Source organism: Xenopus laevis, chromosome 9_10L, assembly GCF_017654675.1.
Source record: "Xenopus laevis strain J_2021 chromosome 9_10L, Xenopus_laevis_v10.1, whole genome shotgun sequence".
Taxonomy (NCBI): Eukaryota; Metazoa; Chordata; class Amphibia; order Anura; family Pipidae; genus Xenopus; species Xenopus laevis.
Genome location: NC_054387.1, coordinates 50,158,337 through 50,302,515, shown reverse-complemented (window position 1 = coordinate 50,302,515; position 144,179 = coordinate 50,158,337).

The following is a 144,179-nucleotide window of genomic DNA, read 5'->3' as shown; positions in this document are numbered from 1 at the left end:
ATTTTCATGGTTTACTTTTTATTTCTAAACTACACTGTTTACATTGCAAATAATTGTAAATGTTATCCTTGAACCAACAAATGTATTTCTTGTAGCTGTAATATTGGTGTGGAGGCAGCCATCTCAGTGCAATGGGAAGCAGCCATCTCAGTGCAATGGGAAGCAGCCAGCACTTCAAGATGGAACTGCTATTGTTTCTCCATTTCTCATTGGACTTCAATACGACCCAAGTCCGACCTAGTGGTAAACATAAGAATAGCAACCAAGTACTAAAAAGCAGGGTTTTAGTAATGCAGAAAATTCCTTCAGCAGAGCTGTCAGGTAGCTGCTATCTGGATAGCTGTCCATTTTTCTATTGACTGCTGCGGAGAAAGGGAAGGGGGTGATATCACTCCAACATGCAGTACAGCAATAAAGAGTGAAGTCTATCAAAGCACAAATCACATGACTGAGGGCTCCTGGGAAACTGACAAAATGTCTAACCACATGCCAAATTTCAAAATTAAGTATAAAAAAAATCTGTTGGATTTCAGTGCAGAATTCTGCTGCAGAATTTACTAGAAAAAAAAAATGTTTTCCCGCGAGACTACTCTTAAGGAGGCAGGTTCCACTCGGATTCTCTCTGTCTTAATAATGATATAGCAATAATACAGGATAGGTGGAGATATTACATAGATAATGGGATTTTTTTTCTGCCTCTAAAAGAACAAACATAGATGGATTTGTTACAGTGGGAATTTATAGACACCAATCTGTTGGTCGGCTTCCTGATAAGTCATGGTGAGGTTTTCCTTAGCTATATTTGATTCATCCTTTCCCAGGACGTTGGATTTATGAAATACTTTATGTTCTTGTTGGAAACGTAGAACTGTGTGTCCTGCCAGAATAGGAAATTGCCCAGATAAATAGAAAAACAACACATTTATTTACCCGTGCAATTGCACACACTGTAGGCAGGACCCGTCGCCCAAGCAAAGTCTATTTCATGTATATATCCTACATGCAATCATGGTATCCTTTTGTGGGTTTTTTTAATAATTACTACTGGTGACACAACAATCTAGTGATAGCACAATAGGTTCAATACCCGTCTAATGATGATACAATGTTATTATGCGTTGTACCAGGCTATAAAGCAGCTTGATGATCATGCTACTGTCTAAATAATGTAAATGTAATAACTATACGGTGGACTAGTGATAGGCGAATTTGTCCCATTTCGCCAAAAAATTCACAAATGTCCTGCAAAAGCGTGAAAAGGAAGAATTCACAAAATTTTGACGCCTGTGACAACTTTGACATCCAAGACAATGTGACGCGCGCCTATTTTCTCCAAATGCATTAAAGTCAATGGGTGTCCAAAATATTTTTATGTGCGCGACTATTTTGACGCACATCCAAATTTTTTTTGACACACAAATATTTGCAAATTTATTCGATGGCGGCAAAACGCGGAAATTCGCCATAAATTCGCGCCTGATGAATTTATTCGCCAATCACTACAGGGGACCCAATGTTAAACCCCTGGGGGCACAATGGACTAAACACTAGTAATTTCTGGAAACAATGGGCTCAGTGCCAAACAAATTGTGGAACACTGATGTAATGGTTATGTTTCTTAATTATGCAGTAATCCGATGATCATGCTACTGGTATGGGACCTATTATTCAGAATGCTCAGGACCTGGGTTTTTCCGGATAAGAGATCTTTCTGTAATTTGGATCTACAGTTTATTTAAATTAATTTAACATGAAATAAACCCAATAGATTTGTTTTGCCTCTAATAAGGATTAATTATATCTTAGTTTGGATCAAGTACCAGGTACTGTTTTATCAATACAAAGAAAAATATTTAAGATTTTAAAAATCTGAATTATTTGACTAAAATGGAGTCTATGGTAGATTACCTTCCTGTAATTTGGAGCTTTCCAAGGGATCCTTTACCTTTACTAGCTAAATGCCACCCTAGTGATAATATCCAAAGTGAAATAAAAATCTAAAGATTTTAAAGCGGTTGTTCATCTTTAAATTAACTTTTAGGGGCAAATTTACTTATGGTCGAATATCGAGGGTTAATTAACCCTCGATATTCGACTGTCGAAGTTAAATCCTTCGACTTCGAATATCGAAGTCATAGGATTTACCGCAATTCGTTCGATCGAGCGATCGAACGATCGAAAAAACGTTTGATCGAACGATTAAATCCTTTGAATCGTTCGATTAGAAGGATTTTAATCCATCGATCGAACGATTTTTCTTCGACCAAAAAAAAGATTGCAAAGCCTATGGGGACCTTCCCCATAGGCTAACATTGACTTCGGTAGGTTTTAGGTTGCGAACTAGGGGGTCTAAGTTTTTTTTAAAGAAACAGTACTTCGACTATCTAATGGTCGAATAGTCGACCAATTTTTAGTTCGAATCATTTGATTCGAAGTCGTAGTCGAAGGTCGAAGTAGCCCAGTCGATGGTCGAAGTAGCCAAAAAAACATTCAAAATTCTAAGTTTTTTTTTATTCTATTCCTTCACTCGAGCTAAGTAAATGGGCCCTTTAGTATGTTGCAGTGACATTCTGAGACAATTTGCAATTGGTTTTAATTTTTTCATTATTTTTGTTTTTTTAATTATTTGGCATTTATTGAACAGCTCTCCAGTTTGCAATTTCAGCAATCTGGTTGCTAGGGTCCAAATTAAAAAAACTGCTAGCTTAGTAAGTCAAGTAATCAAGAAAAATTCAAGGGGATATCAATAGTGATGGGCGAGTTTATTCGCCAGGCACGAATTCGCGGCACGAATTCGCGTCAAAACGGGTGTCGGCGTCAAAAACAGGCGCCGGCGTCGAAAAAACGGGCGCCGGTGTCAAAAACTACGAAACGGCGCAAATTCGCCCATCACTAGATATCAACCCAAATTTTGCCTATTGAAGGAAAATGTAATTCTAAGCAACTTTATAATAAGGATCTGCTGCTTTGGTAACTATCATATTTCCAAGTAACTTAAAAATCAATTTACAGAGAATGTATATTGGGCAGTGTGTTGGGAGTTTCCTTAAATGAGAAGGATCTCTGGGTTTTTGTAGATAACAATTTGTCTAATTCTGGGCAGTGTCATTCTGTGGCTACTAAAGCAAATAAAGTTCTGTCTTGCATAAAAAAGGGCATTAACTCAAGGGATGAAAACATAATTATGCCTCTTTATAGGTCCCTGGTAAGGCCTCATCTGGAGTATGCAGTGCAGTTTTGGACTCCAGTCCTTAAGAGGGATATAAATGAGCTGGAGAGAGTGCAGAGACTTAGTGCAACTAAACTGGTTAGAGGGATGGACGACTTAAATTATGAGGGTAGACTGTCAAGGTTGGGGTTGTTTCCTCTGGAAAAAAAGCGATTGCGAGGGGACATGATTACACTTTACAAGTACATTAGAGGACAACTAAGCTGGTAAAAGGTATGGAAAATCCTAGCTATGAGGAAAGACTGGCCAAATTGGGGATGTTCACGCTGGAAAAGAGACGCTTAAGGGGGATATGATAAATACAGTATGTATAAATATATAAGGGGATCATATAATAATCTCTTTAATGCTTTTATTTACCAGTAGGTCTTTCCAGCTGACACAAGGTCACCCATTCCGATTAGAAGAAAAGAGGTTCCGACTAAATATTCGGAAGGGTTTTTTTACAGTGAGAGCTGTGAAGATGTGGAATTCTCTCCCTGAATCAGTTGTACAGGCTGATACATTAGATAGCTTTAAGAAGGGGTTGGATGGTGTTTAGCAAGTGAGGGAATACAGGCTTATGGGAGATAGCTCATAGTACAAGTTGATCCAGGGACTAGTCCGATTGACATTTTGGAGTCAGAAAGAAATTTTTTCCCCCTCTGAGGCCATCTGAGAGGCTTCAGATGGTTTTTTTTTTTGCCTTCCTCTGGATCAACTGGCAGATAGGCAGGATAAAAAAAATGAAAAAGTTGAACTTGATGGACGTGTGTCTTTTTTCAACCTAACTTACTATGTTACTATGTATTATAGACAAATAGCAGGGGACCTTTTTACCCATAAAGTGGATCAACGTACCAGAGGCCACCCCTTTAGACTAGAAGAAAAGAACTTTCATTTCAAGCAACGTAGGTGCTTCAAATGTGCTTCCACAGTGAGGACAGTGAGGTTGTGGAATGCACTGCCGGGTGATGTTGTGATGGCTGATTCAGTTAATGCCTTTAAGAGGGGCTTGGATGATTTCTTCAACAAGCATAATATCCAAGGATATTGTGATACTAAAATCTATAGTTAGTTTATAGTATATAGTTTATGTGAGAGTATGGAGGGGTCAGTGTGAGTATTTTTGGTCTTTTTCAACCGGATCTAACTATGTAGCTATGTAAGTTGCTCATAATTACATTTTCTTTCAATAGGTAACATTTTATTGTTGTGCTTGTTAGTAGAAAGCTGATCTGAACTGCATGTGCAGCTTTTCTGTAAGTGAGGACAGGCACAACTTCTGTGTGAACAGTAACTTGGTTGCTTTATAGAACTCTGTATAAACACTTCAGCATAACATGTCTGCAACAGGAACTTTTCATAGAGAGCATACACAGGAAGAGGAAGAAGAAAATCACACAGGGTTACAGGTCAAACATGACATCACATTGCTAAGCAACGATAGACCCTCCTTGTAACAATCTCTGTCTGTTGTTTTCCAACAGTACTTTAAGTTCTGTTTTCCCCTTCCAAGACAAAGAACGAGGCATAGAAATAAACCTTATAACAAAAAACTGGTAGTTGTTACAATCCCTGAACTCCTGACCCTTTAAAGAGGAAATCAGATTATACCAATGCAAAAACACATCGCGGTGGTTGAGAAGTAGAAGGCTATTAATCAGCGGCTGATGAGGGCAGCGATACACTGATTGTGGGAAAATGAGGCAGCCATTGCTACACGGATGATATCATTTTGCTCACATCCAGATTAAACAGCATTTGGAAAACCCATCTGTGCTATTTAGGTTGTAATGTTTCCATGTTCCTGACCCAGTGCTTGGTATGGCCAAAATTTTTTTTAACTATTAGGGCACAGGATTGGTTTCATGTATGACAGAATTTAAAGGAACCACCAAGCACATACAAGAATCAGCATACGTTGGGTCTAGGATGGATCCCAGTCAGTAATCTTTCCACATTTCTATAGTTTATCTAAACTTTGGCCAAAGTCACTGTTAAATATTAATATTTATAGTAACCCAAAAATAAGTGTAAAGACTGAGTTCTCACTTCTTGCTTTCTACAACCACTGCTTTATTCAATAAGGATTAGTGATGGACTAATTTGCTCCATTTCGCTTTGCCGAAAATTCGCGAATTTCGCGTCTCGTTTTTGACGCCGGCGCCCGTTTTTGCCGAAATTTTTTTTGACGCCGTTTTTGGCGAAAAAATTTTTTGACGCCGGTGAATATTTTTGCTGGCGCCGAATCGCGCAAATTCGCCGCAAATTTGCACCTGGCGAATAAATTCGCCCATCACTAATAAGGATAACGCATCTGACACAACTTGTTAAAATAGCCTTAAGGCATACTAACTTTACCTGCCTGGTTACCAAATACTAGCATTGTTGCAGTGTTCTGTGTTGTAGGAGGTCAGGATCCATAGAGAAAGTTGTTTCCAATTCCCTCTCACTATAAAGTTCTTTCCATCTCCCCATTCACTTTACGTCATATCCTTTTTCTTGTCCAGGGACAAAAGACCCTCCTCAGCCTCATGGAAGACATATGTGCTAATGAAGTTGGTCTCATATTGCAGCTTGTGAGAGGGTTTATACATTCCTTGGACTGTGCCATATTTCTTTTGTCTTCATTTCTATAGACTCTGCTGCTGGCCAGACCTTATTATAATTAACTATATCTTTAGCAACCAGAATCCATTCCATCCACTTCTGTGGTACTACAACTGGTCTGTCTCACCCCTGTCCCAGGTTCAGAGCATTTTTGCCCGTCACACAGGCCCAAACAGACCCCAGCAGCCTACTAAATACTGACTTTCTATGGCACCTTATAGGAGCCCCTCTGGCATTTGCCAGAACCCACAGATTGCCAGTCGGGGCATGACGTCAGGCTCACCCTTAGTTGAAGGGTCTGCGCCCTCTATAGTTAGGTCACTGTTTATACCTATCCTTCTCCTTTTAAAGGGGTGGTTCACCTTTCAGTTAGATTTTAGTATGTTTTAGAATGCTCAATTTTAAAGCAGACCTGTCACCCAGACTTTAGCTGTATGATAAAAGTCATTTTTAAATTAAACATGAAATCCAAAATCTTTTTTTTATTAAAGCATTCATCGTTGTTGTAAACTAATTTAAAATCTCAGCTGTCAATCAAATATTGCCTGACCCTCCTCTATGTTTTAGGCATAGAGGCAGGGCAGACAATTACTTTCACTTTCCATTCAGCACTTACTAGATGTCACTGCATTCCCCACATTCCCCCTCTTGTGGTGTTTATACAAATGGCCTGTAGATGTCACTGTGCCCAGACTTATACTGTGCATACTTCATACAGCTTAAAAGTGAAAGTTACTGTTGTGTAATGCCTGCATGAGTCTCTGCTAATAAAGCACTGTTATACTCTCCTCATCCTCGGCTACCCAAAACATAACAAATTGACAATGAGATGGCTCTTCTACCTCTGCAGCAGCCTGCACCTTTTCTTCCAAACCTCGGTGAGCCTACCATACCTTTTACTGCTTGGATCTGTATTTTTGAAAATTACATTATTGCTGCTGACCAAGGGGAGATGTCTGCTGCTAGAAAGCATGCTTTACTTATTCACTGCCTGAGAGCAGAGGGACAGAGAATATTCTATACATTAACATTACCTGATGATACTTATGAAACTGCTCTTACTGCTATAAAGAACTTTATTGTGCCAAGAGTAAATGTAGTGGCTGAAAGATATAAATTCCGCCAACGTGGACAACGTAATGGTGAATCCACAGAACAATTTGTAGCAGAGAGCTACAGGGAACTGCTGGGAATGTACAGACTGTGAATTCAGCACTGTGGTGTAATAATGCACAGTCACATGCAAAATACAGTGCTAAGGAAAGGGATTCACCTACATTGCAAAACCATACAGCAAATACAAATAGAAAATACTGCTTTCGCTGTGGTTCAACACAACACATGTTACATGTCCTGCAAAAAGCGAAACGGTGCCGCAAATGCACAAAGTAGGACATTTTGGTAAGATCTGCCGTAGTTCTTCTTTCATGAAGTCACTACTACAAATGTCACAGTATTAAGTGTGGATAAAGCTGGTACATTTATTCCAGACAAGTTTATATACACTGTCAGTGCCAGTACTGCTTCTGCTGACAAGGGAAACTCCATTAACCTGATGCTTGATAAAGGTTCAGCTGTTTCTATACTAACAAAGGATGTTTTCTTGAAATACTTTGCAAAAGATCCGCTTGTTGCACCTGCCCTGAAACTGGTCAGTTACTTAAAAGGATAAGTAAACCTTAAAAATAAGTGAATGTAAAATTGATGAGGGGGCTATTCTGAGCACTCGTGCAATGTACATTCATTATTTATTTTTTTTAAATTCCAAGATATTAAAGGATACATGAACTGTTAACATAAATGAATTTTGTTACAACAGCGCCACCTGCTGGTCAATTTCCAACCAGTCTGACCACCAAGTAGTCAAGGAAGTTGTCAGAAGAAAGAAAGAGGCTGCTCTGATGTTCTTCTGCTTAGGAAAAAAATTAGAAACCTTTCTCACATCTTTCCTAAGCAGAAGAACATCAGAGCAGCCTCTTTCTTTCTCCTGACAACTTCCTTGACTACTTGGTGGTCAGACTGGTGGGAAACTGACCAGCAGGTGGCGCTGTTGTAACAAAATTCATTCATATTAACAGTACATGTATCCCTTAATATCCTGGAATAAAAACAAAATAAATAATGAATGTACATAGCAAAAGTGTTTAGAATAGCCCCCTCATCAATTTAACATTCAATTATTTTTAAGGTTTACTTATCCTTTTAAAGGATCCAATCCTTGTGCTTGGTTGCTTGCCAGTGACTGTACAATTTGAATCAAATACTGCAAAATGTGACTTTTACATTGTGAATAAGGGTGCTGCTATATTTGGAAGAGATCTCTTTGCTGCATTAAACCTACAATTAATTGATGGCCTCATTACTACAGCACCAGTGTCTGCCACACAGCCAATGTCTAAAATTTCACCACAAAGCAACACTTCACTGGGTTGTTGAGACCAGATGTAAAACCAGTACACAAGAAATTGAGGCGATTGCCCTTACTCTCATAAGAACTAAAGAAACTGGTAGAGCAAGATGTGATTGAAAAATCAGAATCCTCTGAATGGGTTTCACCAATTGTTGTAACATTGAAGAAAACTGGAGGTATTCGATTGTGTGTTGATCTCTGTGAACCTAATAAAGCAGTTGTTATGGATAATCATTCCTTGCCACACATGGAGGAAATATTTTCAGAACTCCGAGGAGCAAAATTCTTTTCTACTCTGGATCTTCAGAGTGCTTATCTTCAAGTATTACTGCATGAGGAAAGTAGAGACCTCACTGCATTTATCACCTATGATGGTTTGTTTCAGTTCAAGCGTGTACCTTATGGATTGGCTTCAGCACCGAGTTGTTTTCAAAGACTGATATCTTCTATACTCCATGGCATACCTGGTGTAGAATGCTACTTGAAAGATATAATTGTCTATGCTCCAACTATGGATCTTCATGACAAGTACCTAGAAAAGGTTCTGAAATGCATTGATTCTGCAGGACTGAAACGGAATCTTTCCAAATGTCACTTCAGACAAACTCAGCTGTCATTTCTGGATCATATAATCTCACAAGATGGATTACTACCTGACCCTGACCATGTCAACGCTGTTACACATGCACCTCCTTCATCTGATTTCCAGACCTTACAAGCTTTCTTAGGTCTTACTTCATGGTATTCTAAGTTTATTCCCAACTATGCTTCAGTTGTGGAGCCACTTAGAGCACTACTACGTGGAGCTTTAAGTCTGGTGTGATAAGATTCTGCTCAACATAGCTTTGAAATAGCGAAACAGCTAATTGTGAACAGTCCAGCGCTAGCTTTATTTGATCCTGCACTACCCACTATGGTTACTACAGATGTGTCAGAATATGGAGTTGGTGCAGTTCTCACACAGATCCATGCTGACCATACAGAGAAAACTGTTGCATTTGCATCCAGAACACTTACAGAAACAGAGCATAAGTATTCCACTGTTGAAAAAGAAGCTCTAGTGTGTGTTTGGGAAACAGAAAAATGGAGAACCTACCTATGGGGTAGAGAATTTACCTTATGCACTGATCATAGCCCTTTAACTACACTGCTTACAACAAAGGGACTAGAAAGAGCTGGAATGCGTGTAGCTAGATGGTCAGCAAGGCTACTGAATTTCAACTACAAAATGCAATACAAACCAGGTTTGAAAAATGTTACTGCTTATTGTTTGTCACGTTTACCTTTACCTGCAGCTTCTGATACACTGGATGAAGACATAGAAGTTGTAGCATTGACTGATTTACTATCATCTACAGTTACAGCTGCTGATTTTAAGCAAGCTTGCCTCACATGTCCAATTCAAGTAAAATTACAGGACATCTTACAAAGCAAATGGCCAAATGCTGAGAAGAAACTCAGTCCTGATCTTCTTCCTTACTACAGGATTAGACACAAACTGTCCTTAGTAGATGGCTATGTTGTCCGTGGAGCTCATTGTTTACTGGTACCAGAGACCTTGTGAGAAAAGCTCATACAACTTGCACATGAGAGTCATCAAGGAATTGTACGTACAAAACAAAGACTACGAGAACTATACTAGTGGCCAGCAAAGGATGCTGATGTGGTAACTGCCATTCATTCTTGTGTTACTTGTCAGAATAATGACAAAACAGCTATCACACATACACCACCACTTCAGCCAGTACCATTCCCTGATTCAGCATGGGAAAAACTTGCCATTGATATTGTCGGTCTTTTTACAGATGCTCCTATAGATTTGTAGATTTGCTATAACCTTGATAGACTATTACAGTAAATGGACTGAAACAAGGACAATCTAAATTTACTACACCACTTGAAGTGAGACGCCAGCGAGGACCATACACATATGAACTGTCTGATGGACGCATGTGGAATGCAAGTCGTCTTGCTCCTGTAAGATTTAGATGACTTTGGAGATTTGATGAAGAACATTTTCCTACTCCTGATGTCAACTGCAATAGGCCTGAAGAAAGTGAACCTATAAGGCATACTGAGAGAATCAGAAAACTACCTACATGGACCAAGGACTTTGTGATGTGAATAATATATATTATTGCTTTAAGATGCATTGTTGTTGTTTCTTACATTTGCCCAAATGCTTTCCTACTATAGGGGGAATATGTGGTGTTTATACAAATGGCCTGTAGATGTCACTGTGCCCAGACTTATACTATGCATACTTCCTGATAGCTTAAAAGTGAAAGTGAAAGTTACTGTTGTGTAATGGCTGTATGAGAGTCTGCTAATAAATAAATAATTTAAATGTGTAAGCAGTGCATGGAGACTGATGGAAACAAGATTCAAATAATATTTGTAGTTCTATTAAAATTTATTTTGCTTAACTAACGTGATAGACTAGGATTTGGAATAATTTTTTCGGGTGATATGTCCCCTTTAAACAATTTTTCAATTGTTCTTCATTATTTAGTTTTTATAGATTTTAAATTATTTGCCTTCTTCTTCTGACACTTTCCAGCTTTCAAATGGGAGTCACTGACCCCATCTAAATAGCAAATGCACTGTAAAGCTACAAATTTATTGTTATTGCTACTTTTTATTACTTTTTACTTTTAAGTTTTTCTATTCATATTCCAGTCTCTTATTTAAATCAATGCATAGTTCCTAGGGTAATCTGGACCCTAGCAGGCAGATTGCTGAAATTACAGACTGGAGAGCTGTAAATAACCAAAAATAAACAAATTAAAACCAATTGCAAATTGTCTCAGAATATCACTGTCTACTCTACATCATACTTAAAGTTAACTGAACAAACCCTTTAACGAGAATTTAATTGACCACTATAGCAGCACTATACCCTCAAACATTTCTACAAACATTTTTATATAAGCTATGAACTGACGTGCCATTTTGTAGAGAAAATCTTATGCAGAATGTTGGGAAATATATTGTAGAGCACTGTTTCATGTATTGGTTATTCTCAAAAGGTTCCAACACATCGCCATATAACTGATTCAAATGAATGTTAGCAAAGAGGCTGCTAGAGATCATTTAGGAACAGCCAAACTGATGGCAGATATTTTGCTCCTGTGGGGATGGGATACTCAAGGTAGCTCTGCAGGCACAAGATAAGAGCATTACAGTGAGCAGCTTTGATAGGAATAAAATGTGAAATATGCATTCTTGGTCCTTCATGGGAATCCTGAAACTGCTCAGCAGACCTGATGGTTGAATCCTGTTAGGAGAAGGAAGGACAAACTTAAAGTCAATATGACGTCTGTAGCTAAGCCAGACACATTCTATTCTGACCTTTGAAAAAAAAACCCCCACCGTCACAGCATTTTTAAGAGAAAATGAAGGAGGAAGACAGTGCCAAAAAGTTGGTATCTAGACATCATGTCTCGAAGGATAGTGGCAACTCAACTTACAATGGAAATATGGAACTGGTGCCAGGTCTGGCCCAACTAGTGTTTTCTTTCTCATTCATATTTCATGGCTGGACATAGAGATGTGGAAATTCACAAAGAATTTGATGAGGGGTTAAACTCTTCAGCTATGAATCGGTGTCCATTACAAGTGCATTAGCAGCCATGGTTGTGATGTTATCATCCTGACCCAGGAGCATGTTTGGCTTCCAGTAATAAAACATGAAAATCACAAGTGTTTCAGCTCATCTGCAAGTATTGGCTCCTGTTATGCTCACGGCAGATACACCGATTTGCTTAATTCATTCTCCACAAGATCATGAAACGTGGCAAGTGGAATCATTCGATCTGATTACGGGTGGCCACTTTGTTGGCCCATGGGACTAGGAACGTTCCACTGAAAATGCTAAAAAAAAACCTCAAGCGTGTATCTCACATGTCTAACTGACAGTTGGGTCTGCAGACCCTGCTATGATCTGAGAATATGCAGGACTGAACTTCACAATTTCTGGATTGTATCGAGAAACCAAGTAGACATTAGGGGGCCGATTCATGAAGCTCGAGTGAAGGATTCAAATTAAAAAAACTTCGAATTTCGAAGTGTTTTTTGGGCTACTTCAACCATCGAATGGGCTACTTCGACCTTCGACTACGACTACGAATCGAAGGATTCGAACTAAAATTCGTTCGACTATTCGACCATTCGATAGTCGAAGTACTGCCTCTTTAAAAAAAACTTCGACCCCCTACTTCGGCAGCTAAAAGCTACCGAAGTCAATGTTAGCCTATGGGGAAGGTCCCCATAGGCTTGCCTGAGTTTTTTTGATCGAAGGATATTCCTTCGATCGTTGGATTAAAATCCTTCGAATCGTTCGATTCGAAGGATTTAATCGTTCGATCGAAGGAATAATCCTTCGATCGTTCGATCGTAGGATTTGCGCTAAATCCTTCGACTTCGATATTCGAAGTCGAAGGATTTTAGTTCCTAGTAGAATATCGAGGGTTAATTAACCCTCGATATTCGACCCTTCATACATCTGCCCCCAAGAGTAAGTATTACATGACTGTGAGTATAACCTGAATGTCTCTGAACGAGAGACTCCCGGCCAAACCATTGGGATGGAGGATCACATAGCTGGAGTACAGGAACTTCTGCATCGAAATTCACTTTACTGGAAAACAAATCCTTTTAGTGAATTGCACCGTCATAGGAAAACAAAGAGTATCTATTTATGGAGAAGAATATCATTTTTTGTACAGGTATTGGATCCGTTATCCAGAAAGCTCCAAATTATAGACTCCATTATAACCCAATACTCCAAATCTTAAAAAATTATTTCCTTTTTCTCTGTTTTAATAAATCAGTACCTTGTACTTGATCCAAACTAAAGGTGGCCATACACGGATAGATCCGCTCGTTTGGCGATGTCGCCAAACGAGCGGATCTCCCTCCGATATGCCCACCTTGAGGTGGGCAATATCGGGCTGATCCGATCGTGGGCCCTAGGGCCCAACGATCGGATCCTAGCGTTCGCCAAATGGGCGGTCGGATCGCGGGACCGCATCAACGAACAGATGCGGCCGCGATCCGATGGGATTTTTAATCCCATCCGATCGAGATCTGGCCGACTTTCGGCCAGATCTCGATCGGGGAAGCCCGTCGGGGGCCCCCATACACGGGCCAATAAGCTGCCGACACGGTCTGTCGGCAGCTTTTATCGGCCCGTGTATGGCCACCTTAAGATATAATTAATCCTTATGGTAAGAAAAAACAGCCTATTGGGTTTATTAAATGTTTACTTGATTTTATAGGAGACTGAAAGTATGAAGATCCAGACTAAGATAAGATCCATTATCTGGAAAACCCCAGGTCCTGAGCATTCTGGATAACAGGTCCCATACCTGTACTTATAAGATAAGCAATGGTACTATGTATATGTAATATGATATATATATATATATATATATATATATATATATATATATATATATATATATATATATATATATATATATATATATATAATATATATAACATGCAGGCGGAGCACACAGCATTAGCCAAAAATAGAACCTGAGTGCCAGTCCGAATATAAATAGATACCAAGGTGAGTTGAAAGCACTCCAAGGAAGTTTTGAGGCAATGGTTTCAGCAAAATATAGGTTTATTGGTTCAAACGTTTCAGTTCCACACTGGAACTTTCATCAGGAAAGGGTTTGTTTTCTGAAACCTTTGACTCCAAACTTCCTTGGAGTGCTGTCAACTCATCTTGGTATATAATATATATATATATATATATATATATATAGTCAATCCCAAAGCCGGCACTCTCGACAGCAGGTTACAGTTGCCTGGGTGCAGTATCAAAAACGAAATTTCCAACGTACAAGCAAGATCCGCACTCACAGGTCTTAAAAATGAATAAAAGTTTTTATTGTAAAGGGCTAACGTTTCGGCCTCCTCCGAGGCCTTTTTCAAAGTACATAATACATAATACACACGCATTAAATACCCAGGTTGGCGGGAAAACAGGCCAACTTGAAAATGACGTATACACCTCATCATCAGAAATCGACTACTACTAAGTTGTCACGTTATACAATTTACACATACTAATCTGCCACTCGCAACTAATAACATAAATTACGACAAACTATTAGATACTAGTTAAAATCAAGATACTGTGCAACAAAGTTCTTAACTTCCTGTATCAATTACTATGACATTCATATTGCTATCTATGTTGCACAATGTATCGTCCTATTGAAAAGAGGTGGAAGGTCTGCACTGGGGCTCTCTCAGTCTTAAACATATTCGTATCCTTATATAGTGTAACATCCCTCTAAACTAAAATTAAAAAATATTTTTAACAATTGTTGCCTGCCTGCTACTGCTATGGTACCCACTGCATGAAGGTATCAACCTTTAAATATTATCAAATCCCTCATGTATTAAGTGACATCCCCAGGCCATAAATAATAGAAAGAATCCCCTAACCATTGTTAGAAAATTGTTAGAAAATACGCGGCAAAAATTCGCCGGCGTCAAAATTTTTTTTCCGAAAAACGAGACGTTTCGCAAATTTTTCGCTGTTTCGCGAATTTCGCGCGAAATTCGCGAAACAGCGAAAAATTTGTGAAAAGGCGCCGGCGTCTCGTTTTTCAGAAAAAAAATTTTGACGCCGGCGAATTTTTGCCGCGAATTTTCTCGGCCGTTTCGCGAATTTATTCGCTGGCGGCAAATCGCGCAAATTCGTCGCAAATTCGCGCCTGGCGAATAAATTTGCCCATCACTACTAGTAAACTATCATATATATATCAGTTATAATCAGTGTTAAGTGATCTCATCTGTTATGATGTATTAAAACCTGTGTATTATAACAAATTTGCCTTAGCATTTCACAGCCTTTTTATAAGCCCTAGGCCTGCAGAACTCCTCATTGACTTCTAATATCCTTGTAATTTACAGTAGGGGGTACATTATCCCTTATAATACATGAGAGATACTCAGAGTTCCCTGTATAACTCAGTCTGCAGCCTTGTGCCTTTATATGGTCACAGAACCTCTCAGTGACTTCTAATATGCTTATAATTTACAGTAGGGGGTACATTATCTCTTATAATACATGAGTGATACTCAGAGTTCCCTGTATAACTCAGTCTGCAGCCTTGTGCCTTTATATGGTCACAGAACCTCTCAGTGACTTCTAATATGCTTATAATTTACAGTAGGGGGTACATTATCTCTTATAATATATAATATATTATAATATATGAGTGATACTCAGAGTTCCCTGTATAACTCAGACTGCAGTTTTCTGCCTTTATATGGCCACAGATCCCTTAGTGACTTCTAATATCCTTAGTACAGTACAGTAGGGGGTGTCACTCATCCCATATGAAGGTTTTGTTTCTTGTGCTACTAGTATGAACCTCTAGGATTTTGTCCATCCAGATTTATGTTCCTCTAGCATTGTGCCCACTCAACTGCTATTTATCTATTTATTTGCTTGATTGGTTTGTTAGAGGTTGTGAACACAGCAAGTCATTGTGGGATGTAAATATTTATATCAGTGCTTGTGTATAACACACACCTTTTTATAAACTAGCGTCTTTTTCACTTTAATTATTTTCAGTTAATCAGAACTTTGTTCCCTTTTTATCGGCCATGCCTAATTTAAGAGCTTGCTTGAACAATGACATGCTCAATAGGAATCCATTCTAATCTTTGTTGACACCGCTCCGTGGCCTCGTTCCGAGCTGGCACATCAAACCTCAGATGTGATATTTAGATTTTTTTTTTTTTTTGGAAACTGCTCATTTCAAAGCAAATACTGACATGCTTTTGATGCAAGAGATTTAGTTTCAAGATCAATTGTACACAATGTCTGAATTGTTTTATTAGATCTGTAAAAATTGCATTAAAGGATTTTAAAGGGGACACAAAAAAAATAAATTATCATGCAGAAGTAGAGGATTTCACAATTGTGGTTATGATTATTTTTTAATTGAAAAAAATAAAACCCCTTAGACCATGGTTTTTGGACTTTTTCTGCTTAGGTCCCCCATGGACATTATTTTCAGCTTCCCCCTTAGCTCATGTAGAAGAACACTGCTGTAACCTTCACCCTGCTATAGTTCCAGGGGTACCCAGGCATAAATAAGCACTCACCCCAAATCTCCCCCTAACTGGCCTTCAGGCTGGGCCCCCTTAGCTCATAACAAGGTTACAGATATATAGAAACATTGGGGTAACAGTCACCCTGCTATAGTTCCAGGGGTACCCAGGGCACAAATAAGCACTCACCCCAAATCTCCCCCTAACTGGCCTTCAGGCTGGGCCCCCTTAGCTCATAACAAGGTTACAGATATATAGAAACATTGGGGTAACAGTCACCCTGCTATAGTTCCAGGGGTACCCAGGGCACATATAAACACTCACCCCAAATCTCACACTAACTGACCTTCAGGCTGGGCCCCCTTAGCTCATAACAAGGTTACAGATATATAGAAACATTGGGGTAACAGTCACCCTGCTATAGTTCCAGGGGTACCCAGGGCACAAATAAGCACTCATCCCAAATCTCATCCTAACTGGCCTTCAGACTGGGTCCCCTTAGCTCATAACAAGGTTACAGATATATAGAAACATTGGGGTAACAGTCACCCTGCTATAGTTCCAGGGGTACACAGGGCACAAATAAGCACTCACCCCAAATCTCACCCTAACTGACCTTCACGCTGGGCCCCCTTAGCTCATAACAAGGTTACAGATATATAGAAACATTGGGGTAACGGTCACCCTGCTATAGTTCCAGGGGTACCCAGAGAATGTGTAGGCTAGTAGAAAAATGTGTGTCTCACCCTAACTGACATTCAGGATAAGCCCGCCCTCAACACTTTGGGAACCATTGCCTTAATAGCATAGAATTAAGTGTATCTATTGTATAACTAATCTAAAGAATGATGTGCTTGCTGTTGTCAGTGTCATAGTCTTTTGCAGTTGCAGTTATTTTTTCTGACCACTAGGGCTACAACTCTTCTCCAAAAACTTCTGGCGTCCAAGGCAAACTCTCAGCTGTCACTACCAGTATAGAGGCACATCCCACAGAATTTACTGACCAATTATATATATATACTATATAGGGATGCACCGAGATTTGGCCAGGATTCGGCCTTATTAAGCCAGATTCGGATTCGGCCGAATCCTTGTGCATGGCCGAACCGAATCCAAATCATAGTTTTCATATGTAAATTAGGTGTAGGAAGGGAAATGACGTGACTTTTTGTCACAAATCAAGAAAGTAAAAAACATTTTCCCACCTTTTCCTTTCCCACCCCTAATTTACATATACAAATTAGGATTTGGTTAGGTATGCAGCCGAATTTTTCACAAAGGATTCGGGGATTCGGTGCATCCCTAATACTATATCTACCAAAGAGACTGTTATATGTTACAGTATATAAACATTTAACTATTGTTTAAGAACCAAAGGCGCCCAAGTTATTGAGAGATCTACCTGTGTGAGATCAGTGTGAATAATCCTTCATACAGTATACAAATAGCATTACAATAGGATGGTTTATCCAGAGAAATACGGTGACAGTGATAAAAAAAAAAGACCAATGCCTATTCTCTGACCTCCATCCTTTAGCTCTCAATCTATTAATCAGTTCCAATTGCTGTCATCCCTTGGGTGTTGAGAGTTATAGTGCAGGAACATCTGCAACCATTACAGATCCCGGGTTGTAAGGGGTTAACAAGAACACACTCCTACAATTCCTCACAGACCCATTATAATTTTCTGTGTTCTTGATCACAATCTAGTGTTTTGATTTCTTCTACTCCATTTTTATCTAATCTTGTACAAAAAAAGAAAAATATTATATTTAAAGCCTCTTGTGATATGGGCGATCTCTCCGTGAGGTCCAGATGTGAGATCCCATGTCTGTGCCACTGCAAATCTGGGGCTTCCAGGCTTTCCTTGTCTCACATGGAAGGGTATCGATTTTTTTTTGCACCAAAGGGACAAATGCACTCAGTCCAGGTATGGGACCCGTTATCCCAGAGGTGTCCAACCCTCGGCCCGAGGGCCACATTTCTAGAGCAGGAGAAGTGGTTAACAAGTGATCGTTCGGTTACTTACAAAAGCAGGAAAGCATTCTTCAGCGGCATCGCCCGCTATGCTAGGGATATATGCAGTTCACATTTGTAAGCAAGAATGAACACACTTGGGAGGTTATTTACTAAACTCCGAATTTTTGTATGAAATCGGACTTTTAAAAAAAAAATTTCAAATTTTTCGGAATTTGTTAAACCCAGAGGATGGAAAAGTCTGAATCAGAAAATCCGGCATCTCAGACCTGTCGAAGTTGCATATAAGTCAATGGGAACATTTTTTGATACGCTCTGGGTTTCATGCAATACCCCAACGTTTTTGGAGTTTTCAGACAAAAAGCTAAGTATTCGGATGAAAAATCCGAAAAAAAAACGTGAAAATCAGATGAAAAATCCGAAAAAAAAATTTAAAATGTGATTTTTTTTTTCCACAAAGCAAAATTTCGGGAAATTATAATAATGAAGAAGTGCAAAAAACCTGACCAGATTTGATTGAAGTTTGTAGCAGAAAATATTGAGATAAATTCGAACTTTTATAAATAACCCCCAAAGAGTAAAATTAGCACCTTGAGAATTCACTAAGAATTGCAACTACTTCCGTTGAACCAGATATTGATTTCTCAAACACAATGTCAAAAATCCCACTAGGTTTATGATACCCTCTTTTCTTTTACTTTTACAATAAAATACATCAAAAGCTAGTGTTAGTGTTTGTGTGTATTTCGAGGGTGGCCCCAGAAAGTTTTTCTTCTTCCAATGTGGCCCAGGGAAGTCAAAAGGTTGGACACCCCTGTTTTACATGATTTTCTAGTAGGCTTAAGATATGAAGATTCAAGTTAAGGAAAGATATCCAGATATCCAGAAAACCCCAGGTCCCCAGCATTCTGGATAACAGGTCGCACACCTGTATCATCTTTCAGGTGTCTATAAAGAGTTGTTAAGCATTTTTAAAATACTTTTTTAAGAAAAATAAAGAAATATTGCTGCAAAGCATTTTATTCCATATGTGCAATAACCCTGAGAATCTTCTGTGGCAGATCCCACATCAGATAGAGGTGGACACGTTAGCTGCTAGTTCTGCTGGTCACTGTCATTTTGGTTTTGGGGCGTGCCTATTCCCATTCAAGCTCCAATCCCAAATCTGCAAAAAGTAGCAAAGCATCCTGGGAAATCTCAGGATTAGCTGCCAGATTAACCAAATGTGCTATATTATAAAAATGTGCTGGCAGAGAAGAAGCCAGAGCCCAGAGAATCGCCTGTGGGGACCAAGGAACACGTCAACTCATTGGGACTGGAATTGGCATGGACCAAGATGCACCAGAATCAGAAGCTATCAGGATGAGCAAGAGGTGCAGGGTGGCCCCTAATGTCAAATCCCTCCCAATAGTCTAGCCCTACATAACTAGAACTTTCAAAAAAGACTATACCTAGCGTCTAGGCACTTGCCTAACAGCAATAAACTGCTTTTGAGTGGAGCACTTAATATTGCTGTATATTCTTTTGACATGATATTTCTCCCCCATTTGCTGACATAAACAGCCACACACAGAGGCCTAGATTTGCCTGCTTAGAATTCTTCCACAGAGGGAAGATCACATTTTGGAATTCAAATCAATGAACAATCCTTGGAATGTGTCTCTATCTACAGTGTGTTCCATGATAAGGGTGTGTCTATATAACGGTTACCTCCTGTTCTCAACCTTTCCACCCCAAAGGTAATTCACAAACATTCGTCTGGGTCTTTCGCTCCAAGAAACCAATGGAAGGAGCAATTAAAAAAGTAATGTATGGATTCAATACTTCCTTACTGAGGAGCAGACTGCAAAAATGGGACTATATTTAACTGCATCCTTGTTATTGCAAGATAATGCTACACACGGCATTAAGAGTGCTCAGTCAGAAGACTCCAGACCAAAGATAACGTGGTTTCCTGGATTGTATATGTACATGTCTGGTGCTAGAGGGCAGGCTTGGCTAATCCTGCTTATTTATACTCGCTCATAAAATACTGTTGCTTAACCTATGGTAGCATAGTTATTGTAAAACTCTGATATAAAGCGTTACTGTATTCTATGTTTTTAAGCCATTTTGAGATTGCCAGAATTTATTACCAGTGTATTTTTTGTAATCTTGTTATGAACTAAGGTGGGGCAGCCTTCGTTTGATTATAGTGAGATTTGGGGCAATTGCTTGCTTGTGCCCCTCATACCCCTAGAATTATAGCAGGGTGACTGTTACCCCAATGTTTTTATGTATTTGTAAAATTGTTATGAGCTAAGGGGGCCCAGCCTGAAGGCCAATTAGGGTGAGATATGGGTGAGTGCTAATTTGTGCCCTGGGTACCCCTGGAACTATAGCAGGGTGACTGATACCCCAATGTTTCTATATATCTGTAACCTTGTTATGAGCTAAGGGGGCCCAGCCTAAAGGCCATTTAGGACAACTTGGGGTGAGTGCTTGTTTGTGCCCTGGGTACCGCTGGAACTATAGCAGGGTGAATGTTACCCCAATGTTATATATCTGTAACCTTGTTATGAGCTAAGGGGGCCCAGCATGAAGGTCAGTTAGGAGGAGATTTGGGGTGAGTGTTGATTTGTGCCCTGGGTACCCCTGAAACTATAGCAGAGTGACTGTTACACCAATGTTTCTATTTATTATGAGCTAAGGGGCTGATTTTTTTGAGATTTATTATACCCTGATGCTGCAAAAAGCCTGATTTCGAAAATCCACTAACTCAGCCCTGTAGAGGTCCTTTATAAGTCAATGAGAGATGCACCTATCTCAATTTGACGATTTCGTGGTCTGCGCTGGGTTTAGCAGACTTTTTCGGGTTTTCCGGGAAAAAACTAAAAAATTGGAGCGATTCGAGAAGATAGCCCGAAACATTAGGGCGATTCAGGGTTTTGCTCCATTTTATCGAGTTTTTCTGCGATCCAATTAAATTGAGGCTTTTTTTAAACTAATAAATAAGCTAAAATTGGGCATAGGAGTTTGGTCATATTTTTTTTAATAGTTTTGATAAATAACCCTCTTAAACTCTGAGTAGTACATATGATATATAAGAATAGGGGTGGGGGACACCATACAACATCTTCAATTGAATGTGCCCTGTTGTTTATGGTTCCTGGCTGTAGCCATTTAAAGAGTGACATAAAGTCAACTGAATTCTGAAAGAACATAGCAGGAGACTACTATAAATGTATGCGCAGGGAATATGGTGTTGAAACGCCCCGAGTCTTGCTGTCAGCAAGAATTCTCCAGAGCTTAAGAATAATTCAGTAAAAAACATGTAGAAGCAATCTAAAGGAAAAGGCAGGTCATGACCTGTAATTCATCTTCTGAGAAGCAGAAGGTCAACAGCTGAGTCCTACTGGAGAAAGTTGAAATGAAGAGTTGATCAGACATGCTACAAATAGAAAGGGAGAGATATGTCACCCAAGGAATGTAAACAGTAAGGAACCCTAAGAGCTGAGTAGAAGTTGAGTTACCAGCTTGAAGTCAACTGATTTTCAAGGAAGGTCAAACTCATGAAGATTCCCAGGGTGCCTGTCTGGGGGCATTGTGCTTCTTGTTGTTGTAGACCAGATACAGTTTAACTACTTGTAATATGAATGATCCTTAGGCTGGAAGTGTAGTGTAGTGATTATAATGTTACTCATCCCCACTTTGAGTATAAGGAAAGTCAACACTGGGGAGAACCAAAAGCTTGACACCTCCAGTAATTGTATTTGGTTACCTGATAACCCAGGAAGGTACTCCTATAAGCAGAAATACTCCTCTCAGCAGAAAACTGCAGGCGCACATGCGCAGTAGAGTAAAAGGCCGAACGGTAACAAGAAAGCCAGCCTCTTCCCTTCAATGCATATGCATCATACCTGAGATTTCGATGAAAGAAGCAGAAAAAGAGTATTGCTCTATGGTGCTTGCTGATAAGAACCCTGGGCCGGGGCATCCGGTAAGTGAATACAATAACATGGAGGTGCCTAATGTTTGGTACACAGAATTAGACCAGTCTGTAGCTAATGAGAGCATCAGAACCCTTGCAGAACTAGACAAGAATAGTGATGGGCGAATTTATTCGCCAGGCGCGAATTCGCGGCGAATTTGCGCGATTCGCGGCGAGCGAATAAATTCGCGAAACGCCCGCGAAAATTCGCGGTAAAAATTCGCCGGCGTCAAAAAAAAAAATTTCCGAAAAAAGTCGCCGGCGTCGGAAAAACGGGCGCCGGCGTCAAAAACGGGCGCCGGCGTCAAAAACGAGACGCCGGCGCCGTTTCGCGAATTTTTCGCCGTTTCGCGAATTTCGCGCGAAATTCGCGAATTTTTCAGCGAAACGGCGCAAATTCGCCCATCACTGGACAAGAACACTGAAACTTAAAGTTTTAACTCTCCAAAGACTAGACCATCCAGGCATGTTGGTAGAGGACCAATCCAGTTGCCACAATGTACATTCCTACAGAGAAAATGCCTGCCAAACAATTTCCTAGAATCCGTCACACATTGGCCTCCGGAGCCCAAACCTACTATAAACTGTTGAAGTGAGGGCAAAGCGAGTCCCAGAAATGTCCTAGTGAGGTTAGGATCTAACTGGAACAGATAGAAAGTACATCTGGGAGTTCTGTGACCTTCCTGACACTCAGTGCGCACATTTTGACTTTCCCACACACAGCAGCAGTGATGTCCCCTGAATCAGTGCTATATATAAGACAGCCAGCACCCTGGGCAGTCTGGCTCATTATTACGCTGGTCGCTGCCATAGGAAAAAGGCATGTACTTTGCCCAAGAGGTTCTACGACTTGTCCAAACACTGAGTCACCATCTGCACTGGTGCAAAATTAGACGAGCAGTGACATTTCTCTCTAATAAACAAAAAAGGCTGGAATTTTGGGAGTCAAACGTATCACCCCTTCCTTTGCAATCAAGGCATCCGATATAAATATTACTTATGTTTTATTCTTTTATGTATAGCTGTTTTAGGTAAGCATGGGCGTTTAGAATACTCAGAACTGCACTGCCTGATGTTAAGGAACACCAGCACCTGCCTCAGGTACAAGCAGGTCTGATTATTATTGTTCAAAAATGCATTAGTCAACCTGTTTGGGTGCTAGTTGCCTAAACAATTGGCTTATAATATTCATCAGCTTTAGGTTCTTAACCCAGACGTTGGGAAGTTGAGATGTTTCCAACAAACCGGCCATTGTTTTCAAAGCAGCCCTATTTTCTATTGCCTAGCTTAATTTAAAGGGGTTGTTCACCTTTAAATGAACTTTTAGTATGATGTAGAGAGTGATATTCTGAGACAATTTGCAATTGGTTTTAATTTTAATATTTATTAGCTCTCCCGTTTGCAATTTCAGCAATCTGGCTGCTATGGTCCAAATTACCCTAGCAACCATGCATTGATTTGAATAAGAGACTGGAGTATGAATAGGAGAGGCCTGAATAGAAACAGTAATAAAAAGTAGCAATAATAATAAATGTGTAGCCTTACAAAGCTTTTGTTTTTAGATGGGGTCAGTGACTCCCATTTGAAAGCTTGAACGAGTCAGACGAAGAAGGCAAATAATTAAAAACTATAAAACAGAAAAAATGAAGACCAATTGAAAAGCTGCTTAGAATTAGCCATTCTATAACATACTAAAAGTTAACTTAAAGGTGAACCACCCCTTTAGCAATTAACAGCCAAATACTGTGGGTTGCCATGTTGGGTGAGACAATGTAAAAAAAGTATGCCATACTCTCTTATTGTATTACCAAGTTACACAACTGCTTATCCGCATGCTTGGCACTTACAGGCCTCACTTTTGAGTTGAGACTTATGGTTTATGGAATAAAAGGAAGTTGCCCTTTATTATAACAAATGCTTTGTTAATTTCCAACCAGGGAGCTGTGAGAATAATATATACATTATATTCAAAGTGTTGTCTACTCCCATGAATAAACGGTGTAGGAAAAAATAATTCCCTAAACCCTTCGCCCCTACGACAGCTGAAAAATAGCAAATTCAATTTATTGTCTCTTGTGCTCTGGAATCTTTTCCATTTATACCTGCAACGTGACCTTTAGATAAAAGAAAATCCCCACTGAGCTTTATTGTTTCTCCAACAACAAAGAGATAATACAGTGTATACATATATATATATATATATATATATATATATATATATATATATATATATATATATATATATATATATATATATATATATATATCAGCATCACAGATCCGATATTCATTAGTGGTCCATTAGTGGTCTCCTGCTTCAAGGATCAGATTCTAGCTTTCCGTTAAACAGAGCATTCTGTCACAGTGACACAGATCCTATCTGATACCCATTGTACGCAGCAGTCCTGTCCTGCTTTATGGCTGAGATTCTAGCTATCTTCATAGCAAAGGTAAAGGGGATGTTCTGGGCAACTATCCAGGCAATGGTGCATCATGCAGGAGCTTGTTTCCCAAAGATACCATTGTTCTAGCACTTCAGAGGGCTCTAAGACCATTAAGGATGAGATATTTTCTTTTAAAGGATAAGTGATCACAACAAACATATCTTATCATGGCTGTAAGCATTACATAATGAACTTTTATGTAAAAAAAACAACTGAATTGAGCCATTCTTTCCTGGTCTTCCCCTGGGCCCAGCAGAGGTTAAGGTCAATTAAAGATACACTGATTGGACAAGGATAAGCCAATTATCACTCTGAAATAACATTTCTGTACAAATGATTCTAGAACTGTTTACAAAAGCCATTTGAGGATGTAGAAGGGAATATGAATCTAATGTGGTGGATTAATAGCGCTGATAAGGGCTCCAATCATTGGCTCAAGTCATACTTGGATGTCAAACATGAGACTCATTGCCTAAATATAAATGGTGAGGGATCGTAGGAACCGGAGCTGGGATTCTGCTATTTAAAGATATATGTTGCCCTCATTTTATTAATCTATTCTCACTCCCAATCCAGTCAGACAGAGCTTTAAAGTTTAAGTTCGGTTTTTTTTCGTAACTTCGGGACTTCAAGTTCGGGTCTTTTTGTGGCTTCGGGTCTTTTCGCGGCTTCGGCAGTTCAGGATTTCAGAAAAGGCGGCACGGCTTTGGTGCAGTAAAGGGGGCCGAGCTATTTCGAAAACTGCAGCACAGCTGGGCCCCCCCTTAAGGCCCGGGCACGGTACAGGAGTACCCCCTGAAGGCAGCCCTGTATACATGTGTGTGTGTATATACTGTATGGGGCAAATTTACTTATGGTTGAATATCGAGGGTTAATTAAAGTTCGATATTCGACTGCCGAATGTAAATCCTTCAACTTCGAATATCGAAGTCGAAGTATTTAGCGCAAATAGTTCGATCGACAAATCGTTCGATCGACAATTAAATCCTTCGTATCGTTCGATTCGAAGAATTTTAATCCATCGATCAAACGATTTTTCTCCGACCTAAAAAACATTAGAAAGCCTTTGGGGACCTTCCCCATAGGCTAACATTGCACTTCGGTAGGTTTTAGGTGGCGAAGTAGAGGGTCGAAGTTTTTTTTAAAGAGACAGTACTACGACTATCGAATGGTCGAATAGTCTAACGATTTTTAGTTCGAAACGTTCGATTAGAAGTTGAAGTCATAGTCGAGGGAGCCAATTTGATGGTCGAAGTAGCCAAAAAAAACATTCAAAGTTTTTTTTATTCTATTCCTTCACTCGAACCAAGTAAATGGGTACCTACATGTTATTCCTTGAGAAAGGTCCAAAACGGGAGAAAACTCTGACAATAGTTTTTCTTTATTTTCATCATGGAGCCCTGGAGTTCGTCTGTTGCTGAGAAACTATATATGGTCTTGATAAAGGTCTTAGATGGAGACCGAAACGTTGGCTGCTTTTTAATGTATTAAATAAAATTATGGATTTTTAACTTTTCTATAACATGGTGTGCACCTTTTTTTTTTCCAATAAATATATATGTGTGTGTATGTGTACTGTAGTCTTGGAGACTCGGCAGGTTCATTATAAAAAATGAAAACTTGAGTCTTTCATCCTATCCAGTCAGTGAGCGTGTATGATGATTTTCCTAGCGATAACACACAAGCCAGAATCAAAAATGAGAGAAACTCCAGAGCCTGTTCAATGTTCAACGGAAAATATTCAGTTAAATACAGAACAAATGACCTGGAAAGTCTCAAAGCCCTTCCAAGATGGGGAGAGAAAATCTTCGTACGTTCCATCACCGATGTCAATTTCGGGGCAACGCGCTGAGCTGAATTCTATCTGATCTGTGGAGTCCAAGGACTGCATTTGTTAAATTCTAAAGAAATGAATCTACAGTAGGGATGTCACATCACTCTGCTGTGATGTATAGGTCATAGATGTGATGGGAGTGGTAGTTAACATGCTTATGTGCTAAGGGAAGCAATAGGGCAGCTCCAACCCATAGATATAAATACAAATATACAGAGAAGGAATGTTCAGGCCAAACAATAAGCATATACTCCAATACTGTACTGTCCAAGGGAAACAATATGGCACCTCCTAACCATATGTATAAATATAAATATACAGAGAAGGAATGTTCTGGGCACATAATAAGCTATATCCTCATACTGTACTGACTAAGGGGAGTTATATGGTACCTCCCTCCCTGCTAGCTAAATGAGGAATATTGATTACTAATAGTGATGGGCGAATCTGTGCCATTACCGCAAAATTTGCGAAACAACCAAAAATGTGCGTAACGCATTGAAGTCAATGGGCGTCAAAACAATTTTGACGCGAGCGACAATTTTATACGCATGACTATTTGGTCCAAAAGCATTAAAGTTAATGGGTGTCCATATAATTTTGACTCAAAATTTTTATGCGGGCAGCAATTTCTTTTTGTCCCCCGCAAATTAGAGTCTGGCGAATTTATTCGCTTATCACTAAAGAAGAGCAAGATCAAGCATTTAATCAGACTCAGGCCATTCATCTTACTGCTATTTCCAGGTTAGTCTGCCCTGCACACAGGCACGTGTCTCTGGCATGCTGCGGCTTCTTGCACGCACTGCTGTTTCCATCCCATAGTCTTATCATTTAGAAACAGAACACGAGGCCCAGGTACGTGGTGTACAGAGTGCAGCCAGCGGAACTTGAAAAGTCACTCCTCAGGCTGGGTTTCTGGAGATAACTCACATTATTCTTCTGGTAGTGTCCAGTGTAGACCACCCACATATCCACAGCCAATTTTCCACAGGGTCACCAATTAGTTTCTGTCTGGAATAAAAGGGTCTTCAGAACTTTCCGCTTTTTAAAAAAACTGCATTGGCTATCTTTTTTCTTCTTGATTATGGCCATTGCATCCTACTGTCTCTGTATTGCTCCATATTACCATCCTGTCCTACTTTCCTCCCTAGCCCTAGGTGGCCCTCACTAGGTGGCCCTCTTGTCTCCATCTTGCCCTCCTTTAATCTTCTAACGCTACTGTCTAACCAACTGTCACCATCTGGTTTTAATGTCTCAATTTTGTCCTGCTGTCTACCACTAGCCCAACTGTCATTAACCTACCCTACTGTCTATCTTGTCCTACTATTTCCATCTTAGCCTACTGTTGCTGTCTTGTCCAACTGTCTCTACCTTGCCCTACTGTCTCTATTCTAGTTTCAATCTTGTCCAACTGTCTGTAATTTTTTGTACTTTTGATTGCAGAATAAGAAATGCAGGCAGGTACTGGTACTGGCCTAGCCACACGCCACCAGTATACACTCATAACTAATTGGACACCAATACTTGGAATTGTGCAGCAAACAGGATGATCGCAATATTAATGCATGGTGCTCATGACACTCTAGACAGGATCACACACTATCGTGTGTATAGTGTTGTGAGCAGCATGAAATAAAGTTGGGATCACTATTGCTGCAAAATTCCAGGTATTGGTGTCCAGTTTGTGACTTGTACTGTTAACATCTTGCCCTTCTGTCACCATCCTAAAGATGGGCATAGACACACAGATAATATCATAGAAAACTAATTTTCGTATGATATTCAGTGTGTCTATGGTTGGAAAAGACCCGACCAATATTGGCAGAAGACTTGGATATCGGTCGGCTCGTCGATCAGGCTGGACGGAAAATTTTGATCGGGTGCCTTTGAAGGCACCCAAACATTGGGCATTGTTAGTGCTGAATCATCAGATACAGGTAGAATTCTATTGTTTCTACTTGTATATCTGACAATTATCAATCAGCTCCACATGTGTGTATTGAAACAAACATAATTATGACATCTATGGCCACCTTTACTCTCTTTGTCTATCATGTCCTGCTGTCTACAACTTGCCCTGCTGTCTCCATCCTTTCCTACTGTCTCCACCTTGCCCTATTGTCACCACTCACCATTCTACCTGCATTCTGTCTGCAACTTGTTGTACTGTCCCCATGTATTACTACTGTCATTATCTTGTCCTACTATCTCCATCTTATGTACTGTCACTAGCTTGTCCTACTTTCTCCATCTTGCCCTAATGTCAATATCTTGCCCAATGTCTCTATCTTGTTTTGCTATATACAACTTATCCTATTGTCCCCATCATGCCCTACTGATGCCATTCTACCCTTCTTTCTCCATTTTGCGCTACTGTCTCCATATTGCTCTATTGTCTCCAACTTGACTTACAGTCACTTTTGTGGTGTTCATGCAAATGGCCTGTAGATGTCACTGTGTTCAGACATACTGTGCATACTTCCTGGTAGCTTAAAAGTGAAGGTCCTGTTATGTAATGGCTGCATGAGAGCCTGCTAATAAAGCACTGTTATACTCTACTCATCCTCGGCTACCCAAAACATAACAACTATCTTGCCTTTCTGCCTCCAACTTGCCATTTTATATCAAAGATCATACATTCTTCTCTTCTGCAACTTTTACATTCTTTGTGTGCAGGCCTAAGGGCAGCTGCCCCTTGTTTGCATCCCCAAAGGACAGCTCTATTTCTAGCTTGTTTCTACTTCCTATTGTTGAACTATAGTATCCCCCAGTGGTTGGCAATCCTTGGACTTTGTCTTTAAAACCAGCTACATGATTTTGCTTAATGAAATCAAACATAATTCTACTTAACTTACATTTATCCATTTATTCCTCATTATCACTGGGTTTGTGTTAATATAATTGCTTTTGAAAGCAGTGTCTTTTTCCCTTTCTATTCGCTGGATCTCTTGAAACAATGTAGAAGGTTAATTATTTCCCCCAAACTTTTTTAGCGCTGACTCATACAAACGTTGACATAATGTAGCAGGTTAGTTCTCTTGGTCACTAAAAAATGATATTTCATATTGATGCAATCAATAGGGACCAAATACAACATCTATGGAAAAGCCTGTATCTTTTCCTAAAAGGTGACAACCCTATTCAGTAGCAATTACGTTTACATATTGCTTTAATTAATGTGTATCAGAAAGTTGCTTAGAATTAAATTCTCTATCATCATGCAAAAAAACAGTTCTTGGCTGGAGTTCCCCTTTAACTCTGTAACTAGGAATGCTAGGAGTATTCGTTTGACCACAGCCAAGGGCTTGGTAAGTTACATTTAATATAACTCATTATTTTCAATGTGGATTTAATATATATTTGCTGTGCAGGTATATAGTGTAATCATCTTTCGTTTCCGAATAGTGGCGATTGCAGCACGGAATCTACATCTGTTCCGGAGCGACATATGGAAAGAATTGCTGTGAGTTTATGGCATCTGTATACAATTGTATTTTGAGGCAAGTTCGTTCAGGTTACTGATATCACAGATGTTACTCTCAGAGGCTCCCGGAAAATTATTTCCACTGTCCCCAATGTGCGAGGCTGACAGGTCTGATAAATATAATAAGATTTCATGATTTGGTATGAGGTTCTTGGTTAAAAAGCCCACGAAATGTATAAACTCTTATTCTCTTCTCTCTTGAGTGTATCTTGCATTATTACTAACAATACTGATGGGCGAATCTTTGCGAAACCGCAAAAGTTTGCGAAGTAGATTGAATTCAAAGGGAGTCAAAATAATTTAGATGCGACAATTTTTGACACAAGTGAATATTTTTATACGCGCGACTATTTTGCATTAATGCATTAAAGTTAATAGGCGTCCAAATAATTTTGACACGCAACAATTTTTAATGCGCGCAGCAATTTTGACGCGTGACAATTTTGTTGTTCATATCGGATTTTTCACCAGTGAATTTTTGAAGCAGTTTCACAAAAATATTCATGGTCAGCGAAATGCAGAAATTGACTGCGACTCCACGCCTGGTGAATTTATTCACCCATCACTAATTAACTATTATTGATGGATAAAGGGAAAATAAAAAGGGCTGTTAACAAAGGCATGTCATTTCTAAAGGACCAAGAAACCTGACACGTAAAGAGCATCTATACCCCTGAATGTATTTTGTTAAGGTTCTGCTGCCTGAATATCAGCCCTGCTAAAGCAGTCAATATCTTTGGATGGTCACACATAGTCCTCCTGTTGTGTTATAATCCCTAACAGACATGGACTAGAAACACAGAAGCATAAATAGAGCAAATCCAGTTTCCTAGGGTTGCTCATAGTCTGTACACAGAGATACCATAAAACTGTGGCAGCATAGGTTTTCCTCTATACTAAGCACAATTCAGCAGGAACATCCCCTACGTTTGCTCACAGACTTTACAGAGATATACCATAAAACTATGGCAGCATAGGTAATCCCACGAAGCCTAAAATATCCAACAAGTTTTAGCTAATTAAAGGGATACTGTCATGGGACAAAAAAAAAATTTCAAAATGAATCAGTTATTAGTGCTGCTCCAGCAGAATTCTGCACTGAAATCCATTTCTCAAAAGAGCAAACAGATTTTTTTATATTCAATTTTGAAATCTGCCATGGGGCTAGACATATTGTCAATTTCCCAGCTGCCCCAAATCATGTGACTTGTGCTCTGATAAACTTCAATCACTCTTTACTGCTGTACTGCAAGTTGGAGTGATATCACCCCCCTCCCTTTCCCCCCCAGCAGCCAAACAAAAGAACAATGGGAAGGTAACCAGATAACAGCTCCCTAACACAAGATAACAGCTGCCTGGTAGATCTAAGAACAACACTCAATAGTAAAAACCCATGTCTCACTGAGACACATTCAGTTACATTGAGAAGGAAAAACAGCAGCCTGCCAGAAAGCATTTCTCTCCTAAAGTGCAGGCACAAGTCACATGACCAGGGGCAGCTGGGAAATTGACAAAATGTCTAGCCCCATGTCAGATTTCAAAATTGAATATAAAAAAATCAGTTTGCTATTTTGAGAAATAGATTTCAGTGCAGAATTCTGCTGGAGTAGCACTATTAACTGATGCGTTTTGAAAAAAACATGGTTTTCCGATGACAGGATCCCTTTAAATCAATCCATTTGTGTATGGACAGAAACCCACACTAGGGAGCGTGACTGCTGATTGCTGTGACAGAGATCAATATCCTGCACAAACTTTCACTTGAGTGTATATTTCTGTTTGTTTTGGGATGGGTTAAAGTGCATGCTTGTCCTGTTATGTTACAGGCAGTTCTGCAGGACTACCCTGGGTGCTCATCTACCCGTCAGTAGCAGAGAGAGATGCACTGGGACATGCGAGAAGCCTCTTATTCCATTGAAATATTCCAGAATTGGAAACCCAATTTCCACTGAACATCTGATTGTGAGATGAATATACAGAGGGGAGCGAGGTGTTTATACAGACCATGGGGGGGAAGACCTTGTGACAAAGTTCAGACTCCAAAATAAATAGACGCTCTGCCAAACCAACGCTACCGCATTTCCACTTGTTTACTGGAGAACCCTACCCATTAATGCCAAGCTGGATTATTCTCTTAAGTAAACCTCACTCGACAGACCTTGAGCAGGACCCACTTCATTTAAACATGCAAGGGGCAGTGGCCTTAGAGGCTTCATGGCTCCTCTTTAGTGGATTAGAAATGGGGAAATGGGTCATACTAAAGTGCCAATATATTCAGTGGGATAAAAAAACTGCATCAAAAGAGGCTTTTAATGGATGTTCCACCACTTTCAGTGTCAGAACCTTACCCATTAAATAAGGATTGGCACAGTGCCCTGGGTACTTTTGGAAGGCTATAACCTAAGTATATGTCGGTTGGTCCAGCAGTCCAAGGGCCCTAGCATATGATACAGTCAGCTAGAGGCCCATTAATAGGAGAATGACCTTTGTTGAATGTCAAAATACAAAGAGTGCATTCCATTTAGGAAAATAGTTTCCTTGCCCATGGTTTTCCTTGACTGTATACATCGGTGCTAATAAATAACGTTCAGTTTCTCAATACCACATTGGTGCATTTGCTCAGCTGGTGGGTGCAAAAAGTTCATTTTGAATAGTTTCAATAGTTGCTGGTTATTATAAGTGACAGATTCATGCATGCCGATTCTTCTTCTCTCTCTGGGAGACAGGAATACAGCACATCCTCTCCTACGGTCTTCCACAATACTTTGGCACTGAGCATAAATGGTTGGTGGGGAGAGTGGGGGGGAAAGTATACATTTGAACAAAATTATGTTAGCATGTGATGGAGCTGGAAAGCTGGGATGAGCAATAACTTGGGGTTTCTTTTGTGATGTGGTTGTTTTGTTACAAAGAAACATGAAACTAAGCCAGTGGAAGTGAAAGTCTGTTGGCTTTGGAGAGAAACAACTGTAACAACACTGGGTCATCAACATCCACTAGTTTGGCCCTCCCTCGGAGGAACATCAGGACCTATGGGGAAACTGGGAAGAGTTGATTTCCTCCTGGTCAGTTACAGTACCTTGCACTGGAGCCCTTCACTCAAAAAACTTAGGTGGAGTGCTTGACTTATTTATCTTTTCCTTACAACACATTACCCTGGGTGCTTGACTCCAATCCTTGTTCCCTTGATACTACATTTGCTTGATTCTGTAACTAACTTGTGTCCTTATTGGACACAGATTCACTGATGTCCTTTACTTTTCTCCTGTTCTTTACTCTTCTCCTTGGTATCTTGATAATGGATTCACTGATGTTCTTTACTCTTCTCCTTGGTATTTTGATATGGATTCACTGATGCCCTTTACTCTTCTCTTTGGTATCTTGATAATGGATTTTCTTTACTTTTGTGCTTGATACCTTGATAATGAAGTCTATGAAGTCCTTTACTTGTATCCTTGATACCTTGGTAATGGAATCATGATGCCCTCTACTCTTGTCATTGATGCCCTTGACTCTGTTCTTTGACACTTTAATGATAGATCCAATGATATCCTTTATTCTTGACCTTGACAATGGATTTCTTAACTCTTTCCCTTGATACCTTGATGACATCATAATCAATCTACTTGTGTTCTTGACTCTTTTCTATTATCCCTTGATGACCAGATATATGTCCTGTATGCCTGTCATTGATAGAGACATAGGATGTTTGTTTGTTTTTATATATAACACGCTGACTGACACTAAAAGGACAATGCCTCGTGAGGCAACTTCGGGCGGCTTCGGAAATCGAATCGCCGCGAGTGCATTGACACAGGCGATTTTTCATTTTAGCAGGTGGAAGGCAGGGGGTAGGCAGTATGGGGAGATTGTCGCCCTGAAGAAGAGGTGATTAGTCGCCAGGTGACTAAATCTCCCCGAATCTGCCCTTGTGCTAAAGCCCTAAAGATCACAGTGCATCACTTGGATTGCCAGTTAAAATGGTTGACAGTAGCTCTTACAGGCTAACCACTGAAGGGATAATCATTACTAACCCTGTGGTCGATTTACCCAGTAATTGGTTGTAGCTATGGAGCTGCTGTTTGTAATTACATTCACAATTATATATATGTCTGGGCAGTGCAATTTCCTGAAGCTGGCTTTATAGGCTTTGCATAGCTGAAATGCTTATTCCACCAGAGAAATGGTAAAATCATTAATCTACAGTTATGACATAACATAAAAGCATGCATAAGCATCCTGTGCCCCAAAAGCAGATATGTTCTGTTGCTAGTCAATTCTTCGGGTTTCACTCTAGGATTTCATTAAAAAGCATTACAAAGTGAGTCATTGAAATAGTGGTGTTTTGGAAAAAGTTCAGGCAAATTGTCTTGTGACCCTTTCCAAATTCTGGAATGACTTACATTGGAAATGATGGCAGGAGTCTGAAGAGCCAGGAGAGCAGACGGTTTAATGTTAATGTCAGAGACTTCCAATTACTCTTCTCATTCTGACGGCTTGTGTTAGTATAAGTGCAATGCTGTGGTGTGCAATTTATCAGCAAACAGAACCACAGCAAAAGTCAGGGTCAACAGTCTTCCATAATATCTACTTAGGGCTGTTTTTTAGTTGTGCTGCGGCCTGGAGAATTCTAAGGGGCCATTTATTATGTACAGGATAAGGTGCAAAGTACAAAAAATACAGAACAACCTTCCATGTTTTTTGCATTTTGTGTCTTCAATGCAGCCAGACCCTGGAAAGAACTTGTAGGCCTTCTGTAGTTCAGCTTCAGCCCTCAGAGGCCATCAACCTTGGTTAAGACCCACTTATTTGATCGGTCCCATGCTTAAAGTAGAGGTCAAGCCTATTATAAAGAAGAAGAACACCATCCTCAACGGCTTCATCATGTTTTCTAAATGTACCCCTGCTCCTGAATGCATAGTGTGGTTGGTGGGCACCATGTTTGCCTGCCTCACATGTGAGCTTCCAGTGCTGTGATTGCTGCCCAGGAGTGCACGAATATTGGAAGCCAGGACCAGAGTGACATTTTAGTGTTCATGTGCTACTTTGGCAGAAGCTCTTACAGAATGGTGCACCCCAACAGCACTACACCACTCTACATTTCTACATGGTCTGCCTAACCTCTTGGAGGGCTTAATACATTTTGCACTTTGACTACAACTGAGTGCTGCTAAATTCTTCAGTGTGACCACTCTACATTTTAGGTTAAGGTTTGGGGGAGTGATGCACATTTTGAGAGTCTGCTTGAGCTAGGCAGGGTGGGATATGCCAGGCCCTCTATTTTATTAATGCTTTACTTTTCCTTTAAATACACATTTTAAGGAAAATAAGTGAGTCGTTTTTATTCCCTTCATGCTCAATACCTACAGGTGTTTTAACTTGGATTCACGTTTGGTACATTCCACCACAAGGTAAAGCAAGTGTGAAGTACTGTGGTCTGGTGGTGAAACCCATAAAAATGTATGGCAAAAGCAAGTTTAACGGTCCAAGGCTGTAAGCACCCCAGGAAAACTCTTTTTAAAAATTGCACTTATCTGGAACTGACTGTCTATCATTTTCACTCAAAGACTTTAAATAAAGCAACTTGCAGCCAAAACTCTTTCCCAAGGAATGAAAGCATTAGCCTTGAGAGTGTCACCAGCATTGGCTGGCGGCAGGAATTAGAAGCAACTGCAGCTTTAAAGGATTAAATGCTGAGCTGGGACTGGTCCAGCAAGCACTGCGGTTTTGTCTGGTTTAGATACAGAGCTCTCAGTGAATTGTTTGTAAGAAAGTTTGCCAGCCACACGACTTACGACTGCACGGTTGATTTTCTGGCTTGTAAATAGAACCATGGATAAAATGTTCCATCCTTTCTATTGTTAGACGTTTTTTCCGCTTCCTCGCATTGGCTGATGCCGGGGAGGGGGGTACAGTGGACCCATTGCATTCTCAATCCTATGAGCTAGGAATGAGCTTATTTCATTTAGTCTTTACTGGAGTAATCATGTTTTTCTGCCTCTTAATGAATCATAGTCGCACCATGGGGGTTAAAATCTATTGCAGTTGTGTTCATTTACAGTATATGCCCCAGAAATGATGCACAGCTACTACCTCTGCGTTTGTGCCTACAGCTCCCAGCATGCCCATTTGTAATAATTCAGCAGTACAAACGATGAAGGACTCCCAGTTCTGCCCTTTATCATCTGCTGACAGTGTATTGATTTTCCAACTCTTTTTGTTACTGAAGCTAAATATGTGCACTCAGAAAGCACTAAACCCTTAAAATGAAGATGGCTAGAAATGCTGTATTTTATATACTTAACTTGCTGTACCAGCCTAGAGATGCAGCAGCCCAATAACAGAAATGATCCAGTCCTTCAAAGTTGTCCCCAGCAGCTCCCCATCTTGGATCTTGTCGGTCCATTTACCGAGTCGGTAGCACTGCTCATGTTCAGTGGGGTCTGGGCTGTTGTTGATCTATCTGATTATGGTGAAATAATTTAGGAATGGCGGCCACCAGACATTCTTAATGTGAAGATGTGCAATTGAGTAGTATACCCCTCACCTTATTTCACACCATGTGCCTACACTGCTGTTAAATTTTTCTCCAAGTTCTGTAGGGGAAAATGACCACTTAATTAAAAGGGAAAACCATATTTCCAAGACAGTTACTAGTAAGCCTGTACATGTTATTGGAGTAGAACCCATGTTCCTAAGACATATTAGGTTGTTGCCCTTATCTACACAACACTATGCTTGCCTTGATAATAGAGGGGTATACATTTGAACACCTTAATGTATCACCCTGATATTTTTGGTTGGGAGTTTTACTAATACTACTTATTTGAAATATTGAGGTAAAAAAACCTAGTTCCATGCAAAGTAAGAGAACTGGAAAGTTCAAGCTGAAAGCTAAAGACTGGAGTAGCATCAGTAGAACTGAGAGCTAGAAGGTTAAAGCTGGACTTAGACTTGAATAGGCTTGCAAGAGACCAGGAGGAAAGAATAGAAGATTTCAGCAAAAAAAAAGTTCTCCTTGTAGATATTACTTGAAGTATTAAGGTTGCGAGAACCTAGAACTAGGTTAGCATCAGTTGAAGATGACAGTATAGAGACTTTACATCACAACCACCTTTCCTTTTCATTATTACTTATAGCATTGAAGTTGAGAGAACATCGTCCCAGGCAGAGTGAAGCCTGAGAGCTGAAAGGTTCAATCTGGAAGATCAATACTGGGGTACCATCTGTAGGCTTGAAACTGAGTTGAGATCAAGGACAGAATGGATGGGAGACAGACAATATCAAATGCATCATCAGACCAAACCAAGATCATCAAACCTTGTTCTTGAAGTCAGTCTCTACACTGAGAATAGTTAATGCTTGTAAAAATGACCTTGATGCTACACATCATTTTCTAAGGAATAGCAGTACTGCTAGATTTCTTGATACTAAAGTAAATGTTTCATGAACCCAAGTTTAATATATACAATTTCTATGAGCTTACAGCTATGAAAAGAAGCAGAACTACGCTGACATTTCAAGGTATCACACATAACTTTCCTGATCTTGGCCCAAAAAGAATTGTTAGTAATGTGGAATTGACCTATAAAACATTTATTACAAAACATTCTCTAGGTCCAGTTTGTGTTTTTCATTCCTGTCATGCCGATGGGAACCCGTGTATTGCTTTTCTTTCAGGGGGGAGTTTCACATTTCTCTGTAGGGATGTAATTGACGCGATCAGAAAACAAAAACAAAAAGAAATAAAATAAATATGAAGACACAATATTGAACAAAATTCTTGTGGAATTTGCTGCAGATCGGTTCAGACTTCCACACTGATTAACAGCCAGTTGTATCTCAGCCCACAGAGGAAGAATGTAAACTTGTTCACTGGTTTGGAAGCATAGACTGGTAAAAAGAATGAGGAGTTGCCCAAACATTTCTCCAGCTATTTAAATTTCAGATGGGATTCACATTGTGCCTTGAATTAAGGAAAATTATGATTCAATATGATATTGATTCACCTGAATATCGAAGCAAACCCAAACCCTAATTTGCATAGTAAAACTTGAGGAAAATCAAAAGTTTCCAACATCTTTAAACAAAGTAGTATTACATTCAGTTGTCCATTGCCAAAGTTACCTGACTAGAAAGGTTTGGATTCAGTTATGCTCAACGTCTTAATCCTGCAAAAAGTGCTGGGATTTGGTGCATCTCTCTTTTTTTTCCGTGATAGATGGTTCCTATGGGTGAGCGGTCAGTGGTTGACTTGAAGACCACTATGGAAAGTCCATAGAGGGCCCAACTGCCTTGTTTAACTTTCTTTCAATACTCTCTTTTTTTTAAAAAAAGTTCACTTTTATTTAACAAAAAGGCAAATTGACATATCAGTACATATCAAGTAGTGTGATCGAAAATATACAGTCCACATAGTATATGCAAGCAGGTACACAAATAAAACATTGCAGTCATCAAGGACAGGTTTGAGTCGAAGCAATCACTGAACTTTGGGATTGGGGCATACCTCAAGCCATCTCTCCCAGATTTTCCCGAATTTAGTTGAAGAGCCACGAGCCTCATAAGTGAGTTTAATAAGTGGTAAAGTGCGGTTGACCAAAGTAATCCAGTACTGAACTGAGAGAGGTGCAGGCTGAAGCCAATGAAGGATGATGGCTTTTTTAGCATAAAATAGCATGGTATGATATAGAATTCTAACATGGGTTTGTGGAACCATATCATCCACGACTCCCAAAAGACAGGCTTCAGGAGAGAGGACTTGTGGCAACTCCAGGTTATCGCTCAAACATTCAACCACTGTACACCAAAATCGAACAATCTTGGGGCAAGACCACAAAACATGTAAAAAATCTGCTGACTGATTTTGGCACCTGGGACAGGCTGGAGATTTATCTGGGAATATTTTATGCAGTCTGAGGGGTGTAAAATAATAAAGGTGAAGAACTTTAAAATTTATCAATCTATCCCTGGTAGAGATAAGGAAGCTATAGCTAGAGGTAGTGGCTGCTTCCCATATATCATCACTTATCTCAGGCAGTATTGTTTGCCATTTACGGCAGGCAGAGTCAAATGGAGAAGGTCCAAGGTCTTGCAAAGCTCTGTAAAAGTTAGTAACCAGCTGTCTCGAACTCTCTACTCTAAGGATATCTTCAAACCGAAAGGTATGATAAGTAATTTGACCTGGACCAAACTGGGCTCTACTAGCAAACTCATGGGAGCTACATAATCTTGTAATTGCTGAAAAGTGGGAAATGACCCATGTTGCAACAATTCTCCAAGGGTTTTAATTTTACGAATGGGCCAATATATAAAATCAGGCAATAGTCGAAGGTGGGGAAGATGGGAATTGCCCCATAGGGGGGTGTATGGAGTGAGCAAGGGATTTGACAAGTGCTGCAGCCTTCGTGCGGTCTGCCACGCGTCATAGGGGGCCCTCAATACAGGAGGTAGAGTAGTAGAGTCCTTTAACTTCCTCTTAGGGCAGTGGCATAAGGATTCAATCGGACCCAGGATAAGGGAGTGAAATAACAAATTGGGTCCTTCTGGATTAGGTACCAGCCACTCATGCACATGTGACAATTGTGCCGCTATATAGTAAAACCAAAGATTGGGGAGTCCAGGCCCCCATTCGGGACTGTAGCTGTAAGAGACTTCCATGAGATCCTAGGATGTTTATCTGCCCATAAATATGAAATCAGAGCACTATTGACTTTGCTAAAGAATGATTTAGGTATGTTCATGGGAGCATTACGGAAATAATACAAAAATTTCGGCAGGAAAATCATCTTAAATAGATTAATTTTCCCCCATAAAGTCAAAGGAAGACCCTTCCAGGAAGTTGCCGTTCTGATAAAATTACCAAGCAATGGGTGTAGATTGTCATCAATAAAGGAGGAGTCTTTAGCAGTTACAATAATTCCCAGATATTTAATTTGGTCGGACCACTGTAATTGGATAGATGGGTCAATACTCTCTTTAAATGTTTGAGCTCTGCTATACTGATGTGCAAAAACACTGTATGTTGAAATATTTGCAACTTTTTACTCACATATGCCACTAGATTTGAGAAACAGAAGCCTGTGTAGCTGTTATTTGCACTTCTTAGATATGCAAAGGTGCACACAATATCAGCTTTAATCTTGTCATGTAACCTGACCAATTTTGAAGTACAAAGGGGCCCAAAGAGAACCTCTCTTGCAGAGCTGGTTTTAGGTGGAGCTGTAAGACATACACGTTTTTGTGATTTTTATGCACTGAGCTGGCATACCGAGAGGTGCTTACTTGTGTGAGGAGAATGATAAGGGAGAAATGTACACACTACAAGCTGACATTGAGCCAGAGCCAAAGCAGGGAGATAAGTGTGTGTATGTTTGGCCAAGCTATAGAACCAGATGCTTTCTCCTGCCTGGTATACGTTAAACTATTTCATTGATGCATTGTTTCGTACAGAAATTAATAGGTGTTGTGTGGGTGCTCAAACTGATTATAAAGGTTTAACAGAGTAAGGGAATTGATGGCTATATTCACAGAATTGAGTTTTGAGGAGGCTTGTTGGACAGACAAGGTTGGGTTTGAACTCGGTTGGCATCTGGCTGTCAGTGGGAGTTGATAGTTGTATGTCAACAATGAAATAGCTGCATTTTGGGCAAAAATTTTATACAGTGTTACTGCATCATCATACCTGCCTTTACCCCATTACTGTTTCCAATTTAGTGTCTCCATCTTTCCCTACTGTCTTCCATCTCGTCATACTGCCACCATCTAACCTTACTGTCTCCATCTAACCCTACAGACTCCATCTTGCCCTACTGTCTCCATCTTGCACTGCTATCTCCATCTTGTACTACTGTCTTAATCTTGTCCTACTGTCTCCATCTTGCACTACTGTCTTCATCTTGCCCTACTGTCTCCAGCGTTTCACAATGTCTCTGTCTTGTGCTACTATCTTCTATCTTTTTGTACTGTCTCCATCCTGTCCTACTGTCTTCCATCTTGCCCTACTGTCTCTATTTTGTCCTGCTGTCTTCCAGTCTTCTATTTTGTACATACATGAACATCACATTACAATGCTTGCAGTTAAACTTCCCACTTAGCCTCTAAAATGCTTTACACAAGAATACAATCAGTGAACCCCATAACCCATTATGTGGCACACTACTTAGTGACACTGAGATTAGCTGCTTGCCCCATTCTGACACACTTTACACTGTACAGGGCTGGAGCTGAGCCATGTCTCCGCACGCTGACCTCAAGCCAGAATTTGGGATATGGAGCTGCCTAATGTCAGTGAATCAACACCCTCGGTGCAGAGGACTGATCTGTGTTAAGCCTGAACAAATAAATGTCAGGGCAGGGGGGGGGTTATACTGGTCACAGGCTCTACTGGATGATATTCCATTCCCCTTGTTAGAAAGTCATTTAATGGAGGTGGCCTTTAGTTTCTCCAATACAAATGTGATTTAAGAGGTTAAAATGAGTAGGCCAGCTTACACAGAAACAATTGAGTTGTGTATTGTTCCCCAGGGTTTCCAGTGTTTATTAGACAGATGGCAATATTTTCATATGTACTGGAGAAATTGTGCTATGGCTGGGGAAAAGCAATGTAAGTTGTAGGAGGCAGAAGTACGTGAAGGGTAAGTGCCCAAAACAGACCTGGAAAAGAAGGTACTTTGTTTAAGAGTCAGAACCAGAGGACATAAAGTGATAATTAAACACTACTCACAATTACATTGAAACATAAGTGTTGTACTCAGGGCAGCCATTAGAAATTGTGGGGCCCTGTACAATAAAAATTTCAGGAGCACCACCCCCAAGCCCACCGCAGTTCCTGCCAACCCCCCAGTTAAAAGACCACACAGACATCAGAGCTAAAACTGGTTACCCCCCACACACAAGTTATAAAAAGCCATTGATGGTCAGGGCCGGCCCCCCTATAAGTTAAAAAAATACATTGGCTTCAGGGCCCCCATAAAAGATTTTTAAAAATCATTGGTGGTCAGGGCCCCCCATAAGTTAAAAAAATGTTTGCACCAGGGCCCCCCAGAAAAGTTTTTTAAAAAAAACATTGGAGCCAGGGCCCCCCTTACAAGTTAAAAAAAATATTGGTACCCAGAGAATATTTTTTTTTAACATTGTTTGCAGGGGCCTATAGGGTATTCAAATAATACATCGGTGGCTAGGGATTTAAAATAATGAAAAAAACTCACATTGGTGTTCAGTAGAACTGAACTCGTGGCTTCAGGACTTCAATGTTGTCTCCTTTTGTGACTTTGGGTCTTTTCCTGGCTTCAGGACTTCAAGTTCTGCTCTTTTTTCGTGATTTTTGGTCTTTTTGTGGCTTTGGGTCTTCAAGTTTGGCTCATTTCGTGGCTTTGGGACTTCGGTTTTTCGGCTCTTCAGGACGGTTCAGGACTTCGGAAGGGGCGGCACGGTTTCATCGATGTCAAGAGGGGCCTGGCTATTTCGAAAAGTGCAGCATAGCCGGACTCCCTTTAGGCCCAGGCCCAGTACAGGAGCACCCCCTGTGCCCCCCTGATAGCAGCCCTGGATGTACTGTTAAAGGAAAAGCTGGAAAGAGAAAATAAGGGCTGAGGCTGGGCCAGAACTAGGGGCAGGCAGTAGAGGCAAATGGGCAGAACATGACTGGAATAGAGAGATCGTATGGCAGTGGGAGGTTAGGGACTGAGCGGCAGTGCTGGGGTGATGTTTGATTGGCAGAAGTGGGACTGGAGATGATGGAGAAGAAGTTGGGTAGAAGGGAGGGGAAAGTTCAAAAGGGAAAAGGTGAAACTGCTCACCCAGTGGGTGTAAAGATCTGGGGAGGGAGATAACAAACTGGAGTGAAAACCATTGAAGTATGGCCAGCTGAGGCAGAAGGAAAGTTTGAAAGGGCTTGTAAACCCAAAAACAAAATGTTATCTAATGAAAGAAAATATACATAATTCTAAGCAGCTTAGCTTTATTCATTAGTTCACTGGTCTTCAAGCTACAGTTGAAAGCAGTACTGTACATTTGCTTATCTCTTTCTACACTGCCGGTTGTGACTCTTGAAACAGTGTAGCGGAAGTCAGCTCTCTTTCAGCCAACATTCTGATTTCCATAGTGTGCCTCTTTGTTTATTTTTAGCTGGCTTCTTCTATACCAAAGTCTAAGCCAGCCTTACAGGGAATAGAAAAGGACAGTCAGACATTGCTTACAATTATTCAGAACTTTGTAACCAATGGAAATTTTATGTGAAAATTAATGTATACTGGGGTCATTTTGTTTCATTAGGAAACATTGTATTTTTGGGTTCATATACATGGCCACATTCAGATTCAGACAAAACATGCCGGATCATTGCTAGAAATAAACACCAATCAAGCACAGAGAAAGACAGGCAAGTGAAGTGCCTGGCAGTGAAAGGGTGCTGAAAGCCGCCCCAGTGCTAATCCTGCTCGCTTGTATGAATGGGATTATTCTGGTGAGTTTATTGGGATCTCTCCAGGGAACAGCCTCGCATAAACAGTTTACACAGCGCTGTGCCACGCGAGTGAAAGCACTTTGCAGGTTTTAGGGAAAATAAACGCCACCACGGTCGCTGCTGCACACTCCGTCTCACTGAATCAGTTTGTTTGCAGAATGGTGACAGTTTTAAATAAATCGCTTCCCCCTGATTTTTACTTCAAACATCTCAGAGTTTAAAGACATAAATTTTATCATCACACCTTGGTGTTTGTTAACTGTGATTAACTCTTCTTCTGCTGGGCAGGGTCTGTAGCCTTCACTGGCAAGGCCTAAACAAAGTAAATACAGCCAAACTAAAGCAGGGTAATTGTTACCCCAAGGTTTCTATATATCTGTAACCTCGTTATGAGCTAATGGAGTCTAGCCTGAAAGCCATTTAGGGTAAGATTTGGGGTGAGTGTTTATTTGTGCCCTGGGTACCCCTGGAACTATAGCAGGGTGACTGTTACCCCAAGGTTTCTATATATCTGTAACCTTGTTATGAGCTAAGGGGGCCTAGTCTGAAGGCCAGTTAGGACAACTTGGGGTGAGTGCTTATTTGTGCCCTGGGTACCCCTGAAACTGTATTTTCTGCCTTACAATTATAATAGTGATTTCTATTTCTTTTAATTCAATGAGAATAATTCTCAACAGCATATAAAGTGTCGGCCTGATTTGTTCCTTTTCTGAACAGAGAGGGAAAAAACCCCATCTCTAATCCAAAAAGTAATCAGACTATAAATTATGGTAATTGTCTTAAAACATATTTCCAATACTGAGTCATGTTAAATGGATGCAAATGACTCTCTTTAATCAGGTAACACAATAGTGCATTGTTACAACCAACGTTTCAACTTAAAAATAACACTGTTTGTGCCAGATCACCGGGTAAGAATGGGGCAAGGGTAGGAGGTGTCTGGTTTGAGATGGTTAGGAGACACAGGTTGTCTACTGAGCTCGGCACTGGCAACACCAGGTCCAATGGTCAGTTTTGCTAATGAGTCACTACAGACATTGTAAAATGCAGGCATCATTCATAATACCACTGTGGTTCTAAATGGACATAGCAAAGATGCGTTCAGACATTCCATGGAATTCATCTGCTGATTGCAGGGCAAACATCCTATGGTATGGTTTCAAAACTGCCTCCTAAGCATGCCATAGATAAAGCAATGTCCAAGACTGGCCAAGAAATAGCACCCAGCTGTCTTCAAGCTGTTGGGTTCATAATGCATCCATACATGGGCCAATTCTAGTATTATCTGTCCAGACCAACCAAAAAGTCTGTTGGATATTGTCCAAATGGACCACTTACATTAGCAGAAGTAACACTAATGTGCAAACCTGAAGTAGGAAGAAACTGCAGCTGCTCTCCTGCTCTGTTGATAGACAGAGACCCATGAGAACTGGGGGATATGATAAATGATCCCTTCCAACATCGATATCTGTCAGTCATAGATATGTTTTATTGATACCATGCAGTTTTGCAACATTTTGCATACCTGGTGTTATCATGACGTCTGCTCATTATTCACTGGTGCTTATTGACATTGACATGTAGAAGGAGCCTCAGAATTACCACCAGCTTGAAAATGGAGGCAGATCATGGTTCCGCTGCATCAATTGGAGCATTTGCAAGTGATTCAGAAGTGAAGGTACAATGGATACACTAGTGCCCAGTGCAACTATAGGAAAGTACAAGGAGCATCTTTGGACACATGTACCTTTAATATTGCGTCCATTTTTGCATTATTGGAGGCATTTAATCTCTTTTTCGGGCACAAAAGTTATGATACTGCAAAAACTTACCTTGAGTGCCCCTAACAAGAATATTGGAAGTAGGAAGAAACTGTAACTTCTCTTAAAGGAGAAGGAAACCCCCTGGGCGCAAAACCCCTCCCCCCTCCCCTGTGTTGCCCCCCTCCCTCCTCCCCCCTGGCCTACCTGTCCCCCTGGGCAAATGCCCCTAACTTGTTACTCACCCCTCTGCGCAGGTCCTGTCCACGGAGTTCACAGTCGCCATCTTCTCCCACGCGGTCTTCTTCCTGCTTTGACCGGCGTCTTCTGGCGCATGCACAGTAGGAACATTTACTGGTACGGAACTACTGCGCATGCGCCAAATGTCACAAAGTTTTCCGATTTCACTTCGTGACATTCGTCGCATGCGCAGTAGATCCGTACCAGTAAATGTTCCTACTGCGCATGCGCCAGAAGACGCCGGTCAAAGCAGGAAGAAGATCGCGTGGGAGAAGATGGCGACTGTGAACTCCGTGGACAGGACCTGCGCAGAGGGGTGAGTAACAAGTTAGGGGCATTTGCCCAGGGGGACAGGTAGGCCAGGGGGGAGGAGGGAGTGGGGGCAACACAGGGGAGGGGGGAGGGGTTTTGCACCCAGGGGGTTTCCTTCTCCTTTAAGATTGTGGACAGGCCAGCTACAGATAGATTGTCCATCCAGGCTGTCTTTGGGTGGTACACAGACATTTACCAGTGGGTAAGCACTAACTAGGATTCATCCAAACTGTCAAAACCGTGTCACTGCATTGCATAAGTGTCCGACCAATTTAACAAGCTCGGTGGAGCAGGGAAACCAACCTCTCCTAGTTTGCTTATCCTTTCTGTGTAATGTAATGTCTTGATTGTTATTTCTACCCTCATGAATTAGTCCTTTACAAATAAATCAACTGTCGAATCAAAACAAAGATACAGATGGAATAATGTTTTCCGTGTTTTTTTTCCAAAGCCTTTTGAAATGAGAAGTGCAGAGAATCCTTTATGGCAGAGATTAACAAGACCTTTCCCTGTGATATTCCCCAGGAGGGTATTTTTAGCTCAGCGCCTGGAATAGCAGGTACCCTGTGGAAAACTAATGACACTCTGTATAGAAGTACCTGGAATTTTATTGCACATTTAAAAGCTGTAGGGAAATTGTTAACATAACCGGCTTGATAAGTAACATTCGGTATTTAGTAAAGTCTTTGACGTCAGCAACTTTTCATTCCCAAAATTGTCTCCATTCACTGGACAGACAGGCACAAAATCCTACTGTAAATAATTGTTGGAATAAAACGGAAAAAGGGTCCGCTGTGCGTTTGCGGATTACTGTCGTTTCCCCCCTTATTTCTTAATTTTGCTTGGGCATGTAAATGGTGCTCATTAGTTGGATACAGACGTTGTGCACTAGAAATGTATTGCTGTAATGTGCCTGTCAAAATGTGTGGCTTCCTCTGTGGGGCAATCCATTAAACAATATATATACTTTCAAAGGGAAACAATATGACAGCTCTCATCCATATGTAAGTATAGAGAAAGAAGTATCTGGGCACCAAATAAACTACTCTAATAATGTACTGTCTAAGAGAATCTCCATAGCACCTTCCTCTCATAGATGCAAAATAAGATTTTGATTTTTTAATGCACATTTAGCTGCACCCTCACATCTTACTGATGGAACAAAATAACAATAATTTTAAAAAAAAAATAATAGTTTAATACCATTTGTAAATAATACCTACTTCTTCTCCTATAGTTACTCTTCTGTCTCCATCTTCTTCTTTAATCATTCCCCATATCTTTCATCATCTTTTGTTTCCATCTCTACTTGCTATCACCATCTTGCCCTTCTGTCATATTATTTTACTACTGTTTCCCCAATCTCTGTCGTAACCTAGTGTTGGCATCTTGCTTGGTCCTCTTGCCCTGTTCTCACTATCATGCCTCTATTCTTGCAGTATCTTTATTTTAGCATAGTGTTGCAATCTTTTTCTGCTTTCTCCCCAATCTTCGTCATGACTTGCAGTCTTGCCCTACTCTTCCCATCTTGCTCTACTTTCTCCATCCTGCCATATTATCTCTTACTTTTTCTGCTGTCACCATTGTGTCATACTGTTGTTTCTTGCATGACTATGTTGCCATCTTGCCCTTCTGTCCCCAGCTTGTCTTACTGTCTCTCCCATCCCTGACATGAATTAGTTATTGCCATCATGCCCTACTGTCTTTATCTTGTGCTATTGTTTTCCTTTTGTGTCCATCTTGCTGTATTATCTCCACCTTTCTGTACTGTTTCCATCTTGTCCCTACTGTCTCCACCATCTCTTTCATGTAATAGTGTTGCATACTTTTTCTGTCAACATCTTGCCCTACTGTCTCCATCTTGCAGTATTGTCTCCAACTTGCCCTATTGTCTTCCATCTTGCCCTACTGTCTCCATGTATCCCTGTTGCCACCATATTGTCCTACTGTCTCCATCTTTCTCTACTGTCACCATATTGTCCTACTGTCTCCATCTTTCTCTACTGTCACCATCTTGTCATGTTGTCTCCAATATGCCCTTCTGTCTTCATGTTTCCCCATCACCATCTTGTCCTACTGTCTTACCTTAATCTCTGTCATGACCTAGTATTGTCATCTTGCTTGGTACCCCCATTTTGGCCTACTGTCTTCATAATAACTTTATTATGGAGTGTTCTATATTTGGAACCCTAAAGCCACTTTTACAAGCCATCAGAGGCCACATTGTACTAATGTCCAATTGAAATTTGAGTTGTGCGTTCATTCACATATTCAGAAAGCAGTGTCTGGTGTTTAAACCCGCAAAAGTGTATATATTAAATACAAACCAAAAGCCATAAAATCTACAGCGTCAACAAGATGGTAGTTTTATTTTTTTTAAAGCATCACAACTACTGAGTGTTTCATAATTTAGACTTTTATGGTCAATGAGAATCTCAGGACTTTGTATTTTTATTAGTTCTGGTTCCAGTCCGGCTCCATTGATATTCTGCAACACAGATGGGAGCTGGAATTTTTTAATTGCTTTTTAATAACCGAATCTTGTTACTGAAGTTATGAGTTTGATGGCAGATAAAGATGATGAATCCATTTAGCATGCAAGGGATGTCAAATTCCCCTTTGCCTAGTGGCAATTCAGGCTCTTTGAAACTGGGTCTGGATAATTTGCAGGCTTGTAGTTAGAGGTTTTTCCTGCCAACGTGTGCTTAATACAGGGGAATACCTATACTAGTATAGATTTGTGGCATCTCTCTCTGTACAGACTGCACAAAGAGAGCAAATTTGCACATGAACCTGAACAGTTTTAAAGCATTTGAAAGATATGTTACTCTAATTCACTATTCACCATCAAATAGCATTTTTTCCATTAATTTTTTTCGATGGATTTTGTGACCATTTTCTGTTTATTCTACTCTTTTGCAGTCCAAGCTGGTCTATTTGATTGCCACCAAAATAAATGTGACTTATCGGAGGCAAAGTTTACATATGATACTGACAGTAATGTACCACACAGAGCTCCAATGCCGTAATCTGAAGGGGAAAATCCCATTAACTTAACATACACTACGTAACTGTGTTTTATGGCTTTAACTGGGGAAGGAACCAGTTTATCCTCGTCTGGAATATGAATGAATCAAGCTGAGTAGACTGTGCCGGATACACAACATTGTATTTATGAATGCTCTGGAGTTATTTAGCTGCTCCAGGGAAACATATCGATGAGGCTTTCTGGCAGGACTGGAGCACCGGTGTTAAATAAACCTTTGTGTAGACTACTTAACTGTATAAAGTACGCTTTGCCTTGTTAAGCTATGTTCAGCTGTTGGGACTAGATGATATACATCAACTAACAAGGATGGCATATTGGGCAAAATTGTTTTAAAATTGATCTTGTCCTATTGTTTTTAGGTTGCTCCAACATTTTCCTTACAGTCTTGTGTTTCTACAGTATGTCACACTCCAATCAATAGCAGTTATCAACATCTCCTGTTGTCACTACCTTGTCCTGCTGTAGTTGTTTCTGCTGTGGGCATCTTGAGCTACTGTCACAATCTTGTTCTGTGGTCTACAGGTCACTCCACTGTTGCCTTCTTGACCTAATGTCTATATCTTCCCCTGCTGTTTCCATTTCACCCCTCAGTCACCAGTTCCCGTTGTTACCACCTTGTCCTACTGTCTCCATCTTGCCGTATTGTCATCATTTTGTCCTGCTGTCACCATCTTGATCTACTGTCATTATCTTGTCTTCTGGTATCCAGGTTGATCCACTGTTTCCATCTTGCCCTATTCAATTTGCCTCACTTATATATCATCTTGTCCTGCTTTTGTCATTTTGCACTATTGTCACCATCCTGTCCTAAGGTTTCCATTGTGCCCTGCTGCTTCCATTTCCTTACTAATACCATGTCTCCTGCTGTTGTCATCTTGCACAATTGTCACCATGCACCTATGCATGTTGTCCTACTGTTCCTGTCTTGACCTAATGTCTGTGTATTGCTCTATTGTCTCCATTTTGGCTTGCAGTCACCATCATCTTTTTCTTTTGTCTCTACTACTATAGCTGTCTTGCCCACCTGTCGCCATCTTGTACTGTTGCCATTATGCCCTCCTCTCCATCTTGCCTTACTGTTTGAATCTTCCTACTGTCTTCACCTTGTCATAATATACCTGCTATCTCCCACTCTTCCTAGTACAACTTTGGCTCCAGTAATGCAAGGGGTTCACCCTTATTCAGACTCCCTAAAGGCAGCTCCACTAGCTGCTACTTTATAAACATCATCCTGTTTAACGCAGACGTACTTACTGAATAGGCCATACTAGCTCCTTGTTTCAGTAGAAAAGAAAAGAAAACAGAATTCTTCAAGCTAACTGTATTGCTATCTGTTTTTTGTCTTAAGTCGCAACTGTTTGACCAAATTGAGCCCTTCTTTTTCCACTAACAGAGAATTTTCTGCAAGGAAAAAACACTCATTGTGACAAAGTGCACAGATTCACCTTCACCTTAACACTGTCACAACCAGTAATCCCAGTTATGTGTGAGTTAAACCATTCCACTTTTGGGGGGGGGGTTGCTAAATAATAATAAGACATGAAAGAGGTGCAATATATATGGCATTAATGGACAACTAGTGCCACACCAGATCAAGTATAACTTCCAGTCATTTCTGTAGAAAGCTCTGGATCAGGGATTAAGTTTGATTTTCCTTTTAATGCCTGGCAGCATGCCCAGGTGATCATGTGCCTGCCAATCTGGGTACCAACTGCATTTAGGCCACCACTGGGGAACAGCTAATAGAGATGATGACTGCATGAAGGGGTTGTTAGCATGAGCATTTTTTTAGGCAGGGGACCCCAACCTTTTTTACCCATGAATCACATTCAGATGTAAAAATTGCTGAGGATTGGATGGGGATGCCAAATGAAGGGCTGTGATTGGCTATTTGGCAGTACACCTGGTTTTTATGCAATCAAAAGTTGCCTCCAGACCTGGAATTGAAAAAATGAGCATTGTGCAACATCCAAGGAGTTGGTGAGCAACATATTGCTCATGAGCCACTGGTTGGGAATCACTGTTCTAAGGCATGGCAGTTGATCTGGAGGCCTGCAGACCATATGTGCTCTTCAAAAAGAATTTTATAGCCCCAAGACTGTTCAAGATGTCCCCTGACCTCCTTGAATGGCATCATCATTTTTAATATATATGTGGTAACTGACCACAATATAGAAAAAGTTGACCATTATCGCAATAAAGGTGGCCATACATGATCTGATAAAATCAGCCAGCATGACTGCTCTAGACCAACTACAGCTCTCACCAAGTTGCCTAATTAATATCTGTCCAAAAATCATCCAAATATATATTAGGCAGATTGGGTGACTACCTTAGATACCTATTATGATCTAATCATGGGATCTGGTCAACCAGTCAGGTCATCAAATAAGTGGATCTCAGATTTATAGTTTGAGCTCTACAAATTCTAATAAGCCTCGCTAACATTTTGCACAGTCCCAGGAGATGGAATAAGCCTTGACTCAACCTCTGCCCCTACAAAAACACAGTTGCACCAGGATTCGCTAAGACCTACTTCATAATGGCAGAACAATATTTGTTATGTTGAGCAGCCTCTGTAATGAGCCAAGAGTGTTTATCCCACTTCTGCATGTGATTATCTCCTACTATTGTTAGAGTTAATTAAAGGCATGTGCAATTAACAGTACTCACTGGGCACATTCCAGTCCACACGCAAAAGGAGATCATTTTATTGCTTTTCTCTTAGGATTTTTATTCTGTTAATATTGTTTTATTTTCGTTTTACTTTCTTGTCAGCAGTTGGACACAATTGTGTTGGTAAAAGATCTAATTATAGAGCAATTGGGAGAATGACATGCCACTTGTAATTTACACGCTGAGAGATGATGCCTGGTGCTGTTTGGAAGGACACTCAGTGCAGGCAGAGTTAATAGAATTAAATCTCAGTGATAAGGAACGAGCCGAGTACTGTAGCAAGGAACATACCGTACATCAATATGAGGTGCGCAGTCATGTTATCTGTCTGCTTCAATAATGTTTGTTGGCTAAATTAAAACAGCCTGCATACCAATAAAAAAGAAGAAAATTAACAGTTGTGTATTCACAAATACCCTGTAATGCATGCCTCTTACATTTTAAGGATATAAGGAGACATATTGGAACTCCTCAGTGACCTCTAATAACCTAATAATTTACAGCAGGAGGTACATTATCCCTTATAATACATGAGTGATACTCAGAGTTCCCTGTATAACTCAGCCTGCAGCCTTGTGCCTTTATATGGTCACATAACCTCTCAGTGCCTTCTAATATCCTTATAATTTACAGTAGGGGGTACATTATCCCTTATAATACATGAGTGATACTCAGAGTTCCCCGTATAACTCAGCCTGCAGCCTTGTGCCTTTATATGGTCACATAACCTCTCAGTGCCTTCTAATATCCTTATAATTTACAGTAGGGGGTACATTATCCCTTATAATACATGAGTGATACTCAGAGTTCCCTGTATAACTCAGCCTGCAGCCTTGTGCCTTTATATGGTCACAGAACCCCTCAGATACAGCAGACTTGTAACCGGGGTAAATGTGCCTATAGACTAATGATTATAAACTCCAGTGTTATGTCCAGTATTCTGATTGAGCTTGGGCAGGGACACTCATGCTTTCTCTCATTAGACAGCTCATCTACTGTAGCTTTGGCTTTGCATGGTTCTGCAGGTGGAAGAGAATATCAAAAGCTTCACATCCCACACGCTAAACTGGTTTGTCTATTATGTCATTTGTGATAACTCCGTTTGAAATTAATGTGTAGGAGAATCTGGTGCAAGTTTCAGTCCATTTCACTTTGAAGTTGTTGGCTGTATGACTGTTCCTTTGGTGGAATACGGCGGTACAGGTGTCCTTCCGCAGGCCTAGTACCCTTACAAACTGCAGGTGTTGGGCCTTTTGTGGTAGTTTAAATCAACAGGTTGTTTGTCTGCTAGTAATGATGTCTGTGAGTCATGGTCTAAGTCTTAGTTCTTGCAAAATATGCTTCTTTGCCACCGTGTACTGCCTTCTGACTATGATGGCATCATATATTTATGGCCACTAGGGGTGCTGCCCTGTTGTGATTATGGAACCATGATTTGGAGGAGTGTAAGAGGTACAAGAAAGCTGGCTGCATGATTGCCACATATTATGTATTTTTTGTCGGTTTAGATCTGCCTGAAGATATCAGCAAGCTTCCTTACCACCCAATCAGCAATACACTCATGCAATAATGGAACAATAGCAATTTGCACAGAGCCTCCGTCAGCACACTGCACATAAAGAGAGCTTGTCTCCAGTACACTCATATACTAATGGATCAGCAGAGCTTCTCTCTTGCAGTGTACTCTGTAATAATTGATCAGCACAACCTCTCTCCTCCAGCACAGCTATGTAATTACGGAACATCAGAGCCTCTTTCCAGCAGCACACCCCAGGAAATTATGAATCAGAAGAACTTCTATTCTGCAGTGCACCCCTGAAATGATGGGTCACCAGAGTCTGCCTCCTGCTTCACAATAATGGAACATCAGAGCCTCTCTCCAGCAGCACACCCCTGGTAATTATGGATCCGGAGAGCTTTTCTCTTGCAGTATGCAGTATGATGAGGAGCTTCTTTTCCACAGCACGTCCATGTAACAATGGATCCGCAGAGCCTCTCTCCTGCAGCACACCCAAATAATAATAGATAAGCAGAGCTTCTCTACTGCAGCACAAGAATGGAAAAATGAATCAGCAGAGCTTGTCTCATGCAGTGCACCCATGTATTATTGGATCAACAGAGCTTCTCTCCTGCAGCACACCCATGTAATACTGGATCAACAGAGCTTCTCTTTGGCAGAACAATAATGTAAAAATAAATGAACAGAGTCTGTCTCATGCAGTGCTCCCATGTAATGCTTAATCAACAGAGCTTCTATCCTGCAGCACACCAATGTAATAATGGATCAGCAGAGTTTCTCTCCTGCAGCACACCATGTAATAATGGATCAGCACAGCTTCTTTCCTGCAGCACACCCTTGTAATACTGTATCTGAACTTCTCTCCTACAGCATACTATTATAGTAATGAATTAGCCGATCATCTATTGAGCAGCATGCAGAATAGATATCGATCAATCCGTAGTAATAAACGAATTTGCAAAACACATTGAAGTCAGTAGGCAGCACAACAATTTTTTTCTCACTCCAAATGCATTAAAGTCAATGGGTGTTTTTTCTTGTGGCAACGTTTTGTCTAGGAGACTTTTTTGGCGATACAACATTTTTGGCGCAGTTTTGTGAAAAAATTTGCAGATGGTGAAGTGCATAATTTCACTGCGAATCCACACCTGCAGAAAAATTTCACTAATCTCTATTGATCAACAATGCTTCTGTCATGAAGCACATCCATGTAATCATGGATCAGCAGAACCACTCTCCAAACACATGCTTCTGCAATATTGAACGGAAAAACCTGTAATAATAGAACAATCCTATGTAAAGAGTAAAAAGTTAAGTCTTTAGTAAAATTAGTATTTTAGTTCTTGTTCTTAAGTTATCTTCTTGTTTTCTCCTTATCTTGCATCCCTTTATCACAAAGTAATAACCTTCCATTTAGCTACAAAAACATCCATACAGACATTTAGGCCAAAAATCTGCTCTATAGGCACAAACACATCCAGCAAATTTTAATCATGATATCATGTTTAAACCTAGTATTTATTTTTTCTTTGTTCCTGGAGTGATAAAATATAGAACATGAAAATCCCTAGATGGCTCTTTTTTGCCAGAAATGCAGAGAACTGACATTTCTGCAGATGAAAATATTATTTGCATTATCAAATAGAACCCCTCAACAGAAATACAAAATTTGGTTAGCTGCACAATACTGATCTAGGATTCCTAACCCACCCAGTCTTGTAAAAGCAACCTAAATGAATCAGGTCAAGCAGTTGGGATACAGTTCGGGGCACATTTACTAAGCTTGAGTGAAGGATTCGAAGTAAAAAACTTAGAATTTCGAAGTTTTTTTGAGTACCTCGACCATTGAATAGGCTACTTCGGCCTTCGACTAGGACTTTGAATTAGAATCGAACAATAAAAATCGTTCGACTATTCGACCATTCGATAGTTGAAGTACTGTCTCTTTAAAAAACTTCGACTACCTACTTCGGCAGTTTAAACCTAGCCTATTTTTCTCATCTTTTTTTGATCGAAGGAAAATCCTTCGATCGATGGATTACAATCCTTCAAATCGTTCGTTTCGAAGGATTTATTCGAACCATTTTTCCTTCGATCGTTCGATCGAAGTATTTGCGGTAAATCCTTCGACTTCGATATTCGAAGTGAAAAGATTTTACTTTGATGGTCGAATATCGAGGGTTAATTAACCCTCAATATTCAACCCTTAGTAAATGTGCCCCTTGGTGTTGTGTTCTAGGTCAACATAATAATTGTCCTTTGGAGATGATGTATAGTGATTTTCCATCCCCAAAGCATTCTCCATGAGAGACAGAGATTGTACAACAGATATTGCTGATTCAAATTAACACCCTGTCAGAACCAGGGAAAGTCTTCTCGTTTGACTACATTTTAATATATGGATATACAATGCACTTTATTTCCCTTCTTAGTCAGTTAAAGTGCCACGTGGCATGCCATAGGGATGAAGTGGCCAAAGAGCTTAGGTCATTTTAAAGGGGAGAAAACAAAAAGAAATACTGATTCGGTTTCATAAATAATTAAAGACATGAATTGAAGAGTCTGTGTTTGAATAATCTGTTCTGTTGAAAGAAGCAAGAGAAGTCTCTGCACACAGTGGTGAAAATCGAAATTAACACACACATTTACAAGACAGAAGATTGTCACCCTCAAACATCTGTCTAACAACACAACTGCAGATTAAGGGGAACATTTACTTTGCTCGAGTGAAGGAATAGAATAAAAAAAACATAGAATTTTTTTTTTTGGCTACTTCGACTTCGACTTTGAATCGAACGATTCGAACAAAAAATCGTTCGAATATTCGACCATTCGATAGTCAAAGTACTGCCTCTTTAAAAAAACATTGACCCCCTACTTCGCCACCTAAAACCTACCGAGGTGCAATGTTAGCCTATGGGGTTTTCTAAAAAATTTTTGGTCGATGAAAAATCGTTCAGTCGATGGATTAAAATCTTTCGAATCGAATGATTCGAAGGATTTAATCGTTCGAACTAAGCTCTTTGGCCACTTCTAAATTCGAAGTCGAAGGATTTACATTCGGCAGTCGAATATTGAGGGTTAATTAACCCTCGATATTTGACCATATGTAAATCTGCCCCTTAATGTTTTGATAAATTCCATTTATACACCTCTGAGAATGGGGCTCACTCACTGGATTCTCCATCAAAACCTACTAAACGACCTGAAAGCTGTAAGAAAAGTCTTTCTCTTCCATGAAGCAGTGTAGAACCAGCCTTCACCAACACCCTTTTGGGGCACTGGAATATTCTGCAGTGGAACTGACAAGGAACCAGACAACCAGGGTACAGATGTTGTCAAGAGTCAGACCAAAATTACTGGACAGGTGGCTAGGATCATGGTCAAAACAAGAGGCAGGATTTAAAACCAGAACAGGCTTGGGCTGGAATGGAATGGAGAATTAGTAGCTATCTTGGGTAAGGGTACCATTCAACTATTTCCAACCTTTCGTCAGTCCACCTGCCTTCATGTGGGAATGTAATTATCACTTTTCCCAGTCTGATCGGGTTGAATTCAGATTTTACTTGAGCATTGTGGAAACTCCGCAAAAGACCATATCAGTATATGTTTGAATTTCACATGACTCCCAAGTTCACCAAGCTGTATATTTCTGTAGATTGCCGACTGAGTGGATCTCAACAGAAAGGAAAGAAACCTGCTTTCTGCATCTGCTCCAGAAATGTTATCAGCAGCACTTCCAACCCACTGTGACATTGATGTACTTGCACACTTCTATAAGAACATCTTGGTGTGTTTTGACACACAAGGACATTCATTGAATAATTTTACAATACCACTGGCCCCATCTGTTGCCAACTGCCTTTAATTCAAATGTTTTTGCATATTGGTAGCTGAAAGGAGAAAACGAAACAAAATCCTCTGAAGCACAGTAAGGCAGCACTTCTAATAACTGTTGTGTTCGGTTTGGTCAACAAACATGGCAATTTGGCAATTCGCTGCCCAGTCTTCCACTTAAGGCAACTTCCTGCATGGAACTTATTTGTACAATTTATTATCATCAGCAAAAACAGAGACAGACCTTGCAATGCCATTCTCATAACTCCATTTAAATAAATCCTAAATGCACCATTCTCTGTGGCCAACTCTAGCATTAATTTACCAGAATTCCATTCTGCAGGGACATCGCCAATTCAGTAACAGGCGTAGAGGACAATTCGTTAGCGAACGAGACTATTGGTAACGTTAGTTCGCACTTTATCTTCAGATGACTTTTTGCTCTGGTGAACGGTCGTTACTCCACAAATTCCGTAAAGTGCAAATTTTACTAAACGTTACCTCTTTCCCCAGAGTTTACTTCACCACCTCAGACAAGGCAAACTGATGAAACTAAGCAACTTCTTCCTCAATCAGTCAGTGACATCATATCCTGTATGCCGGAAATGCCATAAAGTTTTTTTAATGAGGGATTGCCTTCAAAAGTCCTAACTATTAAAGACTTATGTGTGAACAATTTTTTTTAACTAATTTGAGGGGCATGCGACATTTATATAAGGATGGGCTCTTCTGCCTTTATTATGGCTCATTGGTCATTTGTTTTAAAAAGTGGCCACTTCAAACATTTGCACCAACATTACTATAAATGATGTCCATATGACTTTTAGGTACCCATCCTATTCCAATGAACCTAAGCGCAAGAGTGCTAGCGAGGTTTCGCTAGGCAGAAATGAACGCTCGCGAAAATTCTCTATGAAATGCTCGCACTGCCAAAGTAACGCTAGTGAAAATTCTCCAGCGTTCAGCTGCTGAGACGCATCTTCGCATTTATGTGAATTAGTGTAGTGGTAACGAATTTGCGCCTGGTGATGTGGAGCGGACAATGGCGAAGCGGTCGCTGGAAATTTGCACATATTTCTCTGACTGTGCGCTGTGATGACAAATCAAAGTTTGTCCCATCTTGATAGCATTTAGTATCTTCTGACACACAATGGCAATGCCGACCAGACGTTCCAAAAAGGGTAGCAATGGTTTGACACAAGTGGCAGAGTTAGGGTTAAACTCTCTTTATAAGCACTGAATATGAATATGCCCATGCTGCAGGAGATAAAACGCACTTAAATATATCAAGAGACAAGTCATTAAACGGGCGCTTGCCAGAAACAAACTCATAGAACATAATGTTTACACTGTAGCCAGGGATTCTGGGCAGAGACATGCAAATGAGATCACTCAATGCCATTGTGTTTAGGTTTTATGTGATTTAAACATGGGCTTCTTTAAGCAGACACATGCTCTAACGCTCACCTACAGGATGTGGGTGGTACATGCTGAAGGAGGTTGCTAGGGACAAAACACAAGGAGATGTATGTTGGGCATTTAGACAGCTCAACCCTTGGCATTATGTTCAGAAGAAGAAGAGAAATAAATACTTTGTGCTGATTTCATCAGAATCCCAAATTAAAGCAAATTTAAAGGGGTTGTTCACCTTTCAATTAACTTTTAGTATGATGTGGAGAGTGATATTCTGAGACAATTTGCAGTTGGTTTTCAATTTTTATTATTTGTTGTTTTTTAGCTTTCAGCCATCTGTTTGCCCTAGCAACCATGCATTGATTTGAATAAGAGACTGGAATATGAATAGGAGAGGGGCTGAATAGAAAGATAATTAAAAGTAGCAATAAAAATAAATGTTTAACCTTACAGCTTCTTTGTTTTTAGATGGGATCAGTGAACCCCCCCATTTGAAAGATGGAAAGAATCAGAAGAAGAAAGCAAATAATGTACAATCTATAAAAAATAAAGAATAAAGACCAATTGAAAAGTTGCTTAGAATTGGGCTTCCTATAACATACTAAAAGTTAACTTAAAGGTGAACCACCCATTTAAGGATTCTTCAACGGCAACATCTAGCAACTATTTAAGACTTGTCACTGGGTGAACTTGTTATAAGTGAAGAGAGACGGCCCAATTATTGTTCTTTATATAGAACAGACAGAAGCTGCAAGCTTTAATCATATCCCGACACATGTCTACAGATATATATATATATATATATATATATATATATATATATGTGTGTGTATCTATTTGTGTGTATATTATTTTGCATGGGGCAGTTTTCTAGTCCGTGAGTGCTAGGGAAGGCCGCTGCTGTGGTATATTTACTGTAATGATGCATTCATTTTGCACATTATAGAAAAGGACGTAGTTAACATTTTTGGACAGCAGATTGAGACAGTTTAAAACATTCAGCACAGCCACATTTAATGAAGAGCAGAAATCTGAGATGCCAAGGCTCAAAGCATATTTGGATGTTATATATATACCCCTTTGCCATTACAATAATCAACTGGGAACCAAAAAGTTTGATTTCCCATTCATATCCAGCATCTCTCCTTACAGGATTGTGTTGTGCAACTTACATCTCAAAAGATTCTATGCCTCCCAACTCCAGACTGTATCAGGCATTCTCTAAGGCCCCTAACCCACAAATGTCTATTTAAAATCTAACCAGCTAACTAGATGAAAAAAAATATATTTTGCCTGGTTGGTCAAGGAGCACTAGGAGCAAAACCCCAGCAATGTGGCCCATATTCTGATATCCTTAAAGGATTATTGGGTTTTCCTTCCGTTCATTCTATTCTGGTCTTGCGCTTGAGTTCCACACATGTTCCTTGTCAAGGTATTGCCTGGCCATCTTTTGTAAAACAATTCCACCACTTATCATACATTTTCCCCCATTAGGAATGCTCTGGCGCATTACCACGGATGACATTTTCTTTCCATGGGTCTGTTTGGCCGAGGAGGATACACACTTGTCTTGTGCTGGCATTCACACATGCTCATCTTGTCTTTCAGCAGCACAAACCTGCCCATTGTCATGTAAACACTCGCTAGCATTGCACTCTATGTGCTTGTGTATATTTTCATTAAAGCTCTGTTTGTTTTAAGATCAGCATGGTGGGGTTGCTCGGAGAGGTTGCTCTCTCAAATTATTGTATTTAAACTTGCTTCTAGATCTCAGTAAAAACCTGAGTTTTGCTAACAAAATGGAATCCAGCTGGTATCAGAAGACCATTGTATGTATATTGATGCATCCCCTATCCATTTTTGCAGATAAGGTTGCAGATAAATGTCCCATTTGTTTGCTTGTTAAATAAGGAAACACCCCCTCAGACAAAATAAATGTTCACTAAGTGCTGTCTTGGGGACTTATTAATTTTTAGTTAGACATTTAAGAGGTATTGAGGCTTTAAAAACACCCAGTGGTTAAAGGAAATTCAAGCAACTCCTCCAATCAGAAGCTCATTTGTCAACATTTTGGTTGCTGAAACTGTTCTGCAAATAAATGTAAAAGTGAAAAATCATTTGGTAATATCGCCAGTATCTCATTATTGGGTGTGAGCTACACATTTGTCACAAATGTTTCAATATATATGTAACCTTATTATGCGCTAAGGCCAGTTAGGGATACATGTTTATTTATGCCCTGTGTACCCCTGGAACTATAGCAGGGTAAGTTACCCCAATTTTTCTATATATCTGTAACCTTGTTATGAGCTAAGGCGGCCCAACCTGAAGGTCAGTTAGGGTGAGATTTGGGGTGAGTGCTTATTTGTGCCCTGGGTACCCCTGGAACTATAGCAGGGTGACTGTTACCCCAATGTTTCTATATATCTGTAACCTTGTTATGAGCTAAGGGGGCCCAGTCTGAAGGTCAGTTAGGGCAAGATTTGGGGTGAGTGCTTATTTGTGCCCTGGGTACCCCTGGAACTATAGCAGGGTGACTGTTACCCCAATATTTCTGAAGGGTGAGCTTTGCTGTTCTAGATATTTCTGGAATCACAGCATAAAGGCCAATAATTACACAAACTGTTTATATTTTGGAGAAAAAAATAACAGATGCAGCACTATGAGGGGTACACACCAACTGTCAGGAACTCTTACCCTGGTGGTCCCGCTGCATGGCTCCTCTTGCCGGCTTCCTCCCTAGTGCCGCGCGCATTATCACTATTTAAAGGCGCAGGTGCGATGACGTATGACGTCAGCACGCAATGGCGCCAAATTCTAAATATTTAAAGGGGCATTGGTAACTTTATGGTTGCCCGTGATAGGTTGTTCCTGCTGCCTTTAGCTGTTGCTATTCTGAATCTGTGTTTGATTCTGACTACCTGTCTGTTCCTGACGATTCTGACCTCTGTATCCTGAACCATTGCCTGAATTTCGACTACCTCTTCTGCTGTATCCCTCTGATTGATCTCCCAGTTTTGACCCTTGCCTGCCTGACCTCGCTTTGAACGCTGCCTGCCCAGACCCGGGCTGAATTGTTTACGCTGACTTTCTGCCTGCCTCGACCCGGCCTGATCTGACTACTCTATTGCCTCACGCCTTGTACTACGACCTTCTGTCCAAAGACTTTGCTTTACAGTCGTACCCCTCTGCCTATCCAGAACCCTCATCTTGCACCTCTCGTTTAAGTCCAGGTGGCATCCAAGTAAGCCGAGGGCTCCTCCCGAGGCCCAATGACGGTCACACTACTGGTGAAGCACGAGCTGAGACCAGGGTGCCTGGTGTTTGTTCTGGTGTTGGGTGCCGACCGTTACGCCAATATTAAAAATGCATTCAGAACATTGCTCTTGAAGAACAGGAATGGCTGCCTCTCTACTGCTGAATGGGACATGCGGCTGAACAGTTTGTACTCCATAAATAACATCATTATCTTATTTTCGGTGAACCTATATATATTAGCTGCTAATAAGGGCTAAATCCACTGAGTCATTGGCTGGATTAACAGAAACAAACAACGTACCCTGGTAGTAAATTCAAATGATAAAGGAAATAAGAAGCAGACACATTCCTATAAGCCAACAACTGAGATAATGTTTTCAGCAACGTGGCCAAACAAGGACTTTGTAAATGAATTCTAACAAGATCTTTCCAAGGCCGCATGCTTGTTCTGGACGTACATTTCCAACCACGTTTGGTTGCTTCTACATCTGCAAATTTACTAAAAGGTCAATCATTTTTTTACATTTACTAAATGTTACAGGTTGAACAAGGGTAAAAAAAAACATAGAAAAGGCTTGAAAACAATGCTCTTGAAGAGTAGAAAACCTCAAAATATCGGTTCTCAATGTTTGAGTGCTTGAAGCACACCAATAAAAATTCATATATTTGTCACCACTAAGGAAAAACACTCAAATATTTTGGGGGTAAAGATTAAAGCAGAGAGGGGGATGAAGGGTGTTTGGCATTTTTTTTATGGATTAGGAGATTGACATTGGAAGGATGAATTAATTTGGGGGTTAGGGACAGGGCCTCAGTGATAGGCCTCAGTGGAACGGGGATAAATACTCTCCAAGTAGATATAGAAATAGTTTTAGGCAAATAAAACAGAGAATTATTACAGTCAGTCCAGATTTCAAGAATAATACAGAAACTACATAATAAAATGTAACTACATCTTCTAGATAAGAGATCTCTAGTGTTTCATGATCTTTGAAGAGATTTGATAAAATTATTCATGATGATAATGGGGGTCCAGCACACACCAATAGTAACTGCTATGTTAGCTTTAGTGTACTATGCCGAAAGAAAACATTTTGCCATGCATCAAACCACTAGAAGGTAAAGCTACTTGTGTGCTCCCAATTCCAAAATGTTGTTGCAGTTTGATGAAATAAGACAGAGGATGATGCCCACTGAGCAATATAGGGTTAGTCTCATCACAGTTTGATATTATTGCAAGGGTTGGTTACTTCAGACATCACTGCCTTCAAGATGCCTATTGAATATGCTCAATTGGGAGTCTATTCTTCTAAGACTATACTGTATGTCCACAATCTTCCTTGTCATCTCCCATAGACTTTCTGTAATGTTATAATTCATTAACAAGCAGGTGCTAGAAGTGATGGTCTGACATTACTGCAGGTATGACAAACTGCTGAAAAAAGAACAAGAAAGCAAACATTCAACAGGAAAGGCCCATGCTTCTTCATACAGAAGATTCAGGTGAACTATACCTATTGCCCTGAACTATGCACATTTCAGCAACATCAACACTTTAACAAGGATAACAGCCCCCTAAATTTTCTCATAACCTGTAAAGAAAGAAGAATAAGGTAATAGACTGTAAAGTTATAATAAAACTATACCAGCAGAGGTATCCTCCTGTACTAACCCAGAAGGAAGTGTGCTATGACTGCAGGATTCAGCAGGAAAAGTTACCCTCACTATATTTATAGGGCATGTAAAGGCAAAAAAATAAAATCCCATTTTTACTTTCTTCAGTGAAAATGAAACCTATCTCCAATATACTTTAATTAAAAAATGTTTACCGTTTTTATAAGAAACCTGACTGTATGCAGTGAAATTCTCAATTCATTTACTGCTGTGGATAGGAATTGTCAGACGATCCCTAACTGCTGCGCATGGAAACAATCATACTTATGAACAACAGGGGGAGCCCCCCCCTTACGTCCCAGCCATGCAGAACTCGAGCAGCTTTGCTTGTTTCCCTGTAGAGCAGTGCAGAGATTTGTATTGGATTTTATTTTTGCCTTTACGTCCCCTTTACTGTTTCCAACTCCAGCTGCAGGGACAAATATCATGGAGTCAGATTTAAACTAGGGATGCACTTAATCCACTATTTTGGATTCAGCTGAACCCCCAAATCCTTCGCGAAAGATTCGGCAGGATAAGAAACCGAATCCTAATTAGCATATGCAAATAGGTTCTGCCGGGCAGAAGGATTATGCCAAATCCTGCTGAAAAAATCCGAATCCTGGATTTGGTGCATCCCTAATTTAACCAGATGAGATACCATCTGGAGGATTAATTTGCTGAAGCAACTGGTTCTGTAAATTTGGAGAAAGTTTGTATTAAACTATACAAAAACTATAAAATCCACATTAGATTACATGACAACACAGGACCCAGTGCAGTCTGCATATTCTGATTAATAATCAGTCTTGCTGTATTGGCTTCTGGCAGATAATATTTGACTTTTGCTGTTTTGATGATGATCCCTAAGCAGCCCAGACCACATTGAGCATGTACACAGTCTTGGTCTTGCAAAGATGTTTAACAAAGTTACAAGATGGTGACCTCCTGTGGCCAACTTTGAAAGCATAAATCATTTGTTTGATTAGTCTTGTGGTGCAGTAACTTCATGTTTATGTTTAGTATAAAAAATACAGCATTTCTAGCCTTATTCTATTTTAGACTTTACTTCCCCTTTAAGGGGGTTGTTCACCTTTGAGTTAACTTTTAGTATGATGTAGAGAGTGATATTCTGAGACAATTTACAATTGGCTTTCATTTTTTACTATTTGTTGAGTTATTTAGCTTTTTATTCAGCAGTTCTTTGAGTTGCATTTTAAGCAATCTGGTGGCTAGGGTCCAAATTCCCCTAGCAATTGTAAGGGGGTTGTTCACCTTTGAGTTAACGTTTAGTATGATGTAGAGAGTGATATTCTGAGAGAATTTACAACTGGCTTTCATTTTTTATTATTTGCCGAGTTATTTAGCTTTTTATTCAGCAGTTCTTTGAGTTGCATTTTAAGTAATCTGGTGGCTAGGGTCCAAATTCCCCTAGCAACCAGTAAATGATTTGAATAAGAGATTGGAATATGAATAGGAGAGGCCTGAATAGAAAGATGAGTAGTAAAAAGTAGCAATAACAATACATTTGTAGCCTTACAGAGCATTCGTTTTTTTAAATGGGGTCAGCGACACCCATTTGAAAGTTGGAAAGAATCAGAAGAAGGCAAAAAATTAAAAAAACTGTAAAAAATAAATAAAGAAGACCAATTAAAACGATGCTTAGAATTGACCATTCTATGACATACTAAAAGTTTACTGAAAGGTGAACCACCCCTTTATGGGTACATTGATAAGATTAAGGAGTATGCACACATATTGGAGATGATGGATTATGATGGATGGATTATGATGGATTCTCCATAATAGCAGACTAAGATTAAGTGATGAGTGAAATGCATTGAAGGCAATGGACTTTCTTTGTGGTGGTTTTTTACACGCAAAATGTAAAATATGTTTTCATGGTAACTTATTCTGTGCAAAATACATTGAAGTCCATTGACGTTTATTTTGCGGAAATGTTTTCTATGAAAATACATTGCAGTCGGTTGATGTTTGTTGGTGACTTTCTCAGTGGAAATACGTTGGGTCAGTGGGTGTTGTGTTCCAGCAACTTTTTCCATGGTGAAAATGTTCCCACAATTTCATGGAAATATTTACCGGAGAGAAAATGCAGAATATGTCATGAATCCATGCCTGGTGAGAAATTTCGCTCATCACCACTGTCTCCATTTCTGTGTGTTCTGTTCAAATTATGATGAAAAACTGGAAAATACGTTTTTGGTTATTTGCCTATGTGGCAGTGAAGGAACAACCACGAAATAATATATAGTAAATATGTTTAATTCAACTATTTGTCATGTTCCTCAAGCATTCTCATATTATTTAGGAATTCATTTCCTTGAATGGAAGCAATGTGGTGAGAGGGAATCCCTGGGTCACAAAGATATTTCTTAGAACGTTGGCTTCTCCTCACAGTTCCATTCATTACAAGGAGGCTTCTATTCCAAGAAGGCAAGATCTCTAGCTGAAATGTCATACTATCTTCTAAACATGTTTGACAGATAACTGACTTTGAAAATGCTTACGCGAAAGTAGGATCCATAAAATAGAAGTCATAATTCAATTCCTTGCTTGTTTCCTTAGTTCCCTTTTATCTGGTTGTGTTTGGAACATCACTTGTTATTCCATATTCCGCTCTTCATTCCAAAACAACATCTTCTTCGCATTTTATGATGCCAATTCCACGATAAACCATGTGCTGCCAGTACAGCTAATCTCGAACTGTCAGTGTTTTAATACGAGTATATAAAATATAGTGGAAGAACAAAAGTTAACTCTACAGTTTGTGGACTATCTGGACCTTGTGTTGAAGAAAATTTATAAATAAAACATGAGCAAACGGTGGCCTGGATTGTGTTTCACTCGAATCAGATTTTGAAATATGTGAGATTGGAATCTCCATTGCAGTCAAGAGAACATGAGATAAACTGGTGCGGGAAAGAGTGGAGAAGTTGAGCTTTCTGTTCTTTGTATCATGTCCCAGTGATTAGATACCTTCATGTAATAGTCTTTCTTTAGAACAGAAAAACGACATCAAAAACATTGGACTTATCATACATTTGATTAAAAAATCTGTTTCATAGATATAAGAACATTAAACTGACCAATTATGGATTTACACAACATACAGGTCCTTTCTTGCTGTGCAAGGGTTGTGTTCCTGAGTCTGAGAAATGTTGACTTTATTAGTTATTCATGAAGCCAAGCTGGAATTCCACCTTTTCCCCCTAATAACTTGGCCAACAGTAGAGACAAAGTGACGGTGCTACCATAGTCATGCCTGTATAAAGGTGATGTCCAGTGCAGATATATATATTTGCATTGTATAGGTATGGGACCTGTTATCTAGAATGCTCAGAACCTGAGGCTTTCCGCATAATGGATCTTTCCATAATTTGGATCTCCATACCTTAAGACTACCAGAAAATCATGTAAACTTTAAATAAACCCAATAGGCTGTTTTTTTCCAATAAAGATTAATTATATCTTAGTTTGGATCAAACACAATGTACTCTTTTTTATTACAGAGAAAAAGGAAATTATATTAAAAATGTGGATAAAATGGAGTCTATGGGAGACAACTGTTCCGGAAAACGGAATATCCAGCTTTATTGATAACAGAAAACAGGTCCCATACCTGTATATATGAGTTTCAAAAAAGACAGAAGTCTATCAATTTCAACCTTTTACTCAGAAATTCAATCTAACTTTTAGAGAATTCAGAGCAACAAAAGAAATCCAATCTATCTTCTAGAGTAAAAAACAGAAATCAGCCAGTCCAACGATCAGCTGTGTACTATGCACTAGTTATTTCCTCAAATGTTCAAAGACATCAACCCTTTTTTGAATCTCTCTAATTCAGCAGTCCCCAACCTTTTTTGGCCCGGGTACCGGTGTAGAGCGGTGCGGACAGTCTTGAACTGGTCCAGTTGTGGAGGCTTCCATTTCTCATTGAGTCTTTAGTCTGGCTTTACAAGTCAACAAATGTTTAGTAAAATAAAATGAGAATTGGTATGAGCAAACCCATAAGACAGATGATGAAGCTGATAAAAGGTATGGAACTTCTCAGTTATGTAGAGAGGCTGGCTGGTCAAGTTGAGCTATACTGAAACTTAAGAAAAGTAATCCCTCAAAACAATTGAAACTGTTTAGAGTACTCTTCTGAGCACTTTTGCAATTTACAGTAGTATTTTTTCTAATTTTTCAGCTATTCGAAGTGAGAGTGAAACAGTTTAACTTTCTGTTGAGTTTGGCCAACCAGCTAGAGTTGGCAGTAAACTGTTAGTGAGCAGAGGAAAGTATTGTGATGCTAGAACTGGCCAGAGTTATGTCATTTGACTCTTCTCTGCTTCTTTGAGAAGAGCAAAATCAAGCAAGACTTGAAGTATTTTGGTTCTGGCCAATATATTAGAGCTGGGCCAGAACTAGGCCGCCGAACCTAGGGGCAATTAATGTGGCGAATTTCTCTGCTGGTTGTTTTTTTTTTTTTGATGTTTCAATGAGTTTCACTAGGGCCTGGTGAAGCCATCTATCCAAATAAGAACATAGTCCACTTTATTCAAGGTTCAAAATTGTGAGTATACCAAAATGTTAATAGGCTACTATAAAAACCAGAAAAGCAACAAGTGAATTCCTAAATCAGTGTATACCGCTATAGAGAGTTCTTGTGAAAAGAGTTTAAAGAAAAAAGTAATCCATTGGAAGTCAGACAGTCTGGAGCAAGATGACCTCTACAGATTGCCAGATCGACTTAAATAAAACATCTTTGCTCATAGTTTAAACCCAATTGTCACAGTATTTTTATATATCACAACAATCCTTTCCATTCTGTTTTTAAACAATTTTGGATTTGCATCAATTCCTGCCCAGGGCAAAGAAACACAGATTTCAATAGTAGATAGGAACAGATCAATCCATCTTTCCTGTCCCATCTCCAGCACTGAGTAACTGAACCCAAGCCATTACTTTATACTAAATGCCTTTTGAAATAATTACCTAGCTGGTCTGAGTTCCTTAAAGAGCATGTCCACCCAAAAACACTTTTACATAATAAAAATATTTGTTAAAATTATCAGAACCAGTGATGCAGAGAACAGTACACAATTACATTCACAAATAGCTTTAAAACCATTAAAAATATAAATTAATGTACAGTCGCGATCCTAGAGGGGGGCGGGCCCTGGTGCGTGACGAGCAGCCGGGCCCCGCCCCCCTCCGTACGGCCGCATTTGGCCGCATTTTCAGCGGCGAACGGAGTGCCGGGGCCCTGAGGAGGTGCGGGCCCTTGCCCGCTCGCCCCCCTGCTCCCCCAGTAGTTCCACCACTGTTAATGTATATTGGAAAGTTGCTTAGAATTGCATCTTCTATTATTATGGTATTATGGAAGATTTTTGGTGGTGTTCCCCTTTCCCCTTGGATAGATAAATAGTAAGGTTGACAAAAAAGACTTTAGCCTTTTATTTTCAACCCAGTATACAATATAACAGTTTTTGTTGAACAATCTTTCTAAATTGTTTTTATCTTTGTCTGCAATTCCAGAAAAATATGGCGAAAATAATATTTTTATTTCAGTTTCATGAGTTTTTTAAGATGTATCCATCAAAAAAAAGCCCCCATTTTTTTATTAAAACATTCGGCAGCTAAAACCTGATCAGTTTCTATAGAGCTCAAGGGGAGGTGTACATTCAATATCCAAAGGTTTTTGAAACAGTCAAATTTGTAGAAAAATTTGGAACAATCTTTCTGCAACAGTTTCTTTTTTCTGTGAATTGATACCAGGTGTTTTCATAAATCTTCTATTGATAGAGAAAAAAAATTGTGAAAAAACTTAAAGAGCACCTGTTGGACAAAAATATTATCCCCAAACAAAGGTGCAACTAATAGAGCCTGCACTCCATTTGGGGGTAACAGTTTTTGGGTTTTTTTAAATTTCCCCCTGCCAGGCTACGAGTGAGGGCTCTATTAGCCTGCACCTTTGGTTGGGGATAATATTTTTTTTCAACAAACAATGTTAGAAAACCCTCTGATATGAAAGTTTATAAATTGTATGATTAGCCTTCAGCATTAACCCCTCTGCCTTACTGCACATTGTCCAGGCATTTAAAGTTGGCCAATAATGTCAGTCAAAAGTTTATTTATAAGTCCATAGTCTATGGTTTACAACAATTTAAAGGGATACTGTCATGGGAAAAAAAAAAATTTCAAAATGAATCGGTTAATAGTGCTGCCCCAGCAGAATTCTGCACTGAAATCCATTTTTCAAAAGAGCAAACAGATTTTTTTTATATTCAATTTTGAAATCTGACATGGGGCTAGACATATTGTTAATTTCTCAGCTGCCCCAAGTCATGTGACTTGTGCTTTGATAAACTTCAATCACTCTTTACTGCTGTACTGCAAGTTAGAGTGATATCACCCCCCTCCCTTTTCCCCCCCAGAAGCCAAACAAAAGAACAATGGGAAGGTAATCAGATAACAGCTCCCTAACACAAGATAACAGCTGCCTGGTAGATCTAAGAACAGCACTCAATAGTAAAAACCCATGTCCCACTGAGACACATTCAGTTATATTGAGAAGGAAAAACAGCAGCCTGCCAAAAAGCATTTCTCTCCTAAAGTGCAGGCACAAGTCAGGGGCAGCTGGGAAATTGACAAAATGTCTAGCCCCATGTCAGTTTTCAAAATTGAATATAAAAAAATCTGTTTGCTCTTTTGAGAAATGGATTTCAGTGCAGAATTCTGCTGGAGCAGCTCTATTAACTGATTCATTTTGGGAAAAAGGTTTTTTACCATGACAGTATCCCTTTAATTCCTGGCAGTAAATGGCCACCTTGTAGTATTCTGGCTATTATGTTAGACATATATAGGTAAATGAGGAGCACACCTAATTAGACAATACGCAGGCAAATATTCAAAACAAGGTGCAAATAAACCAAAAGTCGCCCCTACTAAGCGACACAATATAACAGAAAGAATCCCCTTGACAAAGGCTATTTTGCCGAAACGTTGGGGTTATTCTCATCTTTGCAGGTGTATCCGCTACTTGTAATTTCTTGTCTGCCTTTATTCTGTACCTAAGGGTGGTATGTATACTATGACTATGCAAAATGTTTGTTGTTTATTGTGATGATGATGTCACTGTTCCTGTCTTTTTATTAAGTAAAGCATTTTTCAAATTCTACCACCTGAGTCGATAATTCCTATAGAGTGTGCAGAACTAATTTCCTATACTTATTATGTTAGACATCCAGTCACTCCAGCCTTTATACATTACATTTTTGGCTCACTAACTATATTAGAATCATTTTTATTGTGCACAGCCTGTCTTTTTACCCAGTTTTTATTTTTTAAACGGAACTGTTCCTTTAAGGTACCTTGACAATGTATTGCTTAACACTAACATTGATAAACAGCTGATATATTTTCTATTGGGTTTTTATTTTTGTTGTATAAAGTGAAAGGAGGAGGGTAGTTTTAAAAATGATATTCGTACGTCTGAAAGGAAATGTTACAGCAGTACATGGTACATGTTTTTCCTCTCTTTTTGAAGAGATTTGTGAAAGTTGTTATCTCTGAATTTTAACATAATTTTAAATATATTGTTTTTATGTCTACACCAAAAGGGGGGGGGCCTGGGTGAAACGGAAATTTCAATATACTGTAACAAGCATATTGACAATAAAGATTTTTGATTTGATTGATTGAATGAATGAATCCTCGTGGCAGAGATTGATTATATTAAAGGGGCAGCTTTGGTTCCTTTATTTATAAATATCTCTTTAAAAAATTAAAAAATTATATTTGCAACACAAATTTAATGAGCATATCTAACTTTAACTTACTATGGGGCTGACTTACTAACATTTGATTTTTTTCATGAATCTCTAAAAATTCATGTTTTTTCTAAATTTCTTTATAACTCAAAAAATTTGAGATTTATTACATGTTAAACCCATGAAAATCTCCAACAAACGTTCACCAGGTAAAAGCTGTCATGGTCCTGTATGTCAGGATCTGCTGGGATTCAAACCAGTGACCTTTGGGTTTCTGGCTTGATACAGTACCTTGACCATTTGGCTAGATGAGCAGCCTGTAAGGTTGCTCACTATATGTTACATGGCCTCTGTAGCCCCAGCCCAACAGCAGCCTAATTAGTTGTAGTCAGCCAATCAGGGCTGACTCTGTCCTATTTAAGGCCACTCCTCCGAACACTCCTTGCCTGAGCATTTGATTCCCATCCTAGCAGTGTGGCATTGTCCCTAGTTATGGGTTCCTGTTCTAGCCTCCTTCCTATTCTGTCTTGCCTTGCCTTATCTTGTCTGAACCTTCCCGGTCTTGTCCTGCCTGGCTCTGAACCTTGTCCTGTCTTGATCTGCCTGCTTTAAACCTTGATCTTTCCTTGCATTGACCTTGCCCTGCTCAGCTTTCCTTGCTATTCAGAATCTTGCTTTGCTCCTCATTTCTGATCTTGCCTTAACCTTATTCTGCCTTGACCTGACCTTGCCTTTCTGGTTCCTGCTTCCTGTTCTGTTCTGACCTGTACCCTGTCTATATCTTCCCTCGTCTTGCTCTGCATCTTGCCTTGCCTTTTCCAGTCCTCTCCTGCTATACGCTCTAGTCCTCTCCTGCTCTCCACTCCAGTCCTCTCCTGCTATCCGCTCCAGTCCTCTCCTGCTATCCGCTCCAGTTCCCTCGTGCTTTTTGCTTCAGTCCTCTCCTGCTTTTCGCTTCAGTCCTCTCACTATCCAGTACTTTCCTGCTACCTGCTCCAGTCTCCTCCCACTATCCAGTCCTCCAGTTCCCGATCTCAAATCTGCACCCAAGCTACACCCACACCGTCCTGTCCTATATTTCTAGTCTGCTCTTGTCTCCTGATCTGATCTACGCCCGCACTGTCCTGTCCCATCCAGTCTGTTCCTGACCTTCGCCCTCTTCATCCTGTCTAGTCCAGTCTTGACCTTCGTCCTCTCCATCCTGCTAGTCCAGTCCTGACCTTCGCCCTCTTCATCCTTTCTAGTCCAGTCCTGATCTTCGCCCTCTCTGTCCTGTTCCGCTCTGCACCTGTTCCAGTCTGACTCAACTCCCTCTTCATCCTGTCTAGTCCAGTCTTGACCTTCGTCCTCTCCATCCTGCTAGTCCAGTCCTGACCTTCGCCCTCTTCATCCTTTCTAGTCCAGTCCTGATCTTCGCCCTCTCTGTCCTGTTCCGCTCTGCACCTGTTCCAGTCTGACTCAACTCCCTCTTCAACCTGTCTACTTCCCTTTACGTGTTCCCTAGGCACATACAACTCCTGCCTCAAGGACTCACCCTTCCCTCATCATTCTCCACATCGCCCCCTACCTAATCCATGACACTAGAAAAGTCAATGGGAGCTTTGCTGATCTTTTTGGACCATTTTTAATCAATTCTGACTTATAGAGGTTTTCATAATTTTTAGCGCAATGCCCAGAGTTTTTTGTTCTTACTTTATATTTTCGTATCTTTTAATAACTTTCATGACATTCAATATTTTAGAGAAATACCTCTGAAACCACTAAAAATTTACCTTTGATAAATGGGCCTCCAATTGTACAAACCATCCGCAGGCAACAGCCCAACATTTAAGCCTGGGATATTTAAGTATGCCTTCTTAAATAACCTGTGGTGGATAATTAGCTTTTCTGCTGAGATCATACCATTTGAGTTCCTGTTGTAGAAATTGGTTCCTGCCCTGCCCTTTTCCCCCATATTCTGATTCCCCTGTATTGACCCTGGCATGTTATTTAGACTGATTATTTTCCACCTGCCCTGTCCCTGTGCCTGTTTTTGGACTTGTTTGTTTGCAGCCTGCCCCAACCAATTGCCTGTACTAGGACTTTGCTTTCTGTCTTTCTGTTTTTTCTCAGTTTTTTTAATTAAATCTCTTGGTTAATATACACAGCTTCAAACCCCCGATTTGTCTGGTAGGGGTTACACAGCACCTCGGCTCCTCACAATCAGTTTAACCAGCCATTCTGACCTGATTTAGCAATGTAAAATGGATTTTCTCTTGCATTTCAGTCTATTAGGGGTTATTTCATTATTTCAATCCAGCACTCATGCAGTTAATGGAAGAAATATATATTTTTTAAAACTGTAGCTACATAGCCGTTAGCATATGGCTGGCCTGTAGGAAGGAAATATTTGGATAAGCCTTCTAGCCGTAATTGTTGGCAAGCTTTCATCTATACTAAATATACTTCGATGGGTGACAGCATCCCCTGAGACTGCCGGGCTGTAGAACTCATTGTTTGATGTTAAGCATCCTTCGCAATGTATAGCATTTCAAGGCTGATTATGTTCCCTGCTGCAGTAAAAAGCCAAGCTGGAGATGCTGCCTGTGTGTGCGTTTGTGATGGTGTTATACAACACAGCCGCCATTCTAGACTAAACTGTATGACTCATAAAGATAGCATGGGAGCCTGGTTGCCAAGCGAGCCATTGAGTCAGCTTTTCCTTTGGTGTACTGCTGTGTTATGATAAGGATGTGGCTCAGGTTTGAAGCCCCACAAATGTCCATATACCCAATTACCTATCCGTTTATTCCACCTATCCTAAACATTTTCTTGGAGAAATCAGCCAAGATCCCCAAACAACCTACCTCTTCATAGTATTGTAAGTACAACTGGACCAAGGAATAATAGCCTTTGAAGACATATGGCAAGAAAACCACAAAGGTATACATGGGCACTTACATAATAGCTTATTGGGTAGGTACATAGTTACTTTATAAATGCTCATAACCACACAAGATGACCTAGTTATATATTGTATTAAAATGAAAAAACATATAGTGCTCTATAAGGGGCATCTCTCCTAGTCAAAAATATGTAGAGGAGACATATAACTAGTATACTCCGGCATATAGGTCTATTCCTAATTAAGATTCTGTGCCAAAATCTGAAAAAGGATTCCTATTATATAGTATAAAATATATAATATATAACTGCCTTTGTTAAGGGACTGTTTCTGTAAGGAAAGATGGCGACCATAAGGGGAGATGCTGCTAGTATGGCAACATGGAGAAAACAGGGATAGCTGGGGACAGCAGCAAAAAATGACCACAGCATGAGTAACCTGTGATTAAGATTTGAGTATATGGCTGCTCAGTGTAGCATATAAATACCAAGTATGCTCGGTGTAGTTCATTAATCCAGGTTGTCCACATAAAGGCATCTGGATCATGACAGCCTTATCAATGGTTTGGCCTTTTTAGTACGGGTATCTAAACCACTTCCCCTTTTTCAATGTATCATTTAGTCCCATCAATGTCTTTTGCACCTCGACCTGACTGACATTTATATCTAAGGTATTATTATTTCACCAGGACCTGTGACTGTAGGGAAAGACGGAGTCCGTAGGGAAGATTGCCATAGTATTTCAATATGGTGACTATGGGGCTAGTTGGGAAAAGTAGCAGAACATGACCACGGCATAGGTGACCTGTCTGAGTATAAAACAAATACTGAAAGCCATTATTATTTCAACAGGAGCCATACTGCTAATATAGCTAATTTATGTGGAACATGGTGGGCATCACCGTACTCATTTTTTTTGCATATACAGCCAGCCAGGTGCCCGCACTTACCCAAAGACTATGGAACCAACGGTGGCCTGGGAAGTATGTGTTTTACGGTAAATGTAGCATCGGTCCTTTCTCATAACAGAACATTACTGTAAAAATGTACTCCACTCAGATTACTGTATGTGAATAAAATCAAATTCCAACACATTTATGACAAATATATAAATACTCGATGTTCTGGAGTGACGTGGGATTAGAGCTGAACTATTGTATGGTTTGAATTTCAATGCAAAACACTGGGATACTTTCCCACAATGATTCATTCTGGCTAACATTTTCACTAGTGTTGTGGTGTCACTGCCATCTGATTCTGTCTGTCCAGCTAACTGCACCTGGAAAGAAAGGCAACTACTCTGCTGAGCACTTTTGCGGTTTGCATTATTGTTTTTCTTACTATCCTACCGGATAGCTAGAATTTTTCAATAGCTATCGACAGTGGTATAGGTAGAGTCCTTCCAATTAGTCTAATGGTTTGCAGTTTGTTGGTAGACTTAGTGCAATTCAGAGTGTGCCCATCCAGACAATGTTTTGGACCCATCAAGAGGGCTAACCCCACTGTTGACAATCTTTACTATATGCCTCTCCCATATGGCTACAGCAAGGCCAGTTGCCACACTAGCCAGGATATGCTGCCGAATAATTTTCATAGTAAAAACCAAAAAGGCAGGGAGCACTCACTGACCCTTTGATGAATCTCTGCTGTGCTACTACGTAGACCACTCCCGATGCGTGAAGAGTCCAACAATGGAGCACCAACGGCTTTAAAACATCCTTTTATTTGAAAATCTTTAAAACATCAGACAGAGAGAATAAAAGCCTATATGCTTGACGCGTTTCGTGAAGTGGTTTTGTCCACAAAACGCATCAAGCATATTAGCTGTTATGCTCTCTATCTGATGTTTTAAAGATTTTCAAATAAAAAGATGTTTTAAAGCCGCTGGTGCTCCATGTCGAAAGAATATTGTTAGAATAATTTTGATTGGCAGGAACCATAATTTTCAAGAGCAACCTATCATAATTAGCCCTGTATTGTTACCATCCACTAACCTAATAAATAAATAAATAAATACAAATGGTTACATTAAATGCACTAAACCGTTTCACATTATGTGCCACTGAAACTCTCTAGGGGTTAAGACTGAAAGGACAGAGAGAGAAATTCTCAAGTGCAATGCATCTAATCTAAGCTAATTTAATAACACTTAGCTGATGCTGTCAGTTGCGATTTCTATGGACATACGGAGTGGAAAGTGACTTTCATCTCACGAACTACAGCATCAAATCCAATTAGAACACGGTTTATAACTCCACTGGATTATCCTATGTGTATCGGCTCTCTGCTCTGGTTTTACTATGTCTCGTCTTGGAATGGGTACATTTTGAAAGAAATCATCTTAAAAAATTTTGGATGAACAGACCCTGAATCACATGTGAAAAAATGTGTACTGTTTAATGCCAATGTTGCTCCAAACGTTGTATTTGGAACAGGGACAAATGGCTTGGGCTAATCAGAAATGAATCGCATTGAAGGTTTATTTAATATAATGATTTTCTGTGCTCTTTTGCTAAACAGATTTTCTCGATATGAGCACCCTGGTTCTATAGTTACAGAGAATTCCACAAATACATTCTGATTTAACCTTCAACTTAATGGCTCTAGATTTTAAGACCAGATGAGTAATAATGAGGTGACCAGAGCCCACAGGTCTATACTTAATGGTGGCCATACACAGGGAGATCCGCTCATTTGGCAATGTCACCAAACGAGCGGATCTCTCCCCGATATGCCTACATTGAGGTGGGCAATATCAGGCTGATCCGATCATGGGCCCTAGGGATCAGAATGAAGGCAATACAGGCTGTCAGATCACGGGACCACAACAATGAACAGATGCAGCTGCGATCCGACAGGATTTTTTACCCTGCCCGGTCGACCTCTGCCCAACTTTTGGCCAGATACCGGTCAGGGACACCCGTACACGGGCCAATAAGCTGGGTCTTTGAGGTGGTCACCCCCCACAGATCAAAGCTTAAGATGAAGCTGAGACTGGGAGGTGACCATGCGCCACAGGTTAAGGCAAAAGGTAAATCTGGGAAGTACCAGCTCACACGCGTCAAGGCAGAAGATGAAGCCGGGAGGGACCTACTCCCACATTTCTAGGCAAAAGGTGAAGCTGGGTCTGGGAGGTGACCAGCATCCACAGGTCAAGGCATAAAATAATTCAGGGTCTGGGAGTGGACCACCTGCCACAGTTTTAGATATAAGGGGAAGTTGGGAGTTGACCAACTCCCACAGGTCAAGTGTAAGAAAAATCTGGGAGGTGACAAGCTCCCAGAGGTTAAAGCATAAGAGGAAGCTTGGAGGTGACCAACTCCTCCAGGTTTAGACATAGGATGAAACTGGTTCTGGGAGGTAACCAGTCCCCATAGGCCTAGGCATAAGATGAAGCAGGGTCTGAAAAGTGGCTACCCCTCCCCAGGCCTAGACATACAGTAGATGGGTCTGGGAGGTTACCAATGCCCCCACAGACCTTAGGTAAATGTTATTGTGTTAACAGATAAATGCAACAAAACTCTGTAGATCCTTTTCCTGGGGATACATTTGGTATCAATGCGCTATATAGGAATAAGAAGTATAGTCACTTTTTATTATATGGTACCAAATGCAAATTCCAGATCTGGGCCAAGAAGTCAGCACAAAAAAATTGTGAAAGATAAACTTTTTTTTGCATGTTCTCTATTCTCTGGCCTAATATAAGCGACACGTTTTACATTTGCAGGAAATACAGCTGTAGCCTTAGTCCTGTAGCCTGCCCTCACTCCCTCTCAGACCAAGAAAACCCTTAGGGGCAAATTTACTAAAGGGCGAAGTGACTAAAGCCGGCGAAAATTCTCCAGCGTGACATCATTTTGGTACTTCGCCGATTTACTATCGGTACTTCGCTCCCTAACATCTGGCGAATTTGTGCTCTGGCGAATGGACATAACTATGCAAATTCACTAAGATGCAGATTTTAATGAACGTTACCTCTTGCACCAGACTTGCCTTTGCCACCTCAGACCAGGCGGAGTGCAATAGAGTAGATAGGAGTTCCTCAAAAAATAGTTGAAAAAACGCTGGTGTCTTTTCCTTTCTCAGGGTGATAGGCTGAAAATGAGCGTAAATTTTTGGGGGGGTAATCGGCTTCCCCCCCACCATTTCCTAACATATGGCACATAAACTATACACTGGGCACGTGTAGGGCAATATAACAACTTTATTTTATTTTATTAAGGTTTCCCTGGCTTGTGTAGTGTAATGTATTTGCTGCAACATATAAGTCCATTGTACTTTAACTTCCCACCGTATGCAAATTAGCCAACGCTAGCGCAACTTCACTTGGCGCAGTAATACTAGCGCAACTTCGCCCATATTCGCCGCCCTGGACGCAACTTTGGATATTAGTGAATTAGCGTTCTCCTGGCGAATCTAAGCCTGGCGAAGTGTTGCGCTGTGAGCAAAGCTGTCACTGGCGAATTTTAGGAGGTTAGTGAATTTGCCTGATTTTACAGTCAGATTAGATGACTAGAGCATTAGAATTATTTTGTACCCAAATGATTTTTTGCTCAGCCTTGGTCGGTCCTGCAGCCTGTCTGATTCCCCTATCTTACACCCTCCAGAGCCAGTCAGACAGTCCCATGACCCTTTACAGCTATTTTGCAACCAGATGATAATCTTTTTTTTTTTTAAATTTTGCACAGTTCCAGCTTTGGTTGGTCCTGCAGCCTGCCTTGCTGCCCCCTCCATTACACCCTCCGGAGCCAGTCAGACAGTCCCACTCCAGCTTTCAGATGGAGGTCACTGACCCCATCTAAAAAAAAAAATACCCTGTAATGCTTCATATTTATTGTTATTACCACTTTTTATTAATCTTTCTATACAGGCCTCTCCTATTCATATTCCAGTCTCTTATTTAAATGCACGGTTGCTAGGTTTTGGGGCTTTTCCTGCCCCTGTAAAGTGAATATTTATTGAATGTGCAGCACCTGATGCCTGGCCGCTGCGCCCTGTGCTCTAGCAAAGCCCTTCTCATTATAAGTCACTTCAGTGCATTAAGTAAATATTTTAATATAGCCATGTCACTGTTTATTATAAAATGGCTTGCTCCCAAATCTTGCCTAATGCTTGGTTAAATAGTCAGTTTACAACATCCTTTACAGTGAATGAAGGAATGGATAAACACCGTCCTTTTGTTACTCGTGTCTGCAGAGCTGCACCCCTCTGTATACGTTCCCCAGCACGTGCGTGTGATGGCTGATACAGTGCAGATCTCATCTCCAACTCGTGTTTTTTTGTTGTTTTTTTTTAAATTCCATAATTTTTTTAAATTCTCTTATTTATCATGAGGTTGTGACAAATGACTGACATCCTGGAGATTTTGCACCAATTTTGTTTTTATCTTAATGGACTTCTACTTTTTTTGGTGATGTTGGACTTGTCTTTTTCCGATCTGCCGGGAAGCATCTATATCCCTGCATAATATATCATATTACAGAAGAATACTTATACCTTCTCAGTAGAGACTAACAGGGCACATCAGCCCCTACCAATAGTAATAAATACTGTATCTCTGTTCCCTTTGTACAACCAGTCAGATTTAAAACATTTCTTTCCTGCAACATTCCAACCTATATTTCTCTCCCAGTTCATGTAATTGAGCACATTTAAAAAGGACAAATGTTACTTCAGACCCACAGTGTTAAAAACAGCTGCAGCATTAAATTTATTTGGAGCAATCCGAGCAAGTCATTGTGGCTACTAACACAATTTGCTATGGGAATCCTGCACTTACCAGTGGGTCAAGGCTGATACTGGTTTAAGGGTTTGCTTGTTTCAATGTGTATACACTTGTGTGTAATTCATCACAGTAAATTGAAGGGGCACATTGATGCTCTTCCCAAATATATGTGCAAGTACCTTCATGAATAGCACACTCATTGATAAAACAAGCAATATTCAGAGTTCTCTGTATAACCCAGCCTGCAGCCTTGTGTCTTTATACGGTCACACAACCCCTCAGTGATGTCTAATAACCTAATAATTTACGGTAGGGGGTACATTATCCCTTATAATACATGAGTGATGCTCAGAGTTCCCTGCATAACTCAGCCTGTAGCCCTGTGTCCTTATATGGTCACAGAACTCCTCAGTAACTTCCAAAATCCTTATAATTTCGTATGGGGGTACATTATCCCTTACTCCTGAGTGATAATCAGACTCATTCAGCATCTACCTAAGTTAAAAAAAAACAATAAGCGCATTGTTGGAATGCACAGACCATGTTTTCAGCCATGTTGTCTATTACAAGGGTAATTATCATACAGTGGAATGTGCCGTTGCTGCCAATTAGTGTATATTCTACAAGCTTATTAAAATAATGGAGGGTGTATATAGAACATTTGCAGAGCTTTAATAATGTTACTTTGCTAGGCTGTTCTTCTAAATAATACATCAATTAAAATGTGTTTATAAAAATTGAAGGACAAAATAGGACATAAATCTGTGCCCCTTAGAAACCATATTAACCAGAACATTTGTTTGGGTTTTAAGTAGAACTATTCAGACATTGAAAGGTTTCATCTCACCCTTTTAAAGGAGAGGCAAACCCAAAGGTTAAAAAAAATCCTACCCCTCTACCCTACATAGACCCCCCTTCATCCTCCCTCCAGCCTAAGTGTTACCCCAGGCAAATGCCCCTAACTCTTTACATACCCCTCCATGCAGATTCTGTCCAGTGGAGTTCACGGGAGCCATCTTCTCTTCGGTAATCTCCGGAGGTAACATTTTTCGCTACAGGTATATTGTGGTTCATTTAACCTGATTCTATCAGTAGTTAGTTTGATGAGATTTAGGGCTAGAAAGATACCTGAAATGAACAATTTATATTGGGATTAAATCTTTAGGAGAGGGTGAATGCTGGTGTGAATTGCGATGGGTGACCAGGTGTGAATGTGGGTTAGGCAAGGAGTGGGGTGCAGGGGCAAAGGGAGCTGAGTAAGTACACTAGCTCCAGGCATTTGGTATAGAAATTGTTTCCTGCACTTACTGATCCAGTCTGGATTTTTAATGGCTGACTTCCACATGGCACCAAATGTAACATGGAACAACGTCTTCGAAAAGCCAGAAGATGGATCATTATCTCCCTGATAACATGGAGTTTGTTGACGTATCTGACACAGACACCAGAGAGATTGATACTTTCCAGAATAGACAAGGAAGTAATGCAGAAAACACAAAGAAAGGCCTCCGGTCAGCAGGATTCATAATGCTACCCAGTACTTCTATATGTTGGCACTTCTGAGTGTGTTTGCACTTGCTGGTGAGCATCTTAATCCCAACCCTGTGTCTCCCCTGCCTCCCACATCTGCTTCTACTTACTCTGCAAAAACCACAATACAATCTGACGTTAATCTCCACTTTGTTATAAACATCGCCTGTCCCTGTGTCAACTCCATACCTTTGTTAATATAATATTTACATGTGATGATCATTGGTAGTTCAGGGGCATGTGATAGCTGATACAGTGCTTAAAACAGCATTGGGTGGCCATGTATAACTCTGAGGAAAAAATGCTTGCTTCCATATCAGAACTTCCTTATATAAACTGACATCCAATACAGACCCAGTGGAATATCATGTAGAGCGGTGGTTTTAGGCCCCCTTTAGCTCATAACAATGTTACAAATATATAGAAATATTGGGGGCAATATTCATCCTGCTATAGTTCCAGGGGTACCCAGGGCACAAATAAGCACTCACCCCAAATCTCACCCTAACTGGCCTTCACACTGGGCCCCCTTAGTTCATAACAATTTACAGGTATATAGAAACATTGGGGTAACAGTCACCCTGCTATAGTTCCAGGGGTACCAGGGCACAAATAAGCACTCACCCCAAATCTCACCCTAACTGGCCTTCAGGCTGGGCCCCCTTAGCTCATAACAAGGTTACAGATATATAGAAACATTGGGGTAACAGTCACCCTGCTATAGTTCCAGGGGTACCCAGGGCACAAATAAACACTCACCCCAAATCTCACCCTAACTGGCCTTCAGACTGGGCCCCTTAGCTCATAACAAGGTTGCAGATATATAGAAACATTGGGGTAACATTGGGAAGAAGCTGATTACAACATCTGGTGACTTGTGAAACAACCCCTAATGTTTCGGAGAGACAAAGCGGAGGCTACTTGCCAAACGGATGCCGCAGGAACCAGATTCCAAATGCAATACTGGTAAACATTGTCCCGTGTGTATTATGTGATATATATATATATATACACAGTATATATATATATATATATATATATATATATATATATATATATAGTTCTTTGCCTCATTAGGAGGTATCGAGCTGGCTGGGCCTAATCAGATCCTGAACTGAGGACTGGGTCTCTGGGGCTGGACAGAAATGTATAATGTTATAGGAAATATTTTTATTTCTTTCTGTAGCAGCATTGGAGAATAAACCATTGATTAAATCTATTAGTTTAATACCACGGAACAGACTCAGACATAAGCTGGAAACTGGACGGCAAACTTCACACCCCATAAAAGACAATACAAGGAAATAGGATCCAGAAGTCGGCTCATAACACGACCGTGGCTTAAAGGGATAATGTTGCCAGAATAAACTTGTCTAATAGAACATTTAGTTGTTGTCAGGTTTTGCGCATTTGTGAGGAGCACATATCCTGGTATGAGCCTATGAGTAAGTGCCCCAATAGGCACGAAACGCGTTAGGTTTCATGTCCTAATACATTTTTCTACTTTTTACATTTGTTTTCTTATTTTTGGAGACCCTCACATCCCTTTTGGACACATATCCTGGTACTCTTGACTTTTGTCTTTCCTAAAAATAGTACCAAGTACCTTTCGCTTTCTGACTGCCTTTTGCTAACAATGCTCAACAGCTGAAAGGCTCGTGGTGCACCTTAGCACCTTTATTGGTCACTGGCAGCCAATCAAGCCATGGCCTGTTTCCTAAACCTTTCTGACTTTAGCATGGAATAGTCACTGCTCTGATGGCTTTTGCCCTGCTGCAAAAATATTATTAAATGCAGTAATGCAAAAAAGAATAACAATTTATTTATGTACCAGCACAGAGTACTGCTTTAATATGTACCTTAAGGGACCAGGGTCGGACTGGCCCACTGGAATACCTGAAGCGATACTGATGGGCCCCGGTTCTGGTAGGCTCTAGACTTGTCCATCCATTGTGGTCAAAAGTTTAACTTTCCCTGTGTACTCTGTGTACTTTGGTGGGCTCCAGGTGCCCAATTCCTACACTGTAATGCACTATGTTAGCCAACTAGTATACCATGCATTTTATCCTTGATTTACCCTTGAGGCCAACGTCTTTTGCATCCCCCAGTACATATATGTGCTTTTAGTGTGTGTTTGTATGTGCCTTTTAAAACAGTAAAGCAAGCTGTGCTGATACACTGTACACAGCTCGGTCTCCCAAGGTGAAAAATTTCTCTAGACAAAACAAAACAGTTTACTGACATGGGTTTATCAGAAACATTCCCAAAACCAGAAAACAAATATTGGGTTTAAACATGCTCGGACTGTGAAAAATGATAATATTGCTACATCTGCATACAATTTATTTCCAATAACTTAATCTTCTAAAATATGTGTTAATAGGTGTGCTTAAGGTTGCCACCCGGCCAGTATTTTACCGGCCTGACCGGTAAAAATAATGGTTGATCCCACTGTTATTAATAGGGAAAAAAGATAAATATATAGGAAGGCCCATATTTTTTTCCAGAAATGGTGGCAACCCTAGGTGTGCTCTTATACAAATCCCATACTGATCTGATACTTTTACAGTGTAATGTGACATGGTCTTTGTCTGCTAATGCAGAAGTGTTAATAAAGTTATGTCTTCTTCAAGCAAGAGAAGCAGGGTGTCTGTGTGCAGTTTCTCCTCTGTCTAAAAGAAAGCTAATCATTGAAGACATTTCACTACAAATCCAAGCAGCTTCTTCCGTTCAGTTTCATTTGTCACCTCTGGATTGGATTATTGGAAAATTTTATATGCAGAGGATTTCCCATACCAGTCAGTTGAACTGAAGAAGCTGCTAGGATGAGTAGTGAAACGTCTTTAATGATTAATCAGCAAGTCTTGTTGCTCTAGATTTACTTCTACTAGATATACCATGATCTGGATAAATGATATCCTTCATAAACATATTGGTAGTGTAATGTAGTCCTAACTGGCTCAAGGAAAAGTTGCCTGCGGGACTTCAAAGTGTTCATTATTATATTTATCCTCAAGTCTAAGAAGAATTATTTTTTACAGACATTTACCAAGTTAAAGTACTAATAAAGTGCCGAGAAGTTTTTTGGGGGAAAAATTGTCTTGAAAGCTTATCAACATTGGATATCTAATGCCAAAATCTAGTCCATACACGGTGTATGGATTATGAATTGTAACTACCCTGGGAGATATACAGATGTAATATATGTTACTACCCATTTTTTTTCTCTTTTCTTTCTCTTATTGTTTAGTTGTGTGTATGCTATTTTGGTTAACACAAAATACAATATTATACCTGCAAATGTCTAGAACATGATATGCTGATATATTGATTGTATTGTTGAAAATCAATAATAAATAAAAAAAAGTACCAATAAAGAAAAACAACATCATGCAGAAATATATCAGACACAGAAAATGTATTTTATTTATCCAACAGAACCTAAATGGCGCCTATTACACAAAAAGTTTGGCGAGTGGCCGGAGAGCAGGTGGTGGGACAAGAGGGACTTGGCTTGGACACTTTACATTACATGGAAAGCAACATGTAATGTAAGGTGTCCTTAAGGTGTCCTTAAGCAACATGCAGGCCAAAAACTTCTCCTACTAAACAAGCTTTAAATCTGGGTAAGCCCTCTATTTAGGTCATGTACTCATCTACAGCTCCAAACCTTTTCCATCTCATTCCAACATTGTGACGCATAAAGGACTGATAATGTATACCCTGTGTATACCATCATACCCCTATACAAGAAACTTCTTAAACGGAACCTTATGATGGAGACAGTGATGATGCACCATTGTGTAACTCATGGTACGCAGATTTTCCTATACTTCTTATACTTTGTTTTATTAGTGCTTATATGGCTCTGGTTTAAATAAAATGACATTTTGCTTGAATTGTTGATCTTTTCTTTGCGTTCTGTGAACCGAATTTGTTTTACGAAAAGGTCAGTTTTATGTTCAGGGATTTCTTTATTAAAGGAGGGATCAACTGGGAGTTAAGGTTTCCCGAAAAATCAAGGATGTACACAAACATACACAGGAGAACAGCCTGTTCCAGGATACCAATGTGTCAAATAAAAAGTACTGTACTAAAGAGTTATGATGTCTAGCTAATGATGTCATATAACGTAGACTTTATGTAGTTAATGCGACTGAAATTATTAACTGTTGAGGCTTTCTAAGCATACAAAAAATATCTAAACTTCTAAATCAAGAGAAGAATATTCATTATTTCCAAGATATCCAATATGCCATACTCAGGTCCTGATGTTAAGAATGGATTGGACACCTGACACTCTCTCCAAGTGTGGGGTGGATGCAGGGCAGATACCGTGCACAATTTCCAACAGAAAGGTATGAACTATAAATGACATGCTAAATGAGAGAAGACACCTTGGAGAACTTCCAGTTTTCTGTATGATGGACAGAAACAGAGATTTTAACTATGCAAGATGAGCCAACACACAGCGGTGCAACTTATCATCTCATGATGAGTCTATTGCAAAATTAGGAACAGAATTAGGAGATGTCTCATTGAATTAATTCTGACCCAATGTCTGAAAGAACACACCTCACACCATGTTTAATATTTCAAATGAAAATTGCAGTACTGTCAGAGAGGTCAACACCTATATGGCTTTAAATATTAAAGAAGATGCCAAGCATTTCCAAGAAGAATAAGAACAAGGGAACTAAGATGAACGAAGACCACTCATGGCAGGGAACTAGGTAACCTTTATAATACCCATAATGAGAGAAGATTCCTTATTCAGTTTTAAAAAATAGAGATAGAATTCTAGTTATTATCCAGGATAAATTGTATCACTATTATTTATATAGCCATCATCTTGAGACTTATATTGGTAAGGGGCCTACTCAGTAGAACCTAAAATCGAAAACGGGGAGAACGTGAGACATGCAGTGAGGGTAATCAGTGTGGTTGTTGAGGTTCTGTTGGTTAGGGTGTGTGCCAGTTTGGTTGTAGAGGTTCCTTCACCTTATGCTGCTCATCAGAATATACTGTATACAATATGTCTCGCTTCAGCCTCACTGGAACCACTTGGAATCCAGTGGGGAGACATTTGAGGAGACTTAGAGCTGAATATATAAAGCTCTGGTGAAAGCCTCTGAAGAAACCTCTGGCACTATGGAAGAGTTTGAGATTTGTAAGCACAATAGGGAAAGATCAGTTTATTAGGGATGTCGCGGACTGTTCGCCCGCGAACTAATTCGCGCGAACATCGTCCGTTCGCGTCCGCCGAATGTTCGCGAACGTCGCGCGACGTTCGCCAATTTGGGTTCGCCATAGCTGGCGCTTATTTTTGACCTCTCACCCCAGACCAGCAGATACATGGCAGCCAATCAGGAAGCTCTCCCTCCTGGACCACCCCCACACCCCCTGGACCACTCCCCTTCCATATATAAACTGAAGCCCTGCAGCGTTTTTTCATTCTGCCTGTGTGTGCTTGGAAGAGCTAGTGTAGGGAGAGAGCTGTAAGTGATTTGAGGGACAGTTGATAGTAACTTTGCTGGCTAGTAATCGACTTGATACTGCTCTGTATTGTAGGGACAGAACTCTGCAGGGATTTGAGGGACATTTTAGGTTAGGTAGCTTTGCTGGCTAGTAATCTACCTTCTACTGCAGTGCTCTGTGTGTAGCTGCTGTGGGCACTGCTGCTGATCTCTCATCTGCTGACTGCTGCCTGTAACCCAATAGTCCTTGTAAGGACTGCTTTTATTTTCTTTTTTGTTTTTTTACTTTGCTAGTTGCTACTATAAGAGCCCAGTGCTATTAGTCTAGCTGTGTTGGGGTGGGGAGTGGGACTGGTGTGCTGCTCCTAGTAGTTCAGCACCAACCAGAGTAATTTTTTTTTTTAATATATATATATATATTTTTTTATTTTACTTATCTCACTGTTCTTTAATGTGTCCAGTGCTGTTTGCTGTTCTTCATAGTAGTGCACCAATAGTAGTGCACTTGCAGGCATTATTTGCCCAGTGTGTTCTTCAAACAACGACCACCTAGCTGTGTGAGCTTGTTCACATTCTGTCTAAATATCAATAATAATACCGTCTCCAGAAACACCACCTGAGTGACGTTTTTCAAGCAGCAATAATATATTCCGTATCCACTGCTGTAGTGTATACGTTGACCTTGCAGGCATTGTTTCAATTTGTTTGCCCAGTGTGTTCTTCATTTTCAAACAACGGCCAGCTAGCTGTGTGAGCTTGTTCACATTCTGTCTTAATATCCATAATAATACCGTCTCCAGAAACACCACCTGAGTGACGTTTTTCAAGCAGCAATAATATATTCCGTATCCACTGCTGTAGTGTATACGTTGACCTTGCAGGCATTGTTTCAATTTGTTTGCCCAGTGTGTTCTTCATTTTCAAACAACGGCCAGCTAGCTGTGTGAGCTTGTTCACATTCTGTCTAAATATCAATAATAATACCGTCTCCAGAAACACCTCAAAGGCAGCAGACAAACTAAAAGCCACCCTCCTTCTGGTCCAGCATCTTACTGCTCTACCTCTGCTGTCCTTGACCCGTCTGAACCACCCTCCACTCCGCCTTCCACCTTGACCACCAGTTCCCAGTCATCTGCCTCAGTGGCTGCGACAAAAAAAAAATCATATTTTCAGCATTTATATGGCATATTTTTTCTGGCCTCTGTGCTTCAGTGGCTGCGACAAAAAAAAATTATATTTTTAGCATTCATATGGCATATTTTTTCTGGCCTCTGTGCTTCAGTGGCTGCGACAAAAAAAATTATATTTTTAGCATTCATATGGCATATTTTTTCTGGCCTCTGTGCTTCAGTGGCTGTGACAAAAAAAACATAATTTTTCAGGAAAGTACACATGCCTAATTTTTCAGGGTTCTGCAACAGTGGCAAAATCGCATCTTTTATGGTCACCGCAGGTGATCAATAAAGTAGACCAAAACTGGGCCCACACTGCAGAATCAGTGTTTTTTGGTTCACTTCACTGTACATTGAATGACCTCTGCCTGACCGTGCACGTGCGCACAAGCACGGTGACTGCTAAACACACCACTACAGAAATATTGCCACCAACAGGACGAACATCCTGGAGGTGACAAGCAACTAGTAATTAAAAACTATTATTTGCTCACTTGACGGTATCATTCATGAAAGCTCTTTGCGTTTTTTTGCGTTGCAGTAAGCGCCGCGTTTTGTCTTTGCGTGTGAACAGGCTGTAACCTTTACACGACTTGATTGGCATGTAGACGCCGGACGTTTTAAAGCAGTTTATTACACAAGTTTAGAAATGTAGTGTGATTTCTGCCCTTTACAGCACAAAACGCAGCGCTGTGTCAACAATGTATTTTTTAGATACATTTTTGCCCTTGATCCCCCTCTGGCATGCCACTGTCCAGGTCGTTGCACCCTTTAAACAACTTTAAAATAATTTTTCTGGCCAGAAATGTCTTTTCTAGCTTTTAAAATTCGCCTTCCCATTGAAGTCTATGGGGTTCGCGACGTTCGCGAACCGTTCGCATTTTTGACGCAAGTTCACGAATATGTTCGCGAACATTTTTTCCGACGTTCGCTACATCCCTACAGTTTATGAGCAATTTGGTGAAAACTGATTTAAAAGGGTAAGGAAGTTATGAAGGTGCCTGGCATCTTATACTGCACAGAATATACTGTGATGATTTAAAATATATCCCAGGTGCTCTTTCTCAGTGCTTTACATATTAAAATTACTTCTGGAAGGCACCAAAGGGTGTAGCGAGGGTGCCATTGACTGGGAGGAGGTATGGAAGGCCAGGGGATTGGTCCTTAAGGGTGCAGGTTAAAGCGCATTGGTGGGAGCAGAAGGGGAGGGCAGTTATATAACCAAGGAATCCCTTACCTGCTTCCTCTTCCCTCAGGATCCTGGAACGCTGGTGGAGCTGCTGCCATCAGTGTGTCTGGTTCTCCCCAATGGCTGACTCATTAGAGCAGGGATCCCCAACCTTTTGTACCCGTGAGCAACATTGAGAAGTTAAAGGAGTTGAGGAGCAACACTAGCATGAAAAATGTTTTCGGGGTGCCAAATAAGTGCTGTGATCGGCCATTTGTAGCCCCATGTGGATTGTAAACCTACATTGAGGCTCTGTTTGGCAGTGCACCTGGTTTTTATACAACCAAAACTTGCCTCCAAGCCTCAAATTCAAAAATAATCTCCTGCTTTGAGGCCACTGGGAGCAACATCCAAGGGGTTGGAGAGCAACATGTTGCTCACGAGCTACTGGTTGGGGATCACTGCATTAGAGGCACAGGTGAGGGAAAGAGTTAGGCAGCAGGGTTCGGGTTGGGTGAATCAGCTTTTAGCAGAGCTGATTCCCCCTCCTGCCGCAGCTACGACCGTTCACAGCAGGACTGCTGCGCGTGTCATTGCAGCGGGTTCGTCTAGGCGTTCCCGCCTCCCGTCCCGGCTTAGTCCCAGCCCCCCTAGACGCGGATCCGGAATGCGGCTCGCAAAGCGACCGCTACTTCGGCTGCCCGCACGGCTAATGCGGCTCTCCCTACCCAAGCCCTCGCAAGTGCCGTTAGGCCTCCTGTTACAAGAGCGCGTGCTGCTGCACGTGCAGCAGGGCGCACTCCTCCTACCACGGCCACTCCTATTCAGCCAGAGAGACTGTCTGCTGCTCGGTCTGAGTCTCGCAGCTCCCCTCCTCCCCCTGTTTCTGTCTCCACACGCAGGCTGCACTTGGCAGCTAAGTCTCCCCCTATACCCGCAGTTCCACCTAAGCACACTGGGGTACATAATAAAAGTGTTACATCTGGGGTACATACACACCTTGCCCCACTTTCTTCCTCTGAGGATAGTACCCCACCCCATGATTCAGAGGGTTCTGACTCTGCCTTAGGGGGGTTTCCGCAGGGTCAGCAGTCTCTCCACCACAAAGCTGATATTTTACCCACCACTCATAGCACCCCCCATTCAAGTGCTACTGTAGATAGGCATGGTTCTACGTCTCGGGGAGCTGACAGGTGTATTGGCCATAGCTCCACTCGTAGATATCAGAACATAGCTGACTCCCCCCTTAGGGATACCAGTGGTAGACGAGATTCACGGGTTCAATCCCCAGTACCCTCCTGTTCTTCGGCTTGGGAGTCGCCACGGTCATACTCCCCCTCCTCTTCCTCAAATGGGAGTCCAGAGGATCGGCAGGGGAACAAGCGTCGCAGAACACATCGGGGTTCCCACCGGTTTCACAGTTCGTGCCGGGATGACACCACATCTCATCAGCGGAGTCCTGCTGCTACTACACCCCTGCCCTCAAGATCTGGTGGGTATGACTGTACGGGGGCATGGGTGGGTACTGGTGAACCTAATAATGAAGTTCTTGTTGCACTTAAACAAATTTTGGGCAAGTTAGTTGCCCATAGTCCTACTCCTCAGACTGAACCCCCATCGGCTGGTACATACAAGGATGTCTATTTTTGTGGGGTTAGCCCGCTGGGCTCTCATTTATCAGCTGAGACCAGGGAAAAAATTTGGAATAATGAGTATATTGATATTTGGTCCCTGATCTCGCCTGATCAAGTGACGGTTGATAAGGAACGGCGTTTTGACAAAAGCGAGGACAGAAAGCCTAGAGTCGCTAAAACGTTTGGTAATTGGCTACAAGCCTTTTCGGTGCTTGCTGGGGTTATCAGTCAAAAACATCCCGAAAAGTGCTCTCAACTTTTTGTTTACCAGGATCTTATTTATGGGGCTTACAAAGTGCACGGGGGTTCTGCCTGGTGGAGGTATGACGAGGAATTTAGAAGGAAACTTGCTCTTCATCCAGATTTGGGTTGGGACATGAAAGCTACAGATGTGTGGATTCGGCTTATGATGGCCCAGCGTCCCCCTCCCTTTCTGTCGGGGGCCGCTGGGCACTCACAGGCCAGCTCTGCGGCCCCCAGACGGCCGGGCGTTTGCTGGCTGTTCAATGAGGGTCATTGCAGGTTCTTCGGAACGTGTAAATTTAAGCATGAGTGCTCCATTTGTGGGGGAGCCCACTCAGCCATCAGGTGTTTTAAAAAGGGCAAGACCCTGGCAGCACCTCAAATCCCAGGTAGAACAGAGAACCCCAGTGAACGTGCTAGCAATGTCTCCTTGGTTAGATCAGTACCCCAAGAAGCGGGAAGCCGCCCTGCTTAGATGTGGTTTTCTTTTTGGGTTTTTCATCCCTTTTCAGTTGAAATTCAAACCTTTGTTTTCTACCAACCTCAGGTCAGCGGAAGAGCACCACGGTGTGGTTGCTGACAAGTTAAGAAAGGAAGTGGAGTTAGGCAGGATTGCGGGCCCCTTTGCATCGTTACCTTTTCCCAACTTGAGGGTTTCCCCTTTAGGTGTGGTACCCAAAAAAGAGCTCGGTAAATTTCGTTTAATTCACCACCTATCATTCCCTAAAGGCGAATCCGTCAATGATGGCATTAGCAAGGAGGATGCTTCAGTGGCTTATGCCCCGTTTGATCGTGCGATTGCATTGGTTCGTAAGGCAGGGCACGGTGCACTTTTGGCTAAGGCTGACATCGAATCCGCATTTCGGCTCCTGCCCGTCCACAAAGATTGTTTTCATCTATTAGGTTGTTTCTTTGATGGGCATTTCTACTACGACATGTGCCTGCCAATGGGTTGTTCAATTTCCTGTTTCTACTTTGAGGTTTTCAGTTCCTTCATAGAGTGGGTTGTAAGTAGCGAGTCAGGCTCTCATTCTTTAACCCACTACCTAGATGATTTCTTGTTTGTAGGCCCAGCAAACAGCAGTAGTTGTACAGGCCTACTAGCCACCTTTCGTTTCGTTGCTCAGCAGTTTGGTGTCCCTCTCGCCGAGGAAAAAACTGAAGGTCCTACTGTAGTTTTGACTTTCCTCGGCATAGAGATTGACACCATGCAGATGGAATTCCGTCTTCCCAGCGATAAGCTGTCTAAGTTGCTAGCGCTAGTCGAGCAGGTACAGAAGGCCTCCAAAGTTACCCTGAAGCAGCTCCAATCATTGTTAGGTCTTCTGGTTTTTGCTTGCAGAATCATGCCCATGGGTAGGGTTTTTTCCCGACGTTTGTCACTGGCTACGAAAGGAGCGAAATCCCCCCACCATTTTATCAGGATCACTCGGCAGTTGAAGGAAGATCTGGAGGTGTGGAAACACTTTTTGCAGGTCTTCAATGGTAGGTCATGTTGGATGAGCCTCGAAGTTTGTAATCACGACGTATCCCTGTTTACGGCTCTGTAGGTTTTGGGGCCATCCTAGGCAATCAGTGGTGCTTTGGTGCTTGGCCTGAGTATTGGGCGGAAGCTGGGCTTTGCAAGAATTTGACCCTACTTGAGATTTTCCCTATCGTGGTGGCGGTGGAACTCTGGGGCGAATGCATGTCAAATAAAAAAGTTTGTTTTTGGACTGATAATTTGAGTGTTGTATTTGCAATTAACAACTTGACGTCTTCTTCTTTGCCTGTTTTAGCTATGTTGCGCCACCTGGTCCTGCTTTGCTTGACGCACAATATCTGGTTTCGGGCCAAGCATGTACCAGGGGTTTCCAATTCAGCAGCTGATGCTCTCTCTCGTTCACAGTGGCAGAAATTCCGGGATTTAGTCCCGGAGGCGGAGTCCCTCGGACAGGAATGCCCAACTACCTTATGGGAGATAGTGGAGCGCAGCTTATGAACATGGTCCGAACTTCGGTGGCTCCAGCCACTTGGGCGGCGCATGGTAAGGCTTGGGCTGAGTGGTTCTCATTGTTCCCGGTTAACTCCTCTTGGGCACCCGATAACTGTTTTCAGGTTGCCGTGGATAACCTTTTACTACTTCGGGGGCGTGGCCATTCAGTAGCAGTTGCTAAAAAGCGATTGACGGGTTTGGCATTCTTGTTCAAGCTAATGGGGGTTGAGGATGTTACGAAACGTTTTCCCATATTGCAAGCCATGAAAGGTTGGGCCAGACATTCTGTTAAGAAGGACTCCAGAAGACCAGTGTCGTTTGCACTACTGTGCCGGCTTCTAGCTATTTTGCCCAAAATGTGTAAATCCAGTTATGAGGTAGCTCTTTTCAGAACTGCTTTCGCTTTAGCTTTCTTCGCAGCATTGCGAGTTAGTGAACTGGTCCCGCAAAGCAAGTCAAAAGCGGGGGGCCTGTTATCCGGGGATGTGATCGGCAATTCATATTCCATTCTTTTGTGCATCCGGCGCTCTAAGACTGATGTTTTGGGTAAAGGGTGCTGGATCCCATTAACGGCAATAGAGGGCCCTGCCTGTCCCTGCACCCTGGTGTCGCAATTTTCCACAATTAGATCTCTGGGTGACCGTTTTCTTTCACACCTTGATGGTTCCCCGTTGACCCGCTTTCAGTTTGCGGCCATGTTTAAACGCTGCTTGTGTCAGCTTGGTTTCAATCCTGCCGAATTTGGAACACACTCGTTCCGCATCGGTGCAGCAACGGAAGCGAGTCTTTGTGGCCTCAAGGATGAACACATAAAAAAGATTGGTCGCTGGAAGTCAGCGTGTTTTAGTACTTACGTACGGCCGGATTTAATAACGCTTTAATTTCTTCCAGGGCACCCTCACGCGACTGTTTGGATGGTTGGCCACTCCTATATTCGTCGGGCAGAACACAGAGCTTCTTTTCGTCCTGGAAGCGACTCCTTGGGTTTTACAGGGCTACAATTTCAATGGCGCGGTATTGGAGGTTTGCGGTGGTTGCAGGTATTACCGGAAGTGGTGGCAATCAGCAGGGTTACTTCCCCCCCAGTCATATTGGTTATCCACGCATGCGGCAATGACCTGGGCCGCGTAAGTGTGGCGGAGCTTTTAGCCCTCATGAGGTCAGATCTAGGCAGGTTTCCAGCTTTTTTCTCGGAACTTGTATTAGTTTGGTCGGAAATTGTCCCCAGGTTATGCTGGAGGGGTGCGAGGGACCCGCATGCCATAGAACGGGCCCGGCGACTTCTTAATGCAAGGGTTTCTCGTTTTGTTCGTGACAGGGGAGGCATTGTTGTTCGGCACCGTCAGTTGGAGGGTATCGATCAGGGTCTCATGTTGCGGGACGGTGTGCATCTAAATGATATCGGGCTCGATATCTTTCTTTCTGGTTTACAGGATGGTATAGGGGCTGCTCTTTTGCGCTTGGGTGGGGGTCGGAGCTCCGTGTAGGTTTACAGGAACTCCTCCGTGGTGGGGTACAAATGTGTTTTTGCCATTAGTTATACTGGCGGTATTTGGGATGACCTACATGCCCACCGCGGCTGCGGTGGCTGGCATTTGGAAATTAATGGTTTGTAATCTAATGGCAAGTTTTTTCTGTTTACGGTATGAATAATAATCTGTTCAAATAAAAGCTGTGGCCGACCCTCACCCACTTAAAGGAAGTTTCGTCTCAGTGTGGTTTATTTAAGGTATGGGCTTATATCAGTCAACGGTTAGGTTGTCACACAGTAATCATGCATACATCCTCACAGTCCTGTATAATGCATGTCTGACAACATATATGTACACCTAAAATGAAGGCAGATGGTATTTTGGGGGAAACATAACCTAAACTTAATGTTATCTTTTTTTATATAAAACCACTTTGTGTTTTGCCAATTGTGTTATTGTAAGAGTAGGGCTTCTGACAGACTCTCCAAGGAGAAAATGAATAAGCTAAACATGTGTAACATATACAGTTCCTAAACATTATCTAAAGCCTCTGTTCTTGTATATCATTGTTTGTAGTGTAATTTTGTGGCAGTCATTAGTCAAATACACCAACACTAATTCTGTACAGATGGAGGAAAAATAAACATTTTTTCTATGAACCAGTTGAGTATCTCACTTGAAGGCAAGAAGAAACATTCGAGGGAAATGGCAGAGATTCACTTATTTATATTAACCCTGTTGAGCAGCATTTACTTTATAGATCACTGATTATTCAAGGAGACCATTCAGTTAGTTCTGCGGCCTATATGGAAGGTCATCTAAGTGGAATGAAGCTCACTTGTGCATGGATGTGTTTGTAATCCTGACCATAGACATGCAGATTATAACCTATGTCAGACGAACGATTGTCCGTTCCAATTTTCCGACCTGCAGCTAACCATTCAGATTAAAATAAATTGGTAAAGAGAACAAATCACACAATGCTCAAGTCATTTATTTCATCAAATGGAACTTATGTCCAACAAATAATAGTAACAATCACCCATTGATATTGTCAGATAGGCAATACATGCAGAGATATTATCGTTAGCCAATTTAAATCTTTTAACCTGTCCGGTTAAGCGGTCCAAAAATTGTCCAAACCTTCATTTCGTATGATGCAGACCATAGCCAGTTCCTGGGCAGAAATAGTCTGTGCATGAGTGCTATGCACCCTCTCTTTCTGCCCAGGAGCTACATACTGTAAATGAACATTTCTTCTCTTCTCAACAATCACCTTCTGCTTTTCTCTTCTTCTTTATTCCACCCTCTCTTTTCCCCTTTCTTTTTAAACCTCTTCCATCTCATTGTTTTCTACTTTCTAAACTCGTTATCACTCCAGTATGTGATTTTACCCTCTCTCTACTGTTTCTTATTTTTTAGCGCCAGACCGCAACCATGTCCCACCCCTGCAAGTTAAGATGGCCATGTATGGACTGATATTGGCTGTGAACTTGGCTGCTTGTTGGCTCATGTATAAGAATGAAACAATTAACTTCCCAATCAAGAATGATGGAATATTGTATTGGGATAGGATCATATGTGGCCCTCTCCTTATGTGTAAAAGGGCCACCCACATGAGCCTATGATTGTCTTGTAGGCCAAGGAATTGGATTAGCATGATTTGACAATTTTGCCCACTACTTGGGTGGCTGGCCATCTCAAACAAACATCTGCTAGTCTGATGACCTTGCCAAGCAAGTAAATCTTCTGGGGTATGGCCATCTTTGGAACAACATAATGTTCCTGTTTCATCTAAACCCAGCCATGTAAAATATGGATTTCCTTTATCAATGTACTGTATCTACTTGAACAAGTCCCTAGAGAGAAACAAAAACAGATTTATTAGTCTAATAACGGGTCCAGTTCAAGTGTTAATTAAAGACTACGGGCTACTGGAATGAGACATACACTTTGTATAATCTTTAAATTTATGTGTTTGCAGAAGAACTTGATGTAACACACATTGTGGGGGCTCAAAAAATGTTTTATCTTTGTAAATAAATCCAACTCCAGCTACAGCTTGAATTCAATATGGATCATGTACAGGCCAGCTTTGAGATGAGTACAGAAAAGTGCAAAGGCAAGCCTACAAAGATTCTTGACCTAAACATGAAGGACCTTTTTTTAGCAGCAGAGAATTAATAAAGAAGACAGCCTGAAAGGACATATTAGGAGGCACGCTCCTTTCTTGGTGGTCTGTGACCTTGGAGTGTAATTTTTCTGGCAATGTCTTCGATTTCGCAAATTTTAATAATCATAAATCCGTATAAAAGACTGTCATGTTGTTTAAATATTTGCATTGCTTGGGCTAATTTATCAAGCTTTTATTTTCTTCCAGAACTGCAGGGAGTGAGCCGCCTGTAGCGTATTGTCTCTTAATGAGGCCCTCTCATCACTGGGACATTAAAGACTATTATTTACAGGCCTGGATGAGAGGCAGATGGCATTTTTGGATTTGACGAAGAGAAATCAAACAGTTTTGAAAAGAATATAACAATTTGTAATATTGCATTATTTATCTAGAAAGGTTATTTATCTAAAATGTGAGGAGCTTCCATATTGTGATGTCAGTTGCAGCATAGTTAAGAAGCTTATGCTATTAGTGCTTATCCTATGATTCATGTTTGGTATAGAAGACCTGCTCTTTGGTTGGCTTGTGCTCATTTATCAAACCACAGGGCCGGATTTCTTTACTTGGCACCCCGTGTGAAAGACAGCAGCCCCAGTGGGCCCCTCAGTCCGACCCTGCCCTAAGGGCAGTCTATATATTTTAAAAAAAAATTAGACTGAAGACACATATTTTCTTTCTGTATTTCCAATGTCAACAAAGAGGTACATAGGCCCAATTCTATACTGACGATAATATCTCAATAAGTCAAGCAGTTGCAGTTGATTCTGCATTAGTAGGCCTTTCTGAATTAACCATGGTAGTCTAAGACTTTTCTTTCTCATTGATCGTCACTTAGTCCAGCTCTGTCCAATAGTGAGTTGTAGGTTTCATAGAATTTTCAGGTTATATATAAAATAGGAGTCGGTCTTGGATGGTCATTAGGGGTCAGGACTACTACTCCTATATTTGGGCCATTTAGTTGATATATACATGTTTTCAGGCTATATTACATGAAAATAACATACACTGCGGTTGTTGGCCCCTATAGGCCACAGGAGGCAATACAAATAGCTTTGGAGTGTCAAACCTGTGGGCTTCCAGTTGGATATGCCCAGCGCCGGATTTCAATGTTCGGCGCCCCTAGGCCGCGCGGTCCGACCAGGCGGCCGCGCGGTCCTAGCGCCCACCTCACCTCCCCTTCCCAGTGCGCCGGCGTTTTTTCGCCGGCGCAGCTGCTGTAATTGAATGGGGACGCACGCGTCCCCATAGTGCGGCTGGGCGGCATGCCGCCCTTATTTTTTTGCCCCCCTAGGCCCGGGCCTATGCGGCCTTGCCGCAAATCCGGGCCTGGATATGCCTGACTCTTTGTAATGCTGAACAAATCACGTGGGGGCCTGTTTATCAACAGTCTAATTTTCAGGGTTTTTGAAACCATGACCAAACTCGCAAACTAAAACTACGATTAAAGATTCTGATTAAAAAAGCATTAATGTAAAATTACTCTGAACTCTGTGTTAAAAAATCCGAAGTCCTCGAAAAACTCTAAAAAGTCGAGTTTTTCTGACAATTTCTAGCAAAAAAAGTTTTTAAAACGTAACAAGTCTCGAATTTTAAGAGGTGTTTAAAATAATGAGAAACCGCACATTTTTAGAGATTTGTGGAAAAAAAATAAAATCCGATAGTTCGTAAATGACCCCTTTAATCTCCCAGTGTCCCCTTATACATATAGTGCACCTATAATGGCTGCGATGATTGCTGTAAAAGGATTTTGAGTGACATGAGTACCATGTGACTCAAAGCAAATTTTATATTTAAATATGTATTATATATATATATATATATATATATATATATATATATATATATATATATATATGTATTATATATATATATATATATATATATATATACACACACACACACACACACACACACACAGGTATGGGATCAGTTATCTGGAAAGCTCCAAATACCTGTCCGGCATCCAGCAGCGGTGGATCCAAAGAGTTTTAGTGGCGCGGCGAGGGTCATGTTGCCTAGCAACCCACACCAGTTAGTTTGCTCCACCCCACCTTTGCTCATGCCCACATGCTGGACAGGGTCCTAAGGCTATATAGTCGCCGTACAGAACACTGTGAGAACTGCCCAACGCCGCTAGGTACTGAATTGATAGAAAACTGCGGGTCCACCTGCTAGCCCACATAGAAAAATCTATGTCAAGAGGGTATACAGAAGTTGCGAGACTAAGCGTTAGTAGTATACAAAAGTCTAATATGTTGTGGGCTTAAAGGATAAATAAACCTTTAAAATAAGTGAATGTAAAATTGATGAATGTGCTATTCTACGAAATTTTGCAATGCACACTCATTATTTATTTTGTTTTTATTCCAAGATATTAAAGGATACATGTACTGTCAATATGAATGAATTATGTTACTACAGCGCCACCTGCTGGTCAGTTTCTGACCCGTCTGACCACCAAGTAGTCAAGGAAGTTGTCAGGAGAATGAAAGAGGCTGCTCTAATGTTCTTCTGCTTAGGAAAAAAAATATAAACATTTCTCAAATCTTTCCTAGGCAGAGAAACATCAAACATCATTTCTCCTGACAACTTCCTTGACTACTTGGTGATCAGACTGGTCGGAAACTGACCAGCAGGTGGAACTGTTGTAACAAAATGTGTTCATATTAAGAGTACATGTATCCCTTAATATCTTGGAATAAAAACTAAATGAATATACATTGCAAAATATCTTAGAATAGTACCCTCATCAATTTTACTTTCCCTTACGTACTTATCCTTTAATTAAAAGGGATACTGTAGTGACAAAAAAGAAACAAAAAGCAATGAGTGAGAAACATACAAAATAAAAAAAAGGCAATGGGTGAAAACAAGATAACTGAGTAATACACAGCAACCGAGTAAACCAATGATATACTGAAGACTGTATATATATATATATATATATATATATATATATATATATATATATATATATATATATATATGATTCTCTTTTCGTTTGCTTGGCTTAGCACTTCTGTGCATTATAGAATGCATGTTTATATCCCTATACAAATGACTCCCAGTTTTATTAACCACAAAACACACAAAGGCAAACATCCTGTCTATGTTGATCATGTTATTAGTTAAATGTGTTATGTTTCCCAGTTTTAATAAACTGCCATTTTGGAAGAAAGCAAAAAAAAACAAAACCTGGTTTGGTTGTAACCCTTGTCTGTCCCGTTTCAGAGCCTGTTAGTGACTGTTTGTTTAAAAGGCTCATTCTAGAGAGTGACTGCCAGTATGAGCAGATGAGCCAAGTATATACCACACTAACACTCGTTTCACATGACGTGGTGTTGTGCATTGTTAATAGAATCAATGGTAATCCTTGATGGGTTTGTGTATATGATGTGCTAATAACATAATGGCCAAAGTTTTGGATTTTCTAGACACATCACAGTTTATATTTTGAGCTTCTGTACCGGCCCAAGGACCCCACTGCAGAAAAATCTGTGCATCTGAAGATGTCCCCAAGTAGCTCCCCGTAGTCTTTTCTGCACATGCTCTGGGCAGCTGTCACTTATCTGAGTTTAGGGGCCAACTCACAATATCCAGTGTATATACAAGTCCAATTAGTAACTTGTTTAGTTTTAGATGACATGGCAGCAACGTAGTGCATTCTGCATCAAGGATGAATAATAATCAGCCCTGTACCATCAGCCTTTATGACCCCTAGTCCCCAAGAGCTGCCCAGAGCACACTGAGCATGTGCAGTGCCACTGACACAAAAGATGGCCTAACAAGATCCAAGATGGGAAGCTGCTAAGTATTACTTTGAAGGCCTGGATCATTACTGTTATAGGATTTGAACCTTTGTTCTGGTATATGAAATACAGTATTACTAGCTAGATTATTTTTTAGTATTCACTCATTTCATGTAAATGCTTTAATTTGGAATGACCAATAACTAAATCTGCCCTCCAGGATGAGAGGAAATATGTTTTTTTGTGTTTAACATGCGGTGGCCTGTTAGAGATTATTGTTATAAATACTCTTAGAATCAGTTTACAATATAAAAAGACTTTGAGAATGTGAAATGCGCTCTGCATAAAAATCCCTGAAGAACGTTGTGTTCTTATCCATACTGGCAACCCTACATAGTAAGCCATAAAATCCTGAATCAGCATCGTAAGCTGTTGTGTGATCTTATAGTCGACTTCAAATAAAGATTTGTGATTGGCCTGCACGTGTTTTGGCTTTATGTAACACATTTGCTTAAGTAGGGTTTGAGATATAACCTTGCTGTTTGCAGCAGTGTACTGTTCGGTACTATATATTATTTTATTTGCACATAGAATGAAAACGTACAAACTACTGTATATGTGGAAAATATAAAAATCCTTTCCGCTAATGTTGTGGAAAACTCTCTGACTGTAATTGTTTTAGGAAATTTGGGCAAAATATAAAAACATTTTTTTTTTTGCTGTTGTAGGGACAGGGATACGCACTCCATGGTTAGATGTTGTCAGGACATGTAACAATCTGGGTTTGACTGTTATTAGGACACATGAGTATGAGAGGTTGGCTGTTGTTGGAACACATGACCATGAAGTGTCCGCTGTTGTTGGGATACAATATTATGAGGGTTTGGCTGTTGTTGGTACATGTGACATTAAGTGGTGTTAGTTGTTGGGACACATGACCACAATAAGTTGGAGTTGTCAGCTGTTGTTTGAACACAATATCATGGTGGGTATTGTATCTTTAAATGTATTCTGCTTCTCACTTCTGATGTTTATGTAAATGAAAAGGAACATTTAAAAACAAATTTATGTTAGCCTGGCTGTTGTTGGGATGTGAGCATGGCGGGTTGGCTGTTGTTGGGTCATATGATCATAATGGGATGGCTGTTGTTGGTACATGTGACCATAAGTAGTTACATAGTTAAATCGGTCCATCAAGTTCAACCCCTCCAAATAAAAACCCCAGCACTCCTCCATACCTTCAATATTATGATTTGATATTATGTCTGTCCAAAAAATCATCCAAGCCATTCTTAAAGGCATTAACTGAATCAGCATCACAACATTACCCGGCAGTGCATTCCACAACTTCACTGTCCTGACTGTGAAGAACCCCCTACGTTGCTTCAAATGAAAGTTCTTTTCTTCTAGTCTGAAGGGGTGGCCTCTGGTTCAGTGATCTTCTTTATGGGTAAAAAGGTCCCCTGCTATTTGTCTATAATGTCCTCTAATGTACTTGTAAAGTGTAATCATGTCCCCTCGCAAGCGCCTTTTTCCAGAAAAAAACAACTTGACTCCCCCTATCCCCTCATAATTTAAGTCTTCCATCCCTCTAACCAGTTTAGTTGCACGTCTCTGCACTCTCTCCAGCTCATTTATATCCCTCTTAAGGACTGGAGTCCAAAACTGGAGTCTGGTTGTTTGTTATTTTGGCACATAACCACGATAAGTTGGTAGTTGGCAGTCAGGACACATGATCATGAGGTGTTGGCTGTCGTTGAGGCACAATAGCATGGTGGGCTGGCTATTGTTATTTAAACATAATGGGTTGGCTGTTGTTGGGTCATATGATAATAATGGGCTGATTGTTGTTGTGACATGTGACCAAGTCACATGTTAGCTGTGATATATGATCTTCAGCAGTTGTGCTGTTCTGGAGACAGGTGTTCTCCATGGGTTTGGCTGTTCTTGGGGATTGTTTCTATTAGAGAATTGACTGTTAATTTTGCATGTGACCACACTGTGAACCAAACCTCTTTTTTTAAAGTTTGTCAATTATAGAATTTCTATAATTATATTTAAAAAAAAAAACTATTATGACAGTCTCTGTTAACTATCATTTATCTTTGATAGAGGTGGTAGTAATCCTCTCTTAGCTTGCATTGATCAGAATAAAATGAAAATTTGGAGCAGTGCACCGGGGTCAGCTGTCATATAATCTCCAATGAAGCATCAGTTGTGTGGCCTTGAACCTCGCCATTTAATCAGGCTTGTTCTAATGGCACTTAAATCAGGATGTAAGCGCTGTGAGAATTCCAAGAATTCTATGATATAAAAGATATTTTTAGAGCTGTGAGTGACTTGCGAGAGAACAGCAGTGCACTATCCAAAGATAGGACGCACAAGACATTTTCTATCGCTTATCACATTTGGCTAACTACACATGAGGATTATATATGAGCACATTTCCTAATCCTCTGCGGCATGCTGTGCCTCTCACATAAAGACTACAAGCTAAATCAGATTTCATTGTCAACAGGCTAATGGCATTTTAGCGTAATAAGTAGGTTGTAGCATTGAGTCTCTACCAATAGATAACTTCTGTACTGAGTAGATTTTTTTATAATACATTAAAGGAGCATTATACCCTCAATGTTTACTGGGCATGGCACATATAGGGATTTTTGGGAACCCAAATTGCTAAATTCTTTCCTTATCTGACTTCACCTTTTCTGTTTTCTTTGTATTCTCTCCTTTTTTGTGATTATGTCCAATTTTCTGTTCTCCTCCCTCATGGATATTTTTAAGTCAATTTCCCATTGACTTCAGACAGTTTGTGCCTGTGACCATGGTGGTCAAAATGCCACAAGCCGCTATGCCTGCCATGTTCCTCTCTGACTAAACAGTATCTGCCACATCAGATTTTGTAGCAAAGAAGTTGTGTCTTTCCAAAACAAATGCTTTGTAAAAATCGCCTTGCGTCTAATCTTCTGTGGCTGCACAAGGAATTAAAGCTGCAGAATTAGCAGGATGGGTGTCATACATGTGGTTTTTGTTGACTTAAATATATACAGTAGTTGAGCTAATATTAACACGACTGATCCTACTTCATACATAGACAACACATATTAGTAAGCTTTCTCCTTCCAGAACAGATGCTGCATGCCGCGCTTTGTTGGTTTTCGGAGAAAATGTAGCTATGTCTAGTTAAATAATGATGTAGTCAGTGGAAGAGAGTAGCAGCAATTTGAAGGTCAGAATGGAAGATTTGCAAAAAGCAAAAGAAAACATCTCAGGAAATGGAAGATCAATCAATAAAAGGGATTTTAGTATCACAATATCTTTGGATATTATGCTTGTCCAATAAATCATCCAAACCACTCTTAAAGGCATTAACAGAATCAGCCATCACAACATCACCCGGCAGTGCATTCCACAAACTCACTGTCCTCATTGTGAAGAACCCCCAACACTGCTTCTGGTGTGTTGATCCTTTTTATGGGAAAGAAGATCCCCCTCCACCCCATATACCAGTTTAGTGGCACGTCTCTGCACTCTCTCCAGCTCATTAATATCTTAAGGACTGGAGTCCAAAACTGCACTGCATACTCAAGGTGAGGCCTTACCTTGCCCAAGAGGCAAAATTATGTTTTCATCCCTTGAGTTAATGCCATTTTCTGCAAGACAGAACTTTACTTGCTTTAGTGGCCACAGAATGACACTGCCTAGAATTAGACAACTTGTTTTCTAGAAAAATCCCTGAATCCTTATCAGTGAAGGAAACCCCCAACACACTATCATTTAGTTCAATACTTGCATGTATATTATTTCTACCAGACTGCATAACGCTTATCAACATTGAACCTCATTTGTCAGTTTGCTGCCCAATTTAGTCAAATCATGCTGCAAAGTGGCAGCATCCTGCATGGAACTTATAGTTCTGCACAATTTAGTACCATCAGCAAAAACAGAAACAGAATTTTCAATGCCCACCTCCAGGTCATTAATAAACAACAACAGAGCCCTGCGATACTCCACTAACAACATTGGTACAATTAGAAAATGTTCCATCTACCACCACTCTTTATGATCTATCCTTTAGCCAGTTCCCTATTCAAGTAAAAATACTGTGCCCCAAGCCAATATTCCTTATTTTAACCATTAACCTTCTGTGTGGTACAGTTTCAATAGCTTTAGCAAAGTAGATCACATCCACTGCCATCCCAAATTCAAAGTTCCTGCTCACCTTCTCAAAGCAATTACATTAGTTTGGCGAGATCTGTTACACATAAAGCCATACTGGTACAAACTCCATTATCTTATTCCTTATTTCCCCTTCCAAAAGCTTTCCTACCACTGATGTCAGACCAACAGGCATATAGTTTTCAAGCTGAGAACGGGATCCCTTTTTGAATAGGGGCACCACATTAACAATTTGCCTTTCTTTCTGCCCCATGTCAGACCTCAATGAAAAACTAAGCAAATAGGTTTGACAATCACAGAGCTAAGCTCCTTTAGTACCCTGGCATGAATACCATCTGGTCCCTAACCTATGTTTACCTTTACATGTTCAAGTAGTTATTTTTTTACTATTTACATATTTCAAAAATAATTTGGAACCATTTTACTCCTAATTTTACTTTTACTCATTGCAATACTCTTTTCCATCTCTATTTAGCTTGTCTGTTTTTTTACATGCTTTATTTGCCTCCTTGTACCCAATGAAAGTTTCAGCTGTCCCAGCTAACTCGAATGCCTAAAGCATGTTTTTCCTTACCATCCTCAACACCAACACTTTTAGCAATGTTTTTCCAAGGGGAATATACAGACGCCACCGCAGCCATGGCACTGTCATTTTGGATGTGTTGGATGGGAATGGAGCACCCACCAGCGCTCCTGACAGATCTATAGATAGCTGTTGATTTTTGGTTAGATATCAATCAGGCAGGCCATCATAAAGGCCCAATGCACTGTCTGGTGCTTTTATAATGCAAAACAAGACCTGTGAGTGCACAGTCAGTGTTATAACCGGGACATAGCCGTTCCTAGTTCATAACAAATATCCCATTGTCTGTACCATGTAATATGTTCTGTCTCTCGTCTGCCATGTTATCTCTGTAAGTATCTGATAAACAAACCAGTTGGGGAAGCTTCAAGTTGTCCCTTTTCTTTGTCTCTCTGGTTTACTTTTCAGCTCATCTGTCGACCTTAGCAAAGTGACAGGTTGAAAACGTTAAATTCCATAAAATCACATTATTGAGCACTGGGGGGATTATCACAGTTTACATGCTGGCCAGCAGGAATCAAGCCTTTGTGAGCAAAGTGTCTACACATGATACAATACACATGCACATTTGTGTCTTGATTTACTAGAAATGTCTGTGACCCTGTAAACTTGCAGGTGGATAGCCCCAAAGACAATGAACACATTTCTGTACATAACGTATACACGGCAACACAAAAAAGAAAGAGGAAAACGTGTCTCCTCTTCCATAAAAGGCCTTGTATACAATGCAGAATGCCCAGTTTTCTTATGTTTGAATGGGACAAATTCCTTCACTCTGGAGATTGTTGAGTGAAACCAGCTTCAGCCTTTCACATTCTTGTAGCACAAAAACACAGCAGAGGATGAAATCCTGAGTGTGTCATAATCATATGTAATGTGTAGGGAGTTCTACGGCATGACTGTGGGTTATTATTATTATTTACATGTATTTATATAGTGCCAACATATTGTGTAGCGCTTTAAGTCTCCAATCTTTTCATGAATAGGCCTAACATACAAAGGGTGATTGTTTTTGTTTGTCCAGCACTTTTGGCCATGGATAAATATGTTTGTGACATTTTATTATCCCAGACCTTTGTCTAAACATTTGGTTGTTGGGTAAAGAAAAATAATGTAAAATTGAAATTCTAATCTGAACAACTTGATTACAATGAAATGTATTTCTATGCTGTCAAATTTGGACATATTTATCTGTTAGCGCTGGCTGGGTGGATTTTTTTTGATTTTTTATATATATATAGACAACCGAGGGCCACCACCCTAATCTGCTGCCTTAGGCATCCGCCTTCATTAAAAATGAACACCAGTTTGTCTTAAAATGTCTTTGGATGGATACATTCAGGCTTGTCACCCCTCCAGATTTTTTAGGAGTAACCCTTATGTATGGCCCTGACTAGGCTGGATACATGGCTGGATAATAGCGGACATGGGGCTTGTAACAAGTTATATGAGATGGTTCCTTCTATCCAGGTGTTTTACCTTCAATGATTCAGTTATACCATGTGACACAGATAAAATGATAGATAAGCGTGTGGAGTCTATAACAAGTCATGGATATGAGATGTTCTTACCCAGATTGTGCACTTATTATAGTCGAACACAAGGCTTCAAATCATCTTTGAATCAATTCTAATAAGATCTGGCACAGTCTGGGACCTTTTCTGTGATCAGGAGACTGAGTGACAAATGGTGAAGAAGGAGACTCTATTCATTATAAAAATACCTCTTTTCATGGCCAGCAGAGGGCCCGAGAGCCAACATGTCCCTATGCTTCCCTCACCTTCCCCTGTGCAACAACGTGATGGCCACAGCAGAATAAATCCCATTTTGATTGCAACGTCTGTCTAGCAACGATTATGATAATATACCCTGACAAAAGCGGTGGATGGGAGCCAAGCAGCCAAGCTATACATAGCCCACACCAGTCAGCTGGACTCGCTTTATAATACTCTCTTTATTTATATTTAGGATACGCACAAAATGAACTGTGCTTTTCTCCACTGCTTTGTCATTCCCCCATCCCCTTTCTCCGTAACCATAATAAACATCCAATCTCTGTATTTAACCAATATGTAACTCCTGGTCCCACTGGGTGCTGAGGTGCACATCACTCTTGAAAATTGGCAGGATTTCGGGTGGAGCAAGGGCATGTTTAGATGTAACTTGCCATTGCTTGGGGCAAAGTTGAGAGTGCAGTGATATGCTACATTTTTGAGGTATTTGTCTCTGATGTAACAGACTATAACCACTGGCATTTTGCCTTCCCCCACAGGACACAGGTACAGAATCAGCTGTGGATACAGATACAAATGAAGGGACTTTATTTTCCCTGGTATTCAGTCAGTGTTTATAGTCGCGATGGCAACCCACAGAGAAGAAGTGCTATAGATTTTAATGGACTGACACAAGATATTTTCCAACACGACAGCATGTTCCTTGGCTCCAAAACTGGCCAGGAAAGTGGTTTTGTGTTGGTCTCCGTTGGCGAGTTATTATTATTATTTTATTAACATGTATTTACATAGCGCCAACATATTGCGTAGCACTGTAAAGTAAATGTGATTATACGACTAAATTACATGAATTATATACATAGAACATATGGAGTTACATATATCACATTCAATACTAGTACAAAAGGTGAGGAAGGCCCTATGCAAAAGAGCTTACACTCTAAAGGGAAGGGAGTAATACACAAGGTGTGGGAGTGGGCAAGATTGAATTAAGTGGCTGAGAAATGTGGTATTGTATGTGGTGTTGCATTTGGTAGCTAAGCAGAGTGAGGGTAGGCTTCTCGAAAGAAGTGCGTTTTAAGAGATTTCTTGAAAGCAGAAAGGTTGGGAGAAAGTCGAGCAGACCGTGGGAGAGAGTTCCAGAGGAGGGGTGCAGCCCTTGCAAAGTCTTGAATGCGAGCATGTGAGGAGGTAATGAGAGAAGCAGTTGGGTGAGTTGGCCAGTTCCTTTATTCCTCTCACTGGCCCACTCTCGGTCTGCAGTTTTTATAAAGTCATTTGTTTTTAAGGCAGAATTTTCCAAATACATGAGATGCTGGGGCTTCTCTTCCACGTGAAATCTCCTAGACACACAGGTTTGTGATTAATACACAGGATCTATTTAAGGGAGCGGCAAGACATTCAATCAATTCCCAGGCCTGGCACTTATGGGAATCTTATATTCTGATTCCAAATTAGTCGCCGAAAAACAGAGGGATTAAAAATAACCGAGCGCAGAAGCCTCACTGGAAGTTTAGCTTTGATGCTAATCTGAATAATAAATGACGGGCTTTGTTATTGTAGGAAAGCCTGGGATTATGCAGTGCAAAGACATTTGTGGGTCACCGCCTGCCAACACCAACCTTTTCCAGGGAACGAGAGCGTGTCACACAGTGGAAAATGGAGTCAGGCATCTTGTAAGGGGCTATTTATAGGCGGAATAAGCATCTAAACTGTGGAAAAGCGTCGCTCATAAAGACCACAGCAGTTAGCAGATTAACAGCTACTTTGTATGCATATGGCAGAAAGCCCCAACAAATGATGTGAAACTCAGGCTGTGGTAGGGGATGCATTTACTGTAAGCAATCCAGTATTTACAAAGGGACTTGATCTTAAAGGTGTGGCTGTTTCCAGGGACATCACTTATGCGTTATCTAATGTCCTCCATGATGTCACTGGCACTAGGAGTTATGACAGCTGCCCTAATAAAGTATGAGGTCCCTTCTTCTGAGATCTCCTAAACTGGGGCTATGAAATGCCCTTAACCTACTCTGTCTTACACACCTGGGTTGTATCAGTACTATGACAGGGTTTAATTATCAATTACTAGTCATCATTCATGGGGTCCTGTTAGCCCAGCTTAATCAAGAAGGGAGGTCTACTTCAGCCTCTGCACCCTTAGACCTACTAACTGACCCTCAGGCAGAGCTCCAAGAGCCAAGCACATGGCAATCCCTCTCCTTTTATCAGCTAGGAAAAGGACATTCCATACTGTTCTTGAACCAATGGGAAAATACCTCCCTCCCAAAGGGCAAAGTTCGCCACTAATTTGCTATTAGAGGAATTTGGGATACCTTTGCAATTATTTGGAGGATAAAGCGGCCCTATGACGTTGCCAAGATCTTTTACAAGGAATTTGGAACTACAGCTCGATCAGCACCATTCTTTTGGTGTATAAAAGAAAAGAAGTCTGAGTCTGAATATAGTGCCCAAGGCTTAAGGTCTCAGTGCACCCAAGGTCATTGCTGGGCCCCTGTGAATGACAAAGAGCAATGTTTACAAATGGATGCTATGGGGAGGTTTCAGAGAGTGCAGGACAGAGAGGTATACTTGGGCACCAGTATATAACTCCAACAAGGGATGTGAGTGGGATTAATATCACGGTGATATCCACTATATCACAGTACAGGAATCACTACAGCTTTGGGCTCACATTTATGGACACTCTCTGTTCTCTGTTTCCCATTTGGGTTGCAACTCGATTTTCGATTATTGAAGGTATCTCAACATGTAAAAGAATGTAGATTTAGTACAGAAGTAATATTGTTATTTGTCAGTACTCCTTAATGCTTAGTATTATCTTTATGACTGGGTCTGTGCGATTGGAAGCCCACCGGAATGGTATGGCACTCTATCTCCATACACCTCTCTATATGGCCATTGGTTTACAGGAATCTGACACTGAAACTTGTGCAAAAGCAGTTAATTGGCCAATGGCATAGAAAATCTTGGGCAGCACTGGTTTATGATATGGCAGGTAGTTCAAAGGTTGTTGGTGGTGGCTACTCTGAGCATGCCAATTGGCTCCAGGCTTCCTTATATTGTTTGGAGCACAGACTTCCGTGATTCCAGTCCTTGGTTTGTTAGTTATCATTTAGGTTTTAAGTGTGTTTCTGATGCCAGCCATGCACTTTGTTACCCAATCAGTGCCATATAAGCCAATAACTAAAATAGCAATTTGCACCAAAAAGATGTTAAGTATAAATAAATGTACTTGGTGCAGTCATGTAACAATGGAGGAAAGGGCTCCTTGGCAGGGGAGTGACTATGAATGTCCGGGCCCCTATGAATCCTGCTACCCCTATGGTTATGTCACTGCCCCTTGGTCTCTACTGGAGAGGATTGCCAATTGCAAACATGTTGGAGAGGGGGCCCGTAAATTATTTTTGTTTGGAATAGGGGCCCCAGGAGGTCTTTTAGGGCAACATCTGATGCTAGGAGTTTACTTATGCACTAATAGGTTAGAGGAATCCTGTAACTCAACTCTCGGGAGCTTCACAGTTAAAGAGATGAAAGAGAAGGAAGCTGAGCCAGAGCTTTAATCTTGCCACACTTGTCTATGAAACATGGCTCCGCTGACCAAATCGTCATATCAAACCCAGCGTGCGTATGTCATGTCACCACGCTCCTTATGGCACTTTCCTCTATTTGTCTCCTTTACAGACACATTTACAAACATTTCAGGGGGATTTGGGAATGTTCCGAGAGAGCATTGTTCAGCCGTTGAGCAAGCGTTACCGAGTGCTGACTGTAAGGGACACTTCAGCCTGAACTCCCTGCACTTGGAAATGTTATACTACTGTTTGGGTTTTGCAAGGGGGAGGGAGACCACCCTATCTGTTGGTAGAACATTTACAGGCAGGAACAGCCTCATGAAAACTTCTTGCTAATAAGTTTATTCTTCTGCATTTCCTTTTACACGTTTGAAAGTTCCGACATGGCACAGAGCTCATGGACCAAAAGCAGGAGGTTTAGTGGTACACGGAGCTTGCAATTCACGCTGAGCATTAAATGGCACAAATGCATGAGTTTAAGGGAGAAATGATATTGTGAGATATTGTATATTATATCCTTATAAATGGTGAGTTTTGATGTCATCAGTTATAAACAGTGAGTTCTGATGTCATTTCTGTCACATGACTCAAAGAAATTTGTGTATTATAATAAATAAAGTACCCCCAATGGCAAAATTTGAGGATATTAGAAGTTACCTCGGAGTTCCATGACCTGTATAAAACTCCTCGGTCACTTATAATATCCTTATAATTTACAAGAGGGGGTACTTTATTTACTTTATAATTTACAATATATTCATGGCTTTTGTGTATTATAAGGGAATATTATATGGGGGAATGGACAGAGATGCAGAGATGCAGTAACATTTCCTACCAAGACTGTACAAATACTAACTGATACATTTCCTCTGTATTATTCCTTGTCTGAGGAATCTGATACTCATTATACGGGTATCTGCTACAGGTAAATATCTGTTATGGATTGTCACACCTGAGCTGTGCAATATGTCAGCAGCCATTCTTGTAAATGTTACTACACAGAGAAGGTATGTTCTGGACACACATTATACAGAGAATAATGATAATAGCAGCCACTCTTACTGTAAATGTTATTATACAGAGAAGGTATGTTCTGGGCACACATTATACAGAGAATTATAATAATAATAATAATAATAATAATAATAGCAGCCACTCTTACTGTAAATGTTACTATATAGAGAAGGTATGTTCTTGACACAGATTATACAGAGAATAATAATAGCAGCCACTCTTACTGTAAATGTTATTATACAGAGAAGGTATGTTCTGGACACATTTACTCATATTGTACTCAGTAAAGGAAACGATATGGCACCTCCTTCCCCAATGTATAAATACAAATATACAGAGAGGGAATGTTCTGGGTACACAATAACCTATACTATCATACTGTACTGTTTAAGGGAACCAATATTTTACCTCCAACCCATATGTATAAATACAAATATACAGAGAAGGAATGTTCTGGGCACACAATAAGCTATAACCTCATACTGTACTGTCTAAGGGAAACAATATGGCACCTTCTACCCATATGTATAAATACAAATATACAGAGAAGGAATGTTCTGGGCACACAATAAGCTATACCCTCATACTGTACTGTCTAAGGGAAACAATATGGCACCGCCATCCCATATGTATAAATACAAATATACAGAGAAGGAATGTTCTGGGCACACAATAAGCTACACCCTCATACTGTATTGTCTAAGGGAAACAATATGGTACCTCCTACCCATTTATATCAATACAAATACAGAGAAGGAATGTTCTGGGCATACACTGTAGTAAATCACACTCACATACTGGGCTATAATAACCTTAATAAGAAACAGAATATATTTTCTCTTAGTTTAGCAGGATATTTATCATTGAGCGTTCCTCTGCTGAGAGCTATTAGCAAGAGTAATTTGTACCAGATTTTTGTTGACAAATAACATCAGTGCTTTGTTTGCGGGCTGCAAGTGCTGGTGCCGATCCAGCAGAGGCACGTTCCAGTCGTTTGAACTTCCACCACTAAATCACATGTTTAGTATGTTGCAAAAAAATCCTTTAACATGTGCTCAGGAGATGGATGCCCATGTCCCATGCTGAGGGATAAAGGAGACTTGCCATTGGGCGGTGTCAGCAATGCAGTGACAGTGTGTTAGAAGCACTGGGAGCCAATAACTCACTTTGTGCAACTTAACAGATACCAGGGAGCGAGAGCCCAGGCTCTTTCAACTCACCATCCAAATATTTTGATACCTTGTAATACCTGATACCGATGAAACCTGCACTGTGCCCTGCAGCTAGTTCTTCATCCCTGTTCTTTATCGGACATCACTATGGAGGGCAGGTCAGCATCGCGCATCGATATTAAAGTTCCTTCTCAATCTCATGCAGGTTTGGGCTGGGTTGAGAAGATACTGGTTTGGGCAGTCTTAATTTCTAAATCTGACCTGAGGGAGTGTGTGGTAGGAGAGTACAGGTAGGAGTGATTGCTGTGCCTGTACAGGCAGTGATGTAACAATAGGAGAAGGAGACCATGTGATTACTGGGGCCCAGCAGGTAGGGCATAGCAGCCCCCAACCCTCAAGATGATTCTTTTTTTTTAAAGGTGGAATTCAGCCACCCTGATAATACCTTTTACTTTTATTGATGACATTAATTGGCCAGTAAAAACAGTAATACTCCTAGGGGAGAATGTAATAAAATTTGCAAAGACCAAAATTTTGCAAATTAAAATTTGCCTGATGCAATGTTGTATTTTTCGTTAGGCTTTTATTGCATTGCGAATCTTAATTGCGCATTGCAAACCGTTAACACCTGCTCTGGACTTTCGTTAAATATTTTGTTGCAAAGAACAGTTTGCGAACGTTTTTTGCCTTAACGAAGCATATTACGTTCCCCCTATAGTTAAGGTTTACTTCCCCTTTGAAAAGGTCTTCATCTTTAAAAGTCTCACGCTGTTTGTGTTCAAACCTTCAAATCAAAACAGGTCTATGTGCTTCTCCCTCCGTTCTTGGTTTGGGGCTTTCCCTAAATACTTCCTGCAGAGCGGGCATGGGAAACACTCTTCTCTTTATGCCACAGCCAATATTTTCCCTGCACACATCGAGACCGAAAACTTGAGACAAAATTAACAAATTCGAATTTTTTTTCAACATAAGCGTTCCATTGTGCTGCAAGAACAACAATGATGAAGAATTTAATTAGAAATACCAAGGTGCTGTAAAGCCCCGTTGGACATTTCCTTGCAGAAATGAGTCTGGCGAGTTCCAATCTCACAAGGGAGGAATATCTAACGAGGGGACTTTTATTTAATGTAAAAGAGCAAACTGTTATTTCCAATAAAATTGAACATTTTCGTAATGTTATAGAATGGGAGGTGTTAAGTATGTTTACACTGGAAAAGAGCATTCTGTGCCACGTCACAATCCACTGTAGGCGACACAGCACCCAAAGATACCTTGCCTTGGATGCTTTGTTGACCATGGATGACAAAGTGCCCTTTGTGTATGTATCTATATGTATGTATACAGGTTGGACTGGGCTAGCGGGACATCAGGAAAAACACAGTCAGCCCCAGCCCTTGTGTGCCCCACGGGGTAGACCTGCTCCCCATGCACATGAAGAAGGTACCTGCTGCCAAGGGGGATGAAGGGGGACAAATGAGGGATTTGGAGAGAGGCCTGTAGAGGTGGAAGGGGGCCAGAGACGCTTGGGCCTCTCAGCTTTCTGCCATTGTAGCAGTGACTCCTAGTAGGTTTTATTCTGAGGCCAGAGACGCTTATGCTATGGCAGCGCCAATGTAAGGATCTGCTTTCTGGTTGGCCGATATCTAATAACAACAGTATATGTATGTTTCACGTTCATTATATACTGTATATTATATATCAGGAGGATTATGAGCCTAGAGCTTAATAAGAGGCGCTTATTTACACAGCCATTGATGGAATATCCCATCACTCAGAGACCCAAACTGCCTGATCCGTGGTACTTAGCTGCGGTTTGAAAAATTGATTGAAGCCTTTTGTCCTGAGCAAGTGGGGAATTTGCTGCCTAACCAAAGTGCTGGGGCCGGACCCTAAAATTCAGAGAAATGCAGCATGTTTAGAGCGGTGAGCCAAAGGCTGATACCATTATCTATCTTGGATATGGGCCTACAGTTATATTGGAACAGCCGGGGATTAGTTTCCATTGTATTCCAACTAACTTGATTTTTCTTTTACACCTTGTGCAATACAAATGTGTGAATGTAATCCAGGGCAGATTTGCATAAATTACTAAAAAAAATCCCTTCAGCAAATGTACCTACCGCAACAGGATCCATTATGAGCTGCCATATTGTTTACATTTTAAACAGTATAGTACTTAGTGTGTGCATAGAACAATACTTGTGTAAATGTGTATTTATGTGTGGCAGCTGCCATAATGTAACCTTTCAATCCCAATTTCTTAATCTTTGGGTACCCAGATGTTGCTGAAATATACCTGCCATATTGCTTGCTCGTGTAGAACGTGAGAGTGACCCAGATGCAATTTAAAGGAAAACTATACCCCCAAAATGAACACTTAAGCAACAGATAGTTCATATCATATTAAGTGGCATATTAAAGAATCTTACCAAACTGGAATATATATTTAAGTAAATATTGCCCTTTTACATCTCTTGCCTTGAACCATTTCGTCTGTGTGCTGCCTCAGAGATCACCTGACCAGAAATACTTCAACTGTAACTGTAACAGGAAGAAGTGTGGAAGCAAAAGACACAACTCTGTCCGTTAATTGGTTCATGTGACGTTACATGTATGGTTTGTTGGTATGTTTGTGTGCACAGTGAATCCTACGATCCCAGGGGGCGGCCCTTATTTTTTAAAATGGAAATTTTCTAGTTATGATTACCCAATGGCACATACTACTAGAAAAGTGTATTATTATGAAAATGGTTTATTTACATGAAGCAGGGTTTTACATATTAGCTGTTTTATGCAATATCTTTTTATAGAGACCTACATTGTTTGGGGGGTATAGTTTTCCTTTAAGAAAAGGCTTTACGGTCAGATGAGACCAAGATAAAGGTGTTTGGACAAAATCTGTCCACACCTCAAAAATAGGGTTGCTGCCTTTGCCAATGTTTAATACCAGCCACTATTGAAGAAAAGGCAGGTGTCACAAGATGAGGCGTTGAGAATGAGATCAAAATAATAAGGGAATGGTGATCTAGGAATTAAATAAGCAGGTTGAAGGCCAAACTGGGCAGGGAGACGGTGTAAATTCAGGGAATAAAAAAATTGCCAGCAATTGTATTTCTGTTAAATTTGTAATACTGGCCCCAGCATTAGCTAGTGATTTATTGGCTAGTGGCAGCTCTACTCAGTGGCATAACTAGATATTACTGCGCCACACAGCAAATTATTCGTCAGGAGGGTTGACTAGAGGTTGACTTTTTTACCAATATTTATTGAAAGTGTATATGAATTAGGGCCTCATGAGGTCTATACCTCGTGGGCTCCCCTGCAGCCGCAGGGTCTGCTTCCTCTCTAGTCAACTAGACCATGTCTATTGTAAAGTGTAGCAAGGATGTCTGCTTTCCATCAGCAGAGTATGTGCTTCTTGATAAAATAGAAGGAGGAATGGAAGGTGTAAAAATACCAAACATGTGACCAGAATAACATTGGAGCTGCTCAAGAACAAAATGGTGAATATCTGTCATGGCTCAGATCTCAATCCAATGCAATGCAAATCTGAGGTACTGTTTCAAAATGATGTTCATCTGACCAATCTGTACATTCTAGGCCAACAAATCAAACGGCACCAAGACATGTCCAGTGAAAATAAGCCCCACTGTGTGACTAACCGCCTCTGCGCCTCCTTGATGGTTAATATTCACATACATTCCAAGCATCTCCAGACTATGTTCTCCCTTTGGGTAATTCTGCCACTGGTGGACCCATCTTAGGAGAAACCACCTGTCTAACTCACCAGTACAAACTCTCTGTCACTAGGATTTAAAATGCATGGCTGATATCAGAGCAAGAATGCATTAGACGTGTGTGCCTGCGCCTGGGCCAATATATTTTTTCTGGGTGCAGGCAGGACAGGATGCTAATGGCAGTGAATGGGCTGATTCTTGGCCTGCATTTTTCAGCAGGCAGATTTTCAGCCCTGGCATTAGCCTTGCAAATAGATATTTTTAGCAATAACTCTGGCTATATCCGTACAGATAGATATACAGTAATTATAAATAGTACTGGCTATATCTGTACAGATGAGTATCATTAGAAATAACCATGGCTACATCTGCACTGATAAGTATCATTACTAGAAATAACATCTACATCTTTACATCTACATCTTTACAGAACAATCCTGGCTACCTCTGTAGAGATAGGAATTAACAATGATTCTACAGCTCTACAAGTGAACATATAGGGGCAGATTTATCAAGGGTCGAATTTTGAGGTTTAAAAACCCTCGAATTCGACCCTCGAAGTAAAATCCTTCGAATTCGAATATCGAATTCGAAGGATTTTAGCACAAAAGCTTTGATCGAACGATCGAATAAAAATCGGTAGATCGAACGATAAAATCCTTCGAATCAAACGATTCGAACAATTTTAAGCGATCGATCGCAGGATTTTTATTCGACCAAAAACTTAGAAAAGTGCTAACATTGGACTTCGGTAGGTTTAATGTGGCGAGTATGAAGTCGAAGTTTTTCTTAGAGACAGTACTTTGATCATCGAATGGTCGAATGATTTTTACTTTGAATTGTTCGATTCAATCGAATTCGATCGAATTCGACCAATTCGATGGTCGAAGTACCCAAAAAATTACTTCGAGATTCGAATATTTTTTCATTCGAATTATTCACTCGAGCTTAGTTAATCTTAGTACATACAGGTATTTTCACTCAGTATCAGTGTGTATCAGTATTAAATTCATTCTGTGCAGTGAGGGGGTTAAAGAGTTAAAGGTAAAGAGTGAAATATTTGTATCTGAAGCGTTAGATAACTGAAGCAGAAGAAGGACCTAATTAGCCACCTGCAGTAGGTATTTCACAACCATCTTACCGCTCATTGCTACCAGTAGGGCCACATGTTCCTGTTTAAGAACAGACCGTGCCTCTCCAGATGTTCGGCTTAGAGCAGTGTTCGTCTCTGACATCTTATTCATACTTTCCTTTCTTTTTAAAAAAAATTCTGTGCAGCAGTTTGATCTGAGGTTCTGTCCCCAGGAGCACACAACACATTCTGGTCTTGCTTCCTCCTGGGAAATAGAAAAATGGCAGCCAAATCTTGCCGTCGGGGAGATAAATCATCATGTGCGGGACACTAGCTTAATAAATATTTGAAATACAGTAAGCTATGCTAAAAAGATTTGTCTCGCCCTCTATTTCAGTTTTTTGCAGGCTGTTATTGGCCTAATTTGCTGTCCCTTGTTGGTTGTACAGTCAAGATAAGCAATTGCAATTAAATATTGGCTTATTATATGCGGTAAAGCTATCATGCCATACTGTATATACAGTATAACTATCATGCCCTACTGTCACCTTCATGCTTTGCTATCTATACTTTACCCTAACGTCTCCACCTCTGTCCCTATATTTTAAACAATTGCCCTATGCTGGACGTAGCAGGCAACAAAAACTGACCTCCATTTCTCCTGATTATAAGAAACAAAAGCACCAAGACCCTGATCCAATGACAGCATTGTCATTTTTTTTCTTTCTTTGCGCCATTGTTTTTTTTTACATTTTCTTTTGATGCCTTTCTGCCTTAATGATAATGACATGCAGCTGTTAGTACGAATTCTGCTTGGTACCCTTGTGAGCCGGGTGCTTGGTCAGTGCCAGAGGCCGACAGGGAGAGATTTCTTTGGACACACTTTAGTCTAAGCAAAGCTTTTGATTTCTTGCTTTCAGTTGCCAAAGAGATGAGAACATGCCTTTAAAGCTCTGAATCCAAACATCGAGGTAGGTATAATAAATGCCTGTCTGTCACTTGGCAGGAGACTGAGAAACCTTTTCCGATCCTCCTAATATCATAGTAACCATTAATGTTATTGCTTCTAATATCTTTGTTCTTGTATTGTGCTGTACACTACATTCTGAGTCCCGCATAAGTGTTTTTGGGCATAAAGAATAGCTACCACTCTCTGCTGATTGCAGGGCTGCCTTTAGGGGGTGAAAATAAGAAGGCAACTGCGTTCTGCACATAGAATGGTCCCCACAGGGTACCAGTTTTAAGAAGGAAGAGGTGGGGGACGGTAATTGTAACAAAGCACATGGAGAAAGAAGGTAAAAATAGGAAGCAGTAGGGAAAGATGGTATCAGCAAGGCAGGACAGCGCCAGTAGAGTAAGACGACGAGGGTTGTACATTACATTCTGGCCATGGAGAATAATTTATGTAGAGTTTCCTACTTTTTCTGATTGTGGAGCTGTAGCTGTAGGTAGGTAGAGTGTTAAGAGGGGGATAGTTGAAAGGAAAGATGACAGTATTAGGTCATTAAGATGCAGACAATAGGGCAAGATGCCAATAGTAATGCATCATGGTGGAAGTAGGTTAGGATGGAGATAGTAGGGAAAATGGAGTTGCTGGGGCAAGATGGCAGCTGTAGAGCAAGATGCAAACAGCAGCACAGGCTGTGGGTCTAACCCACAGTCCTTATCAACAATATGTGTAATCTTATAGGCCTAGGGCCTTCTCTTCTAAGTGTTTTAGGTCAATAATTCTAAACTTTGATTGACTCAAAGGGTGTCTTGACACCACTCCCAGCTCACATGTGAGAACTGGTAAAATAAAATCCTCCTTTGTCCATTTTTGGCCATGAAGAAACATCATGATTTCTTTTTCCATTGGGTAAAGCCTGGTGCACAAGGGTAGATCTGCCAGACCTCATGATGGGAAACTAAGGGCCACCCAACAGCATTGTTTTTTTTAATATTGTAGAGCAATAACCCTCTGATTTACAGATCAGCTGTCCCTTACTTGTTCCTACTTGTTTTTCACAAATGTAACTGTTTGGAATGTTTTTGATACAATAAACTTCACACTTCTTCAAATCTACAGTGTGCTGCTGACATCTGTCTACAAATTGAATGGTTTCTAATTTAAGAAAAAACTCAAAAAGCAAAAAAAAATATCAACTCACTCGAATTGATCAAGTTCGAGTGAAACCCACGAAAAATACTCGGTGGCTATTAACATCTTCAAATGGTTCAAGGGACCTGTGCCTTAATAAATTAGAGTTTTGTAAAAAAAATGTAAAAAAAAAAAACCTCGTAAAAATCGAAACTAAAAAATTATTTTTGACCAAAAAAATAACCTTGAAAACTGGAATTTTTATGGAAAACACAACTCAACCTTTTATAAATCTGCCCCTGAATGTCATCCAATGTTTTGGTAGTAATACACAATGACCACATTGGCTGGAGTAAAAAATTTAAATTGAGAGCCAAAAGAGACCTTGTAATATACGTAAGAAGACTTTTGTTTGCTTGGGAAAGAACTAGCACCCAATCAGGAAAAATAAGACTAGCAAGTCTATCCCAAATCCACCCTTCTTAATGGAAATTAAGAAAACAATTGGAACACAAGTGTCTTAACCAACAGAACCTTTTATTCTTTGTCTTAGATATAACTTCTTTGTACCACAGATGACCTCTTCCTGCAAGGTGAGTGCACCAAAGCGTTCACTGTTTACTAGCATATACAGTGTTTCATAGCAAAAATGATAAAAATCTGTTTTTTGAGCTTGTTGTTGAAATGCTGTTATCTGTCTCCCACTGCGGTACAGTGTTACATTGGCATCATGTAAAGCTGGCAGATGGAGCAACTCTATTTTGTTCGTCCCTCCTTTTGATGTGCATTTCAAAATAAGACTTATGGGTTTCCAAAATCCACTCTCTCCGCCACACCCTGAACCATGAAAAAAATTGCGGCGAGGTATGAACCCATGCTTGAGATATTTATCCTGCAGGTCTGGTGTGCATTAAATCCAGAGAAGGAGGAGGTGGGTCAGGAAGAGGAAAACGCAGGAATCCATTTGAACTGTTCAAAGACATCTTGTCTGTGTAGAACAGCATCTTCCTGATGGTGTAGAGGACATCCAACGTCAAAATTGGGCCTGCTTTGATAATGTTGCAACCGAGTCCCAGCCAAGGACATTTTAGGCAGAAATATTTAAAAATAATACAGAGGTGTCTGCAAACTCTAAATCAGCAGTAAGACCAAATCTACCGGTTCTCAGTAACCATAGTTTGTTCACTAAACTTGCTCTCTTAGTGGGCAAAAACTCAGAACAGTCTTTAGTTTTTAGGGTGTGATGGGAGTTGAAGCATGATGGCAGCTGAAGGACCAATGTGTGAAGACCAATGACCGAGAGATGCATTGGATGATCCTATGATTGTGGATACTCAGTTTCTTATAATCCTACCCCCTTCCAGAAAATACCAACCAATGGACTAAGCTTCCTAAACCTGGAATTGGTCAAGTAGCCATGTCCCACTCTCCCTCCCCCTGGAGGAGTCTACTGGGAAGACTTATAGAGTTGACAAACACAATAAAAGAGAAATCAACATGCTTTAAATGTTTAGTTTGTTGATGTGGGTACAGAGGTATATAGACAAACTTGTCCATTTACTGAAGTCAGTTGAGCACCGTAACATGTACTGTGTAACAGCTCCAAATGGCTCAGTATCATTAAATCCCAGGAAGGTGGGAGATAAACAACCTGCCTTTATTTACATAAATGTCCCTTCTCACCTCGAACACCCAATCCATCTGAATGTTCTTTAATTTTCTTTGAGTCCATGTTTTCCTTTAGATTATCCCCAGTCTATGACCTGCTGATGGAGGGCGATCATTCCTCTCTCAGCGGGACGCCGAATCGTTTAGACCATGTTTAATAACTTCAAAGCCCTGTGTCTTGTTTCCAGCCCTGCAGATTAGGCTCGTGAACATCAGCAATCCCAAAGGTCAGTTTATCCGAATCCAACTCTGTGGTTTATCTGCCTGTTCCTGACATGTTATGCAGTAGGATTCATCTGTAGTTGGGCAGTCACAGGGGAAGATTCTATTGAGACAGCAAACATAAAGCTACTCATTTAGAGATAGATGATAGATAGAAATAGAGATGATAGATAGATAGATAGATAGATAGATAGATAGATAGATAGATAGATAGATAGATAGATAGATATTAGATAGATAGATAGATAGATAGATAGATAGATAGATAGATAGATAGATAGATAGATAGATAGATAGATAGATGTTTGTGAGCAAATAACAGTTGGCTTGGCTTTGATACTTACTTACTGACCAACGCTCAGACCAACTACAGGTGTGGAATCCGTTATCCAGAAACCCATTATCCTGAAAGCTCAGAATTACGCAAAGGCCATCTCCCATAGACTCCATTTTATCCAAATTTTTTTTTCCCTTTTCTCTATTATAATAAAACAGTACCTTGTACTTGATCCAAACTAAGATATACAGTAATTAATCCTTATTGGGAGCAAAACCAGCCTATTTGGGTTTATTTAATGTTTATATGATTTTCTAGTAGACAATGTATGAAATTTCAAATTACGGAAAGATCTGTTATCCAGAAAACCCCAGGTCCTGAGCCTTCTGGATAACAGGTCCCATACCTGTACAACTGCAGATTTATATCAACCCTGACCCTTTGGGAATCATATAGACTCTTTCCCTTGGTTACAAGGTATGATAAAGACAACACACATTGTGGGACATTCACTAAGATTCGTAGTTGCGCCAGGTGTAACTTCGCCGCACTTCACCGCACTTCTCCAGGCGTAGTTTCGCCAGCGCTGCGCAAATTCACTAAAATCCGAAGTTGCGCTCAGGGGTAGCGTAATTTTGCGAAGTTGCGCTAGCGTTGATTCGCTAAGCGAAGTTACGCTAGCGATGGTTAATTTGCATACGGCGCGAAATTCAAATTTCAATGGAGGAATATGTAGCAGCACTACAAATGCCTGGGAAACCTTCAAAACATCAAATAAAATTTTTATTTTGCCCTACACATGTGCCCACTGTATAGTTAAGTTGCCATGAGTTAGGAAATGTGGGGGGAAGGAGGGGAGCCCCAAAAATATTTTCGATCTTTTTCAGCCTATCACCCATAATATAGAAAAAACACCAGCGTTTTTTGGGACTTAGAAAAATTTTTAACTTTTTTTGAAGAAATCCCTATCTACTCTATTGCGCTTCGCCTGGTCTGAGGTGGCGAAGGAAGTCTAGCGTAAAAGATAGCGTTCAGAACAATGCGCCCGTTAGTGAATTTGCGTAGTTACGTCCGTTGCACAAATTCGCCAGGCGTAAGGGTGCAAAGTTATACTAGCGAAGTTACGCCAGCGTGCGATAGTGAATTTGCGAAGTAACGAAAATGCCCAACGCTAGCGAATTGACACTAGCGTTAGGCGCTTCGGCGCATAGTGAATTTGCCCCATAATGTATATTATATATACACAGCAAATGATAGAGAACCCCTTTCTAATCACCTGTAATCTCATAAATGTTTTTATCCCCAATAGGACCTTGGGGATTGAAGGTGTGCAGTTCTGACCAATATAATACCCTTCCCCCATCCGTCACAAGACTTCTTTTTGTACTAATCTCATAAATGCACACAATATGGTCAGTACTAATTCACTAGTAAATTGTGAAATTGCACTATTTAGTATAAAAATGTAAAACTTAAAAATGACTTTGTACTACTAAAGCTAAGGTTTAATGAAATTCTTTGTGTTTTTCTTAAAAGATGATAACGTTTCATAGTTACAGGAATGAAAACGATAAACATTAAATGTGTCCATAGATAAAAGGGAAATATTACATTTCTAAGGAAATGACTGTTTTTCAGGATAATCTGCCACCCACTTATGTTGCTGTTTAGTCTCTCTCTGTACAGATTATAAAAGCTGATGGCAAAGACAGATCTCGAGTAAAGTGTATAGAAACACAAGCCAATCAGCAGTTAGCTTTAACTCATCTAGTGCAGTTAGAATAATGAAAACAGACACATGATTGGTTACTGGACTGTGTCAAGCTTGCCTTTGTTATTATATCACCCCTTTATTTCACTGGCGGTAGGCCGCTATACCTGTATTCCTCTGAGCATGCAGTTTCAAAACCATAACAGGCTTAGATAAATATTTACCTTATTGACTTAATGTCTTATCATGTGATGATGGAATTTGTACTTTAACAATAGGGTTACGGCCTTCATCTTGCCTTTCTCTGACTCAATCTTTAGTCTCCATCTTGCCCTACTGTCTCCATTTTTTCCTACTACTAGTCTTCATCTTGTCCTGCTATCGCAACCTTACCTTGCTGCTTCCATCTTACCTTACTGTTTCCATTTTTCCCTACTGTCTCTATTTAGCCTTACTGTCTCGATCTTGCCTTGTTGCTCCTGTCTTCCCTTGCTTTATGCATCTTTCCCTATTGTCTTGCCATGTTGTCACCATCTTGTCCTATGGTCTCCATATTGTACTACTCTCAACATCTTGTCCTACTGTGTCCATCTTGTCCTACTGTCATTATCTTGTCCTATGGTTTCCATCTTGTCCTACGGCCAATATCTTGTCCTATGTTCTCCATCTTGCCATAATGTCAAAATCTTGTCCTATGTTCTGCATCTTGTCCTACTGCCAATATCTTGTCCTATGGTCTCCATCTTGCCCTAATGTCACCATCTTGTCCTACTGTCTCCATCCTGTCCTACTGTCATTATCTTGTCCTATGGTCACCATTTTGTCCTACAGTCTCCAGTTTGTCCTACTGTCTCTATCTTGCTCTATTGTCTCCATCTTTTTATTTGCTGTTTAAATCTTCCCTTATAGTCTGCATCTTTTGCTACTGCCAATATCTACTGCTGTTGTCATCTCTGTATTCAGGCTTACTGGCCACAACCTCATCTTTACTGTTATCTTTACTGTTATAATTGATGGGTACAATTTAGCAGGAACAGCTCAGTTTGCTTATAGTCTGTACAGAGATACTATAAGGCTGGCCGATAGCTAACTAGCAGTGCAAGCAAGACATGAAATCCTCAGAATGAAGGGGCACCTGCATCACAAGACTTACTTTATCTGCACAACTTGCTTATTTTATCATGACCAGTTGTTCGCCGTTAAACCACGGCTGACAAACAATACAAACATGCCACAGCAATCCAGCGCCTTAATTGCTGATTTTATTAAATCTCTCTGATGTACCATTCCTGATGCCAATGAAACCCTGCCATCAATTAGCTGCCATTTAATCAGAGCAAGCAATTTGTGCTAATGACGGCGCTGGCAGCAATTTGTATTTCTGCAGATATTATCGACAGAAAATTCAAGGCCGGGTTACTCCTGCCAGTTGGTTTCAGACAGAACATTCCTCTGGAATCTCATTACAATCTTGTTCTGCTAGCACTCACAGATAAAATATATATATACGAATGCTGTTATCCCGAAAGCCTCGGAACGTTTAAGCAGAGAATGCTGTCACGGTGTGTTTAATCTCAAGTATTAATGTCTGTAAATAACCGAGGCACAAAGTTAGTAATAGAGATTCAAGCAGATAAATATGCTGTGACACCATCTTGGCTTTGCAGTTGCAAGTCAAACTGGTGATTGGTCATCTTTGACCACAAACTGGTGATTGGTCCCCTTTGACCGCAAATCACTGTGTTTTTACCCACAATGCAATGTTTTCCCCAGAATTCCAGCATCATTGCAGCTTAATGTGTCCACACAAATGCTTTGCATTGCTCGTGTTTTTTAACTTGAATCAAGTGCAGGGGCAGTTAACGTCATTAGGCATCGCCTCCCAAATCGGTTTAGGGTATATATGAATTATTTTGTTTGCACTTGGAAGAATTTCCATGAGATAAGACTCTGAGCTGTTAGAAGGCTGTAACTTCATGTTTTCTCGGTGTGAGCTGCCCTAGACACAAACATGTTTGCATCTCTGTAGCCTGGATTGCGAGACGATTGTTTTGCGTTGGCTGCCAGCTCTTCTCCACTGAGCACCTCCTTAGAAATCTGATCTGAATTGTGTGACCCAGAGTACAAGCCCCAGCTCCCTGCCAAGACATAAGGTGAGCCATCATTTATACCGTGGCCTTGCAACACTGCTCCTTCTCTCCTTGCTGCCCGAGTTTTAAATAGAATTACTGAGAAGCCTGAGTGTCTGCCCTTTTCATTTAAGTGTTTGTCATTTTTGGCAGGCTCATACGGAAGTGACCGTTACTCCATATTTCTCTTGCATATGCCTTTGATTTCTTTAAAAAAAAAAATCTTAATTTGATGGTTTGTGTTTTATCGTAATGTGGTGAAACTCATCCTCTCAGATATTGGCACAGGAAAGCGGAACGATTTGGGCGATCTTTTCCCAAAAAACAGCATTGATGAAAGAGAGTTTGGATGGAGACAGGAAGATCAGTTTCACAATCAGAGAACTGGAGGTTCTGGCTCGGAGGAGATTGTAGGGGCTCCGCAATTTGACAGGTTTATGTTTTAGTCTATTGGAGCAAGTGATTCGAAAGATCAGAGCCTCGGAGACAGACAATTTGGAAAGGAGTACATTATCATGGAATAACAAGAGAATCACATTCTTCTGCAATATAGTAGGGGCTTCAAAGTAAAAATCCTTAAGGGTCATTTATGAATGCAGCCACAACTGCAGTAGTGCTTATTGATGACCCTGGCACTTACAGTTGTGCTAAGTGCCATATTGTCCGTCCTGAATTATTAGGGTTGCACCGAATCCAGTTTTTTGGATTCGGCCGAACCCCCGAATCCTTCACGAAAGATTCGGCCGAATACTGAACCGAATCCGAACCCTAATTTGCATATGCAAATGAGGGATGGGAAGGAGACATTTTTTTTACTTCCTTGTTTTCTGACAAAAAGTCACGCAATTTCCATCCCCGCCCTAATTTGCATATGCAAATTAGGATTCGGATTCGGTTCGGCCGGGCAGAAGGATTCGGCCGAATCCGAATCCTGCTGAAAAAGGCCGAATCCTGGCCGAATCCCGAACCGAATCCTGGATTCGGTGCATCCCTATGAATTATGTACAAATACACCTGCACAGCAGACTTGCAGCAAAAGAATCACATATGAATGATGTTTATACACTGCACACAATTTTCAAAAAAACGCAACTAAGATGGAGTTCTGGGGGGGGGGATCTGCAATATCCTAAAATTGCACTTCAAGCTCTATTTATTTTACCCATAATGCAGAGATTTCCCCCATAATTCCATCATAATTGCACTGGAAAAAAGTAACTTTTTATTAGAAGAAAATGTTCCTTATTGCTGGGCACATAGTATGTAAGAATCCAGACTAGGATTGGTTAGTATTGGTTGGTGCTGTATCTTCTTGTTGGGCATCAAAATTGCTTCACACTGGCCTGTTTTCAAACCTTCAGTTCCAACTCCACTTCAAGCTTTGGATAGGTCTCCTCCTTGAAAGTTCAACATTTGGCTAGGTCCCATCCTTGAAGGATCAAGCATTGGCCAGGACTTCCCACAACTGTGGGAAAATATGTGTGTATGAGTTATTCAGTCATGGTTTCAGGAATATTTTGCACCACAAATAAGTAGGGATGTAGCGAACTGTTCGCCGGCGAACTTGTTCGCGCGAACTTCGACCGTTCGCGTCCGCCGAATGTTCGCGAATGTCGCACGACGTTCGCATTTTGAGTTCGCGTTCGATCGTTCGACCATTCGACCATTCGAATTCCTTCGACCGCTAAGAATCGAACGATTTCCATTCGTTCGAACGATTGTAAGCATTCGAATGAATGAAAAGCATTCGATCGAATGCTTCGATCGTTCGATTCGAATGGAAATCGTTCGATCGAACGATTAAAATCCTTCGATCGTTCGATTCGAACGATTTTAGCGGGTGTTCGAAGTTCGCGAACTGTTCGCGAACGTTCGCATTTTTTGCCGGTGTTCGCGAACGGCGTTCGCGAACACCAAATCGGCAGTTCGCTACATCCCTACAAATAAGTATTCACCCCAAATCTCACCCTAATTGACCTTCAAGCTGTATTTTCAAGTGTATATAGAAAGCAAATAGACATTGTCCCTAAATCCAACCCCAATAGGCCTTCAGGCCGAGCCCATCCACTACTTCTCCCTGCCCTCTAAGGAGAGCAGGCACCACAGTTTGGAAACCACCACCATCTTTATCAACAGAAGTATGATCATTGAGATCCTTATCCTTAGCAGGTTCCATGGGTGTTTCAGAAATGGTTGTGTATTTAGGTTACTCCTAGAATACACCATAGAACCATGCACTGTACGTTTTTAAAGAGCAGTTGTCTGACGTTGGACATACCACAGCAATTGACTGAGTATGTTTGATACTCTGCACGCTGGTGCAATCTAAAGACTCTCATGAAACAAAACTGCTTGCAAAGCTGCACATTACAGAGCCCATCCTTACCTGCACCTTTGGCCTCATGCATTCAGCTTATCACAGGATTCTATCTCTCCCCACTATGCCCAGGAAAGTGGGATGATTAAAATTACCAAAACTTGTTAAAATCTGCTCTAGTGCAACCCTTACAATGTGTATATAAGTGGGTGGACCTAATCCAAGAACCCATACCTCTCAGGCAGATAGCAAACCAGTCACATGCTCCTCCTTGGCCAGACACACATCCTTCAACTGATTGGGCAGTACAGACCCCTTAAACCTGCGTGTGCCCGTGTAGGCACTCACATTACTTTAATGGTGGGCAGGAAAAAGGAGGCAATGTTTTTAGACAGCAACTACAGAATTATGGGCAGGGGTTTACTTGTCCTTTATCTAGGATATAATAACTGGAAGTGGAACAAAATATTGCAAAATGAATAAAGGAGAGTAACCATTTGCCTTTGAAAATCATTCAAAAGACAAGTCGAGAGGAACATCTTGCTCCTTTTTCTATGCCAATTGGCTCTGTTCGGTGTAGAATCTTGAATGTGCTAATAATATAATTGGCTACAGGTTGGCCCTAGCCCCACCCACTTCAAAGATGGTCATACATACCATTACAATGGCCATGGTCCTGTTAATGATACACTTATATAAAAATAAGTCCCTCAACCCTGTGACCATTCAATGAGGCTGAAAAACAGCCTACGTTATTAATAAACTGTAATTTTTATTATTCTAATACTGGCATGTATAGAACAATTACTTAATCGGGAGTGTGCTACTATTCTTAGCTATAGTTCCTATGAATGTGGTTTATTTAACATCACTCCCAGTAAATGTCCATCTATTGTATATACATGTTTGGGTGAGCGGCTCATTTACTGGAATACATTATATAATGGCAAACTGATGCACTGGGCTGAGAATGAGTCCCACCTGGGCAATGTAACTGCCTGCAGAGAAAGTGAGTGCAACATCTGGCCGGATTATCTCTCCCGGCTCTGCTTGCTGTCATTCATTTCCTCCCTTATCTGGAAAAGACCAATCTGCTGTAATTAGCCTTGTGTAAATTTTAGTGTAAGGCTATCATTAGAGGGGGCTCCCATTATCCACTGGGACCTGCTAGGGCACCACGTTGGTTACATCCACAGAGAGAGAGCCCTGCTGGTAGTAATGAATGACAGGTACTCAGTTGTGTGCTGGTGTGCTTAGATAGTAGAGAAATAATTGGATTGTGGGACAGTAGGGAACTGATACTCATACTATGATTAGGCAATTTCCTCCTTTCTAGGGCACTAATGGAAGCTTGAGGATGTATTACCCCTTATAAGCCCCAATCCCATCATAATACTGTGCCACTGATGCACTGACTCCCCTTAGTGATGCTGTAAGCTGCTTATCAAACTGAGTTGTACTTCAGGAACAATCCAATGAATGGCTCCAGGCCAAAACTACAGAATGAATCCATGTATGTTTTGGTCATTCCCCTTCCTCCTAATCCACTAGAGGTATAAATATGAATCTAAAATAATCCTGGAAGGTCTAGAGGTCTGCAGCACAAGGGATCCTTGCTTACCAGTATGTTACTCAAAGCATACCTCCCAACATTTTGGAAGTAAAAAGAGGGACAAAAAATGTTTTTTCCGCACGTAGCGCAGCAATTTTTTGACCACACCCCTTTATGTGGCCACACCCCCTAATTACCATGTTTGCTTTACAAAATTTGGCAGGTTATGAAAGTTTGAAAATATTTCTCCTTATCTAAACTGTGTTTTTGTGTCTCAAAATTGTTACAAAGTATCTTATTTGCACCTGTGGCTGTTCTGGGCTCTCTGCTAAAAGCCAATTAAGTGAGAAACTTTGTTTCTTTTTCTAGCTGTTCAGTGCAGAGAAAAGAGGGACTTTCCAGTACAAATGAGGGACTGCGGGTTGAGCTGTCAAAAGAGGGACTGTCCCTCCGAAAAAGGGACAGTTGGGAGGTATGCTCAAAGAACGCTAGTTCATTTAATTCCCATAATAGTTTCTCCCTCTCTTCTTCTGTACCCATCAAAAATACCCTCATCCTAACCTATCTGCCCTAATGCCAAAGCTTGATCCAATCAGGAAGATTTTAGAATGCAAGGACTTTCAGAGACACCTTGTAACAAGAGGCTGCTTCAAGCAAGACACCACAATGATGCATCTATGGGGCTCACTGCAGTGCGTCACAGCGCGCAGCCGAGTACGCATGTGCGTAACTGTGTGCAACCAGGGATGCGCGTGCGTAACTGTGCGCAACCGGGGACGCGCATGCGTAATCGTGCGCAACCGAGGGCACTTGTATGCTGGCATGCAGTGTGCGCAAATCACTGTGACTTTAGAGAGCACACCCACCTACCGTACTAGGGGTAGGCTGCATATGAGGTATGTCACTGCCTGGCGCAAGGTCCGGACTGAGAATTAAAATAGGCCCTGGCATTTCAGGTACACAGAGGCCCAATCAGTCCACATAGAGGCCCAAACAGCCCCCACCAGCCCACTAAATACTGACTTTCTATGGGACCTTATAGCAGCCCCTCTGGCATTTGCCAGAACCCACAGATTGCCAGTCCTGGCCTGCCTGGTGCCCTCAAACTTTGCGCCCTAGCCACGTGCATCTTCTGCCTACTCCTAGTTCCAGCCCTGCTCACCTTGCATTCAGTACCCCCATCCACAGCACAGTGTCACTTGCAGGGAAATGCGCAAATCCCATACTTTCTGGAATATTTAGAATGTGCCCATGGAGTTTGGGACCATAAGAGATGGAATGGAGAAAGCAGTGTGGTTGAACTTATTCATTCAGTGGTTGTACTGCAGAAAAAGCACAGCAACCTTAAGCACCAACCCAATGTTTTGCAATTAAAACCCAATTTTGCCTTGTTTATTCAAAATAACTGTACGTCTCAGTGCTGTTTTCTTGTTTTATTGGGTAATGAGAATGGCATTTATTTGGACTAATAATACTAACAGCTTTTAAGACTGATATGCCTGGCGCCCAATGTCACAGCTTCCCCTCGAGTCACTGGAAACGGCACAACGGCTTTTTATTTTCTCGAACAGACCATCCATTTTTTAGACTCCTGACACATTTAGTCTGGTTGCAAGAGGAGGATAAGTGGCTGAAATCCAGTTGCGTCTCCGGCCCTGCGAGGTGCTGGGTTACACTGGGGATCTGGACGTGTCTGCAGTTCAGCCGGAGGAAGTCAGAGCTTCTGTGCTACGTCAGATTGGAGATGTAATGCTCCACAATCCACTATATATTATAATATTGCTTTCCACACCCTGCAAATAGAAGAAATAAACGGACGATGCTCATTATTCGAAATGTAGCAAAAACACGTACAATTATCCGTCAGGAATTCTCTGTCATTCGCATTACAACCTGATAAAATGTTTTGTGTGGCAGCAAAAGTTTATAATTGCACATGCTTTGTTGGTAAAAAAAAAAAAAATAGTAAATAGGGTAAAAACATGCATTTTTATATAAGGGTGGCAAATAAGGCACACCACTGATCTGTGGCCAGCCTCTAGGGGTAATTGGTCAGCCCCAATCTGTGCACATCATTATTTTGTAAAAGATTGTAAGCAGTGGCAAAACTATAGAGAAAGTAAACTCCGCAGTCGCAGGGGAGTAGGTAGGCCTGAACGACAGGGTCTGCTTCTTCTATAGTTGTTAGAAATTTAGAAATTTATGCTAGGCCCCACTGAAATTTTTTTTACATAAGAGTATAGCCTAACCGGTAAACCGCCGCCCAGATTGGCAGGTTCGGACTGGCCCGGCAGGACACCGGGAAAAAACCTGTGGGCCCCCCACGACCTAGGTCAGCTTCTTCTTCTGCACCAATCGGGGCACCCCCTCCCCCGCATGCGCTCGATTGTGCCGGCAAGTAAATAACAGCCTGTCCGTGAAATGCAAGGGGGGAGGTGGTGTCACTTTGTGGGGGGTTGGTGGCACCTGCGGCTGAGGTGGGGGGTCCCCAGGTGGCAGCCCCGGTGGGCCCCGGACACCCCAGTCTGACACTGCAGACCGGGTGGCAGAATTACATATTTACTGGTAATGTAGCTGCCAGTAATTTCGTAATACCCTTAAATGTAGCCCAGCAAAGCCCTTGACCTGCCCAGATCTTGCCTTCCCTTTCCCATCCTCTTCTCGATCCTTCTTCTAGCTCTCTGTCACATAGTAGCTCCTCCCGCTTTAACATAACCCATCCCACATCAGGCCCTATTTACATATTGATCACTGCCCCCAGCCAGCCTGTAAAAAGATTTTGAAAAGATGGCAACCAGCGCATTCTTGTTACAGATAATTCTTTGCTAAGGCAGGTCAGGGAGATCTAGTTTATAGTATTTTTAGTCAAAACATCTGTTTTGTAAGAAAGCCAGTGTTATTGGTTTGATTTGCAGTTTTACTTTACCATAAAACTCCATTGTTCTGTAGTGCAAGCTGTGTGGATCCTTTTTCATGCTTTTGTTTCTGATATTGAAGGTCATTCGTAGGTGCTGAACTACAGCTTTAAAGCAGTATCTATTGTTCTTATGCAGTGATGGCTTTGACTATTGAATCAGCTGAATTAGTCAGCTCCCCTCCAACTAAGACTCAAATCCCGCAATGCCTTGCATGTCCTAGAAACATGTCATGGGAAAACATGTTTTTCAAAACCCATCAGTTAATAGTGTTGCTCCAGCAGATTTCTGCACTAAAATAGTTATTTTTTTTTAAAGAGCAAACTAATTTTTTTATATTAAATTTTGAAATCTGATATGGGTCTAGACATTTTAGTTTCTCAGTTGTCCCCAGTCATGTGACTTGTGCTCTGATAAACTTCAGTCACTCTTTACTGCTGCACATATCACCCCTTCCAGGGGATTAGTCGCCCAGCAATAAATCTCCTCTTCTTCGGGTGACTAATCTTCCCAAAATGCCTTCCTGCCGGCTAGAATGTGGATGCCTCATGTGGAAAATTCGGTCAACTTCGGAAAACCAAAGTGATTTGAGTGCCATCCCACCGGCTATTCACATTCTAGCCGGCGTGAAGGGATTTCGGGGAAATTAGCCGCCCAAAGTAGTGGATTTGTTGCTGGGCGACTAATCTCCCTGGAACGCCACGTGTGCCACCACCCGAACAGCAGAACAATGGGAAGGCACCAAGATAACTGTTCCCTGGCACAAGATAATATCTCCCTGGTAGATATGAGAACAGCACTCAATAGTAATTCAGATTCCAAGTCCCACTGCAACTTTGAGTTGGAGAAACTCAATGAAACTGTTACATTGAGTTGGAGAAACAATAGCCTGTCAGAAAGTAGTTCCATCGTAGTGCTGGTTGTTTTTGAAAACTAAGGCTCAGGCACAATGACCTATTACTGTTCTCTACATACCATTTTTTTTTTTTTTTTAAACCAAAAAAAATATACTTGTTGGTTCAGGAACAAAATAAATTTTATATGGTCAAGTGAATTATTTGCAGTTTAAAGAGTGTCATTTAAAAATAATAAGTACACCATAAAAATCACGACAGAATCCCTTTAACAGACCAGTGACGCAGACTGTTCTTGGCTGGAGGAGAGTTGACTTAGTACAGTATTCCAGTGGTGTATGTAGTCAGGACCAGCAATGTAAAGAAAAGCAAAGAACAGATACTTTTTCCAGTAATGATTACAGTTATACAGTTAATTAAATCTGTAATTCTGTAGGAAAACTGAATGGGAAAGAGAACAGTAGAGACATGTGACACCCCCATAAGCAGATCACAACTGATTTGTCTTTCCTTTGTTTACATTCCTTCCATTCATTCTATTCCCTCATCTTGTTTTCAGGTTCCTCGCTCACTCTGTGCCCCCACTATGTGCCCTCACTATGTGCCCTGCTGATTTGCAGCTCTGACACGTGGGCCTTTGTATTCGGGAGTGACAGGAATAGAAGGCATGGAATGAGTTGGGAGAGGGCAGCTGCGGGTGACCTTGGGATGCCACGTGCCACCTCCTTCCAGAGGGATTTAGAGCAGAAAATGAAAATGGTTGAGCGCCTGTCAAGCTGCAATGTGAGGTATGCAGGTGATAAATCTCGTGCATGTGGGGTTGCGCTTACTAATACAGAGGCTTAATTTCTTGCATTGCACCTCCTGTCAGAAATGAGGCCCAGTCATAATTGGTCTCAGGGGTCCACAAAAATAAACAGCCCTCCTGTCAGCTGATTGGGACGGTTACAGGTCAACAGGTGGAAGGTCTCATTTAAGGCATCCTAACATTACTGAAAATGAATACTGTAATAGATAGTAATTTCAGCCTGGGGGTGGGGGGTTCTGTGCTTTAAATTAACTTCCTGACATTTTGACTTCTATTGCACCCTTACTTCTAAAGTGTGAGCAAGTATTCAGCTCTATACATCACATTTTTTTTTTTTTGTAAATTCTCTGTTTATTGATTTTCAAACAAAGGGGAGGAAGGTAGGGGTACAGAAAGAAGAGGGGAGGGGAGGAGGGAAATGCAAGCATATATGGTCATGTCACATACAGAATCATCAAGCAAGCATAGAAAACGAGTCATATCTAGAACAATAATACCCGTTACGTGAGTTGTCTATGGAACAGGAATAAAGGCATGGTCATTCCTTCATCATGGATGAACCGTGAACCAAGATCGGGAGCAGTGTCTAGTAGAGTTTAGCAATAGAAAGGGAGCCAGACTGTAAATGCAAGGTTACAGAGGAAAGGGAAAGTGGAACTAACTTGATTTGGCTAGTTGGTTGAGATCTATTATCCAGGGTGACCAGACTTTCCAATATTTAGAGCTATTATTCTGTATAATATATGTCAGTTCCTCTAACTTCCTAATCTCCTCAACCCTAGAGACTCATTCTTTAAAAGTGGGGGGAGTGGCGTCCTTCCATTTCACTGGTATGAGGGCTTTTGCCGCTTGAAGAAGGTGCAATGTTAGGGGGCTGAGAGGTTTAGCCGCCTGATTCTCTGGTAGATTCAGGAGGATCAGTGAGCGATTTTCCAATAAAATTTCCTCTCCTGTTACCTTTTAACAGCTTCCAGTATAGCCTTCCAGAACCTTTTCAAAATTGGGCAAGATAGCCAAATGTGAGAGTGTGACCCTACTTCGGAGTTACATCTCCAGCACAAATCTGAACTTGATGGAAACATTTTTTTAAGACGTACTGGTGTATAATGCCACCGAGTTATCAATTTGTACAAAGCTTCGGTGGCTTTTGAGGCTCTTGACGAATTATGTACGGTTTTAAAAATTTGAGTCCATTGGTGTTCTGAAATTTTCACCTGTAATTCTCTTTCCCAGCCAGAGTGGAAGGCTTGGGCAGTCCTAGGGAATGCATTAAGTAAAAGCTTATAAGTTAGGGAGATCATTCTAGGTTTATCCAAATTGGTTGCAAGTACCTTTTCCCAGGGAGTAAACTGTCTAGTCCAGTCCCCCGAGAGTAAAGGTTTCATGAACCCATACAGTTGATTATAGTTCCATATATCCCTAGGGTGGGATCCCCAGCACTTTTGTATGTCAGCCAGCGAAATTAATTTGTTCCTTTTGATGAAGTCACTTAACCTTGTTTCCCTGCCATCTTTATGACCCCACCTGCTAAAAGCGCCTTTTTCCATCCCAGGGGTAAACATAGGGTTGTTTTGTAGAGGGGCCTAATATTCTCATATTTTGCAACAGGGGGTACTTTATTTATTATAATACACAAGTTTCAATGAGTCATGTGACAGAAATGACATCACTAAGCTCTGATTATAACCAATGACATCACTAAGCACAATTTATAAGGATGCCATTTACAAGATATTCATGGTTCTTGTGTATTATATAGTGAATAAAGTACCCCCTCTTGTAGAATATAAGGATATTATAAGTTACCGAGGAGTTTTCATGGCTTTTGTGTATATATATATATATATATATATATATATATATATATATATATATATATATATATATGTATATATATATATATATATATATATATATATATATATCGAAATTTTTCAAAGAACCAGGACCTTGATATATATATATATATATATATATATATATATATATATATATATATATATATATATATATATATATATATATATATATATATATATATAATATATATATATATATACACACATATATACATACTTTTGTGCATCTATAAAGCAAACACTGACTGCTGGATTAGGCAGTAAAACCCCCAATGGGTTAAACGCTGAGTACTTTAGGGAAGGTGGCAGTTGAATTGTACTTGATAGATCTCTAGTGCCCCTTTATCTGCAGATGCAGAACAGTACAAACAGAGCAATGTGAGGAGGTGCAAGTAGTTGAGTCTCACCCCCACCTTAGATATCTGCTCTGTGTCTGCAGAATGGCCATTTAAAAACGGATGACTAAATAAACCTTTTATTTTCACTGCCTACCTTTATACGTTAGTAGTTTATTTCAGCTAAACAGTTTGCCTGCTTTGCTTCTCCTTCCCTCCTGATTGATCATTAATTTTCGGGCAGGATGTGACATCTTTAGAAGGAACAGCAGGTACGATTCATCAGGGTTGGTGGTTTAAACAAAAGTGATGTGTTTTCATTTTCCAAAATAATTTAGGGCCCTTGCCGGTGTTAGTGGGAGGTCAGCCAAGTGTAGGTATGAAATGCCACCCATTCTGGTGGAATTATGGGCGGCTGAGGGATTTTTTTTTCTTTAAACAACTGTTAAAGCTCAGAGAAGGAGGAAGTGTGAATAATTTAAACCTGAATAATTTAAGGTAAAATGGTCCATTGTAAGTGACCCCTGGTATCATATTTGTCAAAATGTAGCATGGATATTAAATGTCAGCCTCTCCCTAGGTACTGAACCAGCAAGTGTATTTTTTTAGTTGTAATATGGTGTGTAGGCAGCCATCTCTGGTCCTTTTGCCTGGTCATGTGCTTTCAGAGAGAGCCAGCACTTTAGAATGGAACTGCTTTCTGGCAGGCTGTTGTTTCTCGTACTCAATGTAACTGAATGTGTCACAGTGGGACCTGGATTTTTACTATTGATTGCTGTTCTTAGATCTACCAGGGAGCTGTTATCTTGTGTTAGGGAGCTGCTATCTCGTAACCTTCCCATTGAAATTCTGATGGTCTGCTAGGGGAGAAAACAACTTGCATTGGAACAGTAAAGAGTCACCAAATTTTTTCAGAGCACAAGTTACATGACTGGGGGCAACTGGGAAACCAACAATATGTCTAGCCCCATCAGATTTCAAAATGAAATATAAAAAAAAAATCAGTTTGCACTTTTGAAAACTTTATTTCAGTGCAGAAGTCTACTGGAGCAGCACTATTAACTGATGCATTTTGAAGAAAAAAAAACATGTTTTCTCATAACAGTATCCCTTTAAGGAACTGAAAGCAGAGCTCAAATTATAACTCGCAAATTGTAGCATGCAGCACATTTTAAAATGAAGTGGCTTGTTCAGTTCTCGATTGCCCCAAAGTAATGAACAGAGTAGGGGAATTAGTGGGCCCTCGGGTACAATAACATAACTCTTCCAACATTTCTTTATCTAGTTCTAGCAATCCCTATTTCTGTAGAGTAAATAACAGCAGAGCAGACAGTAACCCTTCCAACACTTTCCCCTTGTCTATGTCTCTAAATATATCAGGCAACTATCTAGTGGTATCAATCTCTGTTTCTGTATGGAAATGAGAGCAGAGCAGGCAGTAACCCTTAAAACACTTCCTTATCTAGTTCTACCAATCCATCTTTCTGTCGTATAATTTAGAGCAGACGGTAACCCTTCTAACACTTTCCTTTTGTCACTATGTATTAGGCAACAATCTAGTGCTACCAATTCCTATTTCTGTAGGGAGAATGAAGGCATTGCAGGCAGTAAACCTTCCAACACTCTCCCTTTGCCCTACTGCACAGTTCAGTTGTATATGAAACCTGTATGTTGTTTTGCAGGCTACAAGGTACCTAAATTCACTGCTGGTAATTTCTGTCTAACAACAGACTTGCTCAATGATCACAAGGATGCAAGTCCCCTAAAGCGGAGAACAGGGAATTCGGAGAGAATAAGATGAAGCAGAACACTGCTGTAATACAAAAGTTTTATAGCTCATATAGAGAGAAGTGTCATTTAGAGAACACATCACAAGCAACACTGCCAAGACATTGGACAGAGAGCGGTGACTAATGACGTTATCAGACAGTGGACTTACAGCCGATACTTAATGAAACATAAACATGCAGAGAAAAGCAAAATCATGTATCTCCCCCAACGGTATAAAGTACCAGATGTTAAGAGATATAAAAAATATTTACAGAGCCATGAAAAGTGAAATGTTCCAATATATTGTATACTATCATGAAAACATGACCTGCCATATTGTTTCCCTTAAACACTGCAGTATGAGGGTATATTTATTATGTGCCCAGAACATTCCTTCTCTGTATGTTTGTATTTATACATATGAATGGGAGCACCATATTGTTTCTTCTATATTTAGAGTATTGCTGTACACTAATACTGCCTATAAAACCTTATTTACTAATTCTGAATTCTCCAGGATATCTATATTACCAACATTTATCATATCCATGGGTTCCCATAGTGAAAGTGGGGTTTGGACTCAGTGTGGTTTTGTTTCCATGGACTAATGTGTCAGCCATGAAAACTTTACATTTTGGGGTCTCTTTATGCCATACAGTTGGGTAATCCTATGCATATTGGGCATCAAACTGTTCAGAAGAACCCCGGGGTTCATTTCCAGGATGCTTTATTTTTGTGCTTATTGACATATGGGAGATAAAAAGCTACAAACTGCAAGGTTAGAGATGATTTTCAGAAATGTCATTAAAAAAAGTACATTTAGAAAAGCTTTAGATTTTGAAATAGAAATAGAAAGATTTTGACATTTTTAAATTTTTTAGAAATACTTGCAGGGGCTGGTATGTCAGCCATGAAAATTATAAGGCACTATTTAAATGTTAGGCTCTCTACTTGCCACATACTTTTACACCAAACTGTTTAGATATCCCCTGGCATTCATATTTTCAGTGTGTAATCTTATAACATAATGACATATGAGAAATCAGATGCTGTGAAGTGCAAGCTTTAAGGCAATAATTCTGAAATGTTCTAAAAAAATTATGCAAAGCATTGAAGTTGGGTAGTTTGGAGTAAAAATATATATCTATCCATTTTGAATTTAATAGATTGTGTAGTTTCCAAGAATATATTATTTCTGAGGCCAGCTTACTTTTTGTGGGTTTTGCAACACAAAATGCAGCCAATGTGTTAAATTTTTCACTAGCTTAAGTGACGCATGTTACAATTGTTATGCCCTATTTTAATGTTGGGGTCTCAACATGTCTTACACTTTGGCGATTCTATGTGTATGAGTTATCAAATTGTTCAGAAGCCCCCTGCTGTTCATATTAAGGATGTTTTTTGTTAGTAGAGATAGGGGATCTGTTATCCGGAAACACGTTATCCAGAAAGCTCCGAAATATGGAAAGGCCATCTCCCATAGACTCCATTTTATCCAAATAATCTAAATTTTTAAAAATGATTTCCTTTTTCTCTGTAATAATAAAACAGTACCTTGTACTTGATCCCAGATAAGATATAATTAATCCTTATTGGAAGCAAACCCAGCCTATTGGGTTTATTTAATGTTTACATGGTTTTCTAGTAGACTTAAGGTATGAAGATCTGATATCCGGAAAGCCCCAAGTCCCGAGCATTCTGGATAACAGGTGCCATACCTGTACCTAATGATGTAGGAGATACATTTCTGTCAATTCTAAATTGAGACAACTTTCAAAAACTTTTAGAAAAACCACAAATTAAATGCAAATTTGTAATAGATACAAATTAAAACATTGAAATTTAGAACAGGGAGAAGGGCCCAATGGTAGAAGATAATGGAAAATGGGAGGAGAGGAATAAAAGAGGGGAGCAGACAAGAGGGTGAAAGGTTTACAGAAAAGGAGATAAAATGCCATATGTCAATGCACCACCTAAAACAAACGCATTCACTTTAAAATAACTTGCGGCTATTCATTTCCCCTCGATTTGAAATTTAAACAAGGATCTCAAAATAGTAGTGTGCCGCTGATACAGTCGCACCTTGGATCGGATTTAGGATCAGGAAAAACATCGTCATAGTGGAAAAATAAGACAAACAGAATCATTCTTGTCAAGATTCCCATGTATAAATAGCCCAGGAATGGAAATAATGGTTATGCTTGGCATTCAGGCTGGTAAATGCTGCAGTGGTTGCCAGTTTTAGCTGTTATCAGGGGATGTTACTGAAGCCAGTTATATATGCTTATGTCATTAGTGGCAGAGGTATAACAGCGCCACCCTGGTGGCAAAAGGTTGGTTAAAGCAGTGTTTTTTATATGCAATGAATATTAAACCCTTCTTTAGCCAGTGTCATTAAATCATAAAGTAAGTGAGGGGTCACCTACTGGAGGGTTGGGGAAATTGCAGCTAAGGACCAGACAAAATGCACACTGCTGTCCCACGGAGAGACAATTTTAATATGAGAAGGGATGTCATTTCCAATCACTTCATCATTTTTTTTTGGTGGTTGTTGAATTTAGATTTTCATTGTGCAAGTATTTATACCCTTGTGCCTGCCCCTCTGCCTCTGGTGATGTCAGCAATGGGGTGAATAATGTGCAGGTATATAGGTGAAGATGGCGGGTCGGCATGGGCCCAGGTTAGGGTCGGCATTTGTTTAAAGGTTAACATTCCCTTGCAATGTAGGGTTCTATTTGGATCGTTTCATTACGTTATTTGGATCGTTTCATTACGTTATAATGGGCATCATGCTCCAAAGTGGTCTGAGGGAAACAGAGCAGTAGTATTATTGCCCAAGGCAAAACTATTTGGCATGGCTCCCTTGCCTCTCCCCATTTGATCAGTCCCATGCTGTTTACTTTTCACAGCCCCCTGCTGCTCCCCAATTGAGCTCACTACCCTATTGTGCCAAAGGCACGTGCCTAAGCAGCGTATCACTTTTTCTGTCCTTGGAGGGAAACCTTTCTCTGCACTTTAAGACCCTGTGTTGCCAAGTTAATGGGAAAGGAACAATTAAGCTCTCTGCACTAGAAGAACTGAAATTTCAACTCTTTAAGTTCCCAGAAGCATCTTTTTGTCTCCCTTGATAACTTACAGGCCACTGCCTGATGGCAGCAGCGCCCTTGTTTCCAAGTACACAGCTCATTTCCTGATGAGAATCCTTTTGTCTTCCATAAAGAACGCAACAAGGAAGCAAGGGATGCAACACCCTATTCCTTCCCCCAGACTCTTCAACTCAACCCATGTGCCTAAACCTCAGTGCATAGTTCATAGAAATTGCCATAATTATCTATATTTTGTTAGAAGGAGAATAGGTTTTATTTTTAAAGTGAAACCAGATTTCTAGCCTGTTGATGTTATCTTGCCAGCAGGGAAGGGGTTAATGGTTCCCAGTCTCACCACAGCTTACAAGTTCCAGTGGGCTGAGCCTTTGCAATAGAGGTGGGACAGGCCACAGCGGGGAATGTAATTGGTCTAATTCAGAGATTCCCAGACGAAGGGTCAAGACTTTTGTGGGAAAAAGCTTGAGATTTCCGTACACCCATCATTTCTGTCAGGGTGATAAAAATAAGGGAGAACGATAGTGTGTGCAGGGACGGGGGAGGCAGGGGGGCACTTTAGTATTTTTATTTTTCATTTGTTTTTGTGTCGGTTTGGTTCATTTTATCCTTAAAGGAGACGTTTCACAACAGAAGGACTGGAAAGTCACGCTAATCTTGTGGGGAAAGGGTTCTACCAAAACTTTACGTTTTAACACAGATTTTTGTGTTTTCCTACAATTTCTATATTTCTATGTTAAAAGTCACGCCAAAATTCTTTTAAATTTGCCTTGAATATCTATTTGCCTAAAATGTATACTGCTCCTTAGTAAGGTTATAATTGACTGTAAGTTTCTGTGTATATTTACAAAGAAGGCTTCTCTTTGCATGGAATTGCTTGTGAAGGGCTTTTAGGCTCCTTTTAGTCCTTTTCACCCATATCAGGTTCAGTTTTCCATGTGTATGTTTAAAAATGATGGTGCATGCCAAAGTTGGTTGGGGATGATGGGAGTTGTAGTTTTTGCCCCTGGCCAGTACCAGGTACATGACTTGGGAATTTGTTTTAAGAGACTCATTTATTAAAAGTTGAATTTTTGTGGTATTAGCGGTTTTTGAAAACTCTATTTCTCTAAAATGAAGAAAGCCATGAAAGTTATTAAAAGATGTGAATAGAAAAGGTACAAATGGAAAAAAGTGCTGAACGATACAGAAGAATACAGATATCTCTAAAATGTCTAAACATTTGAGTTTTTTTAGACAGTTACAAATGAAAAAAAATTAAAAAAAATCTCTATGGGGCACATTAACTAAGGGTCGAATTTCGAAGTTAAAAAACTTCGAAATTCAACCATCGAATGTGATACTTCAATAGTCGAAGTACTTTTTCAATCGAAAACGGTCACTTTCGAGTGAAGTAAAAATCGCTCGATCGAATGATTTAATCCTTCGAATCAAACAATTTGAAGGATCGTACAAAAAAACTTTGACTTCTAAAAACGTAGCCAAAGACGAGAGAGGTTCAAGGAGGTCCCCCATAGGCTAAACAGCAATTCAGCAGGTTTAAGGTGGCAAAGTTTTTTAAAGAGACAGTACTACTTTCAAATGTTCGAATTTGTGAGGTATTCTCAATTGGAATCGGATGTTGGCCTATTCGATGGTTGAAGTACCCAAAAATTACTTTGAAGTTTTTGAATTCGATAATTCACTTCGACTCTTAGTAAATGGGCCCCTAAAAGTCTGAATGGCTAAAAAAAGGTCCAGTGGAATCAGCACAGCTCCCATTGACTTCTACGGGACCTCAAATGGTTTTACTTGGAGAAGTTTTTTGTGGTTTTTTACACTTCTCTCAATCTCAATATTTTTGGAGTTTTAGAGAAAAAATACGATTTGTGAAAAAAAAGGAAATCTGAATGATAGTAATTAGGCTCATTAATGTCCCATGTAGTCCTCGCATTGCTTTGGACTGGGCTCCTGTACTGTACATTAAATGGGTCCCTATAGTTGGCCATAGACGCAAAGATCCGCTCATTTGGTGACATCGTCAAACGAGCCAATCTTTCCCCGATATGCCACTAACGGGCATGGCTATATCAGGGGTAATCTGAACGTTTGGCCCTACGGCCGAACGATCGGATTATGATGAGAGTACAATGGGCTCCGACGGGACGGTCGGGACAAAATCAAACCTATCCGATCGACCAAACGAACGATCTCCGCCGGACGAAAAATGTCGGGACTCTCCACACAGGATCGAAAAGAATAGGATCTTTGTGTCTATGGCCACCTTTAGGAATGAAGCTGCACATGTGGTTGAACAAAAAAGGCACAAATTAGTGAGCACTTTTACTTACCAATCCTTTTGAGAATTTAGCAGGTAGGAGCCCTGTGTATTGGAGTGGGGGAGGGGGGCAGTTGCAGAGCATTTTCCCTGTTCCCGCAGTCCCATCAGAGTTGAAGTGCAGTTGTTAGAGATAAATGTCTGTACAATCTCTCTGCCTCCAGGGTGAAAAATGGCATCTGGGTACAGTTGGACCATGGGAACTGGTATCAGCCAGGATAAACCCCCAATAGCAACTCCACAATAAATTGTAAGTTAATGTCTTTTCTCCATCCCTCTAACCCATCTCCAGACACATATCAAACTGATAGTAAAAAAGGCAGTTTTCACACGCAGAAATGTACTTAAATCTGTCAGGAAAGTGCAGCAAATGGAAGGAGCAATCTCTTATCTAGACAAGTGGCGGCTCTGATAGGGGAGGTGTGTGAATGGCGCTTATCTTGCCTAATGTCACAACAGGATCAGTCAATTAGGCTACTGGCATGAAATTCCAATCCCAGGTCTCCTTCCCATTCATTTCTCCAAGAGAACGAGTTTAGGGCTGTAATAGTATTGTACTGAATCTTATACAGTCAGCTATAGACCCTCAGCCCCAGGGCACAAATAAGCACTCACCCCCAAATCTCACCCTAACTGACCTTCAGGCTGAGCCCCTTAGCTCATAACAAGGTTACAGATTTATAGAAACAATGGGGTAACAGTTACCCTGCAATAGTTCCAGGGGTACCCAGGGCACAAATAAGCATTCACCCCAAATCTCACCCTAACTGACCTTCAGGCTGGGCCCCCTTAGCTCATAACAAGGTTACAGATATATAGAAACATTTGGGTAACAGTCACCCTGCTATAGTTCCAGGGGTACCCAGGGCACAAATAAGCACTCACCCCCAAATCTCACCCTAACTGGCCTTCAGGCTGGGCCCCCTTAGCTCATAACAAGGTTACAGATATATAGAAACATTGGGGTAACAGTCACCCTGCTATAGTTCCAGGGG